This window comes from Leopardus geoffroyi, chromosome C2, assembly GCF_018350155.1.
Source record: "Leopardus geoffroyi isolate Oge1 chromosome C2, O.geoffroyi_Oge1_pat1.0, whole genome shotgun sequence".
In the NCBI taxonomy this organism is placed as follows: domain Eukaryota; kingdom Metazoa; phylum Chordata; class Mammalia; order Carnivora; family Felidae; genus Leopardus; species Leopardus geoffroyi.
The window spans coordinates 133,545,678-133,688,555 of record NC_059333.1 but is presented as its reverse complement, the minus strand read 5'-3'; the positions used below and the strand labels follow the sequence as shown (position 1 = coordinate 133,688,555).

At 45.4% G+C, this 142,878-nt stretch overlaps 4 protein-coding genes and 3 long non-coding RNA genes across 12 annotated transcripts in view; 2 read left to right on the top strand and 5 right to left on the bottom strand.

Annotated features, from left to right (window-relative positions):
* OXNAD1 (oxidoreductase NAD binding domain containing 1) overlaps positions 1–23,467 on the bottom strand; it is a 40,481-nt gene extending 17,014 nt beyond the window's left edge. Inside the window, exons 1-5 of one of the 5 annotated variants that reach the window (XM_045503706.1) lie at positions 23,355–23,467; positions 18,245–18,400; positions 16,319–16,445; positions 15,979–16,042; positions 369–475 (exon numbers count right to left, since the gene is read on the bottom strand). In XM_045503706.1, the coding sequence (XP_045359662.1) occupies positions 369–475; positions 15,979–16,042; positions 16,319–16,437 (290 nt within the window). In that variant the 5' untranslated portion in view covers positions 16,438–16,445; positions 18,245–18,400; positions 23,355–23,467. Of the gene's footprint in view, positions 1–368; positions 476–14,794; positions 14,998–15,978; positions 16,043–16,318; positions 16,446–18,244; positions 18,401–23,354 lie in introns of those variants that run through there. The other 4 variants (XM_045503708.1, XM_045503709.1, XM_045503710.1 and 1 more) reach the window with 4 other exon arrangements.
* LOC123611603 lies at positions 13,195–14,185 on the bottom strand. Its single transcript, XR_006718755.1, has 2 exons — positions 13,467–14,185; positions 13,195–13,231 (listed from the first exon to the last, which is right to left on the bottom strand). It is a non-coding gene; the product is annotated as an uncharacterized LOC123611603 (long non-coding RNA).
* A 242-nt stretch (positions 23,468–23,709) lies between the features above and the next one.
* Positions 23,710–31,325, top strand: DPH3 (diphthamide biosynthesis 3). Its single transcript, XM_045503712.1, has 3 exons — positions 23,710–24,161; positions 24,697–24,771; positions 28,886–31,325. The coding sequence occupies exons 1-3, from the start codon at positions 24,054–24,056 to the stop codon at positions 28,949–28,951; spliced, it is 249 nt and encodes an 82-aa protein (XP_045359668.1). The 5' UTR covers positions 23,710–24,053; the 3' UTR covers positions 28,952–31,325.
* A 255-nt stretch (positions 31,326–31,580) lies between these two features.
* LOC123611602 lies at positions 31,581–37,124 on the bottom strand. The gene is made up of 4 exons (XR_006718754.1): positions 37,013–37,124; positions 34,368–34,663; positions 32,718–32,800; positions 31,581–31,859 (listed from the first exon to the last, which is right to left on the bottom strand). It is a non-coding gene; the product is annotated as an uncharacterized LOC123611602 (long non-coding RNA).
* Positions 37,125–39,855: 2,731 nt separating this feature from the next.
* LOC123611597 lies at positions 39,856–48,622 on the bottom strand. Its single transcript, XM_045503703.1, has 2 exons — positions 48,233–48,622; positions 39,856–42,789 (listed from the first exon to the last, which is right to left on the bottom strand). The coding sequence occupies exon 2, from the start codon at positions 42,592–42,594 to the stop codon at positions 40,546–40,548; it is 2,049 nt and encodes a 682-aa protein (XP_045359659.1). The 5' UTR covers positions 42,595–42,789; positions 48,233–48,622; the 3' UTR covers positions 39,856–40,545.
* A 19,659-nt stretch (positions 48,623–68,281) lies between these two features.
* On the bottom strand, positions 68,282–117,562 carry GALNT15 (polypeptide N-acetylgalactosaminyltransferase 15). Of its 2 annotated transcripts, none has more exons than XM_045503704.1 (10): positions 115,212–117,562; positions 95,933–96,099; positions 93,083–93,287; positions 85,462–85,629; positions 82,744–82,861; positions 80,787–80,981; positions 78,148–78,279; positions 77,668–77,772; positions 72,600–72,743; positions 68,282–70,330 (listed from the first exon to the last, which is right to left on the bottom strand). In XM_045503704.1, exons 1-10 carry the CDS (start codon positions 115,754–115,756, stop codon positions 70,184–70,186), a joined length of 1,926 nt encoding a protein of 641 aa, XP_045359660.1. In that variant the 5' UTR covers positions 115,757–117,562; the 3' UTR covers positions 68,282–70,183. The 2 variants fall into 2 exon arrangements, with proteins under 2 accessions (XP_045359660.1, XP_045359661.1); XM_045503705.1 differs by having other exon boundaries at positions 115,226–115,333.
* Positions 117,563–141,954: 24,392 nt separating this feature from the next.
* The window catches only part of LOC123611601, a 2,031-nt gene continuing 1,107 nt past the window's right edge, over positions 141,955–142,878 (top strand). Inside the window, exon 1 of the long non-coding RNA XR_006718753.1 lies at positions 141,955–142,878. This exon is cut by the window's right edge and continues 563 nt beyond it. This is a non-coding gene — a long non-coding RNA (uncharacterized LOC123611601).

The window sequence follows — 142,878 nt, the reverse complement described above, 5'->3', positions numbered from 1 at the left end:
AGATTAGATTATTCCAGTGCATTCTATTATAGCGACCATTCCTGAAGAGCATAATTATCAGAGATGTCAGGTCCCTGGCTCAGAACTAACTGCTTTGTTTCAATCTACAAAACTCAAGGCAGCAATTTTCATACATGACTGAGAAGGTCAAGGGCTCAAAACCAAGGTGAGCTCCGAGGCAAGGAAATGAATCAGATTCTCTCTCCATGCCAAAAGGAGGCTCCCCTTGAACGGGGATGGTCTAGAATTCCTACTCCTCAGGAGAAACAGCCAGCCAATGTAGTCCTTTCCAGAAGAAAAACTAAGCCCTGCTATTTGATGGCAACTCCTTGAACACAAAACACCAAGGAAAGAGAGAAGCCACTTACCACTGGCCAGCTTTAAAAGAAAATTCTTTATCAGCAACAAGCAGGTGGAGCCTTTTCACTGATGGCGACTCAGCAGCAGCCCCACAAACCTTAGCGGCCGACACGACCTAGAGACAAAAGATGAACTGTGGCTGAGGTTAGTGCGTACACACGTGAGGAACAAACTATGGCTTTCTGGTAACTAAGGTTTCTTGAAATCTACAAAGATGTGGTTTTTGTAAACTGCAAAACAAGGGAAAGAGCACTTTGCTTTAAAATGCTGCCTACCACCAGGTCAACAAATTTTAGTTATCTTATTTTTGAGAGACTTGCATTCAAACTATTCAAATTTTATACTGCATATAAAAATCAGCTCTCTTTTTTAAAGTTTATTATTTTGAGACAGAGAGAGGACACAGTGGGGGAGGAGCAGAGAGAGAGGGGGAGAGAGAGAGAATCCCAAGCAGGTTCCACACTCCAAGCTGAGCCTGACACAGGGCTCGATCTCACAACCCTGAGATCATGACCTGAGCCGAAATCAAGAGGTGGGAGCTTGACCGACTGAGCCACCCAGGGGCCCCACAAATTCAGCAGAATACGGATCTCGCGGTCCGTGGGTTCGAGCCCCGCGTCGGGCTCTGTGCTGACAGCTCAGAGCCTGGAGCCTGTTTCAGATTCTGTGTCTCCCTCTTTCTCTCACCCTCCCCTGTTCATGCTCTCTCTCTCTCTCTGTCTCAAAAATAAATAAATGTTAAAAAAATTTTTTTTAAATGTTTATTTTTGAGAGAGAGTGGGGGAGAGGCAAAGAGAGAGGGAGACAGAGGATCCAAAGCAGGCTCCGCGCTAATAACACAGAGGCCAATGCAGGGCTTGAACCTGCAAACTGCGAGATCATGACCTGAACTGAAGTCAGGTGCTTAACCGAGCCACCCACACATTTCAAAATCATCTCTTAAAGGGGCTGTTTAACAAGTGTTTACTTGTTGAGTGTCTAGTATATTCCATGCACCAGGCTGGATAATCTGGAAAGAGCTTGGGGAACTGGAACCCTGTGAACCATCTGCCTGGTGTCTAAATTCTCGGTCAGACAACATACACAAAGTGAAACCCACTGTCAGCTACGGGCCTATGTTTGTTCTGAGCCTGTAAGAAGTCCATGACAAGCTAATTTCAGAAATTACAAGCACTTAGCAACTTATTTTTAGCAATTTCACAGAGTCTGTTGAATCTAATAATAGACAACAAATTGGGTTTGTATTCCCTATGATTTGTAATTTATTTTTTCTAATTCACTGTTGATATTTGCCAAAATATAAACAGTCCACAGCCTTAGAACAATATCAAAAATAGCTCCTCGCTACAGAGAGTTTGAGAAGCACTATCCTAAACAACATATCTGGTTTCTAGAAAACTGTAAGGTCTGAGCCAGGCACTCCTCAGTGTCATCCACACCTCAGCAGCTCTCGAGTTCAAAAATGCCTCTGCTTCCTTCATTCTTTGTTTCTTCCACCTTTGGGTTTTTCTTCCTCCTGAAATCTGAGACATCTTCACATGACATCTTCAGAACATCTTGTCACAAAAAAGACAACATGACTCTTTCCTCAACCTCCTACTGCCATTCAACTCCACTTCTAGAAGCAAATCAAAGCAGTAGCAGGTGACCAAAATACAGTCATTCTCCTTGGATGGTGTTAGTTTCACGGCTCCACTAAAGGGTGCCTTGGAAAGCTGTCAAGGTCAATCAATGAACCTCACACCCTAACACTGCTCCCCCTCAACCCCTTTCTCCCATAGGACTAGGTTTAATCAAATTACCAGTGGGAAGCAATTCTTAAAAACCCACCGCAAAATTCTCCAGATGGATGGTGGTCTCCCTCACCGACTCAAAATATCTCTGAAAATGTCTTATCTTTCTCCTGCTCCCATAAAATCTCTTGCCTCTGTTCCTCTGGATTTTTGCCAGTCCTCCTTCTCCCCGCCCTGAGAGCAAGTAGGTCAGTTTCCACACTGACCATCTCCCCGAGTTTCTGATCCTAGTCTTGCCCATCCTCTCCGAACCAGTGCTCCCCCACTCCCACCAGCCCCTTCCTTCAGGGCCACAGTTCCTCTCTCTAGACCTCCTGTTCATCAGGCAGGACACCTAACGCCATCTGCCTTCCAAAATAAAAGGAAGCAGCCTAGTGTGGCTGCTAACAGCACATGCTCTGTAACCACACTGCCGGGTATATAATCCCGGCCCCAGCACGCACTTACCAACCGTGTGACCCTGCGCACATTACCCAGCCCCTCTTGGTTATAAAATAAGGTCAACAACACCTGTACCTCAGAGCTGCTGGTGATTAAATGAGATCATACGTGCAAAGCACTTATAATGCTGCTGGTTCATAATAAGTACTCATTAAGTGTCTGTTACAACGTATCTCACGGCATTCATTATAATTAGCTTACTAGTATTTATTTATTACATTATACATTACATTTTATTCTCTTATTGTTATATATGCCACCATACCAGTGCTTTCCACGTAGGACCTTGCAGAATGAGCACTGCACACCCCCAGGGGGCCTATTCTCATAGAGGACGAGAAGAACCTGTGAAGTACAGTGGCCTTTGTACCCATCCTAGCTATTTGCTAGAACAAACTTAAAAAGCCATAGTGGGGGCACTTGGGTGGCTAAGTCAGTTAAGCATCCGACTCTTGATTTCAGAGTGGGTCATGATCTCATGGTTTGTGGGTTCAGGCCCCACAGCTCGCTGTCTCTCTCTCTCTCTCTCTCAGAATAAATAAGCTTTAAAAAAGCCATATTGTCTTCAAGCAACTTTAGAAATTTGGCCTTTAATCTCTGCCTCTGATACTTCCTTATCTGACAGAATCTTCTGAGACACTCGGTAAACACAGGTAACTCAGCTTCTGTTCTCTAGCAACAGCTTCTAATGATGTCTGCCTGAACAAATGAACTCAAATGTCCAGGCTCAGTTCTTGCCCTCTCTGAGCTCTATGATTTTGACACTTTTTAAATTTTTTTTTTTAATGTGCTACTTATTTTTGAGAGAGAGAGAGAGACAGAGTATGAGTGGGGGAGGGACAGAGAGAGAGGGAGACACAGAGTGTGAGGCAGGCTCCAGCCTCAGAGCTGTCAGCAGAAAGCCCGATGCGGGGCTCAAACTGGTGAACCACGAGATCATGACCTGAGCCACCCAGATGCCCCTGATTTTGATACTTTTTACTTCCCTTCCATCCTGAAACATTCTTCTGCCTGGGATAGCTGACATTGAACTCTTCTACAGGGTCCCCTCCTGCCTCTCCAACCCGGGCCTTGCTCCTTTACCTTTCTTCCTTGCCCTTCCCCACTGGGCACTCTGTCTAAACTGCCTCACTCCCACCCCCTCTCCTATCTCTCGGCCAAGGCTGTCAGGCATTCCCAAAGCTACTAACCCCCACCCCAACTCCTCATTACTTTGCTGGCAATCAGGCCCACATCTACACTCCCCTGTGAGTAATAGCAGCCAATGTCTGAGGGGCATTTATCTCAGATGTATTCCAGGTACAGGCTTAGATGTCTCATGTACACCAATTCATTCAGTCAATATGAATAATCATATTATATCCCAACAGATGGTGTTCTTACCCTCTATTCTGTACATAAGGAAACAGAAAGGTGTAGCAGCTTGCTCAGGATCAGTCAGGAGTGGCCGAGTCTGGCTTCAAACCTAGCTGTGCTTGGCCCTTCATCACTTGTTAGTCCCATCCCAAGGGTAAACTCACTTATGTGTCCAACTAAATCTACAATATTCATCCCTTCTACAGGCATTTCTTGAGCATGTGCTGCCTGGCACTGAAGAGGCAGATGGAGAAAGAGGCTTCTGCCCTCAGGGCACCCTACAGAATGGCTGCTTTCCATCATCAGGATTTCTAGTCAGGGCTCATCTTGGATGCAAGACAGTCAAATCCATTTTCAACTGGTACACACATATGCGCGCGCACACACACACATACACACACACACACAGAATCTATGAGTCTCTTCTAGGCGTTCTGTCCCTACCATGAACAAGTTCCATGAATTCAGCTCATGTCTTTTCCTCCCTGTGCTCACCCACCAGCATCCTCAGCCAAGAATTTCTTCTCACGTGAACTGCTGCCTTAGACTCCTTCCTGTCTCTCTCAAAGCAGCCAACAGGTAAATACTGCTAATATTCTGACCTCACCAAGTTATTCTCCATCTCAAAAACCTTCAGGGGCTAATACTCAACTCAAAAAAAAAAAAAAAAATGCTAAAAGGCCTTTGTAGCTTAAGCCCTCCTCTATCCCTATGCTAGTGTTTACCAGCCAAACTGGATAATTTGCTGGTCCCCAAAGGTGCCTGACATTTGCCTGCCTCCCCAAAGCCTGCCTGAGTCATTGGGCAGGCACCTCTCAGCTCTGTCAACCTCCTGCCCACCTTTCCAGGCCCTGCTCAAAGCCTAACCCCTGTCTGAGGTTTTCCTGCTTTTCCCCAGCCTCTCTACTCTACCAATAAAATGTTTCCATCTTCTTATCACACTTTGCACATACTGATGTAACTGTAAGAATTCATGAACACATCTCTTCCATCACACAAGACCACAAGCCTCCTGAGGTCAGGTGTAGGGTAGAATCTATACCTGATACTCCCTAGATCAAGCACAGGGCCCAACACACAGTAAGACTCAGCAACTATTTGCAAAATACATGAAAACTCTAACTTAAAGTCACTTAAAATTGGTTTCCTGAACAAAAACTAGTAGAAGTTCAGGGGCCTTTTGTTGTTTAAAAAGAAAAGGGATGAAGGAGGCAGGGGTAACCACTATAGAAAATCGAGATTCATGTTTAAAACTGTGAGAGAAGTAAGGGAAGACAGGGATTTCTTCACTAGAACAAGGAATCTTCCTTTGTTTGCCACACAATTTTAAATATCTTATTACAAAAACAACTATTAGGAATCACCACAGGACTCCCCATTACAGTATTATGCTCATTTTTTTTTTTCAGATTTACCGAAAAAATGTTTATTTTATAAACATTATTTTCTTTTAATATTATAATCTGTAAAAACATAGCCAAGAGCTAGATTCTTTCCTTTTAACTGGCATCTATCAGATTCACTGATAAAACTAGACATATATAAGCTTGAAACACACCCTAAACAGTCACCTGGTGGCAGGGAAACCAACATTCATAATCAAGGGCGGAGGCAGGGGGGTGTGTACAGAATTTCAGCTGCAAGGTGAGCATGCCTCACAGTCAAATGCTAGAATGTACAAAATGAAATCACCACTAACTTGCTAATGTTCAAATATAAAATTCAGTGAAGAAAGGAAAGAAGTTATACTTTCTACTGAAAGGTCCTGTTTTCATGTAGATAGTCTCTATGACCAAAAATGTTCCCAGATGCTTTATGTCTGTTGCAATTAATACAAACAGTAATACACCTGTTGCTATAAGTCCTAATAATCTGGGCAAAACTGCTGTATCTGGTCACGCAAAATACGTTGCACGATTCGTGAGTTTTTAAAGATGTGCCTTCCTATTAACACTTTATTTTATTCAACTAATGCGAATCCACATACTTTATAAAGATTTCTAGTAATGCAGATTAAAAACATTAGCACTATCCTTTTGAAAGCCACATCTTTATTTTACTCTGAAGCTAGTTTCATATAATTAAGGACTATAATCATGGCCTGTGTTATATACCGCTTTCTCTACTTTTATGAATAAGCAAAACATGATGGGGAAACTATATGTTTTAACATTTGTACTTGTTCTCATGCTTAATGGATCAAAAGGTTTCACAACTAACGGCTCAACTAGCCATGTCCTAAGTTAAAACACATGGCAGGAAATGAAGTTTTCCATAAAATAATATTTAGACTCTTCTACTGTTCAATAAAATAACAATGCATTTGCCAACTTTTACTAGCACACATTTTTAATGGTTTGACGGGGTCAGCATCTAAAAGGAAATTCCATCATACTGATTTTAAAAACTGGTTTTATGTAGGATATTTTAATGTTATTGCTGCTGCAAAAGTCTCTGCGCAGGAAATAGGTCTTTCTGTGGGAAACCTGACTGGCTTCCTCTGTTTACTCCCATTCATTCGTTTGCTGGCTTAAAAATTTAGACAAAGCCAGGATTAGAGATAACTTTAAACAAAAATACAGTTAGGGCATAGAGAATTTCAGAGTCAAAGGAAAATTCAGTCATTATTCAAAATAGAACATCATTTTGGGGTGTCTGGATGGCTCGGTTGGCTAAGCGTCTGACTCTTGATTTCAGCTCAGGTCATGATCTCACAGGTTCATGAGACTGAGCCCCATGTCAGACCTTGTCCTGACAGCATGCAGCCTGCTTGGGATTCTCTCTTTCTCTTTCTCAAAATAAATAAACATGAAAAAAATAGTGCATCACTTCACACATGAGGAGATCAAGGTCCAGAGATATTACTTAAATTGTGGCAGAAAACCAATCTGATGAATAGGAATCTAACTAGAAGAAAGCGGTTTTACTGAAGTGATTTGCTGAAAAGGAAAGATCACAAATTTCTGTCAAGTGACAACTTCTGTCAACACCAGGTCCTGGCATGACAAATGGACTCTCCTTGCTCCCACCAAAGGCTACCCTGTCCACTTGGGCTGAGTTTCCTCTCTGCCTTCTCCAGCATACATCACCCCCTTTGGCCCTCTCTGTTAGACACACGCGAGCACTCGAATCTTCCACCTCACGTCAGCTGCAAACACCTGTGTGTAACTTACCATCTGCCAGGCACTTCACATACACTCATTCATTCTTCACAACAACCCTAGTAAGCAGGTATTATCATCATCATTCCCATTTTACATATGAGAAAACTGAGGTCCCAGGGCTCGTAAGTGGCAAAACAGAGATTCAAATCCAGACACCTGGCCACTGTGCTTTGCTGCTTCTCAAAATATAAACAAAACAATCCTCTCCCTTAATCCAACTGTCTCGTCATTGATCTGTTCCCATTCACATAAAACATTTTCAAAAATTATATGTGGCCCTGGCTCCAATTTCTTATCTCCCATTCTCTCTTCAGCACAGTCTAGTCAGGCTTTCACTCTCAGCAATGTATTACCAGTCATTCTGGTCACCAACCATCCATTTTGCTAAATCCGGTGACGTCTCAGCAGAGTTCAGCACAGTTGGCCACTCCGCCTTTGAAACACTTTCTCCTGGGTTCACCAACACCCTGCTGATTTCCCTCAGGCCTCGCTGGCCCTTTCCTCTTCTGCTTCACCTCTAAATGTTGACACACCCCAGGGCTGAGTTCCAGGCCTTCTTCCCCCACTCTCTACATGGTTTACAACCTATTAATTCCAGCAGTGAACTCCAAACTCACATACCCAACTGCTGATTTCAATTTCCATTTCAAACAACACATCCAACACGAAACTCTTTTATCTCCCCAAGTTTCTTCCTTTGTATTATTATGGAAAACTTAAACATATACAAAACTAATAGAAATAGTATAATGAATCTCCATTATAAACATGACCCACATTCAACAGTTGATAGGTGATAAAACTCAAGGCTAATCTTGTCTTATCTGTAACTCTACCCACATTCCACCCTCCCACCTCAGATTATTCCAAAATCAAGCACTTTATTTCCCTCCCTTGTTCTTCTCCATCATTATCTACCTGGATTATTCAAATCCCAGAGCTAGATATCTCTTGGTTTCTTCTCCTCTTACTAACTGCACCCAGCCCCCAACGCAAATCTGTGAATGCCATCAGCCCTACCCCTGTTAGATCCGCCCACTGTTCTCCATCCCTACCACCCTACTCTAAGCCACCATCACCCCTCCTGGGACTGTGTCAATAGCTTCCAACTGGTGTCAAACCACAACAAAAGCCCAGTGTCCTACCAAGCAAATAGATGGCCCATTTAAAATGTAAATCATATGTCATTTCCCTGCTTAAAACCTTCCATCCCCCCCCCCCCCCAACCCCTGGCATCTGAGTGGCTGTCAGCTGAACATCTGACTCTTCATTTCTGCTCAGGTCATGATCCCAGGGTCCTGGGATCAAGCCCCAAGTTGGGCTCCACACTGAGCGTAGTGCCTGCTTAAGATTCTCTCTCTCCCTCTGCCTCTCTCCCCGACTTGTACTCTCTCTCTCCCTCTAAAATAAATAAAATAAAATTTCCATCCCCTTTAGAATAAAATCCCAACTCCCTGCACAAGGCCATAATAGTTTATACAACCTGGGCCCTGCCTACCTCTCATCCTACTACCTTCCTCTGAGCATCTCAAGCTAGTCCTGCCTCAAGGCCTTGGCTCTTGTCTGTTCCTCTGCCAGAGATGCTGTGCACATGGCTGGCTCTTTTCCTCTTGTCTTGGTTCCAATGTTACACACCAATTTAAAACAGCACCCCCGTCCCCAGCCATTCTTGCCTCCCATGACACAATTACCGTTTTATTACTTTAAGGATATATCACATCCGACATTCTCTGGCTTATCTGCACCAGAATGAAGCTCCACAGACAGCAGGGGCTTTACCTGCTTCATGCACTGTTGTATTTCCTGCCCCTAGAACAGGGCTGGGCACACAGCAGGCACTCAAAACATGTCTGCCGGACCTAAAATAAAATCTATTTCAGCAGATTGGATAATAATAATGGCATAATGGAATAACGGAAATAATGGCGAGTAATGGAAAAGAGCCTTGCCTTTTAGATGACTTAATTTATTGAGCAGAAGTGTGTCAGTGAAGAACACTGACACTGTACATTTTAGACATTAACCAGTTCTAGGCATCGCTAAAAAGTAGCAATACAGGCAGTGCCTACAGTACACACTGCATCACCACTTCATCTCTTGAGGTGGGGTTTGTCACCGTCCCAACTTTACAAAGTGACCCATCCAAGGCAGTGCAGGTAATCGACCACAGAGGTGGGATTCACACTTGTTTGCTCTACTCAACAAATGTGTAGTGAGTGCCTATTCCATCAGCGCTGTGCTGGATACTGTGGCTCCAACACTGCTAAGCTGGGCCTTCCTCCAAGGAGCCTCTGTCTTTGCAGGCTTCCACTCATAGAGTGAGTTGTGCACCCTGACGAGCCACAGACCTACTGCCAGGGCCATCCGACTATAGCTCCCTGGGAGTTTCACCAAAAGACTAGAGCCCAGGTCCCCTATAAGCCACACAGCTACCTCTCAGTGGCGGATGCCTGAGGTTTCTCCCCACCATGCTCTGCCGTCAGAACTGACAGCGTGGTAGGGCTGGAATGCCAACTACTGCTCATCCTAGGCTGGATAATCTGTACGAGAGTCTCTATCAGACTCTGACAAGCACAGCAAATCAGGTGCCCAACGGTTAGAAACACTGCATATTAAAGAGATGCCTACTCCCATGCCCCCACGTTGAAGAAGGCCATTCCAGCAGACGCTCTTCCCAAAATGTGTAGCTGATGACTAGCAGAGAATTGGAAGGGTTAAACTCAGGACACAGTCCAGATCTCCAGCTAAGCAGCCCATCGCACCCAAACCCAACCCTCAGCAAAATCACAAGTTGAGCAGACTATCAACGCTCAGTAATCAACACAGGGACCATAGGACCCCCAAAGGTCTCTGTGCCAGGAGCCCAGCCATTTGACTTTATTAACTAACCACTGTGTCAGCCCCAATCTCTCCTTTCTTATATCCAGTAACACTTAAGTTTTAATTTGGAACAGAGATGAGGAGATGTGAAATTTATCTTCCATTGTGTGGCTCAATCAAACTTTGTCTGAACCAAGTGCCACATTTTTTTGCTGTAGTAGAAAGAAAAAACAGTTTGATTATCAAAGGTCTGAGTTCAGAGACTGAGTCCTTCATTTACTTAAGCCAGTCCTTTAAATGTAGGCCTACAATGTCATTTTCATCCAAAACAGGGCAGTTGTGAGAGTCAAACAGGATGCTGGCCCAGGCAAATCAAGAATCAGGGTCATCACATCGAAGTCTCTGAAGCCTTAATTTCCTCACCTGTGCAGGTGATGGGGGCAAGGATCCCTTCACCTCCCTCCCGGGGTGGTTGGTGAGAATCAAGCAGCAACCTGATATAATCGAGTGCTTTGTCAACAAAAGGGTAATGACACACATAAGCATTTTTGGATAAGGCTTACACTTCTAAAAGAAGCAAAACTAGTACAATTATAAAAGGATTCATGGTTTTTCCACAATCAATTAGGTGCATAGAATCAGTCTCTTCTGAGCACAGTCCCACTAAGAATCTGAGGTGAAGGCCTTTATGTATCGTGCTCAGGGCCGCAACCCCAAAACCTAGTCTAGTGTCTTGCATATTACCAAATAAGTGCATAAGAATTCGTGATTTTAAAAATTCTTTCCTTACCAAACTCTCCCATCAAATTGATAGACAGAGTCCCTCTTGCTCAGTGAGCCAGCCTTCTAGAGGCCAAGCATGGAGTGACCCCTCCAGTGAAATCTTAGTCGCGCCTCCACAATCCTTACTGCATTACAAAATCTTACTCTTATCTCCTTGACATTTCCAAGGTTACCCAGGCTGCTTATTCTTTGATCCTTAAGAAAAAACTGTGCACTTGAACACAAACAGTCAAATGTCATCTAATTCAGACCTCAGCTTCCTGCATCAGCATGACCTCAGGCTGGTTACATTTACAGCCTTAGATAAGAAGTATTAACATCATAATATGGTCATTCAATAAGTTCTTCCGGCGGGAACTCAAGGCCCAACAAGGAAAAAACATTTCTGGGTGGGTGAGTGCTCCATTCTTTACCCACTCCAGGAGGGGCAGCAGGGTCCTTTGGCCCAGGAGTCAGAGACGGGGCTCAATTCCCCTCTGGTCCAGGGAGCCGCCCCTAGCGTATCTCCTAGGCTCCACTTCCTCTTTCATCAAATGCAGATGCTATCCTCTTCTGAGACTACTTCACAGACTTGAAGTGAAGAGCAAGTGGCATGCTGGGAGCTCTTTCTATAAAATGTACTTGCAGTACAAATTAAAGGCAAAAGTGGTATGAGAAGGTGGTCCCGTTCCATTTTGACCCAGCCTGAGGTACTGTTCATTCTGGCAAGTCCAAGGTCAGGCTCCTACTTCTACCGCTAGGAGCCATCCTCTGGAGGGATCGGCGTGAGCCCTTGCTGACCGTATACCCACTGAAGTTGTACCTCAGCCACCATCTAGCTTTATCCAGCTCCTCCCAGCTCCTCCATTCTGTTCAGGAGAGGAAAGGAAATCAGAAACAGACAAACAAAAAAAGAGCTGCAACTGGAAAGTTCTTCTGTCAAGGTAATACCATGGTTGCAATGACCCCTGTCATTTTCTGACTTCTGGGCATTAAAATTCTTAACTTTGCAATCATTCTATTAGAGCTTACATTAACTTTCTGTGTGGTTTTCTTAAACTTCACTCAAAATAACCCCTGACAGTCTCAATAACTTTGTCCTGTAAAATTCTGAAATGCTACTCTACTTCAGGGATTGGCAAACTATGATCCACAGGCCAAATTTGGGTATTTTGGTAAATACTGTTTTATTGGAATACAGCCACTCAGATTTGTTTATATGTCGTATATGGCTATTTCATACAACAAAGGCAGAGTTTTGTAGTGGTAACTAAGACAACATTGCCCATGAAGCCTAAAATACTATCTGGCCCTTTACACATAAAGTATACCAAGCCACGTTCTAATTCTACCTGCCTCAAAATACAACAGAAAAGAGTGTAGTCCAAGCGTGTTAAATAAACTACTTTTTCTTCAAAACTGGCAAGATCTCACTTAAAAAAAAAAAATTAATGTTTTATTTATTTTGGGCAGAGCACAAACGAGGGTGGGGCAGAGAGAGAGGGGGACAGAGGAGCCAATGCGGGCTCTGCACTGACAGCAGCAAGCCCGACATGGGGCTCAAACTCACAAACTGCAAGATCATGACCAGAGCCGAAGTCAGACGCTCAACCAACTGAGCCACCCAGGTGCCTCCAAGATTTCGCTTTTTTTTTTTTTTTTTTAACATTTATTTATTTTTGAGACAGAGAGAGACAGAGCATGAACGGGGGAGGGGCAGAGAGAGAGGGAGACACAGAATCGGAAGCAGGCTCCAGGCTCTGGGCCATCAGCCCAGAGCCCGACGCAGGGCTCAAACCCACGGACCGTGAGATCGTGACCTGAGCTGAAGTTGGACGCTCAACCGACTGAGCCACCCAGGCGCCCCTAGATTTCGCTTTTTAAACAGAAATCCTAACAAATCACACGTTTACAAAATGAGCATTTTTGTGTGTTGAGTGAGCCAAAAAGAAAAAAGTATTTTCATATTTATCATCAGTGGGAAAAGTTCATTTTTACAGATCCATAAATCTATCATGCTGAACTAATTTTACACGGATTTTTCAAAAAAAACACATCAGCCTAAAGCTGAATCCACAAACATACTACATACACTTGGTCCCAAAGCAATTTTCTTTAGAACTAGCTTGAAAAGCAGGGCCTAAACAATTGTCTTTTAAAGTGTATCCTACTATTTTATAGGAAATTTTATTGTCCGGAGGGCCTGGGAGGCTCAGTTGGTTAAGCATCCGAGTTCAGCTCAAGTCATGATCTCATGGTTCCTGAGTTCGAGCCCTGCATCGGCCCTGTGCCGACAGCTTGGAGCCTGGAGCCTGCTTTGGATTCTGTGTCTTCCTCTCCCTCTGCCCCTCCCCTGCTCATGCTCTATCTCCTCTCTCATTCTCTCTCTCTCTTCTCTCTCAAAAATAAATAAAGATTAAAAAAATTTTTTTTATTGATCCTCTTTGAGCTATTCAGTTTTATATTTAACTGGACAGCATGACAATATTCAAAACAACTTTGTAAATAACAGATGAATTTATTATTTAAAAATACCTAGTTTTGGGGCGCCTGGGTGGCGCAGTCGGTTAAGCGTCCGACTTCAGCCAGGTCACAATCTCGCGGTCCGGGAGTTCGAGCCCCGCGTCAGGCTCTGGGCTGATGGCTCAGAGCCTGGAGCCTGTTTCCGATTCTGTGTCTCCCTCTCTCTCTGCCCCTCCCCCGTTCATGCTCTGTCTCTCTCTGTCCCAAAAATAAATAAACGTTGAAAAAAAAAATTTTTTTTAAATACCTAGTTTTTCCAGATGCATGGGATTTCACAAAGCATAAATATGTAAATATTTCATTGTAAAATACCATACATTGTTTTTTATAAGTGTTTTGGCAGTCTAATAAGTAATTAACAATTGTTCTCTTAGGGTTATAGAACATTTTGGTGTTTGTTAAATGGGTTTTTGGGGAGAGCACCTTCCTTTTCTTCAGATTGTTACGTTCTCATAAATATAAGAAATGATTAGATTTTATACTTACAACAAACAAAAATACCCCAGGATGATTTTTATCTTTAGAGAGAAGGAAGACATGAGAAGGAAACTGTCATTTTAAATCACAGATATATTCGTAGAGGATTCTCATATTGCCAAGTAATTGTTACTTTGCTATGCTATATAAATCCACTCTTTGCAAATTTATATGTGTATATGCATATACATACATATTATAAATGTTAATATACGTGTGCACATGTTAAATTAGTTTTAGGAGTGTAAATCTGATAGTGCTCTTTTTTTTTTCTCCTTTTATTAGCTTATTGCTTTGCATTTTATCTTTTTGAAAATTATGGAAATATTCGAGTCTAAACTTAAATATTTCTAGAATCCCGCTTCATGTTATATCTATGGGTATGTTATTATTTTTTTTATTTTTCTAATGTTTATTTATTTTTGAGAGAGACAGAGAGAGAGACAGAACGCCAGCAGGGGAGGGGCAGAGAGAGAGGGAGACACAGAATCCAAAACAGGCTGCAGGCTCTAAGCTGTCAGCACTGAGCCTGATATGGGGCTCAAAAGTCACAAACTGCGAGATCATGACCTGAGCCAAAGTCGGACACTTAACGGACTGAATCACCCAGGCACCCCCTAAGTGCATGTTATTTTTAATATAAAATGAGTAACTCCAAAACAAAAGTATCCTACTATTAATACCAAAAATGTAAATTCCTACAACAATGCAATTTCTGACCATGTTGTTTTTTTTTAATGTTTTATTTATTTTTAAGACAGAGAGAGACAGACCATGAGTGGGAATGGGGCAGAGAGAGAGGGAGACACAGAATCTGAAGCAGGCTCCAGGCTCTGAGCTGTCAGCACAGAGCCCACTGCGGGGCTCGAACTCACGAACCGTGAGATCCTGACCCGAGCGGAAGTCAGACACTCAACTGACTGAGCCACCCGGGCGCCCCTCTGACAATGTTTAGAGAAGTATATAAGTTTTTTTTTTTACTGCTAGCTTAAATACACTAAAACACTAAGATAAATATATCTAAATATGTGAAGATTCACTCAAAAAGCAAAATCAAATATCCAATTTATGTTTTTAAAAGAAAATGGGGTTACTCACTGAGGTAAAGGGTGAGGATCCTTTATTTCCCAGCCCTTGACACCCCTTCAGGTGGTAGATTAGTTTTTTAGAGTCTGAATATGGTGGGGAGAAAATCTGCACATGGCAAGGGTAACAAGAACTCATCCACCTTCCTTTCTCAGATGTTAGTGCTGTCTCCTTTGATGAAATAAGTTGTTCTAAAGTGGGGATAAGTACAAGGACTTTGAGACATGGTGCTGAAAGAAACAACAACAACAACAACAACAAAGAACAGGAAGAAGAAAAAAAAAGAAGCTACTCATAAACTGTAGGCTATTAAAGTTCTATCTCTAAAATATAACCCTAAACATTACACCTGTGAGGGTAGGTCCCTCAATTGCTGCCATACTCCCTTCATCAAAAATTAATCCATTCAGGATAAAGAAGATGTGGTTTATATACACAGTGGGATACAACTTGGCGACGAGAAAGAATGAAATCCTGCCATTTGCAGCAACATGGATGGAACTGGAGAGTATTATGCTAAGTGACATAAGTCAGTCAGAGAAAGACAGATACCATATGTTTTCATTCATATGTGGAACTTGAGAAACTTAACAGAAGACCATGGGGGAAGAGAAAGGGAAAAAAAATAGTTACAAACAGAGAGGGAGGGAGACAAACCATAGAGACTCTTAAATACTGAGAACAAACTGAGGGTGGAGGGGGGGGGCAGGAAGAGGGGAAAATGGGCAATGGGCATTGAGGAGGGCACTCGGGATGAGCACTGGGTGTCGTATGTAAGTGATGAATCACAGGAATCTACCCCCCAAACCAAGAGCATACTGTATTCACTGTATGTTAGCCAATTTGGCAATAAACTGTATTAAAAAAATAAAATAAATCACTGCATTATACACCTTAAACTAATATAACACTGTATGTTAACTATACTTGAATTAAAATTTGAAAACTTAATAAAAAAAGTGAAATCCAAAAAAAATTAATCCATTCATTCTAAGTTTTAAATGAAAAATTTGAGTATCTGGCTGTCATCTTTTCAAATCAGTTGTCATATGTCCTATCAGAAAAGGTTCTGAACAAAAAAATAACAAACTCTCCTGGATTGTCCTTCAAAGGGATCGAGGCGTTCCCTGTGAGCCAGTTGTAACCGGGTGCACTGCCAAGCCTCGAAAAACTTGCCGTCACCCAAGGATACAAACCTCCCGTCGAATGACATTTGCAGTTCTCTCCAAGTGATCAGTTTTCCTTTTGGATTTCATTATGCTTTAATAGAAAGTAAAATTAGATTATTAAGTATTATCTTCACAAAAATAATTAAATTAGTTTCCCCTGTAACATCATGACTGTTCAAAACGCACTGTAACATTATGGATCCTAGAAAGTGGTCGGTGAAAAGCTGCACATCTAACTAAAGCTTAACGGTCTACCACAGGCATGCATATATGAGCCAGATGTTCTGATGTGCCTTCAGGAGTCCCACGGCCATCCACAGGTCAGGGCTTTGAATCACCTCAAATGACACCAGGGCCAAAAACTCACCTTGTGAGAGTAAGGTGGCGCAAAGCACCAGACGTCAATCTCAGCGAAGCAGCCTGAGCGCAGATGGTGCCAACAGAGCTTCGCAACAACCCAGGAACCATGACAGCAGCACACGCCATGGTGCTTCCTGGGTAAACATGAAAGTTAAACGATTTTGAGAACGCAGGGAAATATTAGACTATCTTAGGGGCCAATGAAGAAGAGTTTGGGTTTTTGCTGGTACTTTTATGTGCTGATCTAACAAAACAGCACACATGTTAAAGGCCTAACTCTACTATGACATAGTTTCTGCCACTATTTAGAGCTGATTCAACTGATCTCCACCGTACGGACATATGTAATCAGCGGTGCCATCGAATATTCATGCTATCAGTTTCCACAATCACTAACCAACCTCACGTGACTCATCTTATGCTATTATGGGAGAGCAGATTTTATAACTGCCTAATAATTGTATTCCTCTCAAAGAGCATCACATAAGTCTTTAACATTTCTTGCTAGATAAAGTACAAGGAGCAAATTTTCTGAGGTTCACAGCGATGAAAATAAACAAACCGCACCTACGTGCAGTAACATAGATGAGTATCATTAATATCATGCTGAACGAAAAGAATGAAAACCAAACTCCGAAAAGCATATTCTGTGAGTCCAGTCATATAAAGTACAAAAAACAGACTAAATTAATCTATCAAGTCAGAAATCAAGTTAGCAGTTATCCTTGGGGAGGTAATAATCACCATGCTATTTCTTAATCTGAATGCTGACTGCATGGGTATTTTCATTTTGTAAAAAGTCATCAAACCCCAGAAGATTTCTAGGGTATTAAAGATACTCTGCACGATACCATAGTGGTAGTGATAGACACCATTTGTCTAAATCCACAGAACACACAATACCAAGAGTGAGCTGTAAACTACAGCCTCTGGGGGGGTTATGATGTGTCAATGCAGGCTCATCAACTCTAACAAATGTGCTGCTCTGGTGGGGGATACTGATGATGGGGAAAGCTACACATGTGTGAAGGGAGGGAGTACGTGGGAAATCTCTGTACTGACTCCTCAATTTCACTGCAAACTTAGAAATGCTCTTAAAAAAACAAAAAGCATTGAAAATTATTCAAGCTATCTTCCTAGGATTTAAGCACTTCTGTTTGTATATTTCAATAAAACACAAAAAACAGAAAGATTATCCAACATTGCAATTAAAAAACCTATAGGCTTATCAAAAAAACAGCACGGATCAGGAGTCAGATGATCTATTTTTTTGGTTCCTACCGTTCTGTTATCCTCTGCAAATTTCTGAATATTTCTTTGCCTCCGATGGTCCCTTTTAACATGTTATATCGCAATATATTATTTGTCCTATGTTAGTTAGAGAATATACGAAAATGTATGTAAACACTTTTTTCTGAGCTCTTTGGAAGGTACTATATATAAATTAATTGTAATAAATTTTGCGTTAGAAAAATTCAAGCTGTGTGTGCTTACATTCCTACTCCACATTTGTTAAGTTAGTCCTTCATCTGACAAATACTTATTAAGAGTCCATTATGTGGCAGGCACTGGGGATACAGACATAAACAAAACAAAGACTTTCTTAGAGAGCTTACATTTTAGAAAATAGAGACAGAAAAGAAATAACAGTAAATAATCAAGGGATGATATAAGTCAGTTAAAACCAAGTCATATCAAAACGCACTGCTTTCTAACTAGTCGTTAAAAAAGCTAAAAGACCAACTTCCTGCCACAGTACCTTGTGGCATCACTGTGGATATAAACATGCTGCTCACCATTTTTCTCTCTAGTAAATGAAAGAAGCATAAGGCCTTTCATCTCATGTAAGACTACTAAATGTAGTCTCTCTCCTCTGAATGTGCTAAACCTAAAATGGTGCATTCATTGTTGAAAGAAAGAAGGTGAAACTTACTTTAGAAGTCCATGAGATTTTAGAAGTCATTAAATATGTGGCTGGCTGACTGACTGACATGTAACACTTTGGTCCTGGTATTATACTGAGACCTTTGGATATACACCAGTTGGAACAAGGATGGTGTTTCCATATACTGAAATTCTCACAAAGTTCCTGCAATGGCAGAGACAACATGTAAGAACCAAGTGCTGGCAAACTGTTAAAAGGCAGTCTTAGCTGCAAAAGGAAAGGCTCATTATAATCAGCAAGCATCACCTCACAGCAAGTCTGCGCTCAACTACCTCCTATCCATCAATTCTTCCTCCTTGGGTTTCCACTTTTCTGATCTTATTGCTTCCTTTATTCAGCTTCCTTGACCTGTCTTTAACTCTTGCTACTTAGGATACCCACCCCATGAAAGACCAGACCAAAGGCTGGTTACATGTCAATTCATGTAACATGTAACTTCAGTTACATGTCAGTGAAGGCCAAGTCCCCTGATAAAATTTAACTGATACATAGTTAATATGGTAACACTGTTCTGTTCTGGCTCAGTGCTCTAGACAACTATTGCTAAAATAAATTGTCCTCAATTAAGATATGCCTTTTGGTGATTATGCTGTTTAAAGGGTCTACTGCTCAACTGAACTTGAAAATAAGGAAATGGGGGCACCTGGATGGCTCAGTCAGTTAAGCATCCATCCAACTCTGGATTTCGGCTCAGGTCATGGTCTCATGGTTTGTGACATCGAGCCAGGAATCAGTGCAGAGCCTGCTCTGTCAGTGCAGAGCCTGCTTGGGATTCTCTCTCTCTCTCTCTCTCTCTCTCTCTCTCTCTCTCTCTGTCTCTCTGCCCCTCCCCCACTTGCACTCTCAAAATAAATAAACTAAAAAAAAAAGAAAATAAAGGAATGTTAATTTTTAAAAGTTGTTCTCTCTAAAATTCTAAAATCTTATTTTTTTAATGCTAGTAACCATGACCAAGGGTGCCATCTACTGACATATAAAGGGTATTTTTTATCAATTGTGTTCAAAAAGCTTCCCAAAGCAGTAAGGTAATAAAAATAAAAACCAAAACCTACCCACTTTTTGACATACATCCAATGGTTTCATATACTCAATGTAAATATTTAATTACCTCTTGAAAATTAACATACATTAAGGATTTTCTAAAATGATACAAAGAAATACTTCATCAATGTTTCTATTCTCATAGGCCTTACCGCAACCAAAAAATTCTTAATCAACTCTATTTCTGAAACAGAAAATTCTCATCAATGCCAAATAAAACATAACCACTTACACAGTAAAAAAAAAAAATTACTGCAGGCAACAGATTAAGCTTACGATTTAAAATGAACTATACTGGTTCAGTAAGTACACTCTGTTTAAGAATTGCCAGGATGTCAGACACTTTTCTACACCGTGGAGACACAATAAAGAACCAGACACAGGGTGCCTGGGTGGCTCAGTCAGTTAAGCGTCAGACTTCAGCTCAGGTCATGATCTTGTGGTTCTTGAGTTTGGGCCCCACATCGGGCTCTCTGCTGTTAGCACAGAGCCCACTTGGGATCCTCTGTCCTCCTTTCTCTCTGCCCCTCCCCCACTGATTCCCCCCTCAAAATAAATAAATAAACTTAAAAAAAAAAAAAGAACCAGACACCAAGCCCTTCTCGTCATGAAGTTTTATTAGTGTGTCCAATCAATAATAAACAGATAATTAATGAGACAAATATAGATTACAATGAGTATGATAAAGGAAATAAGTGGGGGAGTATCAGGAAAGGTCCCTCTCGAGAGACATGTGAGCTGAGACCCGACTGATGAGGAAGAGACAGCCGAGCAGACAGCAAGGGCAGAGCCACGAAGCAGAGGTCTGATCACAGAAACAAGCCTACTATGTTACAGGAACCACAGCCAGTGTGACTGGAGAGCAGGGAGCTAGGTGACAGTGACAAGAGAGGAAGTCCAGCAGGTAGACACTTGCCAGGTGACATCAGACCATGGAAAGAGTATGACCTTTATTCCAAGGACAATGGGAAGCAACTGAAGGGTTTGAATAAGCCAGGAAAGGTTTACTTTAAGGATCTAATTTACATTGACTGAATGACCTAATTTACATTTATAGTAAAGGACCATTCAAACTACTATGTGAAGAATGGATCACAGAAGGCCAAGAGTCCCCAGTTTTAAGGCTCCAGTCTAAGAAGAGAGCAGGATAAAGCTATGAGATGGCAGAAGTAGAAAAACAGAGAGCCTATTTTGGAAATAGAGCCCTATGACTTGCTAACAGATTGGATGAGGTCTGGGAGTAGTTAAAAAAGAGAGGAAAAAAAAAACAAAAGAACAACTCTAAGAGCATTCATACACTGAAATAAAGTAAATTCACAGATCTATCATAGCACCCGTTGATTCAGAATCCTAAGTGTCACTAAGGAATCAAAGCGGCTCCCAGCATTTGGCATTTGGTAAGGGAACTCTAGTGGTTCACGAGTTACGAGAGTGCTTGACCTGAAATCGGTGGAACTGCGTTCAGGCCTGACTCCTTCCTACTTTTTCATCTAGGGCCAGTCACATCTTAACATTTTAAAATCAAATGCCAATAGCACTTCACTGGATTGCTGGAAGGAACAAATGTCTATGCAAGTACCTGGCAAGCAAGAGGTACTAAAAATCAACTCAATTCCATTAACCCCTGCCCTCTCCTCCCTGCATAACAACCTAGAGAGGTTATGGGTTTGATACCGCCAATAAACTCGCCTCAGCCTGATGCACAACACCCAGTTGCTATTCAGAATTATAAACTAGTTCTAAATTCGATCATATGCTGAGAATTTTGGTCAATATTATTTTCCAGACCAGCAGTGTTAACATTTTATGATTTAAACAACTTTTTTAATTTCTAAGTTTGTGATTGCAAATGATCCCATAGCAACTAGTAAGTCTGCTTTTGTCACACTCTCAAGGTCCAAAAATGTCTCATTACAGAACATTTCCATTCCCTTTCAGGAATAAAAGTTTAGTAGTCATTGTAATGTTTTATTGAGAAATGCTGGGTGGGGTTAAAAAAAAAACAATTGCATTACACGTGTGGTTATGGTTTTACTTTCTCCAGCACAGTATGAACTCAAAACTGGGCAGAACCATACAGGGAACCACTGCTGGCCAGACAAGGCATATGGCCAACAGCTGGCAGGATGAAAACAGTATAGGAAGCCAAGGAGACTCCCAAATCTAGGTCTCAAGGAAACCAGCACTGCTCTGGCAGAAAATCTCTGAGCTCCAGGGCTGTAGGTTTCATCCAGCTCTGCTTCAATGCCATCCTATCACAGACAACATCAAAGTTCATTAAGAGCCTAGGTTCTGGAGTCTGACAGATCGGAGTTCTCACCACAATTTACCGCCACTTACCAGCTTTGCCTCCTTAGGCAAGCTCTTCAGCCCCTAAACAAGTTTCCCAGTGTTGATAATGGGATTAATATACCTACACCTCACTGGGCTTCTTTAATGACCTCATGCACACAAACCATTTGATAATAGTGCCTGACAAATAGTGTTCATTATAATTAATAAATAGTTCACTAGTTTTTCTTTTTCCATTTTAGGTAATACAAACTCAAAAAAAGTTGGAAAGTTACAAAGAAATTATACATAAAAAATATATATATATTACCCAACAACTCCTGTAACGGCTAGGCTACTGACCTCAGATTTTAAAATTCCCCAGCAAATTGTTTTTGCTAGGTCCAAATTGCTTTCTAAAAGGCCTACCAATTTAGACTTCCAAAAACCAAATATGAATGCACCCATTTCTGCACATTCAAAAATGGCTCATCTTTAATTTGTAGGTACGTATGCTGAGAAGCACTGAAGAACTAAAGATGGTTCCCAACCTCAAAATGATCACTGGGACTAGTGAACAGACCCTGGAAGACTGTCCCTTGTCCTCCTGTCTCCAAGATACTATGTGGGAAGTATATGTGTCTACAGAGATACAAGGAGCAGCCATGGAGCTGGGTGGGCTTTGCTGGGATTTCTCCTTTGCCCAGTCACTCCAGAATCATCCCACTTAATTTAGCAAGTGTTTCCTAACTGCTGGGTAGGTCTCCAATTATGCTAATGTGAGGCCTTTGAGATAACCTTCTACCAACTTTTATGTAACTTACTGATTTTCTCCCAGACTCCTCTTTTCAAGACTTAAAAGAGCTAAACCATGTGGAGCTACACCTCAGTGTGCACAAAATTGGTAACTTCATGCAAACCTTTGAGTATGTGTATATAAATAAGCATAGGAATGTGTGTGTGTGCAAGTGTTACCCTCAACATACCATGTAAATATAAATGAAATATGGTATAAATAATTGCTAACCAAGTAAAACGGGTAACTTCCGTGCAAAAGTGGAATGTGAGATCTGAACGCAATCTTGTAAATCATCTCTAACCCAACCCCTTTTTAGTCAGAAGGCAAAATAAGGCTCAATGAATGTAAATATCCAGCTCCCAGAGCAAGTCCCCAACAGTCAGATTCTGACCCCACATCTATTTCTCAAAGTGCCGTTTTCACTGCATTGCATTCCTAACTTTGAATAAATGTGGAGTGATGGAGGGATACCTCCCATGGAATCTCCTTGCACTAAAACAGGCACTAGCACTGCCTTCAAGACAAAGCACCTTTTATTTGCATTTCACTTTAATGCATACAGAGGTCTCAGGGTGATAACTGTCTGCAAGTACCATTCCTTTGACAAAAAAGAAACCTGGTTCAAATAAATTAAGTACTTTGTTCGGAGGCTTTGTGGACAGACAGGGCCTTCATTTCCTAGACAGGTGGTTTTGGTCAAGATATCAAACTCTGTTATCTTGGTCTGAACATCAATAATACGGAGTAACATCTAAACTCCCAGGGTTGATATAAGAATCATACTTAGTGCAATACTTGGTATATAGCAAACTCCCAATAATAAAAGGTGGTGTCATTACTATTATTACAAGTCATTGTCATTAATAATGATACATGCTTGGCAAACATAGGACTAGAACTCAGCCTGCCTTCCCGGCCTTGGTCCTCTCAACACAATTTGGGGCATTTGAAGATAATCTGGAATAAGGGAGAAAGGCGGGGATGTACCTGAATGGCCGAGCGCAGCCGGGAACTACAAAGTAGGCGTCGCCCTGAGCTCAAGGTCACTCGGTGAATCAAAATTCCAAGTGGACTTTTCGTCCGTCACCGGAGAGGCAGGAAGGGAGGTCCAGGAGGCAGAGCTGCTCCTGCCGCCGCCTGAGACCTAGCAGAGGAGCGCCCTCCTCTCCCCAAGGGCGTTGAAGGCCGGGGGGATGCCACCGATTCCGCAGACTAAGGTCCAGGCCTCTCTAAACCCGGCGGACTTGAGCTAGGACGGCAGCCGCAGTAAAGGGCCTCCGCGCCTCCGGCGCCGCGGGGACTTCGCTCGAAGACCTGCCAGAGCTCCACCACCCGCGCGAGACAACTTCCGGTGTCCCAGACGACACGTCAGAGCGGCGCAAGCGATCCCCACATTTTATTGGTCGGTGCCTCCGACAGCCGGCGCGGTGAGCACACCACCTAGCAGCTGGCGCCCTCATCCAGGGTCTCCGCCCCCTAGCTCAGCCATCTCCATGGTGACCGCAACCGGGTCACCCATTTGGCCTCGAAATCCGGCGTTGCGTCTTTGTGTATGCGCCGGAAGCGATAGTTCCTGAGCCGGTGCCCGCTGAAAATACCCGGCTGGGGTCCGCGCGGGAGAAATTAGACCGTCCCGGGGCAGTGTCGGCTGGCGGGGACGACAGGCATCTGCCGACCCCAGTGACAATGGCCGTGTTTCACGACGAGGTGGAGATCGAGGACTTCCAGTATGATGAAGACTCGGAGACGTATTTCTACCCCTGCCCGTGTGGGGATAACTTCTGCATTACCAAGGTAACTTCAGGGCCCCTCCCGGCGACTCGTCGGAGCAAGCGCGTTTTCGCTCTTGCTACGTTCTTTCCGCGGTCCCGTCACCTGTTAGCTCACAATTTTCCACGCCCTTTTTGCCCTGTCTCTGAGTCGCCGTAAAGTTGATACCCTGATTTGACCGTGGCACATCGTTCTGGCCTTTAGTCAGGCGGAGGGCTGGAAGGTGCAGGTGGGAAAGGTCGGATGGCGGGCAGCTGCTATCTTGCGATCCTTCTCCATTTAGGATCCCAGTTCTTTTGGGAGGAAGGGACGCGTTTTTTTTTTAAGTCTTCCCAGGGGTTTGGAAGCGACTGAATCTTGGCTAACCTTCCCGGGTATTTTCAAGTAGCGCTTCGCGGGAGAAATAGAGTTGATATCTCTCTCGGCAGGCCTTTTTGGCCCTCACATACCTTGTCGGGAGACGAGCCACAAAGGAGCTTGACCGTAAGGGTGGAAAGAGTTTGGGAGGAGGAGATCGCAAAGGGAAGACAATACCGTACGGTGTTTGATTTTGTTATAGGAAGATTTGGAGAATGGGGAAGACGTGGCAACGTGTCCTAGCTGCTCTCTCATTATAAAAGTAATTTATGACAAGGTAAGTCGTCGAATTTTAAAAGGGGCGGGGGTGGGGGGAAGTGGTTGGAAGGCAAGGACCTAGAGCAGTCTGTGATATGTAAGTGCAGGTAACTCATTTTAGCTTTGGAGAAGGCAATAAAGAAAACTGCGTAGCTAATGAAAATTATTGATTACACATTAAATAGAAAAATAATCATAAAGATTGACAACCTGTATTCCTCCTTTATTTACTAATTAAAATTGTTGAGAGCTCCTAGACTTATTTTGGAGGGAACAATTGTATAGTGTTTCTTCCCTGGCTTATACGTATAAAACTCTGCATTATCATGTCATAGCTGCAATTTTACAGTTTCATTTTGGTCTTTGTCTTACTGTTTTTCACTCAAGGATATTGACAATAGAAAACAAATGTTCTGGGGCGCCTGGGTAGCTCAGTTGGTTAAGCGTCCGTCTTCGGCTCAGGTCATGATCTCACGGTTCGTGAGCTGGAGCCCCGCGTCGAGCTCTGTGCTGACAGCTCAGAGACTGGAGCCTGCTTCAGATTCTGTGTCTCCCTCTCTCTCTCTGCTCCTCCCCTGCTTGCTCTCTGTCTCTCTCTCTCTTTCTCAAAAATAAATAAACATTAAAAAAAAATTTTTTTTTTAAAGAAAAGAAATGTTCTTATTGCCCACCCCTACCCCAACTTTGGTCTGTACTTGGAATGGAGTCTTAAGTAAGAAGTTTGACATTGTTTCATTTTTCCTTTTTTTTTTTTTTTTTGGTGGTGGTGGGAGGGAGATATAATTGACATATAACAGCTTAACATTCTTAAGAATAAACTCTAAAATGAGTATGGGGAAGGTGAGAACAGGGCACTTAGTCTCATGAGAGAAGCAGGCTATAATTTGGAAGCTTACAGATTTATTCCTGTATTAAAATGTGTTCTGGAACAAAAAGAGAACAGAGTAAGGGAGAGAAGGAGTGCTTGTATGAGAGGAGGTTGCAATTTTAAATAGGGTGGTCAGGGCAGACCTTCCTGAGAGAGGCCTTATTGAGCAAAGCTTGAAAGAGGTGAGGGATTGAGCCCTGGGGGATAACAGCAGTCCAGCAAAGGGAGCTTTCAGTGGACAGGCCCTAAGGCAGGAACAGGTCTGTTTTTATTGAGGAACAGCAAGTGTGACCAGAGCAGAGTAGATGAGGGTGAGAGAGTAGCCCAAGATGAAATTAGTGGAGTGGGGCGATCACAAAGGTGTTTATGGGCTACTTTAAGGACTTTTGCTTTTGCTGTGAATGACACAGGGGACCAATGGAGGATTCTCAGACAAAGGAGCGCTATGATACAGCTTAAGTGAAAATAGAGTGATTCTGGCTGTTGTGTTCAGAGTAGACTGGGAGGCAGCAAGGATAGGCGTTAGGATATAGCAAGGGTAACAGTTAGGAGGCTGGTAGACGAACCAAGAGGAGAAAACGGATGGCTCGGACCAGGCTGTGGCAGAGGAGATCATGAGAGGTGGCTGGATTCTGGATACACTTTAAAGGATAACGATTCTTTTACTGATTGGGTATGGGATATGAGAGGAATCGAAGATGATTTCCACATTTGTGGCCTTCGTAACTAGAAGGTTGGATTTACCGCCAACTGACGGGGAGGTGTCTGCAGGTATAGGGACCAGAGCTGGAGGTACTAAGTTTAGGAGGTCTACTTTTGATCCAAGTGGAGAGCAAGTGAAAATGCAATTTGATGTGCAAGTCTGGAGTTCAAAGAGAGAGAGAGAGAGATCAGCTGGTGCTGTAAATTTGGGAGTTACCAGCACACAGATAGCATTTAGAGCCTTGAGACTGGATGAGATGACCAGAGCTGTGAATATAGATAGAGATGGACAAAAGAAAGGACTCAGCTCGGACCCCTCCCAACGTTAAAAGGTCAGGACGGGAAGCAAGGAAACAGCAGAGCTGCCTGAAGAAGGAGGAAGAAAACTACCGGTCTCATATCCTGGAAGCCAGATGAGAAAAGGTGGAGGAAGGGAACACCCTTGTCAGATGCCACTGAGAGCGAACTGACAGTCAACCATTGGCTTTAACAGGGAGGCCATTTGTGATGGTGGTGAGAGCAGTTTTGATGGAGGAATGGAGACAGAGCCTGATTGGTGGAAAGCTTCTTGGAGGGAATGAGAATAGGAAGCAGCAAGAGTAGACTTTTCTTTCCACGATTTGCTGCAAAGGGGAGCAGAGACATGGGGCAGTAACCGGTGGTGATAGAGGATCAGGAGAGGGTTTAGGGTGGTAGACATTCAGCTACATGGGTGAATGTAGACACAGGAAGTTAGATTTAACCATGGTTGTGGTTTTGTCAAGTAGGTAGGAGGGAGTGAGGGAAGAGGGATTGTGATAATTGACTGTGGACTTAGAAGTAGGGCCAGAAAACAGAGAGGAGCAGCGATGATACATCGTGTGACTTAAGAGTCAAAGTTGGTGGGTTGTAGAGAGGGAAGGACAGCAGTGGCAGAAAGAGCAACCAGTCCCTCCTCCAGTTTCTGTGGTACTGGGGCTCTGAGGGAACACAGCACCACCACTTGAGAGGCTATAGGGGAAACGGTGCCCTTAGGGGATGGCCTGTTCTTGAACCCAGCATTAGGGTCATTTGGAGCCAAATAACCGTTGTACAGAGCTGTAGGGTGTTTAGTAGCATCCCTGGCCTCTGCTCATTTGATGCCAGGAGCACGTCCCCCGAATGTCTCCCAAATATTGCCAAATGCCCCCTGGAGACAAAATCAGCACGCCCTTCCTACCACCTCTTGAGAACCACTGTATTAGAGCAGGAGGACGTGGTTATGTTTTAAAGAAGGGGTTGAGAATATGGAGCAATGTGCTGGTCACAGACCATAAATTTCAAACAGCAAGCTGGGGTCGGAGAGGAGGTGCTAGGTGCTGGGCAGGAGTGAGAGAGCGATGACACGATACAGGCTGACCCTGCTGGGGATCAGACTACAGGAGATGAGGGGTAACCTGGAAGGCAGAGGTTTCTTGTAGCTGACATGAGCCAGGATAACTAATCAGAGATTGAAATGCATTTACAACATAGCTGACACTGCAGATTATCTGTGTGGGGAAATGCATAAAGAGCAATCTCTTTTAGCTGGAAGAAGTAATTACCTTGGGGCGCCTGGGTGGCTCAGTCGTTGTGCATTTGACTTCCACTCAGGTTATGATCTCACGGTTCCTGGGTTTGAGCCCTGCGGCGGGCTATGTGCTGACAGCTCAGAGCCTGGAGCCTGTTTCGGATTCTGTGTCTCCCTGTCTCTTTGCCCCTCCCCCACTTGTGTGTGCGTGCGCTCCCTCTCTCTCTCTCTCTCTCTCTCTCTCTCTCAAAAATTAATAAATAGACTTAAAAAGTGACACCTGGGTGGCTCAGTCTGTTAAGTGTCTGACTTCAGCTCAGGTCATGATCTCACCGTCCATGGGTTCGAGCCCCGCGTTGGGCTCTGTGCTGATGGCTGAGGGCCTGGAGCCTGCTTTGGATTCTGTATCTCCCTCTTTCTGCCCATTCCCTGCTCACGCTCTGTCCCTGTCTCTCAAAAATAAATAAACATTGAAAAAAAAAATTTTTAATAAATAAATAGACTTAAAAAAAAAAAGTAATTACCTTGAAGAGGATAGGCATTTGAATGACCACATATTGAATTTGGGAAGTTATAGTGTAGTAATTAATACAGAAACTTAAAAGGTGTGACATGTGTTTATAAATGTGATTTCTGACAAGTGGATGCTCTGTGGTGAAGGGGGTGGGCATGCTTGTTTCTAAGATAAGCTGCTTTGAATTAAGTGTGAGTTCAGGACTAAAAACTAAAGCACCTTTAAGATGATAATTTTGGTGCCGACACTGACTCTGAACAAGGATGAAGTGATACAGCAATGAAAAACTAACAGCTGTGGGGTGCCTTGCTGACTCAAGTCGAAAGAGCGTGTAACTCTTGATCTTGAAGTTGTGAGTCCAAGCCCCACGTTAGGTGTGGAAATTACTAAAAAATAAATAAATAAACTTTAAAACAAATCAAAATAAAAACGAACAGATGGATTGATTCTGCAACAAAAGTCTAATATTGATGCATTTGTGACACACTCGATGATTAATGTAATTACTTGTTCTGTCTTAGGATCAGTTTATGTGTGGAGAAACAGTCCCAGCCCCTTCCACTCACAAAGAATTAGTTAAATGCTGAAGAAGACTTTAGGAATCCAAATGCTGAACATTTGGGAATGAGCCAGGCTGGAAAAATCAAATGCAAAGTTACTGGCTTCTTCCTGAGGACAACCATTCTGTAGTTGGCTCTTCCATTAGAGTGTGGATCCTTGCCTTTGGCTGCCAAGTTCATCTCCAATTAAAGAAGCACGTGCACGACACGACATGCCTGGATTTTGTGCTTAGAACTTTGAATTGGATGTGTTGTTAATTTTCCATGTGAATTTTGTGTCTCACACCTGTTTTCTTCCTTATCCGATCACAGCATCATCTACCTCAAAGTCATTAGGATTCCTTAATAAAAGGGGGGATTATATTTTTGGTTTCGTTATTAAGATGATTAAAATTAGCCCTTTCTTTCAAATCGGACATCAACTTTGCTGTTCTAAACTCAAATTAGCTGCTTTGTCCACATGCACTTTCAGTTCCCACTTCTCAGTCTTGCATTCATTAGAACGTTCATGTTCTGTTTAGCATACCACTTCCATTATACTTCCTACATGGAGTTCTGCTCGTGGAATTAGAGAGAAAATATACTGAGCTCACCCTTTTTCCAGAGCAAAAAGTTAGTAAGAAAGAAAAGCCAAAAAGTGAAATGGTCAAAGAATCTGGCGTTTCCTTATCAATCTTCCGCATGTTCCTCGAAAATTGGGACAAGACAAAAAGAAAGCAGCCGAAGGAATGAAATCGGTAGCAGAACGAGAGGAGGAAAACTTGCCAACTTATAAATTAAACGCTTGAATGGTTTTGCCAGGTCAGAGCAGGTAATAACTGCGTATCTGGGTCTTGTTTGTCTGTTTTTAGATCAGGCTAATGAAATTGCTTTTGAGATAGGGGTTCGTGTCAAGGCCTTGCAGCTGGCAACAGTGCTTTCAGCGTTACCTCAAAATCGACTCACTGCCCCTAAAAGGTAAAGCTTCTACAGCAACTCTTGGTTTGCCGAGGATGAACTTGAAGATGAGATGCCGACTCTAAATAAATACGTCCCTGGGGATGCATCTAACAAGTGGTTATAAGCTGTACCTGAACCAGACGTGCATTCTTAGAAGTGTAAAAAGAATTTATAAAGACAGGCTATCAGACTTCCTTTGCTACAGTGTAGTAGCAAGAAATCAGAATCGCTTACACGAAAATTCAAGATTTTCTTTTATATACACAACTTTCCTATGTGTTTATAAAATTTAAAAATTCACTGATGTCCGGCAGGTTGTTTTGAATGGGAACGTTTACTGCAATTGGAAAAAAATAGCTTGCCAGAACATGACCAGTCTGTCGCTGGTTGATACGTGTGCTTCACACACTCGCCAAGGGTTTAAATTAAAACAACTAAGTGGCCTTTTTAAAAAAATGAAAACAAAACCCACAAAAAAACACCTTGCAAAAGCACGGTTATGTGCAGCTGTTACATTAAATCACCAAACATTGTATGCCAGAAGTGCATAGTACATTATATGGTATTATATAGCATATTCACGGAATGAGAAGTCTCACTGCTGTTCAGGGACACACTGATGCCCCAGAAGAATCCGCCAGTGAATTTGAGCCAATGGCAACTTAGATGAGAGCATGTTATATGCTGACTGCTGGGAATTAACTCTAAAGAGAAATGAACTGTCTCATGCTCGGATTTGATGGTTTTGTAAATCCCAATGTTAACTCCTTCAGCTGATGATGAATTTCAGACAGGAACAGGCACCCCTGATGTAGGTCTACTGTGAACATAGAAGGAATAAAAGTCCCCAAGTCCAGACATCCCAGGAGAGAAAAAGTACACTGGCAGTCGGTGATCAATAATAATCTGCAGTGATGGGAGTGATTCTGTTTCCAGAATTTGTTAACTGCAAAAGAACAAGGTTTAATCCTATGTTAAGCAGAAAGTAACACAAGGGCCTTTGGGGTATGACTAGAGTTCTTTGTGATGCTATGTGCCTTGTGTACTTTACCAGACCTTTCAGACCACTTCTGAGAACTGATTTGTAATCCAGGCTGTCTCTTACTAGCTTTGTAGTCTTTGCAGTGGATTTGTCACTTCTACAATTAGGAGACCAGATCAGGTGATTTCTAAACTGTCAGTGCTAGAACTTCAGCCTTCATCGCTTTCGGGAGCTGAAATGGTCATTGAAACCTTTATAAACTCAGAACTAAATCATGAACTATTAGAGAAGGAGACCCCATGCTTTAGTGACTTAATGTTACCACACTTCTGAGTTTGAAAATAAAGTCGACTATTTAAAGGATTCTGCGTATATTTTAGTGTACACCTCCAGAACCACTTTAGGGAAAGCGCCCAATGCTTTTGATTGCTGTGCATATTAATTTATCAGGATACTAAATAAAGTCATAATTCAAATCCATTTGTTTTCATGTAGCTTTCTTCCCCTAAACACCAACATTTTGTATTAAAAGGTTTTGATACCATTTTCTATGAGGTAGAAAGAAGCCTTCACCTGCTTCGGGAAATTTTAAGTAAGTTTCTCGTATGGACGGTAGAGTTTTTAAATGGGAAAGAAATTGTCACTGCTTTTTTAGTCTGGCCACACGGGTTTTGGTTGTGGATTTTTATTTTTCCTGGGGGAAAAAAGCTGTGAATCAACTGGCAGTCAGGCAAAGACCGCTGAAGGTTGTTATTTTATTTTAAGGCTGATGATCAACTCTTGCAGTTGTTTGAGAGCCCAGCTCTGGTCAAGACACAATTTGAACCTCAGTTCGTCCACTATAATCTTGGGCAAATTACTGAATCTTTCTGTATGTCTATGTCCTGGTGTGTGAAATGCAGACCGTAACACTAACTTTCCTGTGGTTGATCTGTGGATTCATTCATTCAGAAAGTGTGTGTGGAGCGCCTGCCACACGTTCGGCACTCGGTAGGGTCTCTGCCATCATGGAGCCTGCAGGCGAGTGGAAGAGGGGAAGTAAGATTACAGACTGTGGTTACGGCCCAGGAGGAAACAAACTATGTGATGTGACAGCTTCAGTAGTTGTATCGATAAAGGGCAGACACAAGGCATCGCAGGTGGGGCACTTCTTCTGAGACTTGAAGGGTAAGGATGAAACAGTCCTTGTGAAAATAACTAAACGAACTAATGACTAAAACATTTAGTACAATACCTATCATATGTGCAAAATAAAAGTTAACCATTCTGATTCCAAAAGGAATTCAACATTGTTTTGAGCATTGATAGCATTCTTAGAATATGAGAGGTGCAAATTATTGGACACCCTTCCCCCGCACTCACTGAATCTGGGGGCGAGTGTTAACAAGCTCTCCGAGTGATTCTGATGCAGCTAACATTTGAGAACCACTGATCTAGAACCAGTGTTCAAACTTGGCAGCACATTGGAATTATCTGAGGAGCTATACGCGGGATGCCATAGAGAAGCTGATTTAATTGGCCTGGGTGCAGCTTGGACACCAGGATTCTTAAAGCATCTCCCTGGTGATTCTAATGTGCAACCAAAGCTGAGAACCACTGGACTAGAAAAACAGGAAATTCATAATCGCAAAGTACAGAGGGTCCAATTTTTTCAAGTGGTCACACCTGCTTTGTGGAGAAAGGCGTGTGGACTCAGTTGACCCCACACCTTGTATTCAGGCATGAAATCAGCCTTAGCCAGTGACCCAAGAGCCCAGGCTGGGCTAATGAACAGAGTTGGAGAGCGCCAAACTGGGCAGTCTCTGGCCTGCGTCCCCTGTTCAAACAGACAATCCCATCGTTTCTAGCACACTCTGGCTGCTAATTACATACCTTACAAAAATGACAGCTTCTGCAGGTGTGAGCAATTAGGATTTCTCTAACTCCATTGGAGGATGCCTGCCACTCCCTGCTTCCTACAAAACAAATTGCCCATGATTACATATTTGACTAGGAAACCATTTTACAAATTATTCCTTGTTAAGGGCTTGAAACAAAGGACAAATGAATAGGGAATCACAGTTAAAAATACTATCCCCTAGCTCACAAAATGCTTACATGGGGGAGGTGTGTCTAAGGAAGTCAAATGAGGGGCATTTGACAGGGGAAGGGGTTCAGTAAGAGGTGGCTCCCAAATAGAGGTAAATGTCTAGTAAGGGATGAGGCATCCTAATAAGTGGCACAGAGCCACAGGTGCTATTCAGTGGGTCAACACTTGGGACCGAGGCAAGTAGTTCCCATCTGAGACCTGATCATGGTAGCAGGGTCCAGTCACTAAGCAAAGATTTGGGGGCAGATTTCATTCTTAGAGGGGAACTGAGTTCTTGGATAGGGTCAAACGTTGAACCTTTGGACAAAGATGAATGCCAAGATTGAGAGTGGAGAGGGGGGGAAACAAACTGTTAATGGGCACTATCTGTGAAGGCAGCACAGGCCATCCAGGGTCACCCCAGAGGGCACTGGGTCCCAGTCTGCAGTCCCAAGTGACAGAATTTGGAATATTACTTCCAATCTTTCTCTGGTGGCCAGTGCTAACTTAGGACCACACAGGGGAGGGGATTCTGGAAATGTAGTTGTGTAGTCCCAGTTTAACCAAATTAGCACCACATACAATGTTGGGAAGCCAAGGTGAGAGTGGGGCACTTCATTTGTTCTTAAGCAGGTAGAATGATAATAGCACGATGTCATTTGGATTACATGTGATGTTGATACCATTATCCCAATGTTAACTGGAACCAAGTTTTTGTTAATGTGTCGAGTATTGTACTACAAACCACCCAAAACTTAAAGCAGTAGTCGTTTGTTCTCTCTTGTGTCTAGGGATCAGCAGGAGTTGGCTGGTGACTGTAAACAGCAGGCTGCAGCTGGTTCTGGTCCCATGCCACCCTTCTTCCTCAGACCCGGGGACTTGCCAGGACAGCAGTGCAAGAGCCATGTCTGCCAGTTTTCCATTGGCCAAAACAAGTCACGTGGCCAAGCCCAAAGTCAAGGTGCAGGGAAATACAATTCTCCCATGGAGGTGGTGGGTAGGGAAGGGGTGGCTATTTTTGGAAAGTAATCTAAGTGTCAGGCTTGGCATTTCAATCCAATACTTTTGACTCCAAATCTCATGTTCTCTCTTCTCTGGCTGTGTTGGAATAATTGAAAAATTTTCCAAGTGATAAAATGGAAGCAGTTTGAAACATTAAAATAAGTCAGCCACTCTCATGTTGCTTGCCAGACATCAGACAGCAAGCCCATGGGACTAATTTTTTGCTAATTTTTTGTGTTTTGAGATGAGCGAGTCTTTGGCTGTGTTTTCCATATTCAAATTCAGAGCAATGTAACTCTAGTAATAACAGATTAATATTTCCAAAGTCTGCCATAAATATCCACTTGAAGATATTGAATTATTAGCCCTAATTATAGAGAGAAATGGAACATAGGCTCATATGATGTCATTAAAAGTGAGATGTAATACTCATGGGAACCTTCACTACCCACCTTACTGACATGTCTGTTTCCTGCTTGCTGGCACTTTGGGATGTTCATTTTGAATGTTTTTATGACAACTAATTCCCTGATACATTTCAGCAGTACCCAATGGTTTGTTATCCAAACTGTTTCAAATCAGGTGAGCGGCTCTTGCTTCAAGTCTCAGGTGACTGTGGTGCCATATCTGAAACCTTGAACTTTAGACCTTTGACCCAGTCCACCAGATACAGCTTATATGTTTCCAGCCAAATGTGGCCTACTCATGACTTGTCCATCTGGCATGGCTAAGCACTCGACACACCATGCTGAGGGGGAAAAAAAATCAGTGAAGTTAGAATTGAAGCAGGACTTTCTGCTTATAAAAGTGTTAGGACTGTTAGTAGTTAGCCCCCAAATGGATAAGTACTCTTATTCAATCAGTAAATATGCTCCAAGGTATTTTTGTTTATGAGAATTGGGCCTCATCTCTTCAAAGGGCGATTAAAGAAATAGAATTATATTATGGAGACTCTTTAAGAACAGGATGGAAATGTTTTGCTCCTCTAAGTGACCCAAAGGCATGCATTGATAGTTAAGGATTAGAAACTTGGTTCTTTGCCAAACTTAACCCTTATTCACCATCACTTTTTTTTTAACTTTATTTTTTATTTTTTAAAATTTACATCCAAATTAGCATATAGTGAAGCAATGATTTCAAGAGTAGATTCCTTAATGCCCCTTACCCATTTAGCCCATCCCCCCTCCCACCACCCCTCCCATAACCCTCAGGTTTGTTCTCCATATTTATGAGTCTCTTCTATTTTGTCCCCTCCCTGTTTTTATATTATTTTTGTTTCCCTTCCCTTATGTTCATCTGTTTTGTCTCTTAAAGTCCTCATATGAGTGAAGTCATATGATTTTTGTCTTTCTCTGACTGACTAATTTCACTTAGCATAAAGCCTCCAGTTCCATCCATGTAGTTGCAAATGGCAAGATTTCATTCTTTTTGATTGCCAGTACTCCATTGTATATATATATATAACATCTTCTTTATCCATTCATCCATCTATGGACATTTGGGCTCTGTCCATACTTTGGCTATTGTTGATAGTGCTGCTGTAAACATGGGAGTGCATGTGTCCCTTCGAAACAGCACACCTGTATCCCGTGGGTAAATGCCTAGTAGTGCAATTGCTGGGTTGTAGGGTAGTTCTATTTTTAGTTTTTTGAGGAACCTCCATACTGTTTTCCAGAGTGGCTGCACCAGCTTGTATTCCCTCCAATAATGCAAAAGAGATCTCTTTCTCCGCATGTTTGCCAACATCTGTTGTTGCCTGAGTTGTTAATGTTAGCCATTCTGACAGGTGTGAGGTGGCATCTCATTGTGATTTTGATTTGTATTTCCCTGATAATGAGTGATGTGGAGCATTTTTTCATGTGTCGGTTGGCCATCTGGATGTCTTCTTTGAAGAAGTGTCTATTCATGTCTTTTGCCCATTTCTTCACTGGATTATTTGGTTTTTGGGTGTTGAGTTTGATAAGTTCTTTGTAGATTTTGGATACTAACCCTTTATCTGATATGTCATTTGCAAATATCTTCTCCCATTCTGTCAATTGCCTTTTAGTTTTGCTAATTGTTTCCTTCGCTGTGCAGAAGCTTTTTTATTTTGATGAGGTTCCAGTAGTTCATTTTTGCTTTTGTTTCCCTTGCCTCTGGAGACGTGTGGAGTAAGAAGTTGCTGTGGCCAAGATCAAAGAGGTTTTTGCCTGCTTTCTCCTCGAGGATTGTGATGGCTTCCTGTCTTACATTGAGGTCTTTCATCCATTTTGAGTTTATTTTTGTGTATGGTGTAAGAAAGGGGTCCAGGTTCATTCTTCTGCATGTCGCCGTCCAGTTTCCCCAGCACCACTTGCTGAAGAGACTGTCTTTATTCCATTGGATATTCTTTCCTGCTTTGTCAAAGATTAGTTGGCCATACGTTTGTGGGTTCATTTCTGGGTTCTCTATTCTATTCCATTGATCTGAATGTCTGTTCTTGTGCCACACCATCACTTTTAATGGAATCACTGCGTGGACGTAACCAGGCAAGAGGAATGCCTGACCATGGCCAGATGGCTCCTGTTTTCTTGCTTACACATGTGTTCCGCCCCATCTGTGAGCTCAGTGGGTCAGGGCCCTAGGCAAAGAGGCCAAGGACGTTACTGGTCACCTCTCCAGGCCTTGTCTTAACTGTGAAACAGGGTGGGTGTGAAGAAAGAATTCTGAAGGTCTCTCTCAGCTGTGTTCTGATATGACTTTTAAGCAGGTGAACGATTATTTCTATTCTCTGATGAAGTTGTCCTGTCCTGATTTCTATTCTCTGATGAAGTTGTCCTGATTTGCCTGAAGGAGCAACCTGGGGATGAGTGCCATGCTCTGGGCTGGGAGAGGGGACAGAGGAAGAGAAGGAGGGGGGAACTGACAGGGGCCAGGTCCTGTTGGGGGAGCCAGAGCCCCACTGGACAGGAATGTTGACAGCCCAAGCCATGTCAGCAGCTGAAACCTCTCTGGGCTCACATGTTCTTCTTCCCAAGGGGCAGCCTACTTAATGTGAATAACATCTGTGGAAGCTTCACTCCAAGGCCTGAGGCAAACACAGCCCACTGGTCACCAGGCAAGGGGACATCTTACCCACCTAGCAGGGCTTTTGCATTCTGGAGCTCTGCTGTCCAACATGGTAGCCACTGACTATGTGTGGTTTTTTTAACTTACATTTCAATTAAGATGAAGTAAAATTAAGAAGTCAGTTCTTTTTTTTTTTTTTAATTTTTTTTTTTCAACGTTTATTTATTTTTGGGACAGAGAGAGACAGAGCATGAACGGGGGAGGGGCAGAGAGAGAGGGAGACACAGAATCGGAAACAGGCTCCAGGCTCTGAGCCATCAGCCCAGAGCCTGATGCGGGGCTCGAACTCACGGACCGCGAGATCGTGACCTGGCTGAAGTCGGACGCTTAACCGACTGCGCCACCCAGGCGCCCCAAGAAGTCAGTTCTTAATTTCAAGTACCCACGTACACATGTGGCTGTGGCTTGTGGCTACCATATTGGATGGTTCAAGTAAAGAACATTTCCATCATCACAGAGAGTTCTATTGAGTGGCTCTGTTCTAGAATGCAGCACAGTGCTCAACTGAAGAAATATAAAATGCCTCTCCCTACTTCCTCTTCTTATATGACCTTTCTTTCTTTGCTTGCATTAGAATGGCCCAGCAATTTATTCTGGGAGGCTGAAAAAGATGAGCTCTTTGATATCAAAAACCTGAGTTCATGTCTCAGCTCCCTTAAGTCAAGTTTACGATAGTCACTTCGTTTCTATGTCAGTAAAATGATGAGTTTTGAAGATCAGATGGGATAATAAACATGAAATTATTGATAAGCCCAATGAACTGTACAGATTCGCACCAAATGATGCACCAAGAGAAAAAGGAGGGGAGATTGTCATTAGAGTTCTATCAAAAAAGGGGTGAGTTTTGGAATAATATTGGTGGCTTTTCCAAGGGGACTGTAAAGGTAAAATAAGGATACTGTCTTTGAGGGAGAAAGCACCTATCTCCCACTTCTCCATCCTTAGGGAGTCTTCATGCAAACCAAATGGGCCTAAGAAGAGGCACAAACTTTTGATTTTATAATGCAAGGTTGAGGGGCACGTGGGTGGTTCAGTTGGTTAAGTGTCTGACTCTTGATCTTGGCTCAGGTCATGATCTCACAGTTTGTGAGTTCAAGCCCCTCATCCGGTTCTGCAGTGATGGCAAGGAGCCTGCTTGGGATTTTGTCTCTTCTCTCTGCCCCTCCCCTGCTTGTGCGTGTGTGTGTGTGTGCACGCGCGCACGCATGCGTGTGCTCTCACTCTCAAAATAAATAAACTTTAAAAAAATAAGATAATGCAAGGTTGAGGTCCTTCTGACCCCTGGAACTATAAACACACACCATGAAAAATGAACTCAGGAGTCTCTGTATGATAGGGAAAGATAGGATAAAATAAGCAGAGAGGGAAAGGTTAGGACCTGAGGTTCCTGGGTGGGGAAAAACACATGTTTTGGAACAATGCTTGGAGCATCTGACTATAGCAAACCCCCTCGGATAGAAGGTTCCTCTTAAGAATGTAACAAATACCACCTACTTCCCCTTAGGAATTTGACAAAAGACCTAACTGAAAAAACATGGTAGACCATAAAACATATGACCCACAAGGAACATTATGGCCATAGACCACCCCCTCATACTTGGAATCCAGCCAATCAGGAGTGGACAACCCAGCATCTAGAGTTATCAAGCCAATAAGGGTAGAACCTGAGAAGGAACGAGGGGGCAGGGAAGGGGACAGCCAGAACCTGATAAAACAAGGACCCCTTGCCTATAGAAGGCATTGACCTTCAAATGCCCCCTCTCTGTAAAGAGAGCTTTCCTGCTGTTCTTCCTTTCTGAGCTTATACTCTCATAAATTTCTGTCTGCTGCTCGTTCCGTGTCCACCTCTTCATTCTTTGAAGCGGTGAGCAACGAACTCCGGGTTTTGAGGTAAAAATTCCTACAACATCTGGAGGTACTCAGGAGATCCTCACAAGGCCTACTCCTTAGCCTCTCAAGGCGATGAGAGATGAGAAGTTGTCCTTATTCCTTCTTCCACTTTACTGCAGAAATTCATGTGCAATCATGTCGACTCCAGTCACTTCTGAGTTACCTCACATGTGAGTCTGTTGGTTCTTAGGTAACAATAAATCGTGTTTGCTCTCTTCTGTACATACATGAAGAGGTCTTTTTGTTGGCAGGATTGTTTTATGGCCCCAACAGAACCAGCGAACCCTTGGGTTTCTGATGTGGAAAGGAGGTGCCAAAGGGAAGGCCTCCTTCTGAAGGAGATGGGCTCAGAGGAGGGCAGGGCTGGGCTTCAGGCTGACTCGCAGTCCAGGGATGCTGCATTTGAGACCCAGGCCAGAGGAGAGCAGCAGCTCTGGTGTCCTGAGGCCCAGCAGTGGTGTAGGCCAGGAAGGGAGAGGAGTACTATAGGCCAGTCCTGAGACTGCCTGGCAGTAGGGCGGCTTTCCACCTCCAGCATGGCAGACTCCCTGATAACTCCAGAAAAGTCCTTGAAGTGCAATTTCTGTTTTAAGTGCTACAGGGCTTCTTTGCCTTACATGAGATTTCCAATCACTGAGCTTTCAACAACAAAAGTCCTCATAGTTTCCTGGACGCTGAGAAGGAGTCCCAGGTCATACTGTAACTTAGTGGTGGAAGCAGGTGGAAGATTTGGGAGCCTATGTGCCCTTGGCTGAATGGTGGTGAGTGATCACACACTAGTACAGTGCTACACAGGGGCAGGCCGAGGGCAGCCCAATGGCTGTAAGAACTAAGGGACTGAGGGACAAACGAGGGAGGGAACCACCTCGTCCTACCAAACCTGGCGTTGCAGGATTTTCTGTACATCAATACCCAGGCTTCGTTGTCTCGCCGCTTCGACGAATGAAGAGGTGGACACGGAACGAGCAGCAGGCAGAAGTTTATTAGAGTATAAGGTCAGAAAGGAAGACTAGCAGGAAAGCTCTCTTTACAGAGAGGGGGCATTTGAAGGTGAATACCCGCAACCAGAGGCAGGGGTCCTTGTTTTATAAGAATCTGGTCACCCCTTCCCTGCCCCCCCCCCCCCCCCCCCGTTCCTTGTCAGGTTCTACCCTTACTGGCTGCACAACTCTAGGCGCAGGCGCTGGGTTATCCATTCCTGACTGGCTCGACTCCATTGTGTGAGGAGTCAGACTGGTCAATACTGTCCCTCGGTTAAGATAAGTTTTATGGTTTAGTTATTTCAGTCAGGTATTTTGATTGTCAAATTCCTGAGGGAAACCTGAGGGGGAGTAGGTGGTGTCTTACATTCTTAAGAGGGACCTTAAGCCTGAGGGGGTTTGGCGTAGTCAGATGCTCCCAGCATTGTTTCAAAATGTGTGTTTTTCTCCACACAGGGACCTCATGTCCTAACCTTTCCCTCTCTGCCTATTTTATCCTATCTCTCCCTATTATAATCCCCACTCTGAACACATGACTCCTAACTGCTATTATGAACCAGGACGATGACCGATCTAAACTGCTTCCTGCTGAAGGGGGACGATGACAGGGGAACCGCAGTCAGGGCAGGTTCAGAAGTCGATCCAGAGATCCGATCTAATGGGAGGGTGTTTGTTACATCTTGGTTTGCAAAATTGCCTTGGATGTCTTATTTTTCTGGCGTATACAACAGCGTCTACGAATGACACACAAAAAGAATATCAGACCAACAAGTAATATTCCAAATGCAGCGCCCCCTAGGGAGGAAGCCACAACATAGGAAGGAAAGCTGCACTGTAGCCATCCTAAAAATCCCTGGCATGTCTGGTCATAATTTTTTACCAATTTAACTATGGCTTTTCCTCCCTCTTCCATACTTATTTGGATCTGGTGATATTGTTGATTAGAATAATTAAGCACCTGAGCTAGCTCGTGGTCCTCAATCCTCAATTCTTCCTTTGGCCATCCAGTTTCCATAGGAACAATTCCATGAGGCATATTTAATTCTACCTCAAGGAAAGATTGATCTTCAATATCCAGATTACTGTAAGTCTTGTTAATCTTTTGTAAATGTATTCGACCAACGGTTCCAGTGTTGCACCATACTCCGGTATGATTTAGTACATGGTACATATGCTCACAGGTAAAACTCTCTGTGTCAACTATTTCTCCTTGTTTACTTTCCCAGCAAAATTTCCCTCTACCCATGTACCAAATGCTATTGGTTATTGGGGTAGAGACGAGTGGCCAGACCTGAGCGAAATCAGGGTTCCAGCTTTGTTCAGGGCACAGCCAGATTTTATTTCTCTCTTCGCAGTTAGAAAGAGGTATGGGAGCCCAAGCTGATTCATTTGACATTATGGCCCATCGACTCCCCATTGGCAAAATCCTTGTCTGATTTAATATAATCCCTATGCCTGCAAGCTGAACTATTGGATATGAATTAGCATGGTCCATCCGAGGCACATGTGCCCTTAGGATGCAACGCCTCGAGTTACAGCCCCCAGTGATAATCTTCCATAACTTGGGGCTTCCATATATAGGCCATAATTTTTGAGTTTCCAATTCAGCATTCATTAGAGTAGGCCATTGTCCCATGGCCACCTCAGATTCCATCTGCATTAACATGGTGAGCAATCCTTCCTGGGTGAGAATACATGCCCTTTCCCAGGTTTGAGTTTGGAAATGCCTTTGTACGGTTTCTCTGGTCTTACTTATCCACCTTACTAAGACCTCGTTTTCTTTTGAAAGAGTTTCCCATCCTTTGCCTTCTTCTTGAAACAAAGTGCCTTTAATATGGCCTATTTTGGATAAGGAATCCTTTTCCAAATTGTGTCGTTCCTCAGCAGCAGCAAATTCTGCCGGCCCCAATATGCCTAATCCTGTTCCTATCCCTCCTATAAGATCTCTTTTCATTATCTTGTTATTTTGGGGCCAGTAATGTTGTATCCACCATAGGTGTTGTTTCCATTGTAAATCTACAGAGTGGGAGCAATTAGGATAGTAAGTATCAACCCAAAACCTCTGGGTGTCCCAAGTTAGAGTCAACAAAATTGAGGAGACTCCCAGGTAGGCGGTGGTCTGGCTTTGCCACAAAGGTTCCCAAAGCCTTCCGGGTCTAACCGTGATGTTTCCCGGAGGCACTTGGGTCCACCATTGGACCTTTAAGAATAATGCGTGATTAGCCTTCCAGCCGCACTGACAGGGCAGGAGACTATGTGGACAAGCAATACTATGGCACATCACACATCCAGCCGCAACATCTTGGTCTTCATAACCTGGGACCTTTTTAATTTTTCGATCATCTATATCTATGGCAATACAATGTATCTTTTTAGTTGAGTTATATAATTCCCTTCCAGTTTCATTGCTGGGCAAAATTTCAGCCCAATATTTATGACTTTGTTCTAATTTTACAAATAAGTAACCCGTAAAAGGTTTGCCCTTAGGTAAGTTAAGGATATGGCTATTATCCCAATGCCAAATTGTAAAATTGCCATATTCCAGGTCATATTTTAAAACACGGTCTCCCTCTATAAAAGTTAGGTTAGCTGCCTCAACCAAAGGGATCCTATCATTCACCCCTAATAGTGGTGGGGTTGGTGGAATACATACAGGAAGTGTTTCTGAACCCCATAGGCATATTATTATTATATCCCAGTATATTGTGTTACTTATCTTCATTCTGTGCTGTCCTTTTCTTGAATATCAATTTAAGGCCTTCTCCTGTTTCACAACTTAACTCAGGCTCCGTGTTGTCCTGTTCTGATGGAAACCACGGCTTAACTCAGGAGCGATGAGTCAAGGAGTCAAATTCCAGTACTTTGACAGCAGTAGGATTTGCGAAGATGACCATGTGTGGACCCTTCCACACTGGTCCTAAAGATGGGGACAAAGAAGGAAGGGTTTTCATGAGTACCTGATCTCCTGGGTTGTACAGGGGACGCTGGTCATCCCAGAGTTAAGAGACAGATAATTCCTGAAGAGTCTGATGGAATTTAGCCAAAGGAATTACATAGTTTACCAAATCAAATACCTCTTTACCTGCCATCAAGTCATTAACAAGAAAGGGTCTTCCATAAAGAACTTCAGAAGGGTTTAGGCCCTTTTTCATGGGGATAGTTCTTTTTTTTTTTTTTTTTTTTTAATTTTTTTTTTTTTCAACGTTTATTTATTCATTTTTTTTTTGGGACAGAGAGAGACAGAGCATGAACGGGGGAGGGGCAGAGAGAGAGGGAGACACAGAATCGGAAACAGGCTCCAGGTTCCGAGCCATCAGCCCAGAGCCCGACGCGGGGCTCGAACTCACGGACCGCGAGATCGTGACCTGGCTGAAGTCGGACGCTTAACCGACTGCGCCACCCAGGCGCCCCTTCATGGAGATAGTTCTAATCTGAAACAAAGCAATGGGAGGTAGGGGTATCCAGTTCTGACTTGTTTTTTAGGCCATCTTTCTAAGATGTCTCTTAATGCTTTCTTTGGTCTTTTCCACTTTCCCTGAGGTTTGTGGCCTCCAGGCACAGTGCAGATGATAATCAATGCCCAGAGCCCTAGATACCCCTTCGGTTACTGAAGACTTAAAGGAGGGACCATTAGAGCTTTGAAGGGATCTAGGGAGTCCGAAACAGAGGAACAATCTCGTTTAATAGTGCTTAACCACCTCTGAGGCTTTTTTAGTCCTGTGAGGAAAGGCTTCAACCCGAAGTGTGAAGGTGTCTACCCATACCAAAAGATATTTATATCCTTGTGTTTTTGACATATGTGTGAAATCTGTTTGCCAATCCTCCCTGGGATAATTTCCAGTTCTTTGTAACCCTATTGGAGCCTGCGGGTGAGAGAGTGGGTTATTTCTTTGGCAGATATCGCAGGTTTTTAGAATATATTCAATAGTCTTATCTAAATTCCTTCCTGTAGAAAGTTTTTGAGCCATTTGCCGGGTTTTACCCTACATTTACGTAGGTAAAACCCTGCAAATGTAGATGGAAGGTGTAATGTAGAGTTTTTAAGCCTTCCACTGGCTAGCGGCCGGTGAATGAAGTCTGCCGTCATCCATCTACAACTACCCTGAAGGCTGGGGTGTGGAACCCCATTCTGATGCCCATTGTTTTTTCTTCTGTCGAGTACTGAGGCTTTTCTTGAGTTATACAGCCATCCCAGATAAGGGAGGCAATGGTAGGAGTAACTTAAGATCTGGCTGCCGATTTTGTTGTGGCTACAGCCAGCTCGTCTCCCTCTGCTATCTAATCCATTCCTTTTTGGTGTCCTTTGCAGTGTTCTAGCTCTAAGGGCTGGTGAACAGCCTGTAAAAGTCGGGTAATTTCCTGGTAATACTTGATAGGAGACCCTGAAGCTGTTAAAAAAAACTGTCTTTTGTATCATGAGCATGTAAGACTAGCAAAGCGTACTTAGAGTCAGTATAAATGTTAACTGTCTTTGCTTAATTCTAGGGCTAGAGCCAGCTGAGTACTAGTTCCTGATGGTAGGGTGCCACTTTCCAGAGTTTTATGAAGAGTCACCACTGCATACCCAGCTTTTTGGGAGCCCTGCTCAACAAAAGAACTCCCATCTGTGTAGAGGGTCCATTCTGGGTTTTCCATAGGAGTTTCCCTTAATTCCTCTCGGGCAGCATAAGTTTGGGCTAACATTTGTTGTGTTAGCTCCTTATCTTCCTCAGGCAGGAAGGCTGCTGGGTTCAGAGAGGAGCAGGTCTTTACATACACAGCAGGCCCCTTTGGCAGGAGTGCCTGAGGCTGCAGAAGGGGGCTGTGAACTAATGGCTGCCATCCACCAGTAGGAGCCCCTGGATATTATGTGGGGCCTAGACTGTAAGGTCTTGCCCAAGGGTTAGTTTTGTAGCTTCAGGAATTAAAAGGGCAACATCTGTGTCGGCCCTAAGACATGCAGACCATCACAAGCTACCAGATCAAGTTCTTTGCCAAGATACCCCACTGGTTGCTGTATTGGGCCTCATTTCTGAGTCAGAATGCCCAACGCTACCCCCTTTCTCTCTGTAACATATAAGTTAAAAGAACTTCCAATGGGAAGGCTCGAGGCTGGGGCGCCCAACAACGTGAGCTTAAGGTTTCTAAAAGCTTGTTCTGACTCAGTGTCCCATACCAGTAAGTGAGTATTTGTGGCCTGTGTGTCCATGATCAGAGGGAGCAAGCTACCTCTCCATATCCTGATATCCATAAGTGACAATGGCCAGTATTGCCTAAAACCTCTCAGTTGTCTAAGAAGTTTCTTCCAGAAGGGGGTACGAGACAATAGGCTGAATTCTGTCTTTTCCTAGTCTTCTTGTGCCTTCCAAAAGGATTAATCCTAATATTTAACAGAAGTCTCAGACAATTGGGCCTGTTGGAAGACTTTATATCTTCTTTCTGCTAGGAAATTGAAGAGGGCCTTCGTACCAGCCTGTATAGTTGGTTCAGAAGGGGCACACAGCAGGAGGTCATCCACATATTGCAGCAAAGCGCAATTATCGGCTGAAAATTCCAAAAGATCACGTGTGTTAAGATAGATGTGGACTATCTCGAAAGCCCTGGGGCAACACTGTCCAAGTTAATTGTGAAGCCCGAAGCCGGAAGGACGGGATCCTCAAAGGCAAACAAGAATTGAGAATCTGGATGTACTGGAAAACAGAAGAAAGCGTCTTTTAAATCTAAGACTAAACCATTTCATATCTGGTGGAATCTAGGCCAGCAAGGTATAGGGGTTTGGAACCACAGGGTGGATGGGGACAACCACTTCATTAATGATGTGTAGATCCTGCACTAGCCTCCATCCCGCATTAGGGTTCTGTACTCCCAATATCGGAGTATTACAGGGGCTGTTACATTCCTTTAAAAGCCCCTGTTCTTCAGAGTTTCTTTAATTTTTACTAGCTCTGTTTTCACCTCTGGTTTTAGAGGATACTGCTTCCGGCATGGAAGAGAAGTGGGATCCTTAAGGTGTGTTTGCACAGATATTGAGGTTAAGGCTCTGCCCAGTTCTCCCTGTATCGCCCATACTGGTGAATCATTATCAGTTTCCATCAGAGGGAGGCAGTTGTTTATTTAGCCTAGAGCCAGGAGCACTGTAGTCCCTAATTCAGTCATAATGTCCCTTCCTAGCAAGGGAGTGGGGGGCTCTCTGGCATTATCAAAAAAAGAATGTGAGAATGAGAGCCTCACTGGGGTTTCTTCCTGTGTCTGTAAAATAGTGGCCAGTTTAGCGTAATTTGAGGGCTTAACCTTAGTTCTTTTTTTTTTTAAGTTCATTTATTTATTTGGAGAGAGAGCAAGCAGGGAGGAGCAGAAAGAGAGAGAAAATCCCAAGCAGGCTCTGCACTGCCAGCACAGAGCCCATTGTGGGGCTGAAACTCAGAAATCCGGAGATCATGACCTGAGCCAAAGTCAGATACTCAACCGACTGAGCCACCCAGGCGCCCCTCCTTTTATCTGTCTTAAGTCTTATAATGAAAAAGTACTTGTGATCTTATCATAGTGCTCCCTCCGTGCAGCCCTCCTCCTGGCACTCCAGCTTCTCTTAGGGAAAACATGCCTGTTTCATTATGGGGAAGGCCTGGCTAAGGTGGGCAGCGGGGAGCAGAAGTGCACGTTTTTAAGTCTAGATCTATGGATGGAGGACCCGAGGAGGAGATGGAGGTGGGAGACTTTGCTTCCTCCTTCTCTAGGTCCTGCTTTCGGCACAGCCAAAGGGCCCTTGATTGTCTCCCCTCCTGATTGCTGGAGCTTGGAAAGGGCTGCCAATAAGCCACGGTCGACCTTGCGTTGCATACACATGTCCTGATTTTCTCTTAAAGCCCAAAAACATTGAACGGGGGGACTTCTCCCCATTTCCCCTCACATTTACAAAAGAAGTCCTATTGTAGGATAGTATCATAATTGATACTTCCCTCTGGCGGCCAGGTTTCCTCCTCCAATTTGTATTGAGGCCAAGCCTCGGTGCAAAAGAAAATGAGTTGCTTTTTCTTCAGGGTTTGTGGATCAAAATCATCCCAATTTTTCAGAATGTATCCCAAAGGGGTATTGGCCTTGGTTGGGAAATTGCCCATCTATAGGAAAAAGGAGGAAAAGGCGTCCCTTATCTCAATTTCCTATAGCTGGCCAGGAGATACCTTACCTCTTGATCCCGATTGTTGGCCAGGAGAAGCCTCATCTCCTGGCCCCGAGTTTTGACTGGCTATGCGACTGGCAGCCAAAAGCCCTGCCGGTCTCATGAGGTGTTGGGAGTAGTTCTCTTACTCAGGCTTGACCCTGCCTCTGAGAGCTGATCTTGTCTTCCCCGATTTCTCCTACCCCTCCATTTCCCCTCCGTGGGATTTTGGGGGGATGGACTGTGACCAAGCAAGACTGCCCTGGTTGTAGAAAGATGCACTAATTTTATTTTGGCCCAACAGTAATTTATATATCGATCGTTGGCCATTGAGGGGGGTGCTAAAAGGGCCAAAGTCCAGGTCTATTCCCCTGCCTTGTTCAGCAATGCCCACATAAATATCTTCCAGCCATGTGGACATCCATTTTAGAGTATCGAGTTTGTTCCAAATCAGCATACACTGGGCTAAGTGTAGCAAAATGGCTCCCATGTAAAAGCCCTTCCTATATTATCCATCCTTTGCATGTACAGGCATCTATTCCTAAAGAGAAACAACACAAGTGTGGAACATTTGGAGGCTACCAGCAAGGTCATCGCCATCGTTTCCTCAGCCTTTGGATCAAAGGAGGGGCAATTTTAACCAGGCCTTGAGCAAAACAACTCAAAAGGTCATGCTGTCCTGATCTTTTGGGTAAAAATCACAGTTCTTTCCATCTTTCTTTCCAAACACCATTAAGTACAAGGAGTACTGTATGTTCTCTCCTGTATATATCTCTCAGACATATAGTAAATCTAGCATCCTGCAGTTGAAGTTAAAACACAAATTAGAGACAGAAAGAGGAGAATTCGCCAGGCACCCAAACAGGCAGTCAGCGATCAGGTTCTGCGACAGCCTTCAGGCATCCACCAAAGAGTAGCCTTTGTCAGGACCCTTCACAATTGCTGTTCGGCCTCCCCTGAATCCAGCGCATCTGGGGGTTCTTCTCGAAAGGCAGTTGGGGCTCCATCACACCGACAGTGCCCACTATGTTGGGGGATCAGATGGGAGGAGACCCAGCTCTGCTATTTATTCTTAACTGGCTAATGGGTGCCCATTATTTGGGTTTGAGAGTTTTATTTAGGATAGAAAGGAAAGGCTGGGTGCCGGCTGCTCTTTACTTACAGTTAGAGGACATTGATATCCCGGGATGAGCCCCTAAAGAAAAGTTGCAGGATTTTTTTTTACCTCAATACCCAGCGAGTTCGTTGTCTCGCCGCTTCGAAGAACGAAGAGGTGGGCACGGAACGAGCAGCAGGCAGAAGTTTATCAGAGTGTAAGCTCAGAAAGGAAGAATGGTAGGAAAGCTCTCTTTACAGAGAGGGGGCATTCGAAGGTGAATACCCGTGACTGTCGGCAAGGAACTTTGTTTTACTGGCTTTTGGTCAGCCCTCCTCCCTTCCCCCTCGTTCCTTCTCAGGTTCTGCCCTTACTGGCCGGCCAACTCTAGGCGCTGCGTTGTCCACTCCTCATTGGCCCAACTCCATCGTGTGAGGAGTCAGACTGGTCGTACTGTCCCTCCGTTAACATAAGATTTATGGTTTAGTTATTTTAGTCAGGTATTTTGATTGTCAAATTCCTGAGGGAAAGCCAAGGGGGAGTAGGTGCTGTCTTACATTCTTAAGAGGGACCTTACACCTGAGGGACCTTACACCAGAGGGGGTCAGAGGCTCTGGCATTGTTCCAAAATACGTGTTTTTTCCCCACACAGGGACCTCTCTGCCTATTGTATCCTATCTTTCCCTATTATACTAGAGCTTACGCAGGGATCCAAAAGGAAGGCAGCTGGAAATTTCAAAGAAGAATTTGGTCAAAACCATTATATACATACATTCCAGTCAAAATTCTTTCAAGGATTCCTAACTTTGTGACAGTATGGGATATTTGACAACTGCTTTGCACATGTACACACTTTTGGAGAACTTTCCCCTCTGTCTCGTCACATAAGCATTTTGTCATCTCACGTTACCACAAAAAGGAGAGTGAGTACAATACAGTAAGATATTTTGAATGAGAGACCACATTCACATAACCTTTATTACAGTGTATTGTTGTAATTGCCCTATTTTATTACTAGTTATTGTTGTGAATCTCTTACTGAGCATAATTTATAAGTGAAAGTTGATCACAGGTGATGAGGGAGCTTAAGGCAAGCTGACATCCCACAAACCGCCCCCTTTTCTAAGTGGGATATGTATGACGTCCCTCAGGCACTCCTGGCTGCCCAGGAACAAAGGAAAGGGGAAAACTGTGATAAAGATCACAGTCCTGCAGGACGTGAGTCTCCATCAGTTTACAAATGTTTTAGTAAATTGCAAGAAAAAGGCAATCTTATCAATAGCCTAATCTCCAGAAACCTATAGACTCAGTTTCCTGGAGCCCTAACGTCACCCTCCCCTCCATAGTGACCTGGGGAACAAAGGCAAGAAGGATACGGTAGGTAAAATTTAAAAAAAAAAAAATTTTTTTTGAGAGGGAGAGAGAGAGACAGAGCACAAGCAAGGGAGAGCAGAGAGAGAGAGAGAGAGAGAGAGAGAGGGAGACACAGAATCCGTAGCACGCTCCAGGCTCTGAGCTGCCAGTAGAGAGCCTGATGCAGGTCTTGAACTCACAAACGATGAGCTCATGACCTGGGCTGAAACCAAGAGTCGTTGCCTAACTGACTAAGCCACCCAGGCGCCCCTCTTCTGAGTCCTGTTTAGAATATGAAAGTCCTTTTGGAAACCTCCCTTTTGCCTTTACCTTCCCCAGCTCCACAGTATATAACCTTTCACTCATCACGACCCCAGTGTAGCTCTTTCTGCCCATGGGTCCTGTCCCTTGGCACTGTAATAAAAATCACCTTTTTTTTTTTTTTAACCAAAAGCATCCCAAGAATTCTTTCTTGGCTGTCAGCTCCGGACCCCCTCCATTCCAAAACCTCATCAATAGCTGTGTATGCATGGAGAAAAATGATATATGTAGGGTTCAGTACTATTCGCAGGGTCAGGCATCCACTGGGGGTGTTGGAATGTATCCCCCATGGGTAAGGGGGTCTATTGTCATGAAAACAGGGAAGATAGTGATGTGACATTGGCCAGGAGTAAACAGTCAAAAAAGAATACTTGAGACATTTTTGGTGCAAAAAAATGTTTTTATTGAAGCAGGGAGACAGGACCTGTGGGCAATGTGATTGTGGGGAGCAATTGACTTGGTATACTTTTCTTTAGGGTGAGGGGCTGGGTAGAAATAAAGGAAGTTTCCAAAAGGATTTGCATATGTTAAAGAAGACGTACAGGATCCTGGAGGTCTGGCTATTGTCAAACTAAGGTTGTTTTTTGCTTCTAGCGAAACATTAACCTGAAGATAGTAGTGTGTTCCTTGACGAACCTCACACTAGTCCTGTCTCGGGTATTTCTCAATGGGCTGCAAAATAAGGACGTTTAATTTTATCTACATTTCTTTTGCCTTTGTTCTCCTCATCAATAGGACTACAGCAGGGTGGGGAATGGAGCAGTGGGTGGGCAGATAGTTAATGACTGGGTTGGAGAGTTATAATTACCCAAATAACCCCCCACCCCACCCCCCGCTGCTCACAGATGAGCTGGAGGCCTCACTGCTACACACACAGGCCACATGGTTTCCAGGAGCACCCCCCATACTGTGGGAGGTGTCCCCCCTCGAGCTGGGTCTTGCGGGCACAAGGTACAGCTTCAGTATTAAAACAGTGCTTGTTCAGGATGGGGACGGGGGCAGCAGATTCGGGTCAAGGGAAGCCTTGGAAATTTGGAGGGGCCAGGGAGATGGTAAGGGGCTTCTATATTCCTGGTGTAGAGAAAACATTTTATTTCAATAGAAAACTGCTTTGTCTAGAGGCCACCCTTACAGGTCTCCTGAGTCTAGCCTTTCATTGTCTTTGAGCTATTTTGCAACTCCGAACTCGTAGGCGACCTACAGCCACCAGATCGCTCTTGCCTGCAGGCATGCAGGTTCTGTGCTGCCCAGTAAAGTTTCAATTGTCTGCCCTCCCACCATATAAAAAAACAGGTTTTCCCCTCATTTACATACTCATTGAAATTCTCCTCATCTATAAACATGCCTTTTCCTTGGATTCTCTTTTGAACTGGCTATAACGTCTCCTAGTCTCCCATTAGTTAAATACAATAGTTCCCTCATTAGTTAAATAAAATCTTTAACATATTCAGTTTTTACATCTGTATGAGGGTCATGATTTTACCCTTTTGTCTTTTGACAGTTTCGGCAGGACTGAGGAGAGGGCAGCTGGAAGGTGAAAGAGGCTATGAGCTACCTGGACACCCCTGGGGGTATAGGGAAGTCAGTGATGGGACCAGAGTGATGCAGTTTTGGAATGATGGTGGGATTCGGCGCTGAGGGCCAAAAAGAATGCTTGAAGACCTCTTTGGTGCAAAAAGGTGATTTTATTAAAGCATGGGGACAGAACCCGTGGGCAGAAAGAGCTGCACTGGGGTTGTGCAGAGTGAATGCTTATATTCTGTGGAGTTTGGGGGGGGGGGGTGGTAAAGTCAAGAGGAAGTTTCTTAAAGGGATTTCCATATGCTAAAGAGAATTTACAGCTTACTGGAGGCATAGCTGTTGTCAAGCTGAGGTTGTTTCGCCCTCTAGCAAAGCATTAATCCTTAAGAGAGTAAAGAGTTCTAGAGATGAGTCTATTGAGGAGATATTTGTAAACTGATGGAGACTATCGTTTACCCATTTGTTTTCTGTCCTTTGCTTTGTTCTTGGGCAGCCAGGAGTGCCTGAGGAATATCACACAGATCCTCTCCCCCCCCCCCCCAGTGGAGGGAGGGGTGTCCTCACTTGTGCTTGACCCTCAGCTTGCCTTATGGCCCCTTATCAGAGGCACCAGGTGTGTGTGGAGGGGCAGAGAATGAGGGAGGGCAGGTTAGGGTTGTCAAATGACATTGAAGGGGCATTTCTGGAAGTCTGCAAGGGTTGGATATCTGGGAGCCCCAGGGAACCCACAGCCCTGTGTGAGGAAGAGGGGCTCTAGACTGGACTCCCCTAGCACAGCACCAGTTCTCTGGCGACAGATCTTCTTATCCTCAAATTCCTCATCTACAAAATTGAAGGTGTTAGGTGCTTTCTGAGAATCCCTGCAGCATGAGGAGTCCACATTGTTCTGGAAACATCTCAGGACTAGTCCAACAGTTCTGCTGAGAGATCATCTAAAACCTGTAAATAAGGCAAAAGGATGGCTGTTTGTCCTTCCAGTATCACCCTGGGGCATTATCCAACAAGACCTACTCAAGAATAATCTAAATGTCTATAGAAACATGCCTCTGGCTTACTATTTATTATTGATTAGGGCTCAGAGTCCATGAGATGGGATGTTAATTTGTGAAAGAGTGGTCACTTCTAAATGGTTTTTTTCCTCATACAGATGCAAAATAAATTCTACCCACCAGAAAATAGAACTCCCAAAGATTTCATTGTCCTGTAAGACATAATCTAATGTAGCATTTCGTTTCAATATCCTTTCTTCCTCTGATTATGCCAGCCTCTGCTATTCTTTGACCCAAGTTTATCATTCTGCTGATTCCCTCATTAATGAGTTAAATAAACCTTTGGCACATGCTTACTCTAATTTGAATGAGGGTCATATTTTTTTTTTTTTAACTTTTTGAAACTTACACATTGACAGTATGGTTGCCAGCCTGTGGTAGAGTCTGCACGATCCTGCCCCAAGGTCTCCTCACAGAATAGTGTGATCTGCACTTTCTCATTATTCAACATGCCGGGCGCTGAAGTTGGTTGTGACAGGAGAGGGGGGGAGCTTGGGGGTGGACAGGGGTGGGGATAGAATTCACACTTGTGGCCAAAGAAAAGTTGTTTATTTGTTTCTCAAATCTGCAATTACAATGAAATGTGCTAAGTCCCATAATAGAGGTTTCCAAATTAAAGATTAGATACTTACAGCAACCCTTGGCTGATGCTTGTGTTCATGTCATCTTTCACATAGTGGACACTTAAAAATGGATGTTTAAAATAGTAGCTGGATGTAAAAGAAGAATGAAATCTATGGAGTACCCGGGTGGCTCCGTCGGTTAAGTGTCCAACTCTTGATTTCGACCCACGTCATGATCTCACGGTTCATGGGTTCGAGCACTGCATTGGGCTCTGTGTTGACAGCGTAGAACCTGCTTGGGATTCTCTCTCTCTCCCTCTCTCTCTCTGCCCCTCCCCTGCTCATGTTCTCTCTCTCAAAATAATTAAATAAACTTTTTTTTTTAAAGAGAATGAAATCTTACCATTTGCAACAACATGGATAGATCTAAAGGGTATAATGGTAAGTGAAATTGGTCAGAGAAAGACAAATACCGTATGATTCCACTCATATGTGGAATTTAAGAAACAAATGAACAAAGAAAAAGAGAGACAAATCAAGAAACAGACTCTTAACTAAAGAGAACAAACATGGTTACTAGAGGGGAGGTGGGTGGGGAAATGGGTGAAATAGATGATGAAGAATAAGAGTATCCCATAAAAAGAAAAGAAAAATAAATAAAATGGTAGCTGGAATCTTCAGTGGGTGAACGACTTTTGAGCTACTCAAAAGTGTGATGATGCTTAAAAGGAAATAGGAGTTTCCTCTCTCTGAATCACTTCACCCCATCAGGGCACGCTCAGCAGCCCGGGGGTTTTTCACTTTCCTGAAGTCTCCTGGCACTATTTGTTCTTTTTTGGTATTAAGGTGGCATTGGATTTTGCTGACTTTTTTTTTTTGGCCATGAGGTTGGGGTGAGGATGGGACACAGATGAACCTGTTTGCTTCACCAGGTTTCACAATCCGTTTTAGGGACAGGTAGCTTGCAGCTTCAATAGCTTGATGTCCACTGACTTGGTGCCTATTCTAATCCTGCCACCAGATGGCGCAAGTTCCCTTGTCAGGACTGCCACAGCTCAACCCAGAAGAAAGCGAGGGCATTGAGATCTGGTGTTTCTGGATTTGAATCCTTTGTTAGTTTTGTGATCTTGGGCAAGCCAGTTTCTCCCTCTGTAAACTTGGAATGATGAAAATCACCAGCCAGTGATGCTGGCTCAGGACAACTCCCTCAGGATGGGATTTGTAGGCCAGTGTGCCCTGAGTGGAGGGTGTGTGAGAGAGAGGTGGTTAGGGCTGGGCTGTGGGCGAATAGCATGGAATATTAAGCAGGTCAGTTTTTTGTCATAAGCAATGGGGAGCCAGAGCAGCCTTCTGAGCGGAGTTCCGCTGGGACAATATCACCAGTCATGACCCCTGGAAAGATCAGGGACTGTCCAAAGCTGGGAACTAGGTAATTTCATCCTCATTTCCTCCCAAACCTCCTTCCTTCATCTACCTCCTCTCTTTCCCACCTTCTCTTCATTCATTCATTCATTCATTCACTCACTCATCCATTCAATAAATACCTAGTAACCACATACCATATTGAAGATATGTTTTGGTACTTGAATTAATCAGTGAACAACTTTTTCCGGAAGCTTACAGGAACCCATTCACATTATGATATTTGTATATGCGTTTGTCTTCTTTAATATGGGCCTTCTGAGTTTTGGGGGGCCATCTTCTCCAGCCAGGTAAAGAAGCCAGGGTCATGGGGAGCCTGAGTGCCTCAGTCAGTTAAGCATTCGACTCCTGATTTTGGCTCAGGTCATGATCTCACAGTTTGTGAGTTCGGGCCCCGTGCCGGGCTCTGTGCTGACAGCGCAGAGGCTGCTTGGCATTCTGCCACTCTCCTGTGCTCCCCCTCCACCTTGCTCCCCGTCTGGGCACACTCTCTCTCTCTCTCCCTCCCTCTCTCTCTTCCTCCCTCTCTCTCTCCCTCTCTCTCTCTCTCTCTCTCTCAAAACAAACAAACAAAGAAGCCAGTGTCATGCTCCCCTGTGTTATCCAGCCCTTCCTTCAATTACATGAGATACTTCAATATTCTCCTACTAATCTCCCTGCCTCTGTAGGACTAAGCTCATTTAAGTGCATTTATGTCACTTGCCATTAAAGGTTCCTGCTAGAAAGGCTGACCCATACAAAAAAAAAAAAAAAAAAAAGGAGAAGAATTTCTTGATTACGTTAGGATGTAGGACCAGCCCTATAGTGGGGCCTAGGGCCCTGAGGTAGGATTCTCAGAGGCATCTGGATGTCCGGGCTCTGTTCTAATTCTGCAGCCCTGAGTTGGAGAACAAATGTACTTGGCACCAGCTGTGTTTGTCTGGAAAACCCCTGTAATAAAGGAAGACTGTGTTCATGCGTGGTTTCGTGAGGATTCTTTTGAAAGCAGAGCCTGGGACAAGGATTGGGTGCAGTTGGTTGATGTGGGAGATGAAACTGGGAAGTAAGACTGGGGAAATGACTAAGTGAGACAGGGAAGAAGGAAAAGCCAATATAAGGGCCTGTTCTCGAAGTTGCAGGTTGATTCTGCTAGGCCCTTCTGAGAAGTATACAGAATGCCTCCTAGAATTATCTGCTGAAAAAGTAGAGACTGGAGCTTCTACCCACTGGTTCCTATCCCTGCAATGACTAAGCATTGCATTGGGAGTGTTAACTTTCCCAGCAAGTCAAGGGGCTTGCTCCCTGGCTCTGTGAACAACTCTGTTTTCATAGAAGATCCGGTGGGGGCGGGGGTGGGGGGTGGCGGTGCAGAAGACCCTTAGCATGGGGTTAAGGGAATCAGAGCTGCATAGAGCTGTCCAGCAGCCGTGGCTGAAAGCAGAAGTGGTCTGACGGCATGTGAAGCTGGCACCAGAGGTGTCTCCAACAGCACCTTACTGAACTTTGTATTCAGAAGTTGCATAACCCCAAGTTGGGTGAGGTGCTGCTGGCCAGATGAGGTTGTCTCTGGCTCATGCTAGCCTCTCTGCAGAACCCCAGTTTTGTTTTTTTTTTTAATTTTTTTTTTCAACGTTTATTTATTTTTTTGGGGACAGAGAGAGACAGAGCATGAACGGGGGAGGGGCAGAGAGAGAGGGAGACACAGAATCGGAAACAGGCTCCAGGCTCTGAACCATCAGCCCAGAGCCCGACGCGGGGCTCGAACTCCCGGACCGCGAGATCGTGACCTGGCTGAAGTCAGATGCTTAACCGACTGCGCCACCCAGGCGCCCCCAGAACCCCAGTTTTAAGCATGGGAAGAAAAATGTTGAGCTTCCAGAAATTCTGATGAGGTCCTTCTTTGACTTCGCATAGTTTAAGTGGCAATGGTGAGGCTGATTTGGGGATCAAGGAGTCTGATCCTCCTTTGGAACATGTAATTTTCCCTACCGGGTACCCCAACTGTGCTGACTTCCTTAAACCTTGGATTTGCCCAAGGGCATTAAAATGCCTGGCTGTCCTCCAACCTGGGCCACTATTGTCATTGGTCAAAATAGTGGTCATGCACAAACCTTGCTTCAGAAACTGCGCTACAGGCTCCAAGTCCCATTTAAAGCACTCCTGTGATGGTTTCAGCCAACAGCAGTCTGCAACATGCAATGCCTGTCACTCTCCTCCGTGACAGCCTGGCTCCATTTAGATTAAGTATTGTGTGGCCGGGAAGGTTATCTGAGCTGTCACCATCATGTTTTGTCACCTGCAAACAAATGGCAGGAAATGGATTGGTGGGCCCTCCCTACTTCTGAGGTTCGACCGTGGACATCACGGTTGTGACTCACTGAAGAGGTAGAGAAAATCTACTCATACATCTCCAGGCACCCTTAGAGCTTTTCAAGAGACAGAAGAGCCCTCCTGATCTGTGCCTACTCTTCTGAGCCATGTACTTCATCAGCTGATTCTGCTTACAGCCATGCACTGGGCTAACGAGGGCACCTGTCACATTCATGAGGGCAACACAGCCTGTATCATATGAGACCCAAGAAAGAAAAAGGCACCAGCCACTTGGCCTGGTACCCATACCTGGGCTGCAGAGTTCCCGCCCTACTTAACACAGCATTTCACAGAATGCCAGCATTAGACAAAGTTACTTGTGACCACAATGGAGTGAGACAGAACAAAGCCACGCTGTCATCATGTGAAAAGACAAAAGCAAAAACACTGGGCAAACTACAAAAATGACCAAATAGCTTCCTCTCCCTGGAAAGCATGAATGGTTGTTGATCAACTACAGCTTTAGCCCCACTCTGTGCCTCCCATCTCCTTCTATATAAAAGATGCTCAACCATAAAATTGCCCCATTTGCTGACAGCATCCAGTCTAGAGCAAGACCATACATCCTGGAACTTCCTCGAACCACCTAATCCAAGATCTGATCTCATAAGCCTCTTTGGACAACCTCCTACACGGTTCCTTATGGTGGGTGGTCTCCCTTGTTGCAACGAGTGCCAGGGAACCCACCTTCAATTGGCCACAGGTGTGTTCTGGTGGTGTTGGCTGGTGCCACTGACAGGCCTAAAGGGAAGATGTCCTGCACTGATCTGCTACACAGGAGGGGCTCCCTGGATGCCCAGCACATCAGCTGCAGAAGTGCTCCTTGGAGCCATTTGGCAAAGTGACTTTGGCTCTGACCCTGTGGGAGCCATTTGTTGGTTGGCTCCTGTGACAGATATTTGTGGTACCTAGAGTCACATCCCTGGCCCTCTGGATTTCAGCATCAGCTCTGGGAACACATTTCCATACAGGCTAGACTCATCTTGCACCATGAGAAGGTCAAGCTCACATCCTTTTCTGCCTTGGGGCCTTCTCTGAAGCCTTGGGAGCCTGCTCTGCTCCTGCAAGTTCAGTCTGCAAGGTGCATTTGGAGATGCCCCCAGGAGCAGCCTTTAACCAGTAAAGAAAGGGAACTGGTGGAACAATGTCCCAGCCTGCTGTCCTTCAGGTGGTCAGGTTTGGAACATGTTCTGTGGGCATCTCAGAGTAGGAAGAATCAAGCCTCATTGCTCACAATGCTCTTACATTGGCTTTTCCTCCCTCTTGTCTCCTTCCCACTACTCCCTCACTCTTGCTCCCTGGGGTTACTTCCCAAATAAGGCACCTGCATCCAAGACCTTGTTCAGGTCTGCTCCTTAGGTTACTCCAAACTAACATCCCTGCCCAGGACCCATGCACCACCATTCCCTCCCTATAGGATTTCTTAGCCATAATATTGGCTAAAATTATTTCTGCACCCAGCTCCAATCAAAATTTCCCACGCTCCTTGTCAGAGAGATTGGTTCAGGCACGGGTGCGTTCCCCAAGCCAGTTTGACCACAGATTAATCTCAGGGATTTTGCTAGGGGTTCTGGAACGTAGATTCAGTCTTTGCCACTGGGCCTGGAGGGGTAGTGGTTTAAAGACACCCCATACATTTTTTGTTATTCCTTCCTTTGTTAGGTAGGATTTGTTTCCCCTCTTCTTGAATCTGAGATGACGTGTGATTGTTTTGCAATGGAGAACAGTGCAAGGGGTGCTATTTTCATTCCAGGTCTGGCCTTGAAGAGGACTACCAGCTTCTGTGTTGCTCTCTGGGTGTGCAGGGCCACTTTATGAGACACCTGACAGTCCTGCTGGAGAGACCGTGAAAGGGGCCCTGAGACTACCGGAGAGGGGAGGGCCCAGGTGAGCCCAGCCTGCCACATGCTCCTGCTCAAGGGCCCAGCATGTGAGCGCAATTCTAGAGTAGATGAGCCACCAATTGAATGCCACCAAGTGACACCCGTTGGAGTCCCATGAAGAGAGGAACTGCCTAGCCGAGCTATTCCTAAACACCTAACCTACAAAACTGTGAGCTATAATAGACTAGTTGGTTTAAGCCATTAAGTTTAGGGATAATTTGTTATGCGGCAATTGAGCACTAGAACGGTGTAGTGGGAGGACATGTGGTCTGGAATTATTGTGGCCCGAAGAGAAGTCTAAATCCCTCAGGTGGCCATTTTGGGCAGCCAGGTAATAGAGCTAAACCAGAGGAAGTGATGGATCCCTGTGATCTCTTTCGAGTCCTGGATCAAGCCAGATCTGAAGGCACACCATTCCAGATTTGCCAATTACATGAGTTTATTATTTCCCCTTTTTGCTTAAATCAGTTCGGGTCAGGTTTTCTTTTGCTTATAAACCAAAATATCCCAAATGAGCCAACCCTGAGTTTTCCTTTATGTTGTAAAGAATATAAAGTTTAGTTTTGTTCTGGCCTCTCCAATTGTTGAAGAGCAGTTACCTGATAAGGGTACATTTCAAGGACATCAGAAACCCCTGAACCTAGCGACATGTCAGAATCATCTAGACATCGTTTAGAAATATGGATGTTCAGGCCTCACCAGGTGTGTAGCATTTACTGCCTCGGGGGAAATATTAAAATTCAGAGAAAAGATGTGTGAGTGTGAAAGTCTAGGTTCTGAGGGGAAGTGGGGTATATCCACATATCCAGCCTGAAGCTCTCCTGAGGAACCAAAGTGAAACTTCCATACAAGCCCCCACTCCGTTGTCCGGGATATTGGATATGCCCGGATGGTGCCCCGGCCGACTTGGGAGAAGAGTAGGGGGTTAGCTGCTGATATGTGCCTTGGGAAGGGTGCTGGGCTAGTCCCCACTCCAGACTGCCATCAGGGGCTGTCGAGTGCAGGGCAAACCTATGACTCCACAGGAGGACCCCACCTCCCTGGCTTGCTCTGGGACCCACAGGCTCCAGGTAGAATGCCAAGCCTTCTGTAGGGGAGGTGGGTGCTCACTTCCTGCCCTCAGCATGGCTATCTTTCATGTCTACCACTTCCAGCCCCTTTCAAGTTGTTCTCCTTCGTCTCCTTAATTAGAACAATGAGTTGTGCTCAGTCCATTTCCAGTCAGCACACTTGGCTTTTCTGATTTGTGTCCCTGGGTGCACTATTTGAAAAAAAAAAAAAAAAAAAAAAAAAAGATGCTTCTGCTTTTTCAAAAAGGTTCCTTTTGATCTCAATGAACTAGATTTATGCATTCTTTAAAAAATTTTTTTTTTTTTTAGCTTATTGAGGATCTTTGTCTCCTAGTCCATAGACTCTGGAAGACTGAAAAGTGATCAGGACAAAATTCTCTTAATAGCACATAAGAGTTCTTGGGAGTCTGAATTTAGGTTCTATAGCTTTTCTTCTCTTGCTTTCACTCTACCTGACTCAGGGTACACATACACGCACAAAAGGTGCCGTTACCACTTGAGTTCAAGTTCAACAGGCATGTATTATGTGTCTAACGAAAGTCAGAAAGTGTGTGAAGAACTTGGGGCAAAAATATGTGCAAAATTTGATTAGTCTAGTGGAGGAATGTGTGTGCTCATTGTAATACTGAGTGGTCGTGTTCAGACAGAGCTACATATATAGTGCCCCTGAAGACGGGCACTTAGCCCAGCCTGGGAGCATGGAGAGATGGTGCATGAACAGATCCTGCATGATGGACAAGAACAAGCTGGTGAAAGGACAGAAGGGCGCTCTGGGCAGAGAGAACAGTGTGGCAGAGGCAGAGAAGAGAAAGTGTTGTACTGGAGACTCCATGTTAAGAGACGGTGTGGTAAGTCCAGAAAGTCAAGGCCAGGCTAGGAATGACCTTGTAGCCAGGTTGCGTTGGGGAGGCAGAGCATTGTTTTGAAGGTGGTGGGGAGCCATGGGAGGATTTCCAGCAGGGGAGAACTTAAGGTTCATCACTTGGGTTCTAGTGTCGATTGAAGTTGCCTGAATGAGTGGATCTGAGGTTCCAGGATGAGTCAAGGCTGGAGAAATACCTGGAAATTATCTGAACATAGGTGGATTATGTTTTAAGGGTCACTGAATACTAGGATGTCCCTACAGCGATTTTGGGAAAATAATTGTTATTTACAAATTTAGGTCTGTTTTGTGTCCCACTTGGCTAACGTATCAAAGGACACATTTGCTTCCTTTCCTGGAATTGTTTTTGAAATCTCTCTGCCTTCCCAGAAACTGAAGAGTACATATCCAACTCTGCCTGAGCCTGTGCTGACATAATATGCAGTGAAGATGATATTTTGCAATTTTCTGATTCACGGGTGATTCATCAAGATCATCAGAGCTAACAGTTCAGAAAACACATGGGTCAAGGACCTGGAAACGTTCTTGGCACATAGTAGGTATTCAAGAAATATGTATAGTTTTTAATTTGGAAAGCGACCCTAAGAGTCTAGAATTCACTCTGGAAAGAGCATTATAATTTGGGTTTATAACAGTAAACATATCACCCAGACACTTAACTTTGTCTGGGTGCAAATCTAAAGCCCAGCCATTGAAATTTCTGGATTTTTCATTGCATTGCATTGCTTTCAGAGCACAGAAAGATTTAAACTTTTCCAACTCAGCACTCAAGGGTATCGGCCAGATGCTCTTACCTTCTGTGGTTAGTGACTGGCCTAAGAGGGAGCAGATTAGAACCAAGGGGTTGGAGGATTTTGTCGTAAACCCCCCGCCTTATGGAAAAGCCTTGAGAAAATCCAGAGCCCCCTTGACATGATCACATAATAGCTTTCCTGCTCATGGGAAGCAGATGGGGTTAATAGGCTGTAACTTGTTTTCAGCAAAATTCCCAAGCATCTTCCTGTATCATATACTCCCATATGATCTACAACAAAGGAAGGAAATCATTATGAATCCCATGGGAAGATGCCCCCTCTCATTTTTATAAGCCATGCTTACTTGCTTTTTATGTCTCTTTTTAAAAAGCAAATAGAAACCTGCCTCTCAGAGACAGAAATAAAGGAAAAGAGCTTTACTGGATGGTACTTTGGGGCCACATTTTTCCCTAAAATGTGTGTAATAAGAGAGATCAGAACACTTTTGCTTCATAGAATGTCTGACCAATTGTGGTAGTAGAGGGTAAGATCCAGATGGCAGGTACCCTTATGCCTTCCTTTTAGCCAAAAATGAGTAAACTGAGCTGGGTCTGAGGCAATTAAAGACTACCACTTTGGACAGGGAGCAAAGAGACCTGACCAGCTGGGAGGGCCGTTGCTCAAACAAATATGTGAAGGGATGTTGTTGCTGGGCAAAGAGCTGGAACCTCAAGGAGACAATAGTGGCTCTGTGCAAACCAGCCCACCACCTAGAGCTATGTGCAAGGCCCTCCCATGGAGAGTGGTCAAGGATATTCTCAGGGGTGCCTGGGTGGTTCAGTCAGTTGAGCATCCAGCTCTTGATTTCAGCACAGGTCATGATCCCAGGGTTGTGGGATCGAGCTCCACATGGGCTCTGTGCTGAGTGTGGAACCTGCTTAAGATTCCCTCTCTCTCTCTCTGTCTCTCTGTCTCTGTCTCTGTCTCTCTCTGTCTACCCCTCTCCCCTTCTTGTGCTCTCTCTCAAAAAGAAAAAAAAAAGGTATTCTCCAAGAGTTGACTAAAGAAATAATGACATTCCCAATGAATAGTAAGAATGGGGGCTTCTCATCCTTCTATTACTTTAAGCATCTGAGCAACAGGGGGGAAGAAACAGGATCTCTCCAAAATAGAAGTCAACAGGCCTCGACTGTGGCTTCCATCTGGGTACCCAACTCTATGGAGCTACGTGTCCCTTGTGCGTTGGTGAAGGCTCATTGGACAATGACACGTAGGCTCAGCAGTGTGGAGAGCAGAACACTAGGTTATAAGGTAGAGATGGGGTTGGACAGCTCTAACCCTGTCCTTGAGGGTGGGGAGGAGGAGGCACCCCAGGATCTTTGTTTTATCTGGAGTCAGCCTTGGATATGCCAACACTGACACTTGAAGGGGCATGATGGGCTGGCAGCCCCAAACATAGGTTATAACAGGCAGGAGGCATCACTGGGCCTGGCCTTTAAAAACCTGCATTATGGACCTGTGCTGGCCTCGGAGCACAAGGAGTGAGGTTTGCTGGCCTGGTGCACCCCCGGGGCTCAGGCCAAGCTTTTGGAAATCACTTTACTCTGCTTGCCTTTTGCTGTTTGTGTTTTGAAGTCTGGTGAACTTGGGTGTCAGGGAAGAGAGTTTATAGAAATACCCAAAGGTGCTGTTTCCGATTCTGTGTCTCCCTCTCTCTCTGCCCCTCCCCTGTTCATGCTCTGTCTCTCTCTGTCCCAAAAATAAATAAACGTTGAAAAAAAAAAATTAAAAAAAGAAAAAAAAAAAAAGGGGCGCCTGGGTGGCGCAGTCGGTTAAGCGTCCGACTTCAGCCAGGTCACGATCTCGTGGTCCGTGAGTTCGAGCCCCGCGTCGGGCTCTGGGCTGATGGCTCAGAGCCTGGAGCCTGTTTCCGATTCTGTGTCTCCCTCTCTCTCTGCCCCTCCCCTGTTCATGCTCTGTCTCTCTCTGTCCCAAAAATAAATAAACGTTGAAAAAAAAATTAAAAAAAAAAAAAGAAATACCCAAAGGTTATTGCTCTTGCCCGTGTAAGAGCTTGTATCTGATTGTCTCCAAATCCCAGCTGCAAGAGAATTGTGTCAGGGAAGGGAGGGAGTGTGTGCATTGCCCTTTGTGAGTGTCTTCATCACAATAATGAAAACTACAGTAACAAATTTCATCTGTTAGCACAATGTAATCCTGTTTGCTCAGCTAAAATGCGGAGAGTTGCTCTTTGCTTCTTAGCAGCCTCCCACATTGCTGTTCTTGCAGCCTGTGTGCTCGTTAAGAAAGCTTGTTCTGGGGCGCCCGGGTGGCGCAGTCGGTTAAGCGTCCGACTTCAGCCAGGTCACGATCTCGCGGTCCGTGAGTTCGAGCCCCGCGTCAGGCTCTGGGCTGATGGCTCAGAGCCCGGAGCCTGCTTCCGATTCTGTGTCTCCCTCTCTCTGCCCCTCCCCCGTTCATGCTCTGTCTCTCTCTGTCTCAAAAATAAATAAACGTCAAAAAAAAAAATTAAAAAAAAAAAGAAAGCTTGTTCTGCGTAACCTCTGGGGACAACGAAGGCCCCTGGAATCTGTAGGTCCCCGGAAGAAAGAAGGCTATGGGCTGAATGTCAATGTTTTATGTTTTTATTAAGGGAAAAAAAAAAAAAGATTTATTTGTTCCTATTTCTTTCTAAAAAGGATTGAGGTCTGCTTACAGTGGGAACATATGCTGTATATTGTTTTCCCCTTTTGTTTTTCTTTGCTCTTTTGTTATTTATAGTACAGAAATATTTTACTTTTACATTTTTCAAGCATACTCACAATTTCTTTGGTAATATTTTTCTGTTTTTTGAAATCTGTAATTTATCTCCTTCTGCAGCTGGGTCAAAAACTCTATTCCAGGGGGGTGGCAGAGTATGGTTATGCACCAAGTCTGGTTTTCTTTTTTTTTTTTTTTTTTTTTTTTCAACGTTTATTTATTTTTGGGACAGAGAGAGACAGAGCATGAACGGGGGAGGGGCAGAGAGAGAGGGAGACACAGAATCGGAAACAGGCTCCAGGCTCTGAGCCATCAGCCCAGAGCCCGACGCGGGGCTCGAACTCACGGACCACGAGATCGTGACCTGGCTGAAGTCGGACGCTTAACCGACTGCGCCACCCAGGCGCCCCATGGTTTTCTTTTTTTTATATATTTATTTATTTTTGAGAGAGAGAGAGGGAGAGAATGAGTGGGGGAGGGGCAGAAAGAGAGGGAGACACAGAATCCGAAGCAGGCTCCAGGCTCTGAGCTGTCAGCACAGAGCCCGATGCTGAGCTCAAACTCATGAACCTCGAGATCATGACCTGAGCTGAAGTCAGACGCTCAACCAACTGAACCACCCAGGCGCCCTGAGCCAAGTCTGTGTTTGTAAGTAAAATTTGATTGGGACACAGCCATACTCACGTGTTTATTGTTGTCCGTGGCTGCTTTTGTGCTACAGTGGCAGATGTGAGTAGTTGTGATAGACCGTAGGCCCCGCAACGCCAAAAATATACTGTCTAGCCCTGTAGAGGCAAAGTTTGCTGACCCCTACTCTAGTTCACAATCTAATATAATTTTAACACGTTATCTTGTCTCATTGAATTTATCCTTATTGACACGGTGTGGTGGCCAGAACTTATATTGGTTCTTCTCTATACTGATGTTTCCCCACTTCCCCTGAGCGTCCAGTCTCACTGGTATCTATCCAACCTGCAAAGGCCTCTCTCTTTCCTCTCTGTCCCAGACGGGTTTCTCAGCCCTGTTCCTTCCCATCCTCCAACACAGCACACATGTCAGTATATAAGTCTTGGCTAAAAGTTTCAGGTGAAAATAAGGAAACATGTTTATATTGAGGACTAATCACCTAACTCCGAAAATCCCTCTGGCAACCCCTCCTGCCCCCACTGGAAATCCCTCCTGGATCATCTTGCTCTTCAGGACTTTACCATATCATTTGGCCCATCTTTTCCTCAATACCCCCCTCGTATCCGGATCCCCCTCATTTTATCATGGAGAACATTCACGCTCTCCACTCCTATCTTACTAGTATGCCTGCACATCCTCTAACGCTGGTATGCACCAGTTATTGGAAAATAACTAGAATATGAAAGGGAGCATTTTGTGTGTATGTGTGAGATTCAGGAGGAACCTGGGCCTCCCTAGGCTTTAGGCTCCTACAAGGAGGAATACCAGTTAGTGGAATACTTGTGGCCTCTCTCTATGCCTCAGTCATTTTTCCCTAGGGATGAAGGATGTCTACCATTATTGATATGTTTGGGATAAGGACTGAGGATGTTGCCCCTTCCTCAGTCCCTCCCTCCTGAGACACAGCTGCCTAGAGGTCCATACCCCGGTCTTGCAGCTCAGTGGGATAAGCTCAGCTCAAGGGAGTGGGGCATCTGGTACATGGGGTAGGATTACTGAAAAAGAGTGGAATTGATGAAGGGCACCTGGGTTGCTCAGCTGGTTAAGCATCCGACTCTTGGTTTTAGCTCAGGTCATGATCTCACAGTTCTTGAGATCGAGCCCCATGTCGGGCCCTGTGCTGGCAATGCAGAGCCTGCTTGGCATTCTCTCTCCCTCTCTGGGCCCCTCCCCACTTGTGCTCTCTCTCTCTCTCTCTGTCTCTCAAAATAAATTAATTAATTAACTTTTTAAAAAAGAGTGGAGGGGCGCCTGGGTGGCGCAGTCGGTTAAGCGTCCGACTTCAGCCAGGTCACGATCTCGCGGTCCGTGAGTTCGAGCCCCGCGTCAGGCTCTGGGCTGATGGCTCAGAGCCTGGAGCCTGTTTCCGATTCTGTGTCTCCCTCTCTCTCTGCCCCTCCCCCATTCATGCTCTGTCTCTCTCTGTCCCCAAAATAAATAAACGTTGAAAAAAAAAATAAAAATAAAAAAATAAAAAAGAGTGGAATTGATAAGCAGAGTAACTCCTGCAGATGGAAGCTTTTGGAGGGTCAGGCCATGTATCTTAAGGTGGGTTTTCCCATTAAGAGACACTGAAATAAGGATTTGAGTCTAAGCAGTTTACCTGCACCAGTAGGGAGTGGGAAGGAGATGTGGCCATTAAAGATGTATTATAAAGCCAGCTACCACTGTGGGTGATTAGAGTAATCCCACAGTAAGCTCTAGGAAATGGTATGGCATTTACACCTCAGAGTTATCCTATTGTAGAGGATGAGGGAGCTTAGGCATCTATACTCCCAGCAGTCATTGATTGAGGACTGCTCCCTGGGGATGACTTTCTGGCCTGCCCCACATCATAAAGCAGCCTTCTTCAGCTTTTAGGCAAAACCCTCAGGCAAAGAAATGCAGATACTGACAGTTAGAAGTTCTTCAGGGGCTCCCTGAAGCTGTAAGGCCAGAGGGAGGTGGGAGGGACCAGAATACTCTATGTCACTACCAGAGACTCTGATGTTGAAGGGTGGATTTGGCATCTCATCTCCTTAGTTGTGCTTTATCTTTATTGTGCAACTTAAGGATTGAGGGAATCAAATTTCGGGCTTTGGCAGAATTTGTTTACTGATCACCTAATCTTATGTCTGACTATTAGATGTGGCTAGTTTTCAGAGGTCACAGGTCCCGGCCCATCTCCCAAGGGTTCCCTACAGCTGCCTTTCTGTAGGTCCTCTGTAGATAGGGCTACCTGCCTGCCAGACCGCAGCTGTCTCCTCCAGACAAGGGCTGTATTCCCATGACTAGCAGCCGCACTTCCAGCAGCACCAATCATCCCATGTCCATGTGAAATGGCATTTCTACTCCTTCCTATTCTGGAGTCTTCCAGGAGAGAAGCGAGGGCTGAGAAGAGCTGAAAAACAGAGCAACTAATTGATGTGATCAGTGCTCCAAAAATCCTTTGGAGAAACCGATAGTGTTCATTCCATCAAGATTAGTCAGTTGTACTTGGTAATGGAAGGGCATAGAGGGCCAGATGGAGGAAAGGGAGAGTCAGAGAAAAGCTGCCACAGGAGCATGGATGCTGTAAAAACAGCTTTGATCAGAGATGAGAAAAAGAGAAGCTGAAGGCAAGATAAGGAAAGCAAGGAAATCACAATATAACCATGGACCAAACAGCAAGAACAACAAAAAAAGAAAGAACTCTCCTGGTCAAAAGAGCAGAACTAGTAGACAGAATGAGAAGGAGGAAAAGTATCGAGGGGAGAAAGGAAAAGGAATTACATTGAACAAGGTGTATTGTCCTACATCATATAGGATCAAACCATCCTGCCATGTGGATTCAAAAAAAGATCTGTGAGAAGCAAAGAATAGTTCAAGAACTGGTCCAATGAGGACTCTCCTAGTTCCAAATAACAACAGAAGACTACTGGAAATGTTTAAATATTTGCTACTCAGAGAGTGGTCCACAGATCAGCATCAGCATCCCCTGGGAGCTCATTAGGAATATAGAATCTCAGGCCCCACCCTAGACCTACCAAATCAGAATCTGCATACAATCCCTAGCCGATTTGTGAGCACAGTGAAATTTGAGGCCTGCTGGATTAAATCAAAATATTAAGAGATGTCTCATGGACTCTGAGGACAAGGATCTAGCAAGACCTTGAGAACAAACTGGAATCAGCAACTTGAATACTATCAAGATATTCCATCTATCTCTTGCTTCTCCTTCTGAACAATAAAGTCCAATCATAAAAGTGAAGATCAAACTCTTGGGAATCAAATCTTCCAATTGTCAATTTTCTCTACTTTTAAAATGATCGTTGTGGATAAAATCAAAGCAGAATCCACAGAGAACAGAATTTGAACACTTGGTTACACTGTGAGGAGAAGGTTGAATTTCTATTAGAACTAAATGGAGACATCTGTTTTGTTTAAATTAAGGATCTGTAAGTATCAGCCAGGGACCAAGTTGACAGCCATTTCTATAATAAAGCAATAAATCATGGGGATGGTTAAGGAAGCAAGGAACCCCACATTCTCACTTTGTTCAACCAATTAAGCAATAAGCCATCTGGGTCCTTTTGTTAATTACTGTCAAACACAACTCACACAATTGAATTCTGCCTTTTATTTAATTATATTAATTTATTACAGCAACTTCAAACACAATGCCAATAATTAAGTTCATTTAAAAAAATAGAGGTCTTGTTTAATTTTTATTTTGCAACTATTAATACCATTTACAAGGTTGACATCTGAGAATGTTTAGCTCCATCTCAGTCTCAGGATGTTAGGGGAATTTGCTTTAAATATAATCATGTCTGAAGGAAGAAGACAGTGTCCAAAATCTCTTCTCTCAATGGGATGATGAATCTATCCAGATCAGCACTATCCAAATAAAACTGTTTGCAGTGATAGAATGTTCTATATCTGTGCTCTCCAATACAGTAGCCACTAGGCACAGGAAGCTATTGAGCACTAGAGATGTGACCAATACAACTGAGGAACTGAGTTTTAATTTTTTTTTTAATTCTAATGAACTTACATTTAAACAGCCACGTGCAGCTAATGGCTACCGTAGACAGCACAGGTCTGGAGCGTATTCTAAGGAGGGACAAGTGCAGCAGGCCATTGACTTAAGCTGGTAGAAAAAAATATGTTAATTATGATAGGCCTTGTTTAGAAACCCTCACTTCCTACCTACTTTTTCTTATTTGAAATGCACTGAGTTCTGAGACAGCCCAGAGGAGATCAGTATCTTCAAAGGGAGGTTTCCTAGCTGACCATGTGAAGAGTAAACTCCACCTGGAGGAGAAATGGGCATAAATGGTATCTTCTTAACAACAGAACCAACCCCACTCCACAGCTCTTTATGGACAAACTAGGTAGGCCAGGTCACAGCCAGGAGAGCCTTTCAGCTCTTGCTAGCACTGGCTCTGCTCTAGCAGAGGCACGCTCTTCCCACAGTTGTGGACATTCAACCTGCAGGCACATTTGGGGGACTGAGGCTCAGAGATGGCCACATCAGCCCTAACGAACATTAACTCCCAACTCTGGTTCCTCTCATGTGAATTTGGGCTCAGATGCTGGCATTCCCCTACTGTGGAGATTTGCCTCTTTGCAGAGGTTGCTATTTCTGATCCAGTCCATGCAAACCCTGTAACAGGGCATCAGGAGAGCTTCTCCACTGTATACACCTTGTTATTGGGAATGCTTAGTCTGAGCTGACCCAATGCCAATGACTAATGAGAAATACATTGCATGAGATTCTGGTTGGGGTTAACCAAGCTAGAGAAGGGCTAGGGCAGGGTGAATGGAGGTAGAAAGTCAGGAGGAAATTCTCATTTACATGAAAACATCCTATTCCAGGCGTGCTGACTCTTTGCAGCTGCCAGGCTGAGCTGGAGAATTGGGTCAAAGCTTTTCCATCTTCTCTTCAACCCCGTTCTTTGCTCAGTGGCTTCCCTTCCTTCTTCTGAGCTATGGCTCAACCAGTGAACGTGGAATTTGTCCTAATGAACTTAATCCAAAGTTTTGGGAATGTCAGGCCTTTACACCCTTCTCACACTTTAACTTTCATGGTTGGCTACACAGATAGTTCAAGGTAAGGCCATTTGCAAAAAAATTATCAACCGGATGTATGTATCCTGGAGGTGTTGCCCAAGACGGTCCATGCCTCTCCTTTGTCAGAGATAAAAGCAATTCTCAAGTGCACGATGGAAAACAAAATAAAACAAACAACAATCTTCTGTACTACGTAATGACCATCATCCAGTGATAAAGACAATGAGACAATGAATCTTTTTTTTTTTTTTTTTTCTAAAACAGCCAACAGTCAATGCAATAAGGGGCGAGAAGGAAAGACTTTCTATACTCATTCATGGAGTTTTCTTCTCTACCATCACCAGGAGCGCAAACACAAAAGGGTCAGCTTCATGAAATATATATGCTCTTTTAGTTCCCTTGGGGATGAACTGTAATGGCTAAACTTCTCTTTTCCCTTTGACACAGGCATTCATCGCTCATCCACAGTGTAGACGTTGTCAAATCGCCACAGCTGGCTGGCTTTTCCATCACACTGGCGCAGGTACAAATCTTTGCTGTTTTCCTGCACCACAGCTTCCATGCATTTCCCAGAAAGAATGTGAACAATCATTCCATTCTGAAAAAACAGAAAAGACGAGGGAAAAAAGTCATTTCCCTGTAATCAGTAGGCAAAGAAGGATATTTCTAAGATTTGTGTTAATCATTATGAGAATTACAGAGGTGGTGTGAACTCGCCTAGTAAGGAACTGCATTATGTTGGTTAGTGTAAAAATAATTTAGGTAAATATATATAATATAAATATATTATGAATATAAATATCATTTGAAACCTTGAGATCATTAATTCAATTACTTTATTGAGATTGTATAATTGTGCCATTTCTTAGAGAGTTCTGTTTAGTAACAGGCCAGTGTATAGAGCATGTTCAGTCTTTATACCATATTGGTGAAATTCATTGTTATCACTGTGCTTGTACATTTCTGCTTTCAAAATGATTTAGTTTGATCTCTACCCACTGTGACTCCTGCAATTCAGTACTGTTGCCACCACGTCGCAGTAGAGAGTAAAAGCTCAAGGATACACTGAGGGCCCAAGGCAGCCGTGTTTCAAAGACTATAGCTGCCTCCTGCTCAAAGTCCACCAGACTTAATACTGAATCTAGCCATCCCTTCTTCAACAAAAAATTGATTTCTTTATGAAAAGTTAAACATTTTAACCAACAATGCCAATAATGTCCATTTGTTTATGTACTTTTGAGATAGAATTCACATACCATAATATTTACTCCTTTAAAGTATACAACTTGATGGGTTTTAGTATATTCACAGAGTATATGCAACCATCACTGTAAAAAGAAACCCACTATCATTAACAATCACTTCCTGTCCCTCCCTTCCAGCCACTGGAAATCACTAATTTGCTTTCTATATTTATGAATTTGTTTATTCTGGACATTTCCTAGAAAGGTAGTCATATAATAGATAGCCTTTTGTGATTGACTTCTTTCACTTAGTATGATATCTTCAAGGGTCATCCATGTTGTAGCATACATGTTACCTAATTTTTTTTCTTTGTATTGTAGTAAAAATAGGTAAGATAAAACTTACCATTGTAACCATTTTAAAGGGTAAAGTTCAGTAGTATTAAGTATATTCACATTGTTGTGAAGCATATATTCAGGACTTTTTCATCTTTCAAAACTGAAAGTCTATTATTTATTAACCAACTCTCCTCTCCCCCCATCCCCTGGTAAACACTATTTACTTTCTGTTTCTATGAATTTGACTATTTTAGATACCTTATTTAGGTGGAATCTTACAGAATTTGTCCTTTTGTGACACGTTTATTTCACTTAGTGTGATGTCCTCAAGGTTCATCCATGTTGTAGCATGTGATCCTTTTAAGGCTGAGTAGTATTCCATTAGACACACACACACACACACACATACATACATACATACCACATTTTGTTTATCTATTCACCCATCACTGAATGCTTGGGTTGCTTCTACCTCTTGGCTATTGTAAATAGTGCTACTATGAACAGTAGCTGATGATAATACTTTTTTAATGTTTATTTATTCTTGAGAGAGAGAGAGAGAGAGAGCACGAGCGGGGTAGGGGCAGAGAGAGAAGGAGACTCTGCACTGACAGCACAGACCCTGATATGGGGCTTTAACTCATGAGCCATGAGATCATGACCTGAGCAGACCCAAAGCAGACTCTGCACTGACAGCACAGACCCTGATGTGGGGCTTTAACTCATGAGCCATGAGATCATGACCTGAGCAGAAATCGGATGCTTCACCGACTGAGCCACCCATGTGCCCCATAATACTTTTTTAAAGTCTTAGGTTTTAATGCCTGAAATATACTGGGTATATCTTACTCACTAATCTTGTACTTATTATTTTAACTGTTTCTAAGATGTATCTTATCCACAGGACTTGGTTAGAATGATCCAAGACGTCTTTGAGCATGTATGGGCCCCAAGTCTTAGGTTCACTTGTCACCAAGTAGAGAAGGAAGGGCCTTTCTGTTGCTCCTAAACCACACCACTGAGGTAGTTGGCTGCTTCTGTAACATGCTCCCTGGTCTTACTGGTGACCTGAGCTAATAAACTTCAAAAAGGGACCGTCTCTTCTCTCTGCCACGATCATGGTCAGAGCTTTACAGAGACGTGGCAAATGAGTACACTTTAAGATGCTTGCAGTCCAACTTTGCCACAATGTTGGCTTTACTTCCTCCTGAGGCCTTAATGCCAGGTCACTAAGTTCAACAATAGGGGCTCTGGCCTGTATGGTACTATCTGACCCCTTAGAAGACCCTGGGCCACAGTCCCAGCTAGAGGCACTGCTGAGCCCTTCCTGGACAGATTACTTACCTCTTGGAAGTCCCAGTGCTGTCGATGGATAGCAGGCCCTTCCTCGGTGCAGTTCTGAAGAGTCACCTGCTCTTGCCTGATGTCAAGACACAGGTGCTGTGGGCTGCCAAAGCGTATCTCCTTCCTGCCGGTGTGCTTCAGGTGCTGGGACAGAGAGGATGTTTGTTAGCACAGCTAGGAGACCTTCTCCAAAGCTGGAGATGAAGGAAGGGGAGCTCACAACGGGGCTGACGTCAAGTGGCAGTCTTTAGATTCTCTTAGGGTCAGCCAACACCGTATCTCATAGCCGAATCCACACGTGCAATGCCAGACTGGACCAAGCCTCTGAAATCTGCACGTGCCAGCTGCTGTCGCATTCATATTTCTACACTGTGGCATGTTTCTCCATTAGTCTCTCTTACTGCATCATGGTGAGGCCATAAAAGAGTGCCGTGTGTTGTGTGAGTGCACTACCGCAAGAGCAGATGAGGAACACTTCTGAGGCCCAAGGGATCTCTTTCTGGAGAGAGCTGACCTGGCCTGTCACCTGGCCCAAAACGAATTGTCTGTTGCATCTGATGACTCTCACTCATGGTCATTTTTTTCCTCCAGTGTTTTATACCATTGGATTGTGCATATCTTTGCAGAGGGGCTCTCACTGTAGGAAGCCTGTGTGCCCTGGCCAGAGAGCACGCTCTGACAAAACCAATTTCTGTTTATTCCTGCCAAGTGCAGCCTGAGTGGATCTTATATTAATTTTGCGGTTGGGAGGCAGTGTTGGCCTCAGTGATCTGCGCATTCGCATGGGGCCTCGTGCCTAAAAGGGGTTAGTGTTCTTGGTTTAATGTATTTGGTTTAATGCTCTCCTGTTACTATCTTGAAATCCTTTTTGTTTTTGGTTTTGGTTTTGTTTTGTTTTGTTTTGTTTTTTGAGATAAGGCACAAGTGAAACAAGGGCAGAGAGAGAGGAAAAAGAGAGAGAGAGAAAGGCAGGGCTCACCTGATGTGGGGCTCAAACCCACGAACTGTGAAATCATAACCTGAGCCAAAGTTAGATGCTTAACCAGTTGAGCCACCCAGGCGCCCTATCTTGAAATTCTGTTTTTGTTTTTGTTTTTTTTTTTTTAACGTTTATTATATTTGAGAGAGAGTGTGAGCAAGGGAGGGGCAGAGAGAGAGACGACACAGAATCCGAGGCAGGCTCCAGGCTCTGAGCTGTCAGCACAGAGCCCCACGTGGGCCTCCGACTCATGAACTGTGAGATCATGACCTGAGCCAAAGTCAGAGGCTTAACCGACTGAGCCACCCAGGTGCCCCAAGATGTTACACAGTTTTGAAATTCTTAATAATTGTTGAACTGTGGGCTCCACATTTTCACTTTGCGCTGGGCCCCAAGATTAGATAGCCATTCCCGCTTGAGGATTCTCACACCACACAATTCATATAAATTTGAATCCTACACCCATATTAGATGCAGACTTGTGGTTAAAAAAAATTTTAAGAGTGATTTTTTCCTATACAAAGACCCTGTGGAGACAGACAAGCTTCCTTGTCATCTTCCTGTGGCAGTGGGTGGATTTTTCTAGTCAAACTTTTCACAGGTAAGTTACTCTTTGAAGGTCAAAGCTGGCTTTCTATGGCATCTCATTTCCAACTTCTCATCTGTCAAAGGCTGCAAGTAGGCTCTCACTGACTACTGCATGTAGCTAATGGCTCATGTATCCTGAGGCAGGATAGCTTGGCCAATGCCCTGTGGCTCTATTTTCAGATGCCTCTTGATTTGTGGTCCCTGGAGATTTCCGTTTGTTACAAATTCACTTACTTATGTGTTTCTTCTTAATTTTTTATCTGGCATATCTAGGTGCTTTTAGGAAAAGGGCTTTCAGCTTATCCAGCTCACAATTTTGCTAGATATAGAGGTCCTTGCTAGTCCCCTCCTCCCCACCAAGAATCAGAAAACCCACAAAAGCGAACATTCTGTTCGCATGCCTGAGACTGCATTATTCCCGGTTGCAGAGGAGGAAACCAAGACTTGGAGGGTTTAAGAAGCCTCTGATGTCATACAGCTAGAAAGTGGTGAGCTCTTGCCACCATATTACACTGCTTCCTCACTTAGCACTTTATATCTGTATCCTTCTCCCCTGTGCCAGGTGTGAATGCCTTTTGCTGTGTTCCAGAACACTGGTAAAGGGCAAAATGGAAAGATGCCACATGGGTCCTAAGAACCTGCTTCCCCATGTGCCCTCCAGATGCAGGCCTCCCTGCCCCCAGCCCAGCCCCCTCCCCACCCCCCACCTCCAGGATCCCAGAACCTGCTTTGCCAAGCCTGGCCTCACCGGTCCTCCCTCTAAGACATGTTCTGGCATTTGCCCCCAGGCTCTCGGGGCCTCATCTGACTCATTTGACCCATATCTCTAGCAACTCGTACTTTGTTGCTTATTTTTAACACAGGCCTTTGGGATATGACACCTTAATGCAAAGGCCCCTGTCACAGGCTAAAAGAGATTTGGGGGCGGGCTAGGCCTTTCTGGGTTCACCCAAGTTGTGAAAAGAAGTGGACCCACCGACCCTCAGCCAGCATCTCTGAGCCTTCCCACCACCTCGGGGAGTTATTCTGTGATGGCAACTTTGAAGAGAAGCTTAGCCTAAGATACAAAGAGATCTTCCTGATAAACAAGGGGTCTTCGTGGATGTTGGAATGACCCTGCTGCATCGAAAGCCTTTCTCTGACTCAATTACCTTCTTCTCTTCTCAGACATTTGAGGGCGTAAAATTTACCAACCCCTGGGGTGCTGCAGGAGGAAATATGGTTCTATCCTTTCACCCATTCCTTTAGCTTCTGGGAATTATGAACTAGGGATTTTAGAGCGCCAGGGACCATAGGGGGCTTCATGGGAATCTATGAACTCTGGAAATTGTTAAAATTTTGTGCAGCTGTGATTATATGTGTTGTTTTTTGTTTTTTGTTTTTTTTTTTTCTGGGAAAGGGTCCTTAGAATTTATTACCTTCTTAAATGAACCATGTGACCTATAATAAAGAGTCTAACTCCTTGTCTAATGTCTGGTCTCTTAGCATTCAAGCTCCACTCCTTCACCTTATATCCTTGCTCTACTTCTGGGCAAGCTCAAAAGAAAGCCCCGTGCTTTCTTCTTTGGTGCTGGTGGGAAGTTCAGTCCAGGTAAGCCCAGCCAGAGCTTGGGAACCCTCACCTGCCCAACCCCCCCCCCCCCCCAACCACATAAGAGCCAAAGTCAGCCGCCCCTTCTTGCTGTCTTGCTGTCTTGCTTGTCTTGCTTGCTTGGGAGCCTGTCCTGCTCCACCAGGAAGTCTCATTAGGTGAATAATGATACTTTCCATTCTCTCTTGTTGCATGTGGGGAGTCATCAGTTTCAATATCTGAACCAAATTTGGGGTCAGGGGTTGATCTTGCCCCCACAGGGCAACCACTAGATACAACCTAAAAAGATTAGGAAGCACAGGGAGGGATGGAGGGCCCTACTAGGCCTTCCTAGGCCTACACTTTAACCAGGTGCCACCTGGATTTCTTGATGTCAATTTCAAATAGTCTGTCCTGTGGTGAACCATCTATATCCAAAAACAGGAAACTTGGCTCAAGGAAGGGCCTCCCCCTGTGGGCAGGGTGCCTGTCAGGCATGTTTAGCATCTCTCTTTGGCTGCCCTTTGGGCCATTAGCTTTTTCTGTCACCAGGGTACTGACAGGTCTGGCCACACTGCAGAGTGGGGCCTCGGGGAAAGTCGTGCAGTTTGTCTTCATTGCTGCATCTCGGTCCTTCCCCAGCAGTCATCAGAGCCCTTTCTCCTGGGGAGAGGCCCCATCAGCCCTGGCATCCCAGTACAGCTTATGTGCTATTCCCCAGGGGTATTTGTACTCTCCACTTTCCATCTGACTGTGGAATGAAAGACTTTCTCCTTGTGGAAGGAATCCCACGGACCAAATTGCTCTGTGCCTGGGAAATCTTCTGAATGACGCCAGTGCTCTGCAGCTTGGAGCCAGGGACCCCATCTGTGTGGAAGCCCTCCTCTAGCAAGTGCAGCAGATGGTTGGCCGAGGCCACGAGGCCTATCTGCTCCAAATCCAGCCCTCCTTCTCTGCTTCACACACACACACACACACACACACACACACGCGTGCATATGCAGAGACACCTACACAGACAGACAGATACATGCACAGAGACACAGACAGACAGACAGACATGCACACACCAGGCCTCTGTTGTGCAGTAAAGATCACCCTCTGTGAACTCTGGCTCCCATAGAGCCCCGTTAAATCCTGGAAAGCCACAACACATCTGTGTAGGAGGACTCGGAATCAGAGGACTGAGACAAGACTGTAACCACAAGTTGTGGGTTGGAGGCACCACTGTAAGTGGGGAACACACTCTGGGGTCCCCTTTCCTCCTCAGTGCTTCTGTGCCTACAGCGCCCACTTGGATGACCCATATTACCCCATCTCTGGTTCTAGCTGGCTGAGGATCTCTGGCTGGTCCAGATGTTTCAAGTGGTGCCCTGATAGAAATGTGTGTCAATTTCTTTGACCTCTGATTAGAGATTTTTAATTTAAATAGGGAGGTTTTCCACAAACTCCAGATTTCCAATGTCTTTTAAATTTGGGGGCTAATCTCATAATACTGGACCCACTTACAAAAGAGAAAACGTGTTGAGGCTGGGGGACGGGCATAGCTGTCCTTTCTGATGGGCACGTGCTCCTCAGGCATAGCAGCCTCCACCCAGCTCACTGTGCTCATCCCTGCCTGACCCTGAGGATATCTGAGTTTGCAACCCCTGGGTCAGTCACTCTCTGAGCCTCATTTTCCTCATCTGTTAGATGAAAGCATTGGCTAGATAGTCTCTATTTGCTTCAGGCTCAGATGCTTGTATTCTCTGATGATGGCCCATGTCTGTGATTGTGCCTGGGGGCGGTGTGGGCAGAGCTGGGATGGGTCATTGTGGTGGGGGACATGGCACCACTGAAAGGAGGTGCCCCAAAGGGAAGTGAGGAGCATCCCAGGAAAAACCATTCTTAGGTCTTGCCCGGATGTTACCCTGAGAACTCTGACTACCCACCTGTTGCTGCCGGCTGTCACTGCAAGGAGCTAGCATCATGGTGCAGCCCAGGATGTCCCCTTCTTCCTGGCAGTCAACACAGAAGCCAAGTCCGGTGTTGTGGAGCTGAAAGTGGACATCCATACAGAAGTGAACCCCGCCCTCCACTGTTAAGACACCCTCCATCAGGCGCTAGTCCTCCTCTCCTCCTTCCCTGCAGTGTAGCTCACGGTTCCAGGTTCAGGCCACAGAAATAAGCAAGGCCAAGCTAAAGCCTCTAATCCCAATGGATAGGAGGCAGGCCACATCTGTCATGATGAAAGGACCTGAAACAGGTTTTGGGGCAACCCAGTCACCTCCCTCATGGAAGCCTCCGAGGCTACCCTGACCTCGGGACTGTGTGGCCAGGGTCATGGACAAACATCTGAGTATCCAGTTTCTGTATTGGGAGGCTGCCCATCCCCTCCCCTTCCTCCTCATCTTCCCGGGGGCATGCCTTGCCTTTCCAGAGAACCTGGGCCTGCACTCAGATGGGTAAAGCTCAGGGTAGATGTTGGCCAGAAACCAGTGGAACGTCCGACAACCCAGTCTCCTTTGCAGCTGCAGGCGTTCTGTGCAGTCTGGCTTCTCAGCCTGATGGAGGAGAAAGACACGGGCACTGAGGTGGGGGAAGGCCAACTGGTCACCACAATTCACACGTGGGGGAGGGACAGAGGTAGCTGGGAAGAAGCTGAAGGATTGGGACAGAGTGAGGGGACCAAGGCCACAGTTCCCTAGGGCCGTAGCCAGGCGGGGAAAGTCATGTGTTAGGGGAAGAAGTTTAGAAGGGACAGAGTAGGATGGTCCTCCCTACAAAGAGCTGTGGAACCAGCAGTGTGATTGTGAGAGCACTCCCTCCCCAATCCTTCACATCTTCAGTCTACAAAGACGATTATACCTGTGCTTTAAAGACTTTTTGTGAAAGCTGGCAAAATGGCGGGGCTTTGCACCTAGGCTGGTGTGCTGCAGCACCATAATGAGCCATATGGAGGCAGGAACTGACCCAAAGGCAACTGAGATGAAATAAGCTAGGAAATTGTGGGGTGGGATGGGGGCAAGACAAGTTTACTTTTCTTCCCCTCTAAGTGCCCAATTTCCTCCATTACCATTAACAAATCATTCCTTTGGGCTACTCTATCCCCTTTCCTTGAGATTCTCCTTTATAATACAATTGTCCTGGGATGGGTATCAGGTAAATCCTTAACACTCGAGTATAAATTTATACATTTGGCTATATTGATAAGATACAAGGAAACCTACCTATACATTTAGTATTAAATCCTGGATATCTTGAGGGAAGACAGAGGTGCTAAGGAGGGGTAGGAAGGATCAAAAATAAAAACAAAAAACAGAGATCATATTTCCTGGGGTAAGGAGAGAAAAGGAGAGGGGGCTGGAACAAGAAGTCCATGTCAGAGTTCCAGTTTGATGGCCTTTAGTCTGGCAATTAAACACTGGGCTAACAAGCTGAATGAAGTGATTCCACTTTTTCCATCTTTTACTCCTCAGATATAAATGGTCTGGATCTGCCATACTGACATGCTCTCGGTATGCTTCCCAGACTATGATCCCCTGAGCACCTGGTTCAGAAATGCCCACGGAACTTGTTAAAAATGCAGGTTCCTAGGCCCTATACCAGAGACTATGATTCAGTAGGTTGGGCCAGCAACCCTGGAATCTGCATTTTGACCGTTTCTCCTGCTGAGTTTTATCCACAGAAAGTTTGGGAACAACTTCTCTAAGGCAGGGATGTCTTGTTTATTCAGTACACCTGCCTACCATTAAACCAAAGAGATCTATTACTCTTTAAGGAAATTAATGTAAGTTTTTTATGGTTTCTTGGCTTTCTTAGTGTTCGTTTGAGACCTCATCAGTCATTCTGCAGGGCTGGACTTTGCTGCCAAAGCAGGAACATTCCTTCATGAATTTTCCATCACCTTCACCTTTCTCAGTGGTCAAAGTGGCAAATCTCTCCAGCCTTTTGTTTGATCTCAAATGAGGGGCATATGCTGACAATGAACTTTCCCTTCTGTACAACCAAACTTGACAGGGGAAAAACAAGAGAATGTTAACTCCTCCAACAGTGAAACCTTGACTTTGTCTTTTGGGTGCCTACAATTTCTGTATCTCAAAATCCATGCGAGGGTTTGGATAGAAGGATAGAAATTGTAGAACAAAATTAATTTTTAGCTACTTAAATTTAAACTAAGAGCACAAAGTTAACGTCTCCACCTTCAGGGAGGCAGTGATATTCTTAAAATCTTAACATCGATGTCAGCCATAGGACATTTCCAAAACATGAATGAAGAGGAATGTTCCAAAAAAAAAAAAAAAAAAAAAAAAGCCAGAAAAACAAATGTCTTCTCATTTACCAGTAGGAGGTGCCATTGTCCTTGTGAAAGTCATCAGATGACCAGATGACGGGGAGATTTGTGGATCAGAGAATGGAGCACACCCAGCAGTGTGGGCAGGCTGGTGAGGGGCTTATGGGAGTTGTCCCAAGACCTTTGTGGGTCACAGAAATCTTATCTTCGGAGCCCCCACTCCCAGCCTAGCAAACAGTAACGGGAACCCACGTCTCAGGCTGAATAGTATTTATGTGCCAGTTCCACGAGAATTGGGCTACGTGGCAGTTGAAGATGTGCTGTTTGTGGACATTAATGAAACGTTTAAAATTTTAAATTTTTTTTGTGGCTTGTTTTGGATCTTTTATGTTTATATTTATACTTCTATTTGTTTCGTGTCTTGGATGATTCCACAGTTTGAGTGCTTTGCTCAGGAGGAAAGGGCGCTCTGAGACCCGTCACTGCTTATTCCCTGCCCAGTCTGCACTCTGGCCCCACGATAAAGGATCGCAGCCCATAGATGTCCCACAGACCTCAGGGGGCTCCAGGCCAAGATCAGCCGTGATGCTGTGTGGAGATGCTTGGGACAGACAGGCAGCTCTGCCAGGGAGCCACTTGAGAGGGGCAACTTAAGGGAAGCACAAGCCAGAAGCTTTTGTTTTCCCCTCCAGGTTGGACAGAGAGGCACTCCTTGGCCCACCTCCTGCTGGCGGCCCCGGGCCGGGCCCAGAGGCCCCTGCCAGGATCTCTCCTTACCTGGCTCAAGGAGAAGGCCTCTGGGCTGTGCCTGTAGAAGGTTTCCTTGAATGAGCCCAGCCAGGTCTCGGCTATGCGAACCTTGTTCCGCAGAGTGGCCTCCTGATCACGGGGGGACTGGGCTTCCTGATTTTGATAGATGTGCCCCACCCGAGAACAGGGAAGGATTTCAACAGAGCCGCCACAGAGCCAGGCCTGCCATAAAAGGAGAAAATAAACATCTGAACACAAGTCCAAGGACATGGAGTTAGGGATCCTGACAGGGGCTGGGAAAATGCACAGGAAATCACGAACACGAAATGGTGAAGAGAACGATAGTCCTCGGGGTGCCTCGGAGTTTCCAGATCTGGGAGTTCTGGGCAGGCGAGTGACAGTGTGGGAAGAATGGGTGCGGTTGTCCCGGGACAGAACCAGTGGAGTAAGGGAGCCGCATCCATGCAATACCGGAACGGGCCCTTTCCCAAAAGCACATGGACACGTTTGGCACCTTGAGATATAGCTACGTGGATTAGCACCCCTGTTCCCCAAAGCTGCTTCCTCAGGGAAAAAGGGGTCCCTGGTGGTCAGAGAGTTTCTAAAAGCTTGTGAAGTCTCAAGTGGAGAGCAAAGCAAGTCTTCCTTGAACATAGTCTCTCCTTTAGGAGGGTTTTCACGGTTCTCCAGTAAAATTCATTTGAAAGGAAGCCTTTCATTTCATCCTGGGGATCAAGAGGAAAGCGAAAACATCTCTAGCAAAAGGCAGCATGTGGACTGAAACACACCAAAAACAGAGCTCCCAAACTGTGGGCCATGGTACCCCTGGGGGTGCCCCATCCACCTCAAAGGGCCATGCAGGATATTTTAAATGTTTGAGAAAAACACGGTGACATCTATTGGGTGTTCTGCAAACTACAAGCTTGAGATAATTCATGATTTCCACATTAGATGGCTGCATTTTCGATAATGTACACCTTTACGGGGTTGGGTTTTCAGTGGTTGCTGTGATGAAAAAGCCAGTCTCGTGTTCAAATCGACATGGAACGGGAAATGAAGGTGAGGGTGTCTGGTCTGATTCCAAGGCTTGAGAAGTTGTGCAGTGCCCAACACTAAATTTAGGCACTAAATTTTTAGCATAAATACTTATTTTTTGGAACTATAGTAGTTCCCTCTTATCCATGGGGGACATGTTTCAAGACCCCCGGCAGATGCCTGAAATCACGGATAGTTCTGGACCCTATATACACTATGTTTTTTCTTATACCATACATACATACATACCCGTGATAAAGTTTAATTTATAAATTAAGCACAGTAAGAGATTAACAATAACTAATAATACAATAGAATATCATGATATACTGTAATAAAAGTTATGTGAATGTGGTTTCTCTCTCTCTCAAAATATCATCTTATATTGTACCCACTCTTCTTCATGTGCTGATGGGAGATAATAAAATGCCTACGTGATGAGATGGAGTAAGGGAATGACAAGGCATTGTGACCTAGGGTTAGGCTACTACCCATCTGATGATACCTCAGAAGGAGGATCATCTGCTTCTGGACCAAGGTGGACCGTGGGCAACTGAAACCGTGGACAAGGCAGGACCAGTGAGCTCAATGCACAGAACTGTTTGGCATTTGTTTTGGCCTATGGGTGCCATGAATAATGCCTGAGATGCCAAGGGTGCTGTGAACACAGAATGTACAGGAACTCCTGTGCTAAAGTGTAGATGGCTGATATGATGCCCTTTCCTATGCACAGGTTGGATAGCTGATTTCAAGAGGGAGGCTGGGGGCACAATCAGAATAGGGCATGAGAGACATGGGAAGGGAAAGAAACACACTACATTTCATGACTCGATACATTGCCTGCAGCCTTATCCCTGACCAGGGGCATTTCTAATGGCTGCGTCTCAGCTGGGACCTCACCTACTACTCCACAGAACCCATCTGGCTCCTCCCTTGGTCCAGGACATACCTTGAGAGACAGTTCGAGGTTTTCACCACCCCGCAGTGACATGAGAGGGTCATATGCACCAGTGTTTTGGAAGTAATGTCTGTCCATGGCCACAACACCACTGGGCACCACAGGGCTCCTAGGCAGAGAGAAGACAGACACAGACTGCAGTTCAGAACCTCAAGTATATCGGGAAGTCTTACCATGTGGGAGCTCCAGTGGCCGAGAGAGTGGACTCTGGGCCCAGATAGACCTCAATGCTTTTAATTGCAAGACTGGAGCCAAGCAACCAGGTCAAAATTCCCAGTATTCTTTTTTTTTTTTTTTTTTAAGATTCATTTGTTCTTGAGAGAGAGTGTGTGAGCAGGGGAGGTGCAGAGAGAGAGAGAGGGGGGAGAGAAGATCTGAAGCAGGTTCTGTGCTGACAGCAGCAAGCCCAATGCGGGGCTCAAACTCACGAGCCGTGAGATCATGACCTGAGCTGAAATTGGACGCTCAACCGCCTTAGCCACCCAGGTGCCCCTCAAAATTCCCAGTATTCTATGAGAAGAGAGCTATGTCTGCCTGGGTCCTTTTTACCCCATCCTCAGGTGCTGGTCCTAAAGGGAGGGGCACCGGGCTGCCCCTGAGGTTCCCCTACCCTCTGGTTTGAGCGCGTCTGGACAGACTGCTGGGAACGCCTTGGTTAACATAATACACCCTAAGACAGGCAGCACCAGGCCTGGACAAAGGGAAACAGTCAGGCTTTTTCTTCCCACATCCTGATTTGGGACTTGGGCAGATACCACAGGGAGGGTGGAGGCCGCTGGGGGCCAGGCGTGTCAACCCCCTGCCAGAAGCCATGGCCAGCAAAGTGCCTCTTGGTGAACAGTGATGCAGGACAGCTTGAGCCCGAGGTGGGGCACTCCTTCCCCACTGCTGCTGCCCCCGCAGTAGCCTGGAGCTCAAAATCAACTTCAGGGGGACAGAGAGAGGGGTACATGCCTGGATGTTAGACTTCAATATGATATCACTAAGCTGTTACTGAATTTGACTAATTTGCATGGAAGTTTTCTGCCGTTAGTGGCAAGAGAGATTAAGATAGAAATTACCTAAGTCCAGTTATTAGAAAGTAAAGACAGAATTTTTTGCATATCTAAGCTTGTGGCTTATCAAACTTCTGTTAGAGTCATATTCCTTTGGGCAGACTCTTGGAAGGCCTTCATTCCATGTCTCTGTACTAGACATTCAGAAGCCACCTGGATAATTGGTTGGTGTTGGGCAATACATGACGAAAGTCGACCACGGCAGATGGAGGGCTACTGCCCGGGGGTAAACACCACATGATCCCTTGTCCCACGGGCCCTTCTTACAATGTGACATTGATATTGCTTCCCCCTGAGAGGTGGGGTCTAGTCTTCTTCCTTCCCGTGAACCTGGATGGGCCTGCGATTGTGTTGGAAGTGACCCTGGGTGACTTCTGAGGTTTGGTTATAGAACGGGATACATACTCTGAAACATTATACTGACTGAAAGAAGCCAGACACAAAAGGTCACATATCCTATGATTCCATTTATATGAAACATCCAGAACAGATCAATCCATAGAGATAGACAGTGGCTTGATGGTTGCCAGGCACTGGGGGGAGGAGAGGGTAGGAAACACCACTTAATAGGTATGGGATTTTACTGTAAAGTGATGGAGATGTTTTGGAACTAGATAGAGGTGGTGGTTGCACAACATTGTGAATGTGCTACCTGCTGCTGAATTGTTCATTTTTAAACGGCTCATTTGTGTTACGTGAAATTCACGGCAATAAATTGTTCTTTTAAAGGGGGAGAGGGATACAGCTTGTTTCACCTGGCCTTCTTGAGTGGGATACTTAGTCTTAGAACCCAGCACCATGGTGTGGCCAGCCCCACGTGCAGTGACCTCAGGGAGAGAGCGGGTGAAGTTCCCACTGAGGTCCCCCTGATAGCCAGCATGAACCTTCAGACATTCAAGGAGCCTCAGGGGGATTCCAGCCCCACCCCCACGGCCCCTTGAGCCATTTCCTGCCATTCTAGTCTAGTGCATGGTCCTGCTGAGGCCCCAGATACCACGGAGCAGAGACACCCAACCCTGATGCTTCCTTTCATAATTCATGACACACAGAATCTGTGCGCTTAAAAAAACTGTTGTTGTTTTACAGTGAAGTTTGGGTGGTTTGTTACAGAAGGTATCTAGAACATCTTCTTAAATAGAACAATTGTCCCAAACCCCAAACACACCCAAAAACCAAAGCAAGCAAGCAACCACAAAATTTGATATATTTTGAGAGTTACTGTGTCTTAGCATTCACCTGGCTGAATTCTTCCTTTTTAGCAAGAAAGTACTTGAGGTCAGGGAAATTCCAGTGTTACCTGGAGAGGTAGAGTTAGCTCAAGATCCCAGCTTGGGTTCTCTCACTGCCCCACACAGAGGCATCCACTGATGCTTCCTGGAGGAACTTAAGCTGGACCCCATTCCCATAAGAATATAACACTAATAACACCAAGTGTTGCGCTTGGCACTCTCTCCATGGTTTTCACGCAGGAACTCTTTTATTTAGCCTTCCCAACAACCCTTTTGCCCTCAATTCACTGATAAGGAAACCGAGGCACAGGGTAAGTAACTTGCTAGGAAACTGGTGGGGCTGGGATTAGATCCCAGGCAGTTTGGCTGCTGAGTCCACCCTGAGAAAGCAGAGGTATAAAGCAGGCTATGTGACAGAACCTCACCTGATGGGGCTGATGGGGGACCGGAGGGCCTTCCTGTCTCGCTCTGGCAAAGGCTCCCAGTGGAAATCCAGCTTCCAGTCCAACACCCCACGCTGCAGGTCCTTGGAAGGGTAATACTGCAAAGTCTTCCAGTCAATCACGTCTATGACTGGAGACACCACCCGGCTCCTGGAAAGCATTGTGGAATCGAATAAGGGATACAAACCATTCACTTGCTGGAGGTTAGAAAGATGATCTACACTTGCACTGCCCAGTATGGGAGCCAGTGGCCACAATATGGTCTGGGTTGAGGTGTGGTTGTAAGGGTCAAATATACACTGGATTTAGAAGACTTAGTATGAAAAAAAGATGTAAAAATCTCAGTAATTTTTCCACTCACCGCATGTTGAAATAATATTTTGGATATATTGGGTTTGCTAAAATGTATTGTTAAAATTAACTTCATCTGTTTCTGTTTTGTAATGTGACTATTAGAAATGTTTAAATTATACACATGGCTCATTATATTTCTGTTAGTACTGTTCTAGAAAATATGTTTTTGCATGAGGAGCTGGGAGCTCATTTCATTAAATAGCATGCCCGCCTCTTTCTTTTTTTAATTTAAAAACATTTTTTTTAATGTTTATTTATTTTTGAAGGAGAGAGAGAGTGTGAGTAGGGGAGGGGCAGAGAGAGAGAGAGAGAGAGAGAGAGAGAGAGAGACAGAATCTAAAGCAGGCTCCAGGCCCTGAGCTGTCAGCACAGAGCCTGACGCGGGGCTCGAATTCACAAACTGCGAGATCGTGACCTGAGCCGAAGTTGGACGCTCAACCGACAAAGCCACCCAGGCGCCCCCCTGCCTCTTTCTTTTTTCACAAACCTCTGTTGATAACACTGAAAGACGGGAGAATGGGGTTCTAGGCTCAGCTCTGCCACTAATGGGCTGTGTGATCTTGAGACAGCTGCCATACCTCTCTGGGCCTTGGTTTCCTCCTTTGTAAAGCGGGAGGTTGAACCACGTCCCACAAATACCTTTCTCAGCAGTAACACTCTAGGACTATGGCTATTGACTTCTTTTGGGGTCTTTTCCCCTTTGAAAAGTGTAGACTCCTCTTCAGAAAAATAATCATAGGCACATATCCAAAGTATTATGCATAATTTCAGAAGGTTCATGGGCCCCTGCTCTAGGGTCTGTTTCTTGTTCCTGTATCGTACAACTTGATTGGTTTGAGGAATCAGGTTTGCCAAGCCCCAGACGTGTCCCTGATGTTAATGCAAGTGTATGTGGGCACATGGTGTCTACAAGCAAATGGCAGTCCTGCGTCTAGACTTATTTGCTTGTTCATTTACTGATGGCTGTTGGTGACGGTATTTTATCCTTTTGTGTGATTGTTGTTTGTTTTGTTCTGCTTGCAACAGCCTGGGATATGACCTCAGGGAGGGTAATGTGGGAAACTGGTACAGGTCAGAAGCTTTTTTTTTATCTCAAATATAATTTATTGCCAAGTTGGCTAACATACAGTGTATACAGAGTGCTGTTGCTTTTGGGGGTAGGTTCTGTGATTCATCGCTTACATACAACTTCACATTGTAACTAGACAGGTGATCACTCAGGTGGTGTGCCAGGAGCTGATCTCCACCTAGCCAATATCTCAGTCGCATTGTTTTCTGTTTTGTCACAGGTTTTCTCTCATGGCTGTTACTTTTTTTTTTTTTTTTTTTTAATTTGAGACAAAAAGAGAGAGCATGAGTGGGGGGAGGGCCAGAGGGAGAAAGAGAAAACCTTAAGCAGGCTCCACGTTCAGCGTGGAAGCTGATGTGGGGCTTGATCTCATAACCTTGGGATCACACAAAATCAAGAGTCACGTTCAACTGACTAAGTCACCCAGGTGCCCCCAACTATCAGTTCTAAAATCTATGCCAGGAAATAGATCAGTCCTGAACTTGGGGGTGGCTGGGAGGTGCCACTCTAAGAGAAGAGAGATTCCTGGCAGGAGAGATGCCAGCCGCGCTGTGTTTTACACTTCTATTGATGTCCATCTCTGTTCCTTCCATCTTGGAGATGGCCAGGACTAGGGTAGCCCAGGCTACATGGAGAGGGCCAGGCTGGTCTTGGGACTCAATTATCTGTCCTCAAGTGACTGACGTTGGCATAAGAAGTCATGGGGTTTATATTTAGAGCAAGGACTCTGATATGGTTTTCCTGCCCTTTTCACATTGTTGCCTCTGGAAGGGAAGGGAAACTTAATCCCTCTGGGTCTCCACTATTTCTGGCATCCTGAATTGACCAAAGAAAACTGAGAGGCAAGATCAAGGAAGAAAGGAGGACACCCAACCCCCCCCTCCCAAGTCCCCACTTACGGCGGAGTGAACTGAGCAGATGGAATGGATTTGGCTCCGGGCAAAGCATTTTGTGGAATTTCAGAATCGAGAGCCAGGGAAGCCGTGTGGCTGAATCCTGAAGAATCCCCTCAAATTTGTGCCATCTTAGTAATCATAACAGGACAAGAAAGGAAATTGCATCCGAGCATCCATACAACTTGCTGGTCCTAGATCTTTGAGCTGTGTCCTTCCTTTTTAAAAAATTTTTTTTTCAACATTTATTTTTTGGGGGGGACAGAGAGAGACAGAGCATGAACAGGGGAGGGGCAGAGAGAGAGGGAGACACAGAATCGGAAACAGGCTCCAGGCTCTGAGCCATCAGCCCAGAGCCTGACGCGGGGCTCGAACTCACAGACCGTGAGATCGTGACCTGGCTGAAGTCGGACGCTTAACCGACTGCGCCACCCAGGCGCCCCAAGCTGTGTCCTTCCTGACAAAGGTATACATTACTTTTGACCAGAAAATGGGAACTCTGGAATTTATTGAATTTCTCTTTTTGCTCTGTCTTGCTGGAACCTCAGAGTCTATGCAAAGCTCGCTGTTAATAACTGTATCACCCCTCATATCCAACGTTACCTTTTCCTGTCTGAAATCTCCTTTTGCTTCTATCTTGACCAGACACTTAGGTGATTATTCACGAACCTAAGTGCCTTTTCGGTAGAGATTGAGGATAGCAGCTGCTTGACCACGGCTGAATTAGGGAGTGACTGTAGTCTAGTGACTCAAAAATGGTGATTTAAAAAAACCCAAACAGTCTTATATTTAGCTTTGGGTTTTGCACCTACAGATGTGTCTGGTGTTCTTGGAATACGCTTAACGCAACATGGCAAAGCTGCCTTGTTTGACTTGGAAGGAGCTCAAAGTGTCTGCTTATGCCATCATTCTCTCTTTCAAATTGAGCTTTAACTCTCAGGCAAGTACAAGGCTGATTCTCTCGTAAGCCTCTCTAAGTTCCAGGTCAAGCGATTGGGTTTCACAAGACACACAGAGGTAGGAGAGCTATCAACCAACACTGGTTGACTGTTGACTGTAATACATGAGGTCAGCTTAACTGGGGTTTCAACCTTACCAACCAAACCTAGTTTATCTGTAAGCCCTAGTTTATCTCATCCTTCTGCATTATTCCTGTGCTTCAGTGTCCCTCTAAGTCTATGATGACTACAGTCATTTTGGAAGTTCACCCAGATTCTCAGTGTTGGGGAAATTATCAAGGCTCTAAATTCTCTCGCCCCAGAGCTCTTGCTTCTCAAGGGTGACCCCAGGACTGCTGCGGCTGGCTCTTTCAGACTCTGTCATGCTGAGGGGTGTGGAGTAGGATGAGGGCTGGAGAATTTCCCAGGGATGTGAGACCAAAAGGAGGCTGCTCCCTTTGTGGGCTGGAGGCATCTTGGGCCCCTGCTGGTCCTCAGCGTGCACACACACACACACACACCACTTTTACACAGGATTCCTCAGACTGCTTTCCATCATTTAACCTCTTGCAGGGCAGAGTGGTTCTTGCTTCTCCCCACTGAGCAGGCCCAGCCCTGGCTAAGCACTAGGTGACCTTAAGAACTAGGTATCTTGGGGCGCCTGGGTGGCTCAGTCAGTTAAGTGTCCGACTTCAGCTCAGGCCATGATCTCACAGTCCATGAGTTCGAGCCCCACGTCAGGCTCTGTGCTGACAGCTCGGAGCCTGGTGTCTGCTTCAGATTCTCTGTCTCCCTCTCTCTGACTCTCCTCCATTCATGTTCTGTCTCTGTCTCGAAAATGAAAAAATATCAAAAAAAAATTTTTTTTTTAAATAATAAAAAAAAAAGAACTAGGTGTCTCTAAGATAGAGGACCAGACCCAATTTAAGTGGAAAACAACTTAACCTCTGGAACCAGCATCGCCCCTCAGGGGGTGTTGTCTTTGAGCACTTCACTAAGGACTGCCCCCTTCCCACTGGAAACCTTCATTTGTCTAGGGCCATGACTCTCACTCCATGGCTTGGGTACTAGAGCTGGCAGTTAGCACATGGCAGTTGACTGCTACCCTTGATCTTCACCTTTGTTACTTTACATGGAAACCAACCACCAGTCAGCACCTTTAATTCTGCTCTACAAAAACTGCTCTTTGAGTAACTCTGTCTGGGGCTGCTATGTACAGTTATGTGGGCTGTGCACTGCCCAAACTTAGAGAATGCCTCAAATACTGACGTTGGAAATTTGCATACCTATTTCTAAAATTTCTGGCAGTTATCATTAAGGTATGTTGTTCTACAAAATGAATGTATTATGACACATGTTCTGAGAAATGGGAGAAAAGGGTAATGAAGAAAGGAATCCTTTTACCAGTTCATACAAAGTTGCCATATGGCTCTCCATAGACCTGTTCTGTGGGCAAGGACAGAGAACCAGGGCTAGGAACCAGGCCTTGAACCCTCTGACCAGGTTGATGAGGAAGTTATGGCTCTTTGAAATAGTTGATTTATGGCTTGTTACACTGTTACTCATCATCCCACTCCATCTTTTTAATGAAAGTTCTTAAAGACCTTTTCTTACCTTCTGCACAGTGGATCCTCATCTGGTGACAGAATGCCTCTTGCCATGAACCTCAGCTGGGGACCCTTTCCTCTCTCAAAGAGCAGCAGCTATTAGGAACTGTGTCCACTGGCTTCTATGGCTTTGCTTTACACGAGGTGAGTGGCCACAGGAGGCCAGAGGAACACTTGAGCAAAGTTGCCATGGGAGTAAAACAAACCTTAAAAGGGGACCCACCTGCAGGTTTCAGAGTATCACTGTGTGCAGTGGAGAGAGATGAGAAATCAGACCCAAGAGAGGTAGCTTTTCTTTCAGACCCTCACCTGCAAAGGCCTTCAAGGTGAACACTAGGTCCCAGAGCAAATAGGGTGCACAGGAAGCTGTGAATGAGGTGTGGGGTCACAAAAAGATGGTCAAACCACAGAAGGGAGGGGACATGATGAGGAAGCCAAGCCAGAATGGGTCCGGGACCAGAGGCTGTGTGTGTGTGTGTGTGTGTGTGTGTGTGTGCATACGCACGTGTGCAAGAGAGAGAGAGAGAGAGAAACAGACAGAGAGAAGGTGGGAGAATGAGAGAGAAGGGGAGGGGGAGAAGTTTGATAAAGAGAAGAAGGGAAGAGCCCAGGAAATTAAAATTTCATGGACCCACCTCTTCACTGTGGAAGGTTTCTCAGGGAGCCCCATTTTATTTCTAGCTGAGGACACTGAGGTATTGCCAAGTCTTCCTCACTCAGCCTAGAGTGAGAAATCTCCAGATCTGTGAAAATGGCACCAATGTGAGAAGCAGACATGAGGGGTTTGTTCTAATCAATGTTTTAACACGTGTCTCACAACCAGGGTGGGGGGTGGGTATGACCAAATGTTACTCCCTGATCAGCTTCTCCGATTCTTTTTTTTTTTTTTTAATAGAGTTTATTTATTTATGTATTTATTTTGAGAGAGAGAGCAAGAAAAGGAGGGGGAGAGAGAGAGGGAGAGAGAGAGAATCCCAAGCAGACTCTGCACTGTCAGCACAGAGCCCGCTATGGGGCTCGAACTCACACACCATGAGATCACAAACCAGAGTCAGACGCTTAACTGACTGAGTCATACAGGTACTGCTCTCCAATTCTTGAAACAATTCCCAGACAACAAAAAGAGCAATGGACCCAGAGTTGGAACACCTGGCCCACCTGCAGAGTCTCCGTGTGCTCTTGCAGATCACTTCACCCCAGGGAGCCCCAACATCCCTCTCTGTGAAACGGGAGCAGAATTACCTGCCTGAGACATCTCACGAGGAGGGCAGGTCAATGAAGAATTATACGAAAGCGATCTGTTAGGGTTATGCATACATATGGCTTAATAATATACGACCAGGCTCCTAAATGTCTGCATAAAAGAAAACAGCCCAGGGGCGCCTGGGTGGCGCAGTCGGTTAAGCGTCCGACTTCAGCCAGGTCACGATCTCGCGGTCCGTGAGTTCGAGCCCCGCGTCAGGCTCTGGGCTGATGGCTCAGAGCCTGGAGCCTGTTTCCGATTCTGTGTCTCCCTCTCTCTCTGCCCCTCCCCCGTTCATGCTCTGTCTCTCTCTGTCCCAGAAATGAATAAACGTTGAAAAAAAAAAAAATTAAAAAAAAAAAAAAAAAAGAAAACAGCCCAGCTATTGAGTGCCTGTACGACCCTGAGGGGTCTCCTTGCCCTCCTAGGAACTCAGTTTTTTTCAGCAGTGCAATCCTGAGGTAGGATTAGATGGTTTTACAGGTCCCTCTGAGAGCCATCTGTCTATGATATAGGGATGGGAATTAGGCAGGGAATAGGCAGGACCAACTTTAGGTCCTGCTCCAAAGATACACGGTCCTTGTGATTTTGAGAGGAGAATCCAAGATGGCAGAGTTGCAGGGTTCGCGTGTTTGCTTGCCTTGGTCTTGGTGCTGGATTTATGCACGTTTCCTTTTCTTCTGAGATAATAGCCAGGGATGGGCAGTAATCTGCGTCATGGTCCTGCATAATTAATCCTTCTTGATTTCACTTGAGCTCTGATGGTTCTTTATTAAAAAGGAATTGCTGGACTATTAACAATTTGCATTGTGCTGCTTGAAAGCTCCTCCGTCTAGTGGAATATGCTAATTCCTCTACCTCCTCGTCCAGTAATGACTTTTTTTTATATGTGGTCGTCCTCAACTTCAAAGGAGACAGCGAACATTTACCAGGGGAAGGAATGCAAGAATAGAAGTCATAAGGCTTGGTTCTAGCATCAGCCCTGTCTGGCGGGGCATCATCAGAAGCAATCATTTGTTGAACCCCTACTGTGTAATAGGCCTCTGCAGACCCCACGGGCTGGTCCAAGGTGGGCTAGCCACCAGGTTTTGCTTTTCCTTAGTGGGATATTCAGGTTGAAGAAAATGGTCGACAAGACATGTTTAGAAACTGTATAAGGAGAGCAGGAAGTAGGGGAGTAAATGACAGTAAGATGGGGAAAGAAGAATGGAAAAATGGTTGCTGTTCTCCAGGCCCCAGTCTTTGTGTCTAGAAGGCAGAAAACAAGGCAGATGGACTGGAGAACCTCTAACTTCCCTTCCAACGTTACCTCCCTGTGCTTTTGAAAAGGCTCAAACTCAAACATCACAAAAAAAACCAATGACACATGCTGCTCTGTAATGGTGGAGGAGACTTGAGGACTTTTTCAGTGGTGGATAGATGTTCTGTGAGTGGCTGAGGCTGCCGATAATTTCTCCCAATCCCACGTCTTGCTCCCCAGACCTCAGGGGCGAAGTTACCTGTCACCAGCTATTCTGCTGAGGAGGGGCTCCAGCCAGCCCGGGTGGCACTCACAGTGGGAATCCATGAAGACCAGCACGTCCCCGGTGGCCCTGGTGGCCCCCAGCATCCGAGCCCCGATGGCCCCCAGCCTCTTGTTGCTCCTGAGCAACTTCACCCCCTCCAGCCTGGCCACGTATTCGCTGAGAGAAGACTTGAGTTGTCCTGGAATCGACAGAGTCATGGTCAGTGGGGTCACAGACACCACAGCCGGTGAAATTGTGACGACTGTCACTAGGATCACTATCAGCAATTCTCTTGGGAGCTGGGGTGAGCATAACGTCCTGAGACTCAGATACATTCCACTGTGGCTGTTGCTAGGATGTAAGTTGCTTAGTTAGTTTGGGGTGGGTCAGTATTCTCTCTGGTAAAAACCAGCAGAGATGGTGTCATAAAACCAGGAGAGGAGAGAAGTGGCTAACCTTCTCTAACTGCAGTAGCGAGGGTATGCAGATACTGTTGGTGCCCTACGCAGACGCCCTAGGGTCCCTTTTACTGGTCTGGTTTTGGTTTTCATGTACCCAGCAGCTGTAGGTTTGCTACTAATTGTAGTCTGCATCCTTCTCTGGAGACAGGCCCTTGGATATGGACCTGCCTCTCCTGTGAGTGCCGGAGAGTCATGCAGAACACCACCCTTGGCCCCACGTGCCCAGGGCCAATGACCAAACAGTGCAGGGTTACCAAAACCCGCTTTCTTGCCCCGAGGCAGGACAGATCCTGAGGTGCAGCTTGCACTGCAGAGCTGTCTGTGGGATCGGGCTGTGGCTGGACTTCATCTGAAACCTCATCTTGGTTTAGCTCCTTCCTCTGCTTCTCCTACTTCCCCCACTCTCCTACGGGGTTCCCCTGAGAGTGCATTGCCCCCCAGATCACGAGCACATGAATCTCATCTCAGGCTCCACTTCTAAGAAATCTGACCTAAGACAGTGGTTCAAGACAGAGGGTCCTTGAAGTGTGGCTGCTGGTAGGCCATTGGTGGTGCTGGCCAAAGTGGTCTCCTTGTAGTGGCAGGGGTGGGTGGGCAGCACAGTGGGTCGAAGAGAATGAGCCAGGAATCTAGACTTTCTTTAGGAACAATGATTCCATAGGGGATAAAGAATGAGAGAGGCTTCTTAGGTTTTTCATTTAAGATAAGAAAAGCTGTGTGTGTGTGTGTGTGTGTGTGTGCATGCACACATACGCCAAGATGAACAAGCCAGTGGAGACCAAAGGAATAATGTATTCAGAAAGAAGTAGCGTCCTCCATGAAGTCGTGGAAATGGGGCGCCCCTAATCACTGAACTAAGACGTTCTCAAGGGCAGGGATCGTACCTCACCCATTTCCACTGCTCTGAGCCCTAGCACAGGGCTGGCCTATGGTAGGCATTCAGTGCGTGTGTGTTGAACAGAACTAAGCCAAAGAGCATGGATTTCCTCAGTTCCTCAGCCCAGAGACAGTCTTGACAGGGATACACCCAGCCCTGCTGCTTTGGTGACTGGGTCTCCGGCGAGGGGAGGCTCAGGCAGTCTTTTTAAAGCTCCACCTTTTAAACAGCATGTGGCTCCCCAAGGAGACTTTTCTGCAGAGGAAACTGTCGAGCAGTGGATGGATTTCCAGTCACTTGGCTGTTGAATTTCTTGGTGGTAAAATTTTTTGCCTATTTATTACTTTATAATTATTTTTCTGGTAAGCTTATTAGCCCCAGGTCCATTCCCTAGAGAAGGACATCTATTAGCAAAGCTATTAAAATTTCTGAACTTGGATATGTGAAAAACAGCCCTATGGTGACTCCACTGTATTGAACACTGCTGGTTGTCTTATCCAACATTCATTCCCGCCCCCCTCCACCTTACTAGAAGAAGCTTGGCTTTGTTCAGTTCAGCTAAAAGCACTCACTTACCCCAAGACTCCCTTGCTACTAGTAATAGACTTTTGATCCAACACTGGTAGAAATACACAGAAATATGGGCCTGAAGCCCCCCAAAGAAGAGCAGTGTTCCTCAAAGTGCAGTACATAAACCAGCAGCATCCCCATCACCTGAAATATCGTTAGAAATGCAGATTCTTGGGCCCGATACCAGAATTGGGGGCTCTCTGGGGGAAAAGCTAGCAATCAGTGTTTTAGCAAGCCAGTGCTTGCTAAATCAGTGTTTAGCAAGCCCGGTGATTCTGATATACATTCAAGCTTGAGAACCGCTGAACCTTCTTCTGTCTCCATCATCTTTTAGTGACTCAGTCATGCAACGGGCTGGTCCCTAGTAGTGAGTTTCCTGTCAGTGTAAACATCTGAGCAGATTCTGTGAGTCTAGGCTCTGGGCCCGACTCTGCTGCGCTTGGCCTGACTCAGTCCTGGTCAAGTCTCATCTCTAGGCCTCAGCTTCCTCATGTGAAAAATGAATGGATTAGGCTAACCAAGAGTGATTTAATGACTAATCCGCTCAAGTGCATCACCCAGTGTCTAGGAGGCAGTGAGCACGTATGAATGGCCACCCTGCTGTGATTCTAGAGTGTCTTGGGAAGAAGCGTATTAGGATGTGTGGAGGTTGGGACTGGGAGATACCTCCCTGGGATCAGGCTGGAGTTACTTCCCGGGACTCTGGTTCAGACCTCTTTGCCTTGCTTGGTGGCTGTGCTCTCTATGCCTTCTCCCCTTATTTCCTTACTGGTTGCCCCTGGGGCTCTTCACTCATGAGTTACCTGCACCTGAATCCTCATCTGGAGGTATGCTTCTGGGAACCTGGCCTCCAGAGGTTCCAAACCCCAGTCTTTGCATGGGAACCCCCCCCAGGGTCCAGGTCCACCCGAAGAGCTGGGAGGAGCCCATAGCCACCTTGCTGGCTGAGGTCGTCCACCAGGATGATCTCCTTCAGGAAGGCCCTGGGCACTGTGTCAAGGATACTGTGCACGGTTCTCAGGAGGGTGGACCAGGCCTCGTCGTGGAAACAGAGGATGATGCTGGCTGTGGGCAGGCTCTCCTCGGGGTGCTGTTGTAGACACCTGAAGGGCAGAGAACCAGAAGAACAAAATAAACATTGGACGGCCTCTAACTCCCTCCCTAGGGCCTGACTGGAGCTGCTTTAACCAGACGGCTCACCCCCTCCCCCAACTTAGTAGCTGTCTCTCTGGGTTTGCTTGAAACTTCCATGTAAAGAGAACCCATCACACCCTCGCAGTGGTGCTATGATCTCCCAGTCCTCATATCCCAGGAGCATCTTGACAGTGTTTAATCCACGTCTCTCTCATAGCAGTTGAGAGGTGTTTCCACCACTCCCAGGAGACGGCTGTCCTAATCTGTAAAATGGGAATGAAGGACATCACGGAGCTGTTGTTAGGCTTGAATAGGACGAGGTACACAGTGCGTGTCTTATGAACACAAATTATCATTCATTGAAGGGCAGAAACACTATTCTCTTTATGTCTGCTTCCATACGGTCTAGCATAGCACCTGGCACATAATAAATGTTAAGTATTATTCTTGCAGAAGGACAAGGATTGAACATGTGCAAAGGCCAACAAAATGCCAGACCCTTTACATATATTACTGCTTGTTTACACTAAAATACATCTTTGGTTTGGGCTTTTACCCCCATTTTGGGGATAAGGAAACTGAGGCTCAGAGAATGGGCAAGACTTATCAAATGTCACAGTACCAGCAAGTGGCAAAGAGCTTCAAGGCTGTCGTGCCCTTTCCCCTCTGCTGGTTCGTGGCTGGACAGATGGGAGTGTGAGGAGCTACCTCCTCGAGGCCATTCGCAGGCCTGTCCGGTTCCCTCCTTCCTTTGCAGGTGAGCCCGATGCTTTGGATTTGTTTTGCCCTGCCTCTGCTGAGGGTTCCGACTGAGACCACAGTGGAATGAATTATAACAACAACGGGATGCGTGGAGCAGTGCGTGACTCACGACTCTTCACAGAGGCACTTGTTTTCCTAGGTAGCTTCTAAATGTCCCTCCGCGGAGGAGTATTTGCTTTTGAGTAGGGGTTATCTCAGGGACCTCAAACTTCCGACACCTAAAGGCAATTGTGATGGTCAAAGTGCATGCGGTTCTTAGTCTGACAGCCGGACTAAGGCTGGCCCCGCCTGAGAGAAATACCAGGCTGCCCCATTGGCTCACCCTCCCTCTGCCTGGCACCGTGCTAACCAAGGCTGAATCCCTCCGTGTGCAGGACACCCGCCTGTGACTCGGGAAAAATCCTATCGCAGGCGGTAAAGGGAATTGATAGGAAGAGCTTTAAGGTAACAGTAAAACAGAAATCCTAGATTTAAAAAAAAAAAAAGAACATCTCATCAACTAGCTGTGCCAGTTACTTTATTAGTTTCCGTATGTATGCACTATTTCTTTCCATAAAGGATTTGAAGTCACTCAAAAGGAATACGTACAATAAAATAATGGTAATATAAAAAAGTAAGGATGAAAATCAGGAGAAGGGAAATACAAGCAAGAGTAGAAAGTCAACATTTGGAGAAAGAACAAAAATATATAGGCCATCAGGGCCTTGGTGTTTCCAGAAAGAATTTTAAATGTGAGCTTCCTAGTAGCCAAAGGAAAACAGGAGGTTTATTCTGCAATGGAATTGACACCATCGGAGAGGTTACATCCCAGATTTTTTTTTTTTAATGTTTTTATTTATTTTTGAGACAGAGAGAGACAGAGCATGAACGGGGGAGGGGCAGAGAGAGAGGGAAACACAGAATCGGAAACAGGCTCCAGGCTCTGAGCCATCAGCCCAGAGCCTGACGCGGGGCTCGAACTCACGGACCGCGAGATCGTGACCTGGCTGAAGTCGGACGCTTAACCGACTGCGCCACCCAGGCGCCCCTCATCCCAGATTTTTTAAGGGAAGGTGACGTTCTTTCTAATACTTTTTTTAAAAATAACTTTTATTTTGAAATAGTTTAAGACTCAAGAAGTTGCAAAAATAGTACAGAGAGTTCCTGTGTTATCATCACCCAGCTTCCCCCAGTGATGATATGTTACATAACCATCCACCACGAGCAAAATCAGGAATTTCACACAGCTCAGATACTATTAGCTCAAATACAGACCTTATCTGAACTTCACCAGTTGTTACATCCAGCACTAGTTTTTAAGAGAAATTCCTAAGGACTTTAGAGAGGAGTCCCTAAATGGGTGACAGCGTCCTTAGCAGCATGCCTGTGACAAGTGAAATAATGAATTTTATACGCACTTTTACAGTCTGCTTTCAGGGCTGTTCAGATAACAGGTCCAAAGGGGAACCCATTCCCGTAAGGTTTTTGGAAGATAAAGGAGTCCCCAGCGCATATTGTGGGCTATGCGGAGGTATTTTACCCCTGCATCTCCTCCCCCCACTCCCCCTGCCTTTCTCCCCAAACCCCGGTGGAACTTTTCTCCCCCACCCCATGGACTTTGAGAATTTCCACTCTGCCCTCAGAATTGCTCTAGACCTGTTCACAAAGATTCAAAATTTCCTTTGTGTCCTCTCTATTTCCTTTGTGGTTGAGAGTGTAGGCAAATCCCGGAGTCCTAGGACGGGGGCATCTGGTGGCTGTGAAAAGAAATCATGCCTCCTTCGTGAATCCACTGGGTACTGAAAACATCACTAGGGCAATGGCTTGGGGTCGTGCTTGGGGACAGAGAGGCCTGCATATGGCATTCTTGAGGCTGCAGTTTTTTTGTTTGTTTTTAATGTTTATTTATTTTTGAGAGAGAGGCAGATGGAGCGAGAGCAGAGGAGGGGCAGAGAGAGAGGGAGACCCAGAATCCGAAGCAGGCTCCAGGCTCTGAGCTGTCAGCACAGAGCCCGACGCGGGGCTCGAACTCACAAACCATAGGATCATGACCTGAGCTGAAGTCAGACACTTAACAGGACTGAGCCACCCAGGTGCCCCGGGGGCTGCAGTTTTACCGGGACTGAAGTCTGTCACCTTGGTGCAGAACACAGCCTTGTCTTTTCTCTCCCCAGTCCATAGAATGTGAGCACTGGAAACAGCAGTGTGTGGTGCATATGTCCTTGAAGAAAGGTGCTTAAAGAGCTTATACTTTAGGATCATATTTAGATTTGAATCTTCACCTTGCTGCTTCCTAACCCCTTGGGTAATATACCCGATATTTATAAGCCTTCATTTCCTCATGTGAACACTGGATGATATTTACCCCTTGGGCCTGTTGTGAGAATGTAAGCCTTTTTTTTGAGCGTGTCATAGGCTTAACCTCAGTTTTCTCATCTGTAAAATGGGGTTGTTGGAAGGGTCAAATGAGTTAATACATATAAAGTACTCATAGTAAGAGTTCAATAAATGTTCATTTTTATTATTTCTTACAAGCCTCCTGTGTGCCAGGATACCTCACTACCTGAATTTGTTTGTCTATAAAATGAGGATACCACGTAGATTTACTTTACGGGGCTATGTAAAGATTATATAAACAAAGATGTGTGTTGTGTGCCTTGTCCATACAAGCTTTCAATAAATGGAAGCTGTTGCCATTACTCAGGTTAGTGTTGTGTGCGGGCTGGTTTCCGGTGTTGCTTTCTATCGTGGTAGAAGACTGGTCAGGTGTTCTAAAAATATGGACTGCTCGTACTTGTAGGATTTTCCCACGTGCTATGTCATTTAATGCTCACTCCCATCGCGGGGCTTTTGCATTGCCCAACTCCAGTGGGTGCCACGCTCATAGAATGCCACGTGATGGTGCCCCTCGGAGTTGTACAGCATGACGGTAGCATCCACCACAGAGGATTCCAGGCAAAGAAAGCCATATGAGTGATTGGAGTTCATCCAGATCCCCTGCCGGACCCACTCTCTGTAGAACACCAGCCTACAATCGCCCAGGCAGCCATTGGGAACAAGGGCCTCCCATCCCCTTTGTTCATCCAAGTGGCTTAGGTGGCTTCCATTTTGTTTTGTTAAAATACAGGATGAACTCTCCTCAAGAGAGTAAGGCTTGTGAGAGCAAGCATCCACTCACTCCTTAACTGACGTGAGTGTGTGAGGCTTGGGAGATTCTGATGGAACAGTAAGGAATGGTCCCGATCATGGGGCCCTGATCACCTGTGTCTGGGAACCCTGGGCCCCTGATGTCACCACGGGGATACTAGGTCCCTAAGGAGAGAGAGGGCACGAGGAAGGAGGTGGGAAATGGGGAAAGGAAGGCAGGTGACACTAAAAGCCTGCCATCTGCTTCACAATATACCCATGCTTCCTCCCCACCTCCCACCAATCTTACAGAGCTTTGGAGGGTGGAGAGCGAGGGGTGTGGTAGGCTAGAACTAGGGAGAGAGCTTGAGCAGTGATTCAGAGAAGTTGCTGGAAGCCTCTAAAAAGCAAGCAAGCAAACAAAACAAACCCTCTAAAATCCAGCCAACAAAGATTGTTAAAGGGGGGCCTTAAAGTTTATCTAGGCCACCTCCTCCTTGCAAGTGCTCCTTGGTTGGGTACAGAGTGAGCACACACTCAAACGTCCGCAGACAGTGGCATACATCCAGAGGACAGCAACCTGGCCCCATGGGAGCTGCAGTGAGCTGAAGATCACATGCCTCACCCACCACCCCCCCACCCCGCCGCCCTCCCCAAGAGCAGCCAATGTTACTAGGAGGAAATTCAGTCCAGTGTTGCCGGATCTTTCTGATTTTCAGGAAGAGCCATAAACCTGAATTATTTATGGGAAATCTCTTGGTTTGATTTAAAAAAAATTTTTTTTTGAGGGGTACCTGCGTGGCTCGGTCGGTTGAGTGTCCGACTTCGGCTCAGGTCATGATCTTGCAGTCATGAGTTTGAGCCCCGCGTCTGGCTCTGTGCTGACAGTTCAGAGCCTGGAGCCTGTTTTGGATTCTGTGTCTCCCTCTCTCTCTGTCCCTCCCCTGCTTGTGCTCTGTCTCTGTCTCAAGTAAATAAACGTTAAATTTTTTTTTTTTTTAATTTTTGAGAGAAGGAGAGAGAGAGCAAGAGGAGGAAAGGGGAAGAGGGAGAGAGAAAGAATCCCAAGCAGGCTCCCTGATCAGCGTGGAGCCCGACACAGAGCTCAATCCCATGACACTGGGATCATGACCTGAGCTGAAATCAAGAGTTAGACACTCAGCCGACTGAGCCACCCAGGTGCCCCAAATCTGTCAATTTTTAAATATTGGTCACTCTTCCAATATTAAAAAAAAGACTATGGCCTAGCTGGCTCAGTCAGTAGAGTATATGACTCTTGATCTCAGAGCTGTGGGTTCAAGCCCCATGTTGGGTATAGAGATTACTTACAAATAAAATCTTAAACAAAAACAACTGTGGCCAAACCACATGTCTGTGACAGGATACAACTTGTGAACTGTCATTTGGTGACATCTGAGTTACCCCTGACTCCTGTGACTCCTGTCTTTCATCCCAGGCAACAATTTGCCTTCTGTGCTTCTTTTCCCTCTAAGACCCTCGTGCTTGGAGCCAGCAAGCGCTATGATTAGAGCCCGAGCCGGGGTACTGGTCTGGAGGGAAGAGTGTGAGACGAGGTGTCAGAGAGCACGTGCCGTGTGCACTGAAGAAGACCTACGTCGTGCTCAGACTTCCGAATCCCCCGTGAGGAAGGGAAATAAGGGACTTTGAGCAGGTCTGTCTCTTCTCTGGGGCCCAGTTTCCATATTTGATGAGGGAGGAGTTCACTCACTGCACAGTGTCTAAAGACATTTCCAGCTTTGTCGTCTACACTCTGTTCTCTCATTGTCTACAATGGGGGACTGGGGAAATTAGGGTGGACCGTGTGATATTGTAGAGTCTTATTAATATTCCTTAAAGCCACCACTTAATGAGTCTTCTCTTCCTGTGTACCAGGTGCTGTGCTAAATACATGCGTTATCACATCTAATCCTCCCAAGTGCATTCTGAAATAGGTCTTTTCACGTGTGCAGAGATGGTCACCATAATTCTGTCCACCCTCACATGCATGTTCCTTTGCGATGTGACTGTGCCGCTTTTCTCACTGAGAAGCGCAACCTATTTCTCCACCCTCCGAACCTAGCTGGTCTTGTGATTTTTTCTGATGGATAGAATGTACTGGAAGTGATGTTCTCTCAAGATTAGGTTCCCAGGGGCCTTGCCGCTTCCGCTGGCTGCCATAAACTGCAATGCCAGGAAGCCTATCTACTCGAACGGAGGGTGAGAGGCCACTCGGAGAAAAGCTGAGGTTCCCCAGAAGACGACCAGCACCGGCTGCCAGGTACGTGAGTGAGGCCATCTTGGATCGCTCAGTCCCAGTTAGCCTCCAGAGGACAGCAACCACAGGAAGGACCCCAGGTGGGGCTGGCAGAAGAAATGTCCAGCTCAGTCCAGCCTAATTATAGAATCATGGGTAAATGGTTATCGTTTTAAGCTACTAGTGTCTTGAAGTAATGATTGCATTGAGACATAATTCACACCTCATAAAATCCACCCTTATAAAAGTATACAATTCAGTGGTTTCTAGTATCTTCACAAACCTGTTCATCTACTACTGCTATCTAATTTCAGAATATTTTCTTTTTAGATTTTTAAAAATATTTCTTTCTTATTTTTGAGAGAGAGAGAGAGAGAGGAAAAAAACATGAGCGGGGAGGGGCAGAAGGACAGGGGGGTGCAGAGGGTCTGAAACAGGCTCAGTGTTGACAGCAGAGAGCCAGATGCAGGGCTCAAACTCATGAACCGCGAGATCATGGCCCGAACCGAAGTTGGACGCTTAACCAACTGATCCACCCAGGCACCCCCCCAGAATATTTTCATCACCCCAAAAGAAACCCATGACCCATTAGCAGTTCCTCCCCATCCCTCTGTCATCCACGCCAGCCCCAGGCAAACACTAATGTACTTTCTGTCTCTATAGACTTCCCTACTCTGGACACTTTATACGTATGAATGGAATCACACAGTACGTGGCCTTTTGTGACTGGCTTCTTTCACTTAGCATAATGTTCTCAAGATTCATCATGTTGTAGCGTGTATTAGTACGTCACTCTTTTTTACTGCCAAATAATATTCGTTGTTTGAATACACCACGTTTTATTTATCTGTTTGTCAGCTGATGGGCATTTGTTTCCATTTTCAGTTGTTTTGAATAACGCGGCTATGAAAATTCATGCACAAGTTGTTATGAACTCATCAAACAAGTTTTTGGGAACATATGAACTATGTTTTCAGTTCTCTTGGTTGTATACCCAGGATTGGCATTTCCGAGTCATGTGGTAACCGTTAAGCATTTTGAGGAGCTGCCAGACTATTTTCCAAAGCAGCTGCACCACTTTGCAACCCCACCAGCAATGTGTGAGGATTTCAACCTCTTCACATCCTTGTCAGCACTTGTCATTGTCTGTCTTTTTTATTTTAGCCATTCCAGTGGGGGGTGAAGTGGTATGTATTGTGGTTTTGATTTGTGTTTCCCTGCTAACTAATGGCTTGAACATCTTTTCATGTGTTTTTTGGCCATTTCCATGTATTCCTTGGAGTAATACCTATTCAAATCTTTGCCTATTTTTTAAATATAAATTTTTATTTATATTTGAGAGAGAGAGAGAGATAATTGACAGTGTGTGAGTGGGGAAGGGGCAGATATAGATGGAGACAGAATCTGAAGCAGGCTCCAGGCTCCCAGCTGTCAGCACAGAGCCCGATGTGGGTTCAAACTCACAAGTCGTGAGATCATGACCTGAGCCAAAGTCAGATGCTTAACTGACTGAGCCACCCAGGCTTCCGGAAATCTTTGTCTATTTCTAAATTAGGTGTCATTTTGCTGAGTTGTAAGGGTTCTTTATGTATTCTGATACAAACCCCTTATTAGATTTGTAAATATTTTCTCCCATTCTTGGGTTGTATTTTCGCTGTCTTGAAGCACAACACTTTTCATTTTCATGAAGTTCAGTTTATCTGTTTTTTTAAGCCACGGAATTTTGAGGTGGTGTGTGTGCAGCACTAGATAATGGATTCATATTCCCATTTTAAAGATGAGGAAACTAGAGCCCAGAGAGCCCAAGTTACACAGCAGATAGCAGATGGCCAGTCTGACTCTACACCTAATGCTCTTAACCAGTATAGATATTGCTATTTTTGACGAAAGTGCTGACAGAATGTTCTGGATTCAGAGTCATGAGGCTTGGGTCCCACTGTCCGGATCAAAGTGACAATGATGGAGGGTTATCTGAAGAATACGCAACCCATTGATTCCTTCACATGTTCTGGGCTGTCTACACTGATTCGTTAAGGTCCTCAGAAAGCACTGTCTTGGCTGCCTTAGAAATGTGCTTATGTGGAGTCATGCTTGGCATCACTCTCTCAGCTTTCATCAGGTTTATGAAACCTGCTTTGCATTACAGAGGGAAACTGTTGAGGCTGTCGTGTCCTCTGTCACTGACTATTCCCTCTACGCAGCTTTGAAGGCAAATTCCTTTCAGGCAGAAGTGTCGGGAAAAGGCACTTTTCTTCCTCTGAGGACTTGGTATGTTTCCTCCTCATGAGCAATAAGGATCATGATATATCTACGGTGTTTCCTTTTCAGTTTGGCTGCCAGGAAGCTCAGAGTAAGGAAATAGGATATTTAGTCACCGAGACGGTTCTACGGATTGTCTGTCTTCATTTTAATTTTCTCTTTGATCCTGACCTTCCATCCTCCAACTGGTCGTTTAACAGATATTTACTGACAAGCTTATATGCATGAGGACTAAAATAGATAAGATCGTTGAAGCAGAACCGTGATGGCCCAGCCATATCCCCTTCGGCCCTATCAATATAGTACAGAACAGCCTGCCTTCCAATCGTGTGAGGGCTTTCTCTGACTGCTGGAGATGCTCTCCTCAAGCAGGCCTGAAGAGCTGGAGAATTAACCTCCCACCCACCCCTGACAGCTGTCCTCAGCCAGCGATGAGAAAGAGTTGGCATATTAATACCCAGCAACCCCTGACCCTAAGGAGGTCTAACACGTGGAGCTGCGTGTGCCACAGCCTCTCCCAGATTGCCCCGCAGGCCGAGCTCTAGCTCTAGTTACCTCTGAGGTAACTGCCTTGAAAACACACCTTTCGTCGCTGTCCTATTTTCTGCTCCACGTTGCCAGTCCCCTACAGCTGCTCCCTGACGTCATCTGCAAAACAAATGCTTGTCTCAGGGTTTGCTTTGGCGGAACCCAAGCTAAGGTAGTCTCTGGTGTCATGGAGCTTACATCCTATTAAGCGGATGACCAAATAATTATTTAACCACTGTAGCAAGTGCTCCAAGGAGATCCTCAGGGAGTGGGGCAGCAGTGATATGACAGGCAAGACCTGAAGGGTGGGTAGGAGGCAGTTGAAGGAAGGTGTGTGGGTGGGGAACAGTGTTCCTGACAGGTGTCATAGCGTCTGCTAAGGCCTAGAGGTAAAAAGGAGCTTGGTGTATACCAGTAACTGAAGGAAGGTGTTGCAAAGTATATTTCCCCTTATCTTGATTAACACCATATTAATAGCGATTTTCTATTTTATGATGTATTTTTAAATCCTTTGAGGGATGAAGGTAGGTAGGTAAACAAACAAGTGAGCAAAAGGTAAATGGTCCATGCAAGTGGCCCCGGGCAAGTCACTTCATCTGCCCACATCTCACATCCTTTCTGTCGAGTGGGGATGCACATTCTTCTTGCTCTATCTGTGCCATGGCTCTGTTGGGGGGAATCAGTGGGGCGGTGCATAGAAACAGCTTTCGGACATTGCAGAGCAGTGTCCAAATGTGACAGGTAGTTGTGAAAAGGACCCATGAAGAAATGCACATTCTTATTAGCGAACAGGGTTACGTTCTTTGTTCTTCAACCATATATCTGGTGGATGTTTTACTATCTCGGCTCGTATACATGAAAAGCTCACCTGACCTCATGTGTCCATCTTCTGAGTGGCAGCAGTGGGGAAGGAAAGACCAAGGGCTTTGGAATCGAATCAACTCGGCTTTGAATCCTGGCTCTGCTATTTACATCCCCTAATTAGTCAACACAAGGATGCTGTTACTTTTCGATAGCCCAGGGGAACTTCTTGGATTAAAGGGATCGTCCTGGCTCTAGACAGCTGCCGAATACAAGTTAGTTTCATATCTTCACACTCCAAGATCGGGGGAGTCCGGGTCTGGCTTTATACACAGATGCACGCCCTCTCTGCATGCAGCTCCAGGGTCCCCCGTGAACTCAGAAAATGCATTTGGATGATGATTCTGGAGAGGATGAGTCACAGCTTTGCGCCAGATGGCCTGGCTGTGGCACAAACACCGCCCCCACCCTTTCCTCACCTGGCCAGGGTAGAAAGGTTTCTGCTGGGTTTTCTGTCTTGGGGTTACTGACCTCCAGCTTCTACCAAATCAGCAGAAGTCCCCCACGCAGACGAGTTTCCATACTGCTGCCCTGAGCCCAGCGATGTAACAACCTGGTTGCTTATCTGTATCCCTCAACTCACCCCAAGCTCCTTGGGTTTGGGGCGGGGTCCGGCTCACCTTCTCACCTTTGATAGTTGCTAAATAATTATTTGTTCAGTGAATGAAGGTAGACACTGTTCTTGCTCACAAGGAGTATATAGACTGGTTGTCTATATAAATGGGAGGGTGATAACCATAGACTCAGTTCTCCACAATCTGAAAATCCCAATGTTTAGTACATTTTGTCTGTAGTTAATGGGGCTCATCTTGGGAACACCAATTTCCCGGCCATGCCTGGAGACACAAGGGCTGGGACACGGCCTGGGGATGATCCTGTGAGGGATGGACAGTGTTCCTACGAATGAGAGGGAAGTATGTTCAGGCTGGAGCCTGTGGTTAAGGCTAATGCTGCCAGCCTATCATTCCCCAGAGTTAGAGAGAAGTCATACAAGGGGCACACAGTCTCTTTGTAGGGTCCTCAGAAGCCTCACAGCCTCCTTCTAGGGGCTCCAGGCATCCTTAGCTTTGCTCTGATTCTGGCTCCTCAGCCCTGGACTAAAAGTGGGCACTGACAGGTAGTTGCTGGTCTGAACACTGACCAGAGCCTATGAAGCATCCTGGCACAATAGTTTCCCCTAACAGGCAGAGCCTCCCCCAAATAATGGCCAAGTGAAACTTCCAGATCCTCTGTCTCAAGGAGTTTGATATTCAGACATACAGAGAGGATCAGCAGTTGGCCGCAGGTCATAGGACAGGCAGTAAGTCAAAGGTGAGGCAGCAGAAGCCAAGAGGTAGCCCAGTGCCCTCCCACGTTAACCTGCCCCTGTACCACTGGGGCATCTCCATACATGCAGATTTGGATCTAGGAGGTCTGGGTGGGGCCTGAGGTTCTGCATCTCAGGTGATCCCGATGCTGCTGGGCCTCCAGACCAGAGCTTGAGTAGAGGACAACGGTTGTTAGTGACAAGACACCAGCAAGTAAGTGGCCATGAGGGTGATATGAGCAGGCTCCAGGGACGCCAGCTGCTGGAGGACATCAGGAAGGCTGAGCCCTAGAAGTACCATGGCTCGTGAGTGTCTTTCCTGTCCTCCTCCTATACCCCCTGCAGTCCTCCCTGGACTGTCCCTGTTCCTCGCTTCCTGTGCAAACTGCAGGAACCCCACCACCTGCAGTAACACCAGTGTTTCCGCTCCTTTTCACCTAAAAGGGCCTTGGCAGGAGTTCTCAGCCTGGCTGCACATTAGAATCACTTAGGAGAGTCTCCTCGAATTGTATCTAATTGGTTGGTCTGGGGTGGAGCCTGGGTGTGATGATTTATAAAATTCTGCAGCTGATTCCAATGTGCAGGCAGGGCTGTGAACCGTTGGCCTCATCAGCATTTCTCAAACTCTGACATGAATATAAATCAGCTAGAGATCTTGTTAAAAATAGAGATTTTCATCTAGTAGGTCTGAGTGGGGCTTGAAAGTCTGCATTTTTGATGCTGCAGGTCTGAGGACCATACTTTCAGCGGAAATAGCAGTTTCCTTAAGAATTAAACAAGATAAGGGGCGCCTGGGTGGCGCAGTCGGTTAGGCGTCCAACTTCAGCCAGGTCACGATCTCGCGGTCCGTGAGTTTGAGCCCCGCATCAGGCTCTGGGCTGATGGCTCAGAGCCTGGAGCCTGTTTCCGATTCTGTGTCTCCCTCTCTCTCTGCCCCTCCCCCGTTCATGCTCTGTCTCTCTCTGTCCCAAAAATGAATAAACGTTGAAAAAAAAATTAAAAAAAAAAAAAAAAAAAGAATTAAACAAGATAAGATGCAGGTTGACCACCTCTGATCTAATCCCCAAGCCTAACCTGAAGCACAAAGCAAGACTCTACTGCATTGGCTACCACAGGCACATTTGATCTCAAGGGGCTACATTTTTTTTTAAATGTTTATTTTTGAGAGAGAGGGAGACAGAGTGTGAGCATGGGAGGGGCAGAGAGAGAGGGAGACACAGAATTCGAAGCAGGCTCCAGGCTCCCAAGCTGTCAGCACAGAGCCCGACCGGGGCTTGAACTCGTGAATCTCAAACCGTGAGGCCATGACCTAAGCCGAAGTCGGACGCTCAACTGACTGAGCCACCCAGGCGCCCCGTGATCTCAAAGGGTTATACTCAGCCGTGTCTACACCACAGGCACTGAGGATGGGTGGAGATCTGGGGACACACAGCTCCCAGCCCTGGCTACACTGGGCTTGAGGGCTGAAAGCTTGGTACTTGTGAGTTCCCCTTGTGACCTGGCTGGCCAGGCACCAGAACAAGCACTCCTACTCACCACACTGGGTTGTTTTCCCTCCTTTCCTGAGTGGGAGGGTAGATAAGCTGAGTTCCAGCACCAGGTGTTTGCCCCAGCCTGCTCCTTCCTGCTCTCCCCTGCGAGCCCCACTGCAGGGCCACACCTACTCACTCCGATTTATTGGTGCCCTGCCAGCCGTCTTCTCTCACTTTTGTAGCCCAGGTGTCAGGGCCAACATAGGGGTGGGGAGACCTGCTGGAGGGGCTCCCTGCCTGCCTGGAACTCGACTGACCTGACCGGAAGGTAGACTGCACCACCACCTTCTCCTTGACAATATAGAGCTGCTGCCAAAGCGGCCTCTGGGCGGGAGGGAGGGAACGAAGCGGAGGATACCCCTTCCTATGTCTTCCCACTGCCTGTGAAATGCCATTGCCCAGCTGGTGCCCCACAGCGTTGCTTCTCAGCCCCGGCTGCGCATCAGAACTACCTGGGGAGGCCCAGGCCCCTCCCCAGACCAGCTAAATAAGAATCCCTGGTAGTGGGACCCCAGTATGGGTCGTTTGTAACACTTACCAGGTGCTTCCGGTGTGCCACCAAGTGAGTGATGATTTAGCAGCCCACGGGGTAGAAAATAACTCTTTGATCAGAGAAAGGACAATGACGTGATGTCCACAGCTGCCTGCTCTGGCTTTTCTCCATCTTTCAATTCACTCCTAGACCCTATACTCCAGAATAGGATAAGGACAACTTCCGTTTGGACTTGAATCCTGGGGGGGAGGGGGGAGGGAAGATCATCAACATTCTATCCCATTTAACCTACAACCCCACGCAAGGGTGTTATTTTATCTACATTTTACAGTTGAGGAAACTGAGGCTTAGAGAGGCTGAGTGATTATACAAGGTCACACAGTAAGAGATGGGGCCGGGTTTCAGCCCCAGGTTTCCTGTTCTTTGGGCATGTGAGTTAGTCACAGTTGTGGGTATATAAACCAGGCTAACACGGGCCAAAATATGAACCCAAGTTATAAACTGATGCGAGTAGGTAGGTAGCACCCAGCCAGCAATAGCCGAGCTGACATTTATATTTAAGTACAAAACTCCAGGTCATGAAGGGGACTGTGTTGCTCACTACTTCTCTTTTCTATTTTCCAATCCCGCGACTCCCTTCTCTGTGGAATCTTCCAGAGCTCTACTACCTCTCTGCTCATTGTCTGTATCAGTGGTTCCCCAAACTAACATCAGCTTTTTAAAATTCAGATCACTGGGGCGCCTGGGTGGCGCAGTCGGTTAGACGTCCGACTTCAGCCAGGTCACGATCTCGCGGTCCGTGAGTTCGAGCCCCGCATCAGGCTCTGGGCTGATGGCTCAGAGCCTGGAGCCTGTTTCCGATTCTGTGTCTCCCTCTCTCTCTCTGCCCCTCCCCCGTTCATGCTCTGTCTCTCTCTGTCCCAAAAATGAGTAAACGTTGAAAAAAAAAATTAAAAAAATAAATAAATAAAATTCAGATCACTGCATTCCAAATCAGAACTATGGGGAGTCTCTAGAAAAGTGGTCTGAAAATCTACATTTTTAACAAGCAATGTGGGGGAATCCACAAGTACATATTTGGCAAACCAGCGATAAAGCCCCTTGCTGCTCAAAAACGTGGCCTGTGGACCAGCAACACCGGTACCAACTGGGAGCTTGATAGAAGTATAGCATCTTGGGTGGAACCCCTAGCCTACTACATTAGACTGTGCGTTTTAATAAGATGCCCGGGGCGAGGGGTTTGCATGCACTTGAAAGTCTGAGAAGCGTGGCTCTGTCCAACCTGTTAGATACAAAGAGTGCCCACACATCAGCAGCATGAGCGTCTCCCAGGAAACTTGTCGAAACCAAATTCTTCGGCCCCACCCTTGACCCTTGAGTCAGGTACTGTAGGAGAGGAGGCCAGGAAGCTGCATTTTAGCAAGCCCTCTCAGTAGTCCCATGTGAACTCAGGTTTGGGAGCCACTGCCTAGACCAGATTACAGGCCCTTTCTCAGTCAGGAGCCTCTTTGATGCGGGCAGTCGTTGCCCTACGCTGGGCCCCAGGATGATCAAGGAGAGCTGGGCTCGGAAGAGCCTTGAAAGCTGTCGTGCCACAGGAGGCTGAAGGGCAAGGCCTGCTCCTCCCCGACCCCCTCTGTGAGAGCAGCTTTGAGGCGCCAAGTCAGTCCTAGTCTTCAGTCTGGGGCTCCCATGTGAGCCCCTCTCTTTACTTCCTCTATATATTCATTCGCTATTCCCGCGCCTGCCCCAGGACCCAGCCCTCCACACAACAGAGCCACTCCCCGGAGCTTCCTCTGTTCTTGTAAAGAATGCATTGATCAGCACGCATGGAGCTCACATTTCCCCAGTGATGTCGTGCTATGGACCCCTTTTCTGCGCCTTACTTGTGTCACTCAGCATGGTACTTGAAGGTTTCCCTCCATCGGGTATTGTGCACCGAGTCTGTTGCTTCTACGTCCCGCCGTGTCTCTGGGCTGTGCCCAGCTTCCCTGGTGCCCACCCATGACGTGTCCAGGTAGTTTCCAACTCTTCAGTGCCACCAAGGATGCTGTGACAGACATCCTCCTCCGTGTCTCCCTGAGGACCAGTGTGAGCTTTCCCTAATTTATAGGTGGAAAAACTTGAAATTCTTCTAGCCTACGTGACTTGCCCAGAAAGTACAACATGGTGGTTAAGAACATGGCTTTGCAGCCAGAGAAAGACAGATAACATATGATTTCACTCAGATGTGGAATTTGAGAAACTTAGCAGATGATCATAGAGGAAGGAAAGGAAAAATAAGATAAAAACAGAGAAGGAGGCAAACCATAAGAGACTCCGAAATACAGAGAACAGGGCACCTGTGTGGCTCAGTCAGTTAAGCGTCTGACTTTGGCTCAGGTCATGATCTCATGGCTTGTGAGTTTGAGCCCCGCATCGGGCTCTGTGCTGACAGCTCAGAGCCAGGAGCCTGTTTCAGATTCTGTCTCCCTCTCTCTCTGACCACCCGCCCCCATTCACACTTTGTCTCTCTCCCTCCCTCAAGTATAAATAAACATTAAAAAAATTTTAATACAAAGAACAGAGGGTTGACGGGGTGGGAGGGTGGGGAAAATGGGTGATGGGCATTAAGAAGGGCACTTGTAATGAGCACTGGGTGTTGTATGTAAATGACAAATCGTGGGATTCTACTCCTGGAGCCAAGGCCACACTGTATCACACTGTATGTTATCTAACTCGAGAATAACAAAACAAAACAAACAGAAAGAACAGGACTTTGGTGTCAGAGACACCTGGTCAGATAACCTGGCCCCAGTCCCTCCACCTGTCTGTTTCTCAGTTTACACATCTGTAAAATGGAAATATTAATCGTATCCAGCTTATGGGTTCATTAGGAAGATTAAGTGAATGAAAACCACTTAGCAGGGTTCCTAGCACATAGTAAGTGCTCAGATAAAAGTTCACCGTAATTTTACCTTTCTTTGCAGAGTCTGCCTTTTGACCTTTTACACTGACTTTTTTCTCTGTCTTGGTCCTGCATTATTACTAACTTCCTGGCATGCTCCTTTTCAAAATGACCTCCAGCAGTGACCCCGGAGGTACTCAGAAAGCCTGTGGCCTGGATGGGGGCGATGAGCAAAGGCCAGGGCTGGTCTAGAGGTTTCGGCGCACGAAGGGCGTGCGGGACTAGCCCAAGTTGGGACAGGCTTGCGCAAAGCCCTGAGGTGGGTGGTGCTTGGCACGCTCCAGCAGAAGGCAGAGGGACTGGGGTCTCCAGAGTTCTCCCAACCCTGGTGGGAAAGCAGAGCAGGACTCGCACAGAGTAGGTGCTTAATATATGGCCGTTCTTTTATAAGCTGAACTTTGGCCTGGTTTTAAAGCGCTGACAGTAGGAGAGTCCTGTCACCCTGGAGGGACAGTGGGGGCTTGTCGCCTCAGTTTGCAGAGGATCCCTTGTATGTCCTGAGAGGGGCCAGAAGAGACACCCAGCACCTGAACTGCAGAGGGTAGAGGAGAGGATGGGGGCCAAGGCCCAGACCGCACAGGCTGCAGGGAGCAGCTGGGACCAGCAGAGGGCGCCACACACCTCTAGACAGAGCCGATGGCTGTCGTTAGAACCGGGGCAAGAGGAGGGAAGTATGGGGCGGGGAGACCAACCGTCCAGGTTTGCCAGGGACCGGGAGGCGTCCCAGTCCGGGGAGACCGAGACAAACTGAGCCGAGGTGGTCACCCTGGCTTGAAGCAGTGACCACTGAAGTGGTGCGCACGCGATGTCAGTGCACGTCGCACACGTGACACAAAATGGGCCCGCACAGCGCAGGCGCGCAACACCTACCAGGCACTTCACGCCAGAAGCATAACACACACAACACACTTGCGCACACACACACGTACAACTCGCCCAACGCCTTTCTAACCTACGTGCACCACACGCACGCACAACGCCCGTGCGCTTCGTACTGCACGAGTAGCACACACAGCACACCTACCCGTGTACAACTCTAACAAGGCGTTTATACCACACATGCGAGTCGCACACTCACACAGGCACATCAAACACACGTAGCCCGGGCACAACACAACATACATGCACACACGTCCCGCAAAAACGCATACACAACAAAAGCCAAATCACAAGACACGTGCGCGCGTCACACCGGGGCGAAACATACGCAATCACGCGTGTACCACACACGCCACTGCACCTATCAATGTGCACACGCGCATAAGGACACGGACACATCCACACACACGTGCACGTGTGATTACACGTGCACAACTCACACCGCAACGCACGCGGGCACTAGGCACGCGGGCACCACGTAATCCACTACGCGCACGTACTACACGGAGCACACGTACGTAGCATCCATTGGCCACACACGATACAGTGCGTGTTCGACACATGCACAACTATATGCAACGTACCCACAGAACTTCATACTCACAACGCACTTGCATAATGCAGAGACACACATACACGCCTCTGGGTGGCCAGAGACCCTCTTGTTTGAGGCAATGCTTCTTATCAGCAAAATGAAGATACTCATTTTTGTCTTAGGCCAAAGAGAAAGATGTATCCAAAGACTTTGAGAACAGTACGTTCACTCATTCGGCAATCACTCGCTTCCTGTGTGCGTGGCAGGGACCCCGGCATCGATCAAACCAGTACGTCAGCGACCGTTTAGCTTTGGTTGTAGTGAGGGTTATGAATTAAAACTGCTGAGAGCACCAAATTGCAATGGGGTGGGCCTGGCTGGGTCTGCAAGTTTCCTGAAAAGAGCTGTTGAAGCCAAGACCTGAAGTTGGAGCAGCAGGGTTGGGGTGGGTATGAGAGAGGCGCCCAAGCACACCATCTGAGAAGCCGGTCTCGGGTGCTGACCTGCATTTGCGTGACCCCGAGGGTGACTGCCAAGCGGCCAGACCGACAGGAACCCCACCAGGGATCAGAGGAGTACACTGTCTTGCTCTTGACTGCGGCTCTAGATGGATCCACTCACTCGGAAGGTCTGAACGTGTGTTTGCTTCGTGAGAAGCACTCTGGGCTCTAGGAAGAGCAGTGGCTTACAGGGAAGGGTTTTCCCAGAGCTAACCAGTCGCACCGGCCACGGATGCCCGACTGGGGCCCTCCTCTGCAGCCAGCCACAGTAAGGGAGGGGGAGGACAGGGGATGCACAAGGGGAGCTCAGCATCTCCCTGGGTATAGCCTGGATGCGCTCTCCAGCTTGGCTTCTGGGGGTGGGGCTACCCCGCCAGGTCAGGCTGCAGCAGCACCGCATTCTAGCTCCTGCGCACTGGGACTGTCCCCTTAAGTCTAATGGGGTGGCAGTTCAGGCACACTGGAGCTTCTTCCTTCCTGGATTCAAATCCCTGCCTTGGCACCTGCTAGCTGTGTGACGGTGGGCAAGTTACTCAGCCTCTCTGTGCCTTGTTTTCATACCTGTAAAATCAGCCTGATGGTAATATTAGCACTCATCTTGTAAGGACTGATAGACGAACAGCTCTTAGATTAAAATCAGGCACATGGAAGGAGTCACGTAAATGTTAGCTGCGATTGTTACTTTGACCCGAAACGAAAGCAAACCCTAACAACAATCATAATATCAAAACGTCCTGGCGGCGGGCTGTTAGAACTGGAAGGTGGGTTGGAGAACATCTGCCCCAAGCTCCTGTGTGGTATATGGATAAAGCTGTTTGACCTGATAGTCCTGAGACAGAAGGACTAGAACCAGGATGGGGAAGGGAAGAACCAGTAAGAGCTCCCCTTTTCCTCACCTGCAGGGCTGGTTAAATGAGAGTTTCTCACTCAGTGGGTCTGGGATGCGGTCTGAGACTCTGCGTTTCTAACAAGTCCCCAGGTTATGCTGCTGCGGCTGGTCCAGGGACCACACCTTGGGAACTGCTGCCCTAAGGACAGCCGGTGGCAGAAAGTTGGCATTCCTGGGTCTGTTGATGACGCCTCAGTACCTGGGGGAAGGGGAAGCCAGGGCCTTACTTACAGTGGATGCCGTACCTCGGGCAGCGCCCTCTGCAGGGGGATGCGGGCACTGAGCGCCTCCTCCAGGCTGAGTGGGGTCAGCTCATCTTCAGATACCTCCCCATCTTCCTCCTCGGCCCCCCAGTCCCTCTCTGGGGCCTCCTCATCCTGCCTTCTGCTCGGCTGTCTGATGAGCCGGTAGCTGCCACCTTTCCTGCCCTGGGTCTTGTTCCTTCTGGCCCTGGGTGAGGCCACGGCCACCAGGAGCTGATCCTCCCGCAGTGAGATAAAGGGGGGCAGGCCCTCCAGGGGGCTGTACTCTTGGCCCTCATCCTCGGCCTCCAGCACCCATTCCTGGGATTCCCCGAAGTCCAGGCGATACCCAGCACCTGGGCCGTGTTGGGTGGGCAGGACTGTGACCGCGTGGTGCGGGGCGTGCGGGGGAGGGTGCAGCATGGCCACCATCAGCAGCACGCATCCCAGCATCAGTAAGAGCAGCAGGAATTGCAGTCTGCACGGCCCATGCCTGCATCGCTTCCTTAGGAGCATGTTGCTGGAACTTGCCATATGCAACAGGTCATATTCAAGTTCGCGTCCTCCTCCTGCTCCAGGTTCCTTCGGGCTTGCAGGAGAACCTGGCTTCCTAGTTCCACCTGGAAGTTTTTTGCTGGTCACTTAACCTGCTCCTTTTTTTCCCATCTGACATTTGCCAACAGCATGTGTAAGACTGACTTCCACTTATAATCAGAAAGCCACGGGACCTCTCTGAGTGGATTTCTGTATTGCCTTCTGAGAGCCCATTCACAGGGACTTCAAATGGAATTGTTTGGCCCCTTTTACCCCCTTTTTCTCCTAAGGAAAAAAAAAAAAAAACGATTATTCCATTCTGCTCAGGTGTTTAGTCCCACGTGTTTCGTCTCCCCCCTTGCATGAATGGTCAGGTTGCTAGGCGATGTCTGGAGAGGCAGCTGGTGGGTCCTCAGTCCAGCAGCGTTGACAGTGGTCCTCCTTTGGACGCTTCAAGTCAGGTCAGATCAACAGATGTGAAGCCGGCAGGCAGCGCCTGATTTCCTTTCACACATAGCTCTGCGCTCAGCTGAGAGCCCTCTGCCAGACGCAGCCCCGGCCAAGCCAAGCCTCGCTCCTGGTCCTAATGCCCTCACTGTTCCCGGGCTTTGCACAATCCCACAGCGCACAGCTCCGGGGCAAAATATAAACTGTCACTGCTAGGACCAAACCCAAACAGGAACATCCCAGAAGTTCAGATCTGAATCTCGTTCATAGTTCATAGGAAGACTTCTTTCCTCCACCCACAGGGGAAGGAAATAGTAGTCCCTCCTGGTTTCAGAAAGCCTGTGCCTGTGGCATAGATGCAAACAGCTAACTGTCTGTTTGTACCCTCAGCCTCCCACAGGCGATGTGTGAAGTTAGGCTGGACTCTCCCTCCTTGCTGAGGACCACTGTCCTTGTCCCTCTGAAAATGACGGAAGCTGGGGGGGGGGGGGAGACGCTCCTGTATGCCCCTCCTGCCACCAAAGCATCTGAAGGCACTGGCCACTAAGCAGGGGCATCCGGTGAGGAATGTTCCTTCAGTTGTAAAACTTCCTTCATCCAACCAACAGATGTTGACGCGCACCTACTATGTGCCAAAACTATTCCGGGACTGGGAGTCCAGCAATGAATAAAGCACCAAAATGTGTGCCTCATGCAGTTTACCTTCTAGTGGGAGAGGCAGACAGAGAATTAATTTAGAAAGGCAGTGGGTCAGGGGTGATACGGGTGAAGGAGAAAAGTAAAGCAGGGAAAGGGGCTGGAGAGCATGAGCTGGGGACTGACAGGGGACACTGAGTGGTGAGGGGAGGTTTCACAGAACAGTTAGCATCTGTGTGAGAAGGAGGGGCAGGCAGTGATGTGAGGATGAGCATTTGGGGCAGGGGGCATAGCAAATGTGAAGGTCCTGCGGCAAGCACGTGCCAGGCCTTTGGAGGAGCAGAGAGAACCAGGGTGGCAGGAGCAGAATGAGGAGGGCAGAGTGGGACAGAAAACAGGACGAAAGAGGTAAGGTGGGGGTAGGAGGTGAGGGGGGATCCTACGGGACATCGGAGTGCATCGTAGGAATTTTGGCTTCTCTTCTTTCCTCTGAGTAAGATGTGAGCCCTTGGAGGGTTGTGAGCAGAAGACAGACACAACTGACTCAGATTTAAATGGGATCACTCTGGCTGCTGTGTTGGAATCAGACTGGGGGAGCAAAGGGCAGAAGCAGGGAGTCAAGTCAGGCTAACATCATTGCAGCGAGAAACGATGAGGGTGTGGACCAAAGTGGCATCAGTGGAGGAGGGGTGGAGTAGGCAACTACTGGACATATTTTTTTAATGTTTATTTATTTGTTTATAATAAATAAATTTTTGTTTATAATAATAAATATTTGTTTGAGAGAGAGAGAGGGAGGGAGAGTGGGAGAGGGGCAGAGAGAGGGGGAGAGAGGGGGGAGGGGCAGAGAGACAGAGAGACAGAGAGAGAGACAGAGAGAGAGAGAGAATCCCAAGCAGGCTCTGAACCGTCAGCACAGAGCCTGACCCGGGGCTTGATCCTGCAAATCAAGAGATCATGATGTGATTTGAAATCGAGTCAGATGCTCAACCAACTGGGCCACCCAGGCGCCCCGGCTTCTGGGTATATTTTCAGGAAGAACCTACCGCAGTTGCTGATGAACTGATATCCAGTGTCAGAGAAAGAAAGGAGTCAAGGATGATTTTCAAGCTTTCAAGTCTGGTAGTTGGAAGAGTAGAGTTGCCATCGGCCGAGCTGTGGGAGACCAGGAGTTGGTAGAAGGGGATGAATGGCAGTGGCTGCTTGGGCCATGTGAAGTTTGAGATGTCTTCTAGACAGTCAAGGGGACATGGAGAGTAGGCAGTGGGACACGCAATAGCTGGAGGTGAAGGGAGAGGTCTGGCTTGCAGGTGGTAAAACCTCACAGGGATGATGTCTGAAGCCATGAGATCCAAGGTCACGGAGCGCGAGACGTAGATGGGAGACAGAATGGACGCCAGCATGCTCAGAGTTCCTGAGCTTCTGGCCCGAATAGCTGATCAAGGGTGACTAACTCTGCATTTCTTCTGATGACTGCAGAACGGCCCAGCCTTCCCAGTAATCAGGAGTGCAGTGGGGGGAGAAACGCCACTGGGGAATTCCTGAAATGAATTGCTCGTTGTTTCTGTTTTGATTTTGATCTTGGAATGTGAGCTTAAACATCTCATGGAAAAAAAATGCTTTTCCTTTTGATTCTGTTGCTTCTTCTAGAGCGTGTGTGAGTGTGTGTGAGTGTGTGTTTCCCCTGAAGCCTTTCAGAGTCAGAGGTGACATGGTGGGTTATATGTGATTGTTCCTAATAGGCTAGCATAGTGTCCCGATGGACAGCAGTTAGGAATTGCTGGATTGGACCGTGCTTTCCGAATCCCACATCAGGGTAGGTGGGGGTGAGAGTTGTATGGCTTTCAGGTTCAAGACACAGGCACTCTGGAAGATGTAATTTAGAATTTCTGGTACATTTTGAGGCTCACAAGGATGATTCCAGGGGACTTTCAGAGAACAAGGTATGCGCAGTCTCCAGCCTCAGGGCAGAACACCCTCCCCTACCCTCTCCGGCAACATTGGTTTCAAACTCGTCAGCCACATCATGCCTCCTCAGGGCCTTTACCTGGCCCATCCTTTGCTTGACTGCCTTTTCCTCAGAAACCAGACACAAGGCTCATTTACTCGCTTTTGTGTTTTTTCCCCACCGTTTCACAGCGGAAGCCCTCCATCTTACCCATGGTGTTCTCTGTCCTCTTGCCTTGCTTTCTTTGAGAGTCTCTGGAGCTCTTCCCAACAATTGATAAGTAAGACACTTGGCTCTTTGTTGTCTGTGCCCCCATCCCACCTCCATAAGAGGTGGGCTCCACAAGGAGAGCTGTTCTATCAGTTTGTTCACTGCTGTTTCCCCAGAGACTGCAGAGCGAAAGCACTTAATAAATATTTGTCGAATGAATATAGGGACGATGCTATAGCTATTCTGATTCAACTCAAGTGAGGTCTGTGTGTCCTCTGAGACTCCGGGATATGGATCAGCCCTAAAAGGGTTCCACACAGCCCATAATCATGGGGTGATACTTTCAGTCTGCCCAGAAGGAAATAAAATTCCCATATACATCCCCCCGTGGACAGAGCCAGCCCAAGTAGAGGGAGCAGCAGGCCTTCCTGGCCCATCCCAGCCCCTGGCTCACAGGGGTGTTACTTCGCTGCTTGTACCAGCTGGAGCCCCCCTTTAGCACCCAGATATCAGTCATGCATCTTCGGTCTACAACCCTGGCACTTAGCTTCTGTCTTCATGCAGCTGGAATTTTCTTCTCTGTGTCTTCCACTCAAAACAAAAGCAAGCAAGCCATGGATCTCCAAACACAACATAAAGTCCTTTTAGTCTCCACCTTATTCCTCTCGGCCTGGGTGGCTTGGTCGGAAAAGCATGTGACTCTTGATCTGGGGGTCATGTGTTCAAGCCCCCACTGGGTGTGGTGATTATGAAAATAATAAATAGGGATGCCTGGGTGGTTCTGTTGGTTGAGTGTCCGACTTCGGCTCAGCTCATGATCTCACGGTTCACAGGTTCAAGCCCTATGTCAGGCTCTGTGCTGACAGCTCAGAGCCTGGAGCCTGCTTCGGATTCTGTGTCTCCCTCTCTCTCTCTCTCTCTGCCCTTCCCCCACATATGCTCTGTCTCTCAAAAATAAGTAAAATAAAACATTAAAAATTGAAATAATAAATAAATAAACTTAAAAAAAAGAGAAAGAAATGGGACTTCCCTTAGGGACATCCCTTCTGTCACTTCCCAGAGCCTCAGGGGCTACCCTGCCCCTGTCCAGGTCTAATTAGAGGAGGAAGGACTGGACACAGTCCCATAGCCCCTGTCCCCCATTATCTCTCTCTTCTCTTTCTCACCTGTATTCCTATTACGGGTTGAACTGTGTCCCCTCAAAAGAGGTTGAAGTCCTATACATGGGTACCTGGGAATACGACCTTATTTGGAAACGGGGTCTTTGCAGATGATCAAGTACGATGAGGTCATGAAGGTGAACCCCAATTCACCATTACTGATGTCCTTATGCAAGGAGAGGTTTGGACAGAGGCACACACAGGATGAAGATGTGAAGAGGAAGGCAGAGATCAGAGTGATGCACCGAGGGACGCCAAAGATTGCCGGCGAGCCACCAGCAGCTGGGGGAGGGGCATGGGGCAGGGTCCCCCTCACAGCCCCAGAGAGAACCAAGTCTCCGACACCTCGATTTCCGACTTCAGCCTCCAGACTGTGAGAAAATGGATGTCTGTCGTTTAAGCACCACCCGGTCTGCGGTGCTTTGCTACACCAGCCCCGGAAACTAATATAGTTCCTTTTGCCCGCCCACCTTTTCCTTCCCTCAGCTCTCCCTCTCCCTGGCTTTTCTCATAGGACACAGTGCCTTTAGTGTAGAAAAGACTGCTATTTGCCTGGAAAAAAGTTGAGTTTTCAGTTCAGTTTCGTAGCAGGTTAAAGTGCCTGAACAAGTCAGAGACTGAGAGATTCACAGTGGGCATCCGCTAGTAAATAAACACTGTGCCTTGTAACAGGGGACCTGGCCCAGGTGATTCAAGATGTCATCAACAGGGGTATGTCTGGTCACCATTCGGGTTCCCATCTGAATCTGAGGTGAAGAGAAGAGCAAGAAACAGGATGAGAAAATAGTTCCCCAAGGTGCGTCCTCTGCTTTACTTCGTCATGACACATGGTGATGGCTGTTTGCTTTTTTGGCCCCCCTGTTACCGGTCCCTCCATCTTCGTCTGTCCCACAAGCAGCACGGTGCCCACTCAGCAACACATGTCAAGTTCATGGCTCTTGAAGATGAGACCTGATGTACACTGAACGCCTCGTTGAGAATAAGGTGACAGCCTGGGACGGGTCCCGATGTTCAGCCTAAGAGAGGGGAGAAAAGAAGTGGGAGGACATGCCAGCCCCACCTCCCCCCTTCCCTCAGACCACCTGACAGAACCGGGCCTGAGGTGGCCAGCCCCACCACACTCCTGGTTCTCTGCTGTAACCCATTTGGCTTGGCTTTCCTTGTGCATGGATTGTACTGGAAAAGAGCATCACCAGTGGTTAGGTTGTGTGTCAATGCCACCATGACAAGCACTGACAGAGAGCAGGTTTACACAGGGCTACCTCAAGGGAGGAGTGGCATCCTTGATGCCTGTAAGCCACCCCTCTGTGCCCAACCACCACCAGCAGGGTCATCTTCAAACGCAAGAGTGACCAAGAATATAGACCCCTCTTAGGCCCTTCTCAGACACACTGAGCTAGAGTTGATGTGGGTGGGCCCAGGCATCTGTGTTTTAACAAGCCTTCCAGATGCTTCTGATGTCAGCTAAGGATGGAGAGTTCTCTCACAAAGAATGTGTCTCCCTCAGGGCACCTGGGAAGCTTGGTCAGTTAAGCATCCAACTCTTGACTTCGGCTCAGGTCATGATCTCACGGTGTGAGTTCGAGCCCCACATCAGGCTCTGCGCTCTCAGCTTGGGATTCTGTCTCCCTCCCTCGCTGCCCCCCCACCCCTGCTTGCTTGCTCTCTCTCAAAAAAAAAAAAAGTTTCTTCCTCAATGTATATAATTGTCAAAGCACTATGCTGTTCACCTAAAGCGAATATAATATTATGTCATTCTACTTCAATTCAAATAAAAAATTTTTAAAAATAAAGAATACATCTCCCTTAACATGACAAAGAAATCCAAACTCTGGTTGCTTCTCTCTTTCTCCCTGGCCTGGGACATATGCTTCTTGGGCATGAAGGGGAAGTAAGGGAGCTCAGTTTTGTGTGTACAAATCCCAGGTCACAGACTCAGATGTGCAAGGACACATTCTCCTCGGTGTGGGTTCGTGAGTTTATTTACAACAAAAATAAAAACACCCATCCAGCCTTTACACATAAACCAGTCTCAGAAAGTTCATGTTTTTTTCATCCCCTTCCTCTCCCCAGGGCAGGGTCTAGGTTGTGGGTGCTACACAGGGCCCAGGCATTGAGAGGGAGCATGCCTGTCCTCGTCATTGTCATTTATCTATGCCAGAGTCCCCTGAAAGGGCCCCATTCCCATCTGGCTTCTAGAAACTTCCCTACAGAGGTTCTGCTGAATCCACTTGTTCTCCAAGCACAAGGCTTCCTTGGGTCACAGTCTTCCCAAGGCCCAGCCACACCACTCTTTTTGGGGGGCCCGGGGAACTCTCTGAGACTGCCTCACACCCACCAGCCTAAACCTATGTAAGAATTTTCTCCTGCTCTCCCGCTCCTGCTCTGTGCTGGTCGAAGAGGATTCTGGGAAATTACCATCACCCCGGATGGTACCTGAGCATGGGGACACTGGTCCTCTCTATCTGGGGCTTCTGCCATTTACCTCTGCATATACTTTCTGCCTTGAGAATTGGCTTAGAGGAGGGGCTTAGGGCACTTTTCAGAAACCCATCAGGATCCAAGGTCTCTTTGCTTTCCCTTCAATATTTCCTCTCCTGGCTTAGTGGATTAAAACAAACAAACAAACAAACTGTATATATATATATATATACATATATATATATATGTGTGTGTGTGTGTGTGTGTATATATATATATATATATATATATATATATATATATATAATTTTATTTTTAATTCCCCAAGAGATTTTAGCAGCCATGGTTGATTGACTACACTAGACCCACTAGACCCACTTGGCCTTGCTCGGAGTTCAACCACAGCTGCAGATGGACACTAGCTGTTCGTGCAGAGAGCTTACCACAGTGCCCACATCTCCCTGCCCATCTGAGAGTCTCTCCAACATCAGGGAGCTTGCTCACCCTTCATGCAGAGTGAGGCAGGAAAGTTAGGGATTTAACTACCGGAGCAATTTCCGTCATTAAGGAAAGGAAATTGGTGGATAATACTGAATAAGCTCAGAGAAACTATTCTGAGATACGACTTCCACAATTCATTAGAGAATTCCTAGCAGGATTGAGGTCCCAGTTGTCCCCAATGGCGGTCTGCTTATCAATACGCCCTTTGTCCATGTTCTCCCTTCTTTGTCTCATTCTCGCCATCCCCTTGCTTGGACTTCCTGTTTCTCTCCCCCCATAAACTACCTACAGCCAAGTTCTTTTAGCGGAATCCAAACTAAGAAAGAGATGCCAACCAGCATAAAGACTTTATTTCTTTTCTTCCTGGTTGTAGAGGAAAGTAATTGCTGAAAGAAACAACTTCCGATAGTATTCTGCAAGATTATTTCTGTTCATTTTATGTAAGTCTAACTATGACACATTTCCTGATCTGAAGTCTGTGCAATAAAATGGATACCTATGTAATCAGCACTTTATTAGATCTGAAGTCCTTAAAAGAGTGAAACATTCTTCAGCATATTCTTTATTATGCCTGGAAAAATATGTTGAAGGGTAAAGGCCATGCCTGATATTGTAAAGTCAGACTGTCTTAAAAAAAAAACAACAACTAATTTTTTAGTTTAGATATACTAATTAGATTAACTAATCCCAGTGACCCTAACAGTCCTTTGGAATTCATTCTAATCACCCAATTCCACTAAAAAAAGTTTTCAAAAAAGATCCCGTTATTTTGTTTTCAGGTCATGATTATGTATTTCTTTTAAGGCAACAACTGTTCTCCTAAGTATTCAGAAAATCCCCCCTGCTGCTCGGCAGGCTGCTCAGTGATACCAGCCAGGGGCAGACAGGGAGGGAGATCACAAACACTAAGCTTATCCCCTGTGGATCCATCCGGATAGGTGGGGGAGTGGCAGCACTGACTCTGCCTGCCTGGGGAAGCCTAGACTTGGGCAATGGCCATGACCCAAATCAACATCGTGCTGAGCCCAGAAACAAGACTTCAGACAGCTCCTGCCAGCTCCCAGCAGCAATGTACCAGGCAAGTGACTCCATACAAATTCAGTTGGTGTGCATTTTGGCTTCATGTTGTGAGAACACTCCAGAAGAGTCTCTTCTTATTTTTTCCATCTTTTCAGCTGCCGATGACTCTCCTGTCCTTCTGAATGGGGACCAAGATTCTCGCAACCACCCTCAGACCTGCCACGTGAGCCCTCTCTGGGTGAAATCAGTCGCTACTGATGCCACAATCTACTCTCAGCAGACTGTACTTTGGGGACCTTTGGCTCTTGTGCAGAACAGGGAGGCACTGTTGATACTCTTCAGGTGTTCTTCCATTCTCTGGGTTTCTGTCCCTATTTAGTCTATTAGACCTCCAAAGCCAAGCATTTAATTCTTTGCAAGCAACATTCTTCAGTGCCATCCTCTTCTCCCCAAGGTGCCACTTGCCAGAATGGGGAAAGGCCTAGGGCATAGAAGAAATTATGGAGAGCAAACGCACCAGTTATCCCGCCATTTGAGCTCCAGGTGCTTTGAAGGCCTGAGATCTAGGAGAACAACGTGTCTCTGTCTTTCGTTATTCCTCTAATTCTGAAAGCAAAGGTCTACTTTCTGTCCTGGTGTAAAAAGCAGGGTGAATGCACCACCCTCAATACTCAAATTTGAAAATGTGTAGCTTGTGTGTGTGTGTGTGTGTGTGTGTGTGTGTGCGTGCGTCTGCGGGCGTGCATATGCATTTGTAGAATACGTGTGGGATAGACTTTGCAGATAATTACACTGACTTGAACTGGGGCTGAAGGGATTAAAGATGCTGCTAAACTTTTGAGAGTACTTGGAAGAAGAATTGCACCGGGCTCGATGTGGATTTCAGAGAGAGATGAGTCAAGTGACCAATATATGAGGTTTGCAGTACTTATAATTACTCTTTTGGAAAAGCACTGTGAAACCCTACTGGGTGTATTTATTATTATGTTGCCTCCATTCATTCTGAAAACATTACTGAATATTCATTACGTGCCAGGCAAGGTGCTTGGCATGAAGGATAAAAAAATGAATAAGATATGGTCAGTAAGAGAGGTCCACAAGCAATTACAGCCACATACTTTGCTGGGAGTAATCATAGAGATGTGTACAAATACTTGGGTAAATATGAAGAAAACAAAATAAAATGTAAAGGCCTGACGTTTCTCCAGGCCTGTTGATGAACAACGAAAGTGCAATTATCTCTCCACCCATCCACAGGCTGTAAGATCTTAGAAAGCTGCGTGGGATCTTGCGTGCTTGGCACCTGCTGGTAATTTCCAAAGGGCTTTTTGGTAGTGTGTCAATAATGAATTAAAGCCAAACTGGTTCCAACTTTGAGGCTGTCACTCTCAAAGCCCTGCCTTCGGTTCTGTGACATATAGACAGAACTAAGAAGGAGCTTCAGCAGGTGACCTTGAGGGAGGAAGCCGATCCTGCCATGACCCTCCCACTGGGTCTTGATCCATGGAAGGTGGGTTTAGAAGGAAAATTTTTGTCTTCATCAGCTCATTTTAACCACATGGAGAATTCTGATCATATGGAGAGCTTTCTCCTTATCAACCCAGTTCCTGGACTTTTTGTGCTGCAGTTTTAGGAAAATGGATAGAGAGACACTGAACTAGAGAGGCATGGGGAAGAGAAATGGATTCTCGTGTTGGTCAGTTCTCAGGTTCTAGTTTGGTCTGGGAGAATCTGAATGATGGGAAAAGTGGAGAATAAAGAGGAGAAAGGGGCGGAGGAGGGGGATCCACCATGAAAGAGGCTAAGTCGATCCGTCTAATAAAGAGGTGAGACAGGAGAAAAGGGAAAACATGAAGAAAGCCCAACGGACTGGGCATGAGAGTGAGAGATGTCAAGTTTGGAGGATGAGATGCCCGGAAATAACTACAGAAAACAACAGTAGGAGAAGAGATGAAAGGAATTTTAAGAGGTGGCTCTGTTCTTTACTCATCAGTCACAAAGCCCACGCTCTTCTCAAGTGCATATAGAACATTCTCCACAATAGAACACATGGTAAACCATAAAATGAGCCTCAATAAATTTAAAAGTATTGAAATCGTACAAAATATGTTCTCCAACCAATTACAATCAATAGCAGAAAGAAATTTAGAAATTTACAAATATGGGAAATTGAACAATGTACTCCTTAACACCCAATGGGTCAAACAGGAAATCGTATGAGAACTTAGAAAATAATTTAAAATAAATGAAAATGAAGATAAAACATACCAACACTTATGGGATGTAGCTAAAGCTACATAGAGGGGAATTTATAGCTGTAATTGCCTATATTAAAAGAGAAGAGGGGCACCTGGGTGGCTCAGTCGGTTAAACGTCCGACTTCAGCTCAGATCATGATCTCACGGTCCGTTAGTTCGAGCCCCGCATCGGGCTCTGTGCTGACAGCTAGGAGCCTGGAGTCTGCTTTGGATTCTGTTTCCCTCTCTCTCTGTCCCTTTCCCACTTGCACTCTGTCTCTTTCTATCTCTCAAAAATAAATAAACATTAAAAAAATTAAAAAGAGAAGAAAAATTTCAAATCAATAACCTAACCTACTACTTTAGGATTCTGCAAAACGAACAGCCAACTAAACCTAAAGCAAGCAGGAAGAAGAAAAAAAAATAAAAATCTTGGACATTATAAAGCTGCCTCATTTAACAGCCACATAGTATTTCACTGACTGGATAAACTATTCAGTGGTTAATTTAACCGGTCTTGTACCAATACACATATAGGTTGTTACCAATTTTTGCTTTTATAATAATCCTGCCTTCCGTATCCTTACACACACAACATCTCACATATGTGTGCTAAATATTATTTGTGAATTCTTGCAAGTGGAATTTCTGGGTCAAATAAAATGTGCATTAAAAACTTTAAAGCTATTACAAATTGTACTCCAAAGAGGTTGAATTAATTTACACTTGCAATAATAAAAGATAAAAATGTCTTTTTCCCCATGGTATTACATGTATAGAATGTTATTAACCTTTTTAATCTTAGCCTACCTGATAAGTGAGAAATGGTATCTGAACAACAAAAACTCTAAGGTACCTAGTAACAAGTCTCACAAAATTTGTGGGCAAGATATACATTTTATCAAAGGAATAAAAGCAAACCTGCAGAGAAACAGCATGATCCTGGGTGACAAGACTCAATATCATAAAGATGTGAATTCTTCTCAAATTCAGCTATAAATTCACTCTCGTTTTATTCACAGTCCTAATTGAGCTTCCATAGATCTTTACAAGCTGTCCTACAATTCCTACAGAAGGGTAAAGAACCAAGAATGGGTAAGTTTGAAGAATAAGGATGTCTCTCCCTAGATATCTAAATTTGTAAAGCTATAATAATTAAATAGTGTGGTATTGGCAAATGAATGAGAAACAGATCAATGGAACAGAACAGCGAGTCCAGATACAGACTGGTAAAATTTTTAAAGCCTGGTGAGGGGTGCCTGGGTGGCGCAGTCGGTTAAGCGTCCGACTTCAGCCAGGTCACGATCTCGCGGTCCGTGAGTTCGAGCCCCGCGTCGGGCTCTGGGCTGATGGCTCAGAGCCTGGAGCCTGTTTCCGATTCTGTGTCTCCCTCTCTCTCTGCCCCTCCCCCATTCATGCTCTGTCTCTCTCTGTCCCCAAAAAAATAAATAAACGTTGAAAAAAAAAATTAAAAAAAAAAAAAAGCCTGGTGATACTAATTCAGTCAAGGATGGGGAGGAAAGGGACGGTTCACATTACTGCCGGCTGTGTAAGCTGGTGTCTTTGAGGAGCATTTTGTCAATATCCAGTAATGTCAAGGATGCACGCACTGGACAGCCCAGCATTCGCGCTTCTGGGAAGATCTTTTGTACATGTTCACACACACACACACACACACACGCACACACACACGTACAAGGATATTCACTGAAGCACTGTAATGACAGAAGATAGGAAATAACCCAAATGTCCACATAATGTCACATAATGAAGTTCCATACAAGCAGTTAGAATGAGTGAACAAAAACCAGATGAACTACATCAACACACACAAATCTGTAACACATTATATCACGTGAAAACTTACATTGTAATGGGACAGTGTAATACCTGTGTGCATTTTTGAAATAACCAAAATAATACCACATATTAAGCACATGTGGTAAACATAAAAATTACTGAAAAGTAAAACACTTCTAGGAGATGAGCACTATTGGAAATGGAGGAAAAAGTGGAATAGAGTAGGGGAGGGGGATGTAGCTATTCTGTAACTCCAAATATTGATTAAAACCAAAGATCTGAGGCCCGTATGAGCACAAATCAACTTTTTAAAAACTCGGAATGTAAATACGTGAGTGTCTATTACATGATTTTCAATATGTTTGAGATATTTCATAATCAAAAGAAAGTTAGCTGGTATCTTACTAGTGTTTGAATATCCATTTCTGCATGGCCTCAGCCTTTACTCAGTGTATATTATTAGCATCAGAGATGTCCACTGAAAAGAGCAAACCCACTGCCATTTTTATATTTTACCATCCAGTATAAACAAGATCTGTGAAAACTTAGGGTGGTATTTAGGACATTTCTTTCATCTTCATTTTGTTGTTCTTGTCACCTATCCTTTCTGATTAATGAATGGACAGACTTAAAACGAAAGGTTCCTATGTTTTTGGGAGGGCAACAATAAGGAAAGGAACTGGAGAGACAGAAAATTCCACAGCCATTCCTTCCATTTCCTGGGAAGAACATCCCTTAAAATTATATAGTAGGCAGCTCCCCACTGAATCTCTAAGCCCTGAAGGAAGAAACCTAGGGAGCGTTGGAAGCCAACTTAAGCCAAGCACGGCAGGAGGCTTGTCTGTGCCTTCTCCTTGACAGGGTATTTGGGAAAGTTGGCCCCTGGTCCAGCTTCTCCATTGTGTCTCCTCCCAAGGACCACAAGTGCCCGCATCCCACCGGGTTCCAGGGATGGGCCTAAATGACCTGCAATTTGAAGCCACCCTCTAACAAAGCCTCTGACTTCTCTTACTCTTTTTTACTCTCTGAATTTGATTTCCTATTTCTAGTTTCTGTCGCTCTGTCTTCAAGTGAAATAATCTTTCCTTCTGTAGCATCTAATTTTCTATGAACCCCATCCAGTGTATTTTTTCATTTTTCATCTCAAACATTCTAATTTTATCACTAGCAGTTCTCTTTGGATCTTTTTTTATGTCTTCCATGTCTCTACCTAAGATGCTCAATCTGTCCTCCACTTTCAAATGTTGGGAATATGTATTTATGACAATGGTTTCCATGTTCTTGTCTACTAATACTATCTGTGTCATTTCTTGGTCTGTTTCTATTAATATTTCTCCTCACTACAGGTCATAATTTACTGGTTCTTTGCATGCCTAGTAATTTTTTCTTTGATGCCAGACGCTGTGAATTTTATCTTCTTGGTTGTTGGATATTTTTGTATTTCTGTATTATTGAGCATTGCTCTGGAAGGTAGTACACTTACTCGGAAACAGCTTGGCCTCCGAGCAGTCTTTAGATGAGGGCCAATTTCTCCCACTACCGAAGCAAGACCCTTTTGAGTTCTCTGCCTGATGCCCCCGGAATTACAAGGTTTTCCACTCTGGCTGGTGGGAACACTAATATTCCCCACCCTCTGTAGGCTCTGAGGATTCTTCCCTCTGTTCCCTTCTTCCTCATGTTTCCTCTCACACATGTCCTGATCAGAGCTCATATGAAGACTCACAGATCCTTGCAAACCTCTGAAGCTCTCTTTGCACACAGCTCTTGACTCTCCAGTACTTTGCCTTGTAAATTCCAACCAGCTTGGCCTCCTTGGTCCCCCAGCTCCGTCTCTTCAACTCACAGCTACCCCCAGGTTCCACCTGGGTTCCTCTTTCCTGCAGTGCAAGCTGGAAACAGTCTCTAGGCAATACTCTGGGGAAATCTTAGGACTCACCTTGTTTGGTCCCCTCTCTTGGGGATCCTGTGCTGCCTGATGGCCAATCCCTGAAAACCATAGTGTAATATTTCTCCCAGTGTTTTTAGTTGCTATTGAGTTATTTGAGGAAGAAAGCGTTTCTGTGGTGCTGTCTTTATTTGGGGTCCCCCAGAAGCTGACTCTGGGGTATAGCTGATTATTCATTATTCACAGATATTTGTGAACTTGCCTCCTTATTATAATATTTGTAACCTCAAAATCAACATCCGTGGCACTTTCACATTCACTTGTGGACATGCAGAGTGTGACAAAAAAGATGGGGTTACCTGATATGTCCACTGCCAGCTGAAGTCAAACATGGTAACACTCTGCCTTCTTGTTTCAGCTCCTATATTGTAACCAAGTATCCTTTTTCATGTTCTATTTTGTACCACATTTTCCCCATTTTTGTGCTTTTCGTTGGTGCCCCCAAGCCTATTACTTAAGTGCTGTCAAGTGTTCCTAAGCCCAAGAAGGCTGTGATGTGCTTCATGGAGAAAATATGTATTAAATAAGCTTCGTTCAGTCATGAGTTATAGTGCTGTTAGTGACGAGTTCAATGTTTATGAGTCAGTAGTATATATTGAATAACATATCTTTCAACATAAACACAAAAAACAAGGTTATATATTGATTGGTTGATGAAAACATTGTGACCAAAAGCCTAGGAACCCAACCCCCAGAAGCAACGATTCAGTATTCGCTACTTCTGTGTTCGTGACAACTGCATAAAGTGTAGCTACTACAAATTCTCATTATTGTATGATAAACTGTACACTTAATTTATTCAGGTGAGATAGGAAAGGAAAGGAAAGGAAAGGAAAGGAAAGGAAAGGAAAGAGGAAAGGAAAAACACTGGTGGGGAGAGAAGAGAGACAGGAAAAGTCAGGTAGCCTTTAAAGGGTATGTCATCCAGGCAGTTACCACAGTGCGTAACTAGAGCTTAATATCCTTGGGGACCTCTGGGACCCAGGGTACAACATGCGTCTCAGAATAATCCCAAACAGGGGGAGGAAGCTGGGGTTTGCATGCACCAACTCCCATCAGTTGGAGACTGTTGGGGAGGGGCAATTTATGACCTTCTAGGGAGCAGAGGGAGTAGCTACCAAAGGAAAACCTCAGGCAAAGGGGTACAGAGCCTGGCAATTGACATTCAGCCTGGGTTTCTACTATAGTGGGAGAGAGGGATCTGTAACAGACAGGACGGCCGGGGCTGTGAACTCAGATGCCTCCAGAAGTCAAGCAGGTCACAAAAGCAAGAGAAATAGGCCAGGTGGGACTGCAGGAGCTGGCAAGTTCCTATCCCGGTTGGACAAGGACAGCTGTCGCTCAGTACAGCCAATTTTTGCCATGCAGGAAAAATAGGCCTATCCTTTTCAAATCTCCTGATCTTTCAAGAAAAGTGGGAAATTCATATTTTTAAAAATGTGAAATCCCCAATTTGTAAAAGTTGGCAACGAATTCAAACATTTTAAAATACACCGTTAAGGCCAAAGAAAACATGTTGGCAGGCCAACTTCAGCCCACAGACTGCCAATTTGCAACCTCTCTGATGGAAGATGTGCACAACTCCACCTGTTGGGTATGAGCCCAGGAAAATGTATCTTTATCTCATGTACAATCTCAGGCATCCTGGGACAGTCAAGAGATGCTGAGAAGTCTGCCCTGACGTGCGCACGGCAAAGCACCTCTGTGTCTGTCTAGTGAGCTCACCTCTCTCCTGCCTCGAGGTTTATCAGATGTCCAAGGACAACCATTTGTCATGGCTGGTGGAGTTCTCCATGATTTCTTGTCACTGTGCTGGCATATTTCTTCTCGTGAAAAAATAACTGAGCCTACTGGGCTATTTGTCTGGCATCTGCTAGTCTGCACAGCCAGTCAACCCACTCCATAGCTGAGACAGGGCTGCCTGCCCAACCTTCCACCTGCACACAGAACAGAGATTGTCAGAAGGAGCTTGCAATGGCAGTATTTGTGGAAGCAGAGACTAGGGAATTAGCCACCATCTGGCATTTTCTGCAACACAGAGGGAGGGAGAGGTCACTGGTTGTGGGGAATGGCAGAGTACCTATTCAGTCAGGGGTCAGTGGTCAACCAGAAGGGCAGAATCACCAGGAAATACATATATATTCTTCAATTCTAAGCCATTACTCTTAGCCATTACTCTCCCAATTGGTGAGTCCCAGCCTAGTTGACCCTACCAGACATGATTCTTTGACTCATAGTGATCTAAAGACTGTTGTGGTTTTGTTTTTTTCTGTTTTTTGTTTTGTTTTGTTTTGTTTTGTTTTGTTTTGTGGCTGAGTCCAGGAGGACTTGGCTGTTCTGGCCTGTGACCTCATTGTTTATCTTCATTTTTTAAAGCTTCTGCCTCCCTTCCGTAGACCAGATCAGAGCTGGACACAGCAGGGTAGATGTGTGAAATAAACCCTAGCCAGCGTTACTACAATCTTGGACACCCAAACAATGGGTCACATGTCCACAGCTCGTGATTTCTCCACAGTTTGGCTGAACCCGAGTTCTTCCACTTTTATCTGCCATTTGAGATGGGAAGGCATTGGAAATAGCTAATCTGTGAACATTGACAGGGTAAAATCCAAAAGGATAGAGAGGAGATGAATTTGTGAGCAACCCAATCTTAGTCCCTAGGGAAAGACTAGAAAATACATATAGTCTGATATGCAAAGGTCTGACATGATCCAGATGCTGGATGCTTCTGGTTCAGCATCCAACTCTCCTTACACTGTGCAGCACCTGGAAGGGGAAGGGCGGGTGCTATAGGACATTCAGGTATAGGAAGATAAAGAGGTCAATCCCCAAGATGGGGAACTGGGATTTGCTCCTTGGATGTCCTTTGCACAGTGTCCCAATTTACAAGAGTGGGACTGTCTCTAAAGGAGGCTTTTGAAAATCTTTTGTGATCTCTTTACAAACATGAGATGATCCTTGAGAGATGATCCATGAGATGATCCTTGTATAGGCTGGAGATGACTCTTGACAACAGCGGTTTGCCAATCAGCAAGAAGGGAGCAGGCAGAAATGTAGGCCCTCCCTGACTTTAGAGAGGAGGCAGGGCTGGTTCCCTGAACAGAGAACTCTCATGGCTTGCTGGAGCCTTCCAGTAGGCCTCATGTTCAGAAGACAATGTATCTAGACAGTTTGGGGCATAGACCACCCCCCCCCACCAAGGTAATTCTGCAATTCTTTTTTTATTTTTTTAATTTTTTTTTTTTTAAAGAGCTTCTTTATTTATTTATTTATTTATTTATTTTTTTAATTTTTTTTTTCAACGTTTTTTTTTTAATTTTTTTTATTTTTGGGACAGAGAGAGACAGAGCATGAACGGGGGAGGGGCAGAGAGAGAGGGAGACACAGAATCGGAAACAGGCTCCAGGCTCTGAGCCATCAGCCCAGAGCCCGACGCGGGGCTCGAACTCATGGACCGCGAGATCGTGACCTGGCTGAAGTCGGACGCTTAACCGACTGTGCCACCCAGGCGCCCCTATTTTTTTTAATTTTTTAACGTTTACTTATTTTTGAGACAGAGAGAGACAGAGCATGAATGGGGGAGGGGCAAAGAGAGAGGGAGACACAGAATCCGAAGCAGGCTTCAGGCTCTGAGCCATCAGCCCAGAACCCGACGTGGGGCTCGAACTCACGGACCACGAGATCATGACCTGAGTTGAAGTCGGACGCTTAACCGACTGAGCCACCCAGGCGCCCCTGCAATTCTTAAATAAGGACATTGTGAGTATACTGAGTAAGTTGGAGGTAAGTCTGGAGGAAATTTCTGAGAGATTGTCTTAGAGGCTAGAATTTAAGTTTATGCACCTCATTTGGGGTTGCTCACAAGTGTGGTGGACATTGGATCCCAGTCCAAATTCTGCAACTCATTGTCTATGTAGTCCTGGAAATGCTTCCATATATTCACAGAAGGAAAGGATGAGATGTTCCCAGAGAATTCTCACTGCTAACGTTCTCTGATGGAAACTGGACATGCATTATAAAATGGAGATTTTACTTGAGCCATTTATATAGAACCTCTGAATTGTCATGTAGCTGGAGGAAAGTGAATAAATCTTAAACAACCCACACAGCGTCCCTGCTTTCCGAACAAGAGAGTTCTTGGAAACCAAATTCCTAGCATCTGCAAATACAACCCCATGGAGAACCAAGTCACCAGCCACAAAGAGCCATAGCTTCAGGCATAAAACTACCCTGCATTCCCATTAAAAATGCCCATGCTCTTGGCTCAAAATATTGGTCTGCATTTTAAAGTATATTTGCATATTGATTTTAAGACTCTCTCACAACTCTGTAAATAAATCAAATAAATTAATTAGAAGAACTGACTGTGGTAGCTCTCCAACCCAGCAGTGAAATCACTCTCACAAAGTGCATAGTTGAGCTTGTAACCAATCTACATAATTGTGTCCTTGATTGGGGAAGATAAGTGTGCTTTGAAGGCAATCCTCTGCTCCTTACTGGGCCTCTTGGAGAGACCAGAAGACAATGTCAGAGAAAGGCCAAACGACGACGTTTCTTTGGGTATTTGGGCATCAGTCCTTTTTCTGCATGAGTTGTGGGGGAAAGCATGCATCCTGAAAAGGTAGCTTTGGATTAAAAATTGGAAGCTTTGCATCACAAGAATCAGCATGAACTGCTTTGTAGAGTCTGTACAACATTTTCATGCTCTGCTTCTTCCTAAAAATAGCAATTACCATCTGCATTTTATTTGTTTGTATTTTAGGACTTTTCTTCTGAAAGGGTTGGTGGCAGCTTGTGTGTACATTCAATTTTATTGAACAGAATAAATAGCTAAGGACGCTGGGTCAAAGGGAAAGTCAGCTTAGGGAGTGAGATGACACCGGAAGTAAAATTAGCATATGAAGCGTAGATCATGAAGTCTATGCAATTGCTAAAAGTGAGCCACTCTGATCTTCCTAGCAGTCAATGTAAAGAAGGAAAGATGACTAGTCACCAGAATCACAATATTCATAGAATAAGAACATTCCAACCGTATAATCAATAGATTCCCCTGGTCATTGTCTATGAAACCTGGGATCCAGGATTTTAATCTGTATCATTTTTTTTCAGGGTTTTAATCTTTAAACGGCACGTACCTAGAGAAAAAAATGTGCATGCTGGTCAGTTACGAGTAGTATCAAATGTTTTGACAATCAAGAAAATGTAATATAAGGGTTATATTCTCTTTGGTTTGAAAAAAATTGTTATGGTTCACACTGGGACTTATGCCTGTGGAGATCCACTCCACACTCACAGGGAGGTGGGCTGGAGCGGACCATGGATAGAAGCAAGGTTTTCCTCAGAAAACTGTATTTTGGACATAGAGACATTCGAGCGCCCAGTGTTTCAGGTCCTTAGGGCAGTGAATCTCAACTCTGGCTGTGCATCAGAATGACTGGGAGCTTTGAACAACATTGAAACCCAGTCCCCCAGGGGATTCTCACGTGTATCCAGAGATGAGGACCACTGCCCAGGGCGTGGGTGGGGTTGTTTCAGGTGGGAAAAACCCAGGGTAGCTGCTACCAATCATCGATCATAGCCATAGTTAGTAGGATGCCCTTGCTATATCTGGCTGTGAATGATGGAAGATCCTGGTGAACAATGAGGGAAAATGTACCTGGAGATAGTAAACCCGGAGTTGACCTGTTGCATCAAATTATTGGAACTTAGCCAGTTAGTCGTGGAAGAGGTCTGCCCACAGGAAGGACTTAAGCCTTTTCAGAATGGGGCCTCCTGCTGTGACATTGGTTTGTAGAGTGACCAGCCATCTCAGTTCTAAGTTTCCCAAGCCATGGGGCTTTCATTGCTAAAACTAGGAAATCCCAGGGATAAGTTGGTCATTCTGTTGGTTTGGCTTCTTCTCAAGGCAGCATCAGAGAGTAGAAAGGGGTGACTTGGCCAAAGAGGAAGAGTCAGACCTGAGACACTTGGGACTTGTTCTGAGGCAGAGCAGGACTGGGGCTTCCTGTGGGTGTTTATCTGCTCAGCTGTGACCTCCTTTCTAGAGGGACTGCCAAGGGCAAGGTTGTCTGCCTTCACCTCTGTCCCTATCTCCCCGGGACATCTCTGTGTCCACTCCAGATTCCAGTAGGGGCCCAGGGCTCTGGAACCTTTGGGGCTTCAGGGAAGTGGAACCTCCTCAAACCCTGAGATCTATTCTATCGGCCCCTCCAGGACCATGGCTCTCCTCCAAAGTTAGGGCCTGGGCTTTCAAGACTTTTGCCTGGAAACTTTGTCCTTGAAAATCAAGTGGGCAGCCCCTGCGTTACAAACACTCAGATAATACAAGATTCCCGCAGGCAAATGGTAACCTGCTACCAGAGTTGGTTTTGTGGGCATTCACAAGGGGCGCTGTGATCACAAGGGCCCATGCTTAGTTTAATGTTCTGCTGTTGCCGTTTTGAAATCTTTAATAATTTTTGAGCAAACCACCCCATATTTTCATTTTACACTGGGTCCTGCAAATTGTTTAGCCCACCCTGCCTGCCACCCCAGCCCAAAGGCAACCCTTCCACTTTCATTCTACCCCAACAAATTGCCTTCTGCGGCTTTCGCCAGGGGCGCCATTATGGACAAGACTGACAATAAAATGGCAGAGATTTTACCTCAGGGCCGGTTCCTGAGACTGTTTTACAGCACATCATTGTATAGTGTTTCCAGGTTACTGGAATAACCTGGAATTTATTCCAGTAACAATATGGTGTAAGTAACCATATATGTAAGTAACCTTAGGTACATAGATAATAATAATAAAATGTAGTCAAATAATTAGGAAGTGATAAATTTTGAGCACCCCATTACCTTTTTTTTAATGTTCATGTAAGTATAAATTTATATAATTTAATTTTTAATAATGAGCATGTTTAGCAAACAGCTAGCAAGATTCCTAACATTTAACAACTGGCTGTCATGAGCCAGCACCATTTGGCTCAAGCACGTCTCTACCTCTGAAACTGGACTCCATGATTAACAGTGCTGTGATCAACCAACGATGTTCTCTTAAGAACATAGAAGGGACAAGCGGTGGAACACATTTTCTAGAATGTCAGTGACTTTACGAAAACAACTTTTTTTTTTTTCTTGTAATTGCAAAGAGCCTGGAAAGGAAATGGCACATTTCTCCCTGGGAGGCAATATGTCAATCTTGCCCCTCGTTTACAATGCTTCTTCAGTGGTATCTCACTGCGTTTCACTGGCATGGTCAAAGTTCTGGAAAGAAAGGAGTGGGAACAACCTGGGGAAGAATTTCTCATTTTTGCCCCAAGTTGCTAACAACTCCATTAATACTGTACTCTACAGAAAAGTCAACTGCTGAAATGTGGGCGTAAATACTTTTGCAGATTCTTTTGCTTGAGTAGAGGGAGTGTTTAAGGTCTGAATTTCACAGTTTAATATCGCACCAAGACTTTCTACACCAGCTTTCCCATTTCTCTTTTGTTTTTCCTGGTGGTATTTTCCAGCAGATGAACAGATCAGGGGTCTGCCTGGTTCTTGAAGGGAGCAGGCAACAGCTGCCTCAGTAGAAGCATGAAGGAATTAATGTGACTTCCAGAGTGTCAAAAGTCTCTTAATGAGCTGTTAGCATTTGGTACAACTTGCCACAGTGGCTGTGACTTGAGGACTTCCAGATATTGCTTTTGGAGTTGAAAAAACTCCCTGAGATCTAGGGCCCAAGCTCCCTTTCCCCTTCTCTGTCATTATATCTGTGGTTACTGCAAGAATCTGCCCATAGTGGGTGTTTGATAAACCAATATCCCAAGTTGATCAGTTAGAGGGTGTGAGTTATAGTGAAGGGATAACCTTTCTTATCAATTTTTTTTCATTTCTTTATTGAGTTACAATCTACATGTAGTAAAATACACATATCTTAAGTGTATAGCTCGATGCTTTTTTGCATGTACATATGTAAGTATCCATGTGGCCACCACCCTATCAAGATGTACATTTCCTTCACTCTAGAAAATTCCCTTGTGTCCTTTTCGAGTCAATACCAACTTCCCCAGAGGTAACCACTATTTTCATCTTGTCATAGGGCTGCCATAATAAAATACAATAGACTGGGTGGCTTAAACAACAGAAATTAATTTTCTCACAGTTCTGGAGCCTCAAAGTCCAAGATCAAGGTTCTGGCCAATTCAGTTCCTGGTGAGAGCCCTCTTCTTGGTTTGTAGATTGCCACCTTCCCACTGTGTCCTCACATGACCTGTTCTTTGTATGTATGTGAGCTTGGGGCGCCTGGGTGGCTCAGTCGGTTGGGCATCCGACTTCAGCTCAGGTCATGATCTCGTGGTCTGTGGATTCTGGCTCCATGTCAGGCTCTGTGCTGACAGCTCAGAGCCTGGAGCCTGTTTCAGATTCTGTGTCTCCCTCTCTCTCTGCTCTTTCCCCACTAACACTCTGTCTCTCTCAAAAATAAATAAACATTAAAAACAAAAAGAAAGAAAGACACTAATCTAATTGGATCAGGGCCTCTCCATTACAGCCTCATTTAACCTTGATTGCTTTCTTAGAGGCCCCATCTCCAAATATAGCCACACTGGGAATTAAGGCTTCAACACAGGAATTTGGGGTGGGGGGGACACACAAACATTCAGTCTATAATAGACCTCTATCACAGAGTAGCATTGCTGGTTCCAGAGTTTCATGGAAATGGAATCATACCATATATGCTCTTTTGTGTGTCTTTTGCTCAATGTCATGCTTTTGAGATTTGTCCATGTTGTTGCATGTGTCAGTGCATCTTTCTATAGCTGAATAACATTTTGTTGTCTAAAGAAACCATAATTGGTTTATCCATTCCCTATTGATGAACATTTGAGTGGTTTCCAATTTTCCAAGAGATATTTATTCTTTGCAGGGCTCTGTGTTCGCTCCTGGGCTATCAAGAAATGTAAACTATGTCCCTGCCCATCAGAAGCTGATGCTTGGGATCTGTGCTTGAAAAACAGCTAAGATTGCACCAACATATCAAACAAAATATGACTCTGACTCAATGAACACAGACTGAGTCAAGGACTCAGAAGGAGGGAGTTTTTTAAGGAACATCAGTACAGTCTGTTTGTAAATACATGCACTTAGAAGATGAGCCAGCTTTAAAACATCAGCTGCCGGAGAACCAAAAGCAACTTCAAGTGAGGTCGGAGCTGGCAGGTAGTTGGGCCTGTTGCATGGGTACCTCTGGGAAGCCTCATAAATGTCCCATTGCCTGTGTCCTGGGCCAAAGAGCTTAATGAAGTGGGAGTAGGGTGAAAATATTCCCCTTGGAACACAGCTGGCTCCTGTCTTGTTTTTGTGGTTTTCTCCAAGAGGGTGGGGAGGGAAAGGTCTGTCCTCAGAAGGACAACCAGATGCCACATCTACAGTCAGGGAGGGCTCTCCGTGGCCAGGCATAGATGTTCCAAGCTGTGGGAAGGCAGGGTGGGCAAAAGGGATATTGGTCCTGGGTCCCAGTTTGGGGTCTAGAGGGTGCATGTTCAGCAGCTCTGACCTAAAATTGAATATGGGTGAGTTGGGTAGAGTTTTGGGCACCAAGAACAGTGCTGTAAGCGTAGATATGGGGCTGGAACATGACTGCCCCCAAAGGGGACCTGAGAGTTTGTGGGCAGAGCTGATAACATCCCTGTCCGTGAGGCTGAGAGTTGAGGTCTCATTTGTTTTCATAAACCTTTGGAAGCTCACCTCTCCAATTCCTACCCACCAAGCTCTAATTCTTAGAGCTTTGCCTTTCCTTAGAGCTTTGCCTCTAAGGTCACTTTCAACTCAATCATGCTGTGTGACCAGTCACACAGCATGATTGAGTTGAAAGTGACCTTAGAGCTCCTAAGCATTCAGAGGTGAAAGAGTGGTAGAATGGGCAAGTTTGGGGAGATTTCAGGAGAGTTATTCAGTGAAATCTCCTAATGATAGTTTTATGACCATGTTGGTGTTAATGACATCAATAATATCACATAATAATGATGTCCTGGTTGCTTGGGTTTTAAATTTTCTTAAAAAAATTTTTTTTTTCATTGAAAGGACAAAAAACATCTTATATAAAATTTGGGGGGTGGGATGAGAAATCTTCCTACGAGCACCTCCTCACAGATATTTTAATGTTTGTCTTAACTTCCAGTTCCTATCTTAAATACTGTCTTCTCACAAGCTCACCTCAGCATTTTCCATGTTGCTGCAATAGTCTTGACAATGATTATACTTAATAGCTGCATAATATTTAATGTTGATGTACCACAATTTTTTATTTTCCATTGCTGGACATCTTAGCATCCTGATTTTCCTATTATCTATAACTCTGCAACTGAATAATTCCTTAAAAAAAATTTTTTTTTTTAACCTGAAGGTGCCCCTTACCGCAACCCTGAGGGAGGCCCAGGGTGTCATCAGTGATTGAAGAACAGAAAGATGAAGAGGACACGTGACTTAAGACTGTATTTTTGTGGGTCCAAGGAGAACCAAAAATAGAGGTGCTGTGGGGATAACTTCCCAGGGCATAATTATTAAAATGCTTTAAAAAAACCATAATTCCTTGGGGCGCCTGGGTGGCGCAGTTGGTTAAGCGTCCGACTTCAGCCAGGTCACGATCTCGCGGTCCGTGAGTTCGTGCCCCGCGTCGGGCTCTGGGCTGATGGCTCAGAGCCTGGAGCCTGTTTCCGATTCTGTGTCTCCCTCTCTCTCTGCCCCTCCCCCGTTCATGCTCTGTCTCTCTCTGTCCCAAAAATAAATAAACGTTGAAAAAAAAAATTAAAAAAAAAAACCATAATTCCCATAAAAATACGTTATGAGTACATAATGTTTTTTTTATTTGTTTTTATTTATTTTACGTTTTGGCACATATTTTATTAGGATAAACTTCTAGAAGTGGAATTGCTGTGTCCAAGTGATATGGTGATGCTTTTTTTTCTTTTTCAAAGAAAGGAAATAATTTTTAATTTGAATTTCCTCTTCTAGTTTTATGTTGGAAAGGAAAGCCTTTCAGTCAAATTACCTAAGAACCATATTGCTTAAAACAAGACATGCTAAAAAAAAAAAAAAAAAAGATGAAAACAGAAAATAGAACTTGCGCTTTAAGCCACCCTGATTAGCCTGTCAGCTTGTAATTTTGGTAGCACTTTCTCAAAGAAAGTCATTGCTATGCATGTTCTTTTTTTCAATTTTATTTTTTTTAATTTACATCCAAATTAGTTAGCATATAGTGCAACAATGATTTCAGTAGATTCCTTAGTGCCTCTTACCCATTTAGCCCATCCCCCCCCCCACCATCCCTCCAGCAACCCTTTGTTTGTTCTTCATATTCAAGAGTCTCTTACGTTTTGTCCCCCTCCCTGTTTTTATATTATTTTTGCTTCCCTTCCCTTATGTTCATCTGTTTTGTCTCCTAAAGTCCTCATATGAGTGAAGTCATATGATATTTGTCTTTCTCTAATTTCGCTTAGCATAATACCCTCCAGTTCCATCCACGTAGTTCCAAATGGCAAGATTTCATTCTTTTTCATTGCCGAGTAATACACCATTGTGTGTGTGTGTGTGTGTGTGTGTGTGTATATATATATATATATATATATATATATATATATACACACAACATCTTCTTTATCCATTCATCCATCGATGGACGTTTGGGCTCTTTCCATACTTTGGCTACTGTTGATAGTGCTGCTATAAACATGGGGGTGCATGTGTCCCTTCAAAACAGCATACCTGTGTCCCTTGGATAAATACCTACATAATGTTTTTTTAAAATGTTTATCTATTTTTGAGAGAGAGAGAGAGAGAGAGAGAGAGACAGAGCACAAGTGGGGGAGGGGCAGAGAGAGAAGGAGAAAGAGAATCCAAATCAGGCTCCAGGCTCTGAGCTGCCAGCACAGAGCCCAACGCACGGCCCAAACCCATGAACCACGAGATCATGACCTGAGTTGAAGTCAGATGCCCAACTGACTGAGCCACCCAGGTGCCCCTCACAGTTTTATCTTAACTCGTTAATAAGGAACCAGGTGTATAAGATGTACAAGATAATGTATATATGGAAGTACAAGAAAAAATATGGAATAAGTTCACTAAGTTAGAAACAAACTAGTTATTTTTTTCAAGGCAATAAAACCATAACCTTTAGAATTATAGTTTCTATCAAACAGATGCCACTTTTCTCTCTACAGGAAAACAATCGTTTGTATCACTATTGGATAAAAACCATTTGTACATTAATGATTTTCAACAAATTAATAGCTAACCTTGGAGAGTCATAAAATATTGACTCAAGACTAAATAGCAAGTCAAACGAAGTTTGACTAGAAAGTCGAAGGACCCCAAGGTAGGCTTGACAATAGGGGTCATGTATCTACTTTGCTTTATTTCTGACTTTTTGATATTGTTTTTCTTGAAGAGAGAAGTGACCAAGGAGGAGACTCCATATTATTGGTGATATTAACTGCCTCTCCAGTTCCTTCAGTGCAGGGGGGCCCAGCTGGGTTGTGCTCCTGGCTTCCAGCCGTGTGGGGTGCAGAGGGCCTGTGAGTACAAGAAAGGGAGCTTTGAATAATGAATGCACAACCTCTGGGGATGGATGGAGAGGGAGGGTCCACAGCGTGTGGGAGGAACAGGAGCGGAGCCCTGGGATTTGGCTAGAGCCCCAGCCTACCCCTAACTCACAAGGACTCTTGGAAGGCTGCGTGGAAGGGAGTTTAAAAGCTTGGGTGGAATCTGTTCATTTTACCTAACTGAGTGATCCTTTCCTTACAGGGTGGAGTTCTGCCCGGTGCTTTTGA

Coding starts and splice junctions, on each gene's coding strand:
- DPH3 (XM_045503712.1), top strand. CDS start 24,054: ATGGCCGTGTTTCACGACGAGGTGGAGATCGAGGACTTCCAGTATGAT. Junction 24,162..24,696: donor ATAACTTCTGCATTACCAAG/GTAACTTCAGGG, acceptor ATTTTGTTATAG/GAAGATTTGGAGAATGGGGA. Junction 24,772..28,885: donor TAAAAGTAATTTATGACAAG/GTAAGTCGTCGA, acceptor GTTCTGTCTTAG/GATCAGTTTATGTGTGGAGA.
- LOC123611597 (XM_045503703.1), bottom strand. CDS start 42,594: ATGAAGATAAGTAACACAATATACTGGGATATAATAATAATATGCCTA.
- GALNT15 (XM_045503704.1), bottom strand. CDS start 115,756: ATGGCAAGTTCCAGCAACATGCTCCTAAGGAAGCGATGCAGGCATGGG. Junction 96,100..115,211: donor CCCGAGGTACGGCATCCACT/GTAAGTAAGGCC, acceptor TCTGCCCTTCAG/GTGTCTACAACAGCACCCCG. Junction 82,862..85,461: donor TCCCCCATCAGCCCCATCAG/GTGAGGTTCTGT, acceptor CTCTCTGCCTAG/GAGCCCTGTGGTGCCCAGTG.